At 47.2% G+C, this 144,179-nt stretch overlaps 1 protein-coding gene across 1 annotated transcript; it reads right to left on the bottom strand.

Moving 5' to 3' along the window:
* Positions 1–24,858: 24,858 nt before the first annotated feature.
* Positions 24,859–136,816, bottom strand: LOC141980414 (scavenger receptor cysteine-rich domain-containing protein DMBT1-like). The gene is given in 20 exon segments (XM_074941647.1): positions 24,859–25,473; positions 27,875–28,189; positions 30,602–30,916; positions 42,380–42,694; positions 46,107–46,421; positions 49,443–49,757; positions 49,917–50,231; positions 52,505–52,819; positions 57,263–57,577; positions 59,281–59,595; positions 62,352–62,663; positions 64,194–64,508; positions 70,018–70,332; positions 74,800–75,114; positions 78,965–79,288; positions 81,646–81,960; positions 82,406–82,723; positions 85,508–85,822; positions 86,274–86,332; positions 136,779–136,816. Coding segments are annotated over 20 exon segments (5,466 nt in total). The 3' UTR covers positions 24,859–25,468.
* Positions 136,817–144,179: the final 7,363 nt, after the last annotated feature.

Genomic DNA, 144,179 nt, shown 5'->3' with positions numbered 1-144,179 from the left:
CACTAGGAGGGTGGTGAAACACTGGAATGCGTTACCTAGGGAGGTGGTGGAATCTCCTTCCTTAGACGTTTTTAAGGTCAAGCTTGACAAAGCCCTGGCTGGGATGATTTAGTTGGGGATTGGTCCTGCTTTGAGCAGGGGGTTGGACTAGATGACCTCCTGAGGTCCCTTCCAACCCTGATATTCTATGATTCTACCCTGGTGTTAGAATTTCCCTCCTACGCTGCCCTGATGACCCTGCCAGGAAGGGGCATGGGGTGGAGGCACTGCCAAATAAATTCACATGGGAAGAAAATAAGGAAGTTGCACCCTGCTGAACTGGAGGCAGGATCCAGAAGAACCCAGGCCTGTCCATCAAGGCCTATACGGAGATTACCTCCTTTAGGGCTAACCTGGCGGAGGGGGGGGCACTGCGATGCTGTGGAATGTGGGAGGTACTTCATCATATTGTTGATACCAGTATTATAAAATTGCGATGAATTGTGCAAGATATGCCATGTGAGATATCTGTGACAATGTTATGATTAGCTGTGACAAAGTGGGACTGTTCTTAATGTTTCCTCTGAATCGTGTGGGGGTGCCTCAGTTTCCCCTATGCAGTTCTTAAGTCTCTAGGTGGGGGGCTAAGGGTGTATGATCATTGCAGAGCCCTAGAGAGCAGGTGTGTGCAGGGGTCTGGACACAGAGAATGGCCGACACCCTGTTTCCTGGCCACTGATGGCCTGGCCCTTCCCCCCTGCGAGGTGAGAGCTAAAGGGTTGGAGAACAAAGGAATCCGGTGCCCTCCTGGCCCGGGAAAGGGACAAAGCCCAGAGGAGGAGGGGCTGGAGGGAGTTTCAGTTGGCGGCTGGCTGGAGACCTGGAGTGAAATGCAGACGTGGTTGTCTGGTTCACTGTCCCCCCCAAAATGGACCCAGCTGAGGGGTCCTGTTCTCTGCACCTACAAGCTCTGTGTTAGACCATGTCCCTGTCGTCTAATAAACCTTCTGTTTTCCTGGCTGGCTGAGAGTCCCGTCTGACTGCGGAGTTGGGGGGCAGGACCCTCTGGCTTCCCCAGGAGCCTGCCTGGGCGGACTGGCTGTGGGAAGCGCACGGAGGGGCAGAGGATGCTGAATGCTCTGTGGTCAGACCCAGGAAGGTGGAGCCGGGGGAGCTTTGTGTCCTGAGGACAGGCTGCTCCCCGAGAGGAGACTTCCCCAGAGTCCTGCCTGGCTTCATGGGGAGCAGTTCCAGAGCATCGCCCGGGGACTCTGTGACATTAGCCAAGTATGATCATCTTGTTGATACGTTTGTATCACCTTTGTAGTGTGCATTATAGATATGTAGGGTATATCTGTGTTTCCAAACTTGTGCTGGGTTTCTGGGTGGCACCCCTACACAGACTGGCATCAGCAGTGTGCCTGGCCGGTTCAATGGCCCATCGAGGATCATCAGCTGTACAATGAACCCACTGAAAGGCCAGGGACTACACCTTATGACTCAGCAGGACTTGTAGGGCCATGTCTATGGACAGGGGACTCTAAGGCTTTGTCTACACTCCCCAGCTTTTAGCGACACGGCCCTGTCACTAAAACTTTGGCAGTGTGAACTTTTTCTGTTGGCAACAAAAAATTTCCACCCCCTATGAGCGGGTTTGCATTGTCGACAGGACTGGGCTCCTGCTGACAGGTGACATTCACACTGCTGCTTGCTGTGACAAAACTTTTGTCTTTCACAGGGGGGCTTTTTTAAGCACCAGTGAACAACAAAAGTTTTGTCGCTCACTTGGCAGCATAGACAAGCCCTAAGGCTTTTCCATGCCCGTGTGCTGTAAGTTTGTGTTTGAGACACAGGAAGCACAAGCCACCTGGAAAAGGAATAGAAAGGGTAGCTGCATCATCTCCATTTTGTCGTCATTCCTGCTCCTTATCTCTGGAGTGACTTTTCTACAAGCCGAAGCTCTGAACAAAGGACTGAATGACCCATCCAAGCTGAGGATCTGTTCCAGAGGGATTTTCAAGTCAGCGAACTCACCAATACTGCTAAGAGCTTGATATATAGACCTTGAAGTTTCTGTATGTATCGGAGTGCTTTATCGTTTAACAACGCTCTTCTTTTTTCCTTATAATAAACCCTTCGTTTTAGGCACTCAAGGATTGCCTGGCAGCGTGGCATTCTGGGTAAAATCGAACCTAATATTGAGCTGGCACAGGGCTGACCCTTTGGGGTCAGCAGAATATTCTGTATAGTGAGCAGAGTTTTTAAATAACTTTTCACTGTACTGGCCCTAGGTGCTGATTGGGAGCCAGACAACTGAAACAAAATGTGATTTCTTTTTTCAGCTTCTCGATAACCAGTATGGGGGATGAAAAGCACAGTTTATGACTGGTTAGTGAGTGTCATAAATATAAAGGGAAGGGTAAACCCCTTTAAAATCCCTCCTGGCCAGAGGAAAAATCCTCTTACATGTAAAGGGTTAAGAAGCTAAAGGTAACCTTGCTGGCACCTGACCAAAATGACCAATGAGGAGACAAGATACTTTCAAAAGCTGGGAGGAGGGAGAAAAACAAAGGGTCTGTGTGTGTCTGTATGCTGCTTTTGCCGGGGACAGAACAGGAATGGAGTCTTAGAACTTTTAGTAAGTAATCTAGCTAGGTATGTGTTAGATTATGATTTCTTTAAATGGCTGAGAAAAGAACTGTGCTGAATAGAATGACTATTCCTGTCTGTGTGTCTTTTTTGTAACTTAAGGTTTTGCCTAGAGGGATTCTCTATGTTTTGAATCTAATTACCCTATAAGGTATCTACCATCCTGATTTTACAGAGGTGATTCCTTTACTTCTATTAAAAGTCTTCTTGTAAGAAAACTGAATGCTTTTTCATTGTTCTAAGATCCAAGGGTTTGGGTCTGTGGTCACCTATGCAAATTGGTGAGGATTTTTACCAAACCTTCCCCAGGAAGTGGGGTGCAAGGGTTGGGAGGATTTTGGGGGGAAAGACGTGTCCAAACCACGTTTCCCAGTAAACCCAGATAAAGTTTGGTGGTGGCAGTGGAAATCCAAGGGCAAAGGGTAAAATTAATTTGTACCTTGGGGAAGTTTTAACCTAAGCTGGTAAAAGTAAGCTTTTACTTAGGAGGTTTTCATGCAGGTCCCCACATCTGTACCCTAGAGTTCAGAGTGGGGAAGGAACCTTGACAGTGAGTTTAACCTCCGTGTTAACCACCAGTTTTGTGCTCCCTTTTGCAGCCTGCCCTAACCTTGGCATTTTCAGTGAGGGCTGTCCCAGGCAATGACAATACAATAATCCCTAACACTTCTAGAGCATTGTTGTCTCCATTTTATTGATGGGGATAAAGGCGCAAAGAGAGGAAAACGACTGATTTTCTGTGGAAGCAGCAGAAATGGGAACAGAATCCAGGAGTCCTGGCTCCCGGCCCCCTGTTCTGATCACTAACAATTCTTTCCTAAAACTCTGTGTGGGTTATGCTGGCAAAACCCAGCAACCGACCCCACTGTGCTGGGTAAGGTCACTGAAGGAGTGGGGAGCATGTGGGGTAAAGGTGGGGTGAGGGGTGCAGTGTTTGTAGAACAGCCTCTAGTCCCAACCCGGCTTGGGGAGGACAGGCTTGTTTCTCTGCAGCTATAGCCATCAGGAGAGTGCCTAGCACTGTTTTTGTGCAGATCCTACACCAGCGCTGGCTCCACCTTGCACCTCCAAAGCACCAACTCCAGGACCACTCTCCTTTTCAGTTGGGGTAAATGGAACCGTATCTGTTCCACTGAGCGGGGTGAGGAAGGGGGATTGGGGCTGCCCCACAGGGACCACACCCACCCAGGGGATGCTACAGGAGGGAAGGGGTTATTCTGCTTAGCCAGAGTAAAGGTACAAACTCCCTTCCTCTATTGGATACCCGGGTCAGAGACAGCAGCAGAAGGAATGGGAGCCCACGGCTGCATCTGTATCTCACATAGGATGGTCTACACTGTTTATGGCTCAGGGCTAGATGAAATGACTGTAAAGACTCACAGTATTTATCAATGGTTCACTCTCACACTGGGAAAACATTGCTAGTGGGGTCCTACAAGGGTCGGTCCTGGCTCTGACAGATTTCACTGTTTTCATTAATGATTTAGATGCTGCAGTGGAGAGTATAACTTAGAAATGCTGCGGGCACCACCAAGCTGGGAAGGGGTGCTAGCAGTTTTGAGGACAGGATTAGAATTCAAAACAATCTTGACAAATTGGAGAATTGGGCTGAATTTATCTTGATTAGTGCAAATATTTCAGCTAGGAGGACAAAATGAAATGCAGTAAACAGCCTTGGGACCGATATTACAGAAAAGGAGCTGGGGTTCCAGCGGACCACAAACTGAATATGCGTCAACAGTGTGAGGCTATTGTGAAAAAGGCAAATATCATGTTGCAGTGTATTAACAAAGGTGTCATATGCAAGACAGGAGGTTAAAAAATGAACATATTTATTCTTGAGAAATGAATACTGAGGGGGGGACCTGATAACAGTCTTCATATAAATTAGGTTAAGGGCTGTTAGGGAGAGGATGGTGATCAACTGTTCTCCAGTTGCACTGAAGACAGGAGAATGGGGAATCAGCTTACTTTGCAGTGAGGGAGATTTAGGTTAGACATTAGGAAAAACTTTCTATAAGGATAGTTAATCTGTGCAACAGGTTGCCACAGACCCACAGGTGAATGCTCTCTCAGCTTCGACAGCCTGTGGGAGGAACCGCTCTTTAGTGTATTGTCTGTATTCTCTGCCTGGGGCTTAAGCGGGAGACTCCTCCACCTCCCAGTACCACACCTCTGAGCCTTCAGCATGCCTTCCTCTCTGTGACCTCGCCTCAGTGAGTCCACTTGGCCTGGACTCCTGGAGAAGGCTTCACACCCAGAGGAAGCAACGTAACCCCCATCTCTGGACTGCAGTGACTCCCCGCCCGTGCAAAACAGAAGGGTTTATTGTACTCAGAACCTGGCACAGGTAGTTCTCAGGGGCCTTGAGCAAGAAACTCTCAGCACCGTCCTGCTGGGCTTGTCCCCACCCAGGTGGCCTCAGGCCGCTCTTTGTTCCCAGCCCAGCAGTGACTCCTCCTTCCTGTGTCCTCCACCCTGTATCACCTCCCAGGCCCCTCCTCCATCTTCCCCGGGCAAACAGGTCTCCAGGGGACTCTCCTGCAGCTCTTTGTTCTCTCCGGCGACCATAACTGGCTGGCTCCAAGTTGGGATGGGCCTTCAGGTCATCAGTTACTAAGTTACAAAGTGTCCAGGCCATGGTCTGGGGTCCTGGCTGCTAGACTGAGGCCTGGAGCACCCACAGAAAAAAAAATAGGGGGTGCTGAGCACCCACCAGCAGACCCCCCCCAGCACTGGGCCCCACCGATCAGCTCGTCCCCGTCCCCCACAGTGCCTCCTGCCGGCCGCCATCAGCTGTCTGGTGGCAGGCTGGGGGAGGACAGGCCTGGCCGATGCATGGCCCAGATGCGGGGAGCGGAAGGGGCAGAACCAGCCCCTTCCAGCCACTGAGACGCTGCTCTGCAGCCCTGCACGGCTGCTGCCTGAGAGAGCAGGGCTGGGGAGGTGACTCCGGCTGCCTGCCCGGGCTCGGGTGCTGGGGTCCCTGGCACCTGAGCCTGGCGGGGAGCGGAAGCCACCTCCCCCCAGCCAGGCTCACTCAGCCAGCTGCTGGGCAGGGCTGCAGAGCAACGACCAGGAGGGGTTGGCGTAAAAAGGGGCTCCCGGGGAGCAGCAGAACGTGCCAGGAGGGCAGGCGCAGCGGGAGGACAAAGCATGTGTCCCCACCCCCGCAGGTAACATGGGGCAGGGAGAGTGTGGTGGCCCCAGGGCTGGGCGCAGGGAGACATACACGTGACCTGCCCTTTTGCTCGTATCCCCCCACTATGGGGAGGCACCAGCTGAATATGGAGCACTCTCATGGGAGGGAGCAGAGCAGGGGCGGGAAGAGGTGGGGTGGGGGTGGGGCACTGGGCAATGGGTGGAGTGGGGATGGGGCCTAGGACAGAGCAGGGGGTCAAGCACCCCCCGGGAAATCTGGAAATTGGTGCCTATAGTCACACCTGGTCCTCTGCAACAATAAACACCCCCCACACCTTGGTTAGAAATGCAGCACATAGGGGAAACTGAGGCACACAGTATACATACGCAACATTAGGAAAGGTTTCAGAGTAGCAGCCGTATTAGTCTGTATTCGCAAAAAGAAAAGGAGGACTTGTGGCACCTTAGAGACTAACCAATTTATTTGAGCATGAGCTTTCGTGAGCTACAGCTCACTTCATCGGATGCATAAAGTGGAAAGTACAGTGAGGAGATTTTATATATACACACAGACCATGAAAAAATATACATTGTAAGGAGAGTGATCACTGTACTTTCCACTTTATGCATCCGATGAAGTGAGCTGTAGCTCACGAAAGCTTATGCTCAAATAAATTGGTTAGTCTCTAAGGTGCCACAAGTCCTCCTTTTCTTTTAACATTATGAAAATACCCCACTTCGTCACACAGGTTGCCTAGAGAGGATGTGGAATCCCCGTTGTTGGAGGTTTTTAAGGACAGGTTGGACAAACACCTCTCAGGGATGGTCTAGGTTTACTTGGTGCTGCCTGAGATCAGGGCTGGACTTGATGATCTCTTGAGGGCCCTTCTAGCCCAGCATTTCTATGGCTCTATGAATGGTGAAAAGGACATTAGAGGCACTTACAAACTAAACGCAGACACTTATTCCTGTCCAACAGACGTCCTCAGCTGATGATGGCAACAGCGCGACCAGCTGCGAGTAGACCCGGCCATTTACCGTGTTATAATCGTGAAATTCGGCAGGAAAAAAAGCCATCCCCACCACAGACGCACAAGCAGTTACTGCTGACAGACCTAGCGCCCGTCCAGGGTGTGCAGACAGCACCGCCCAGCCAGAGCACGGCGCGCACACACTGAATGGAGCAAATACTGAACTCTGACTAACAGAGTTTTTAATCCATTAAAATGTTGGAAATTATTTTGTGCAAATAAAACATTATTACAGAAAACTATGACACCTGAAAAGCAAAACGTGGTTCAGTGAGCAGAGAGATGAGGCCGGAAATCCCACACGGGACGCTCCAAGTGCGAGAAAAGCTAGGGAGGGGCTGACCGGTTCTTGTAGGGAGACAGGGCAGAGCTCATCCGTCTTCCTTTCTGGGGTCCCCTCAGGCCGTGGCACGGACTCCACCAGGCTCTGTTCAGCTGCAGAAGTTAAACACAGGCAACGTCTGTCAAAGGGAACCTGCCATCATGTTTTGCAATGACAGTGCACGCTGCGGTCGGGGCGGTCGCCCTAGTGGCTGCAGGGTTCAGTGGACAAAATCTCTAACCCCGCTGACAAAGCTTGTAGCTCCAGTGTCAGAGACCCGGGTTCCTGGAGCCCCAAGTGCTGAGCTCTGTCCCTGCTGCTTCCTCCCTGCAGTTCACTGGAGACTGTTCTCTGAAGCAGCTGGAGTTATCCTTGCAAAAGCTGAGCTCAGCCCACGCTGTGTCAGCAGCCACAGAGAAATCCCTCTCACTAGAGTCTTTCACACCTAAAGTCATGGCAGAGAAAACAAGGGGGATTTGGCTGCAAACCTGTTCCTGCACTCCCAGTGTGAATAAAAGGGAAATAAGAAATCCAGAACTCCCCTGTTCTGCTCCTTGCGGTTGGTTTGCTCGAGGGGACGGGCCAGGGAGACTCAGGGTCCAATGCCTTGGACTAGGTCTCTCTTTCCAGAGGCCTCAGTGAGAGCAGTGAACCCCTAGGCTAGAGCCCCCCTCACTTAACCTTGGCAGATAGGTCAGAGCCACTAGATCCTTGGTCATCTGCTGTGCAGAGGAGGAGGAGAAGAGAGAGTATATTAGCATCTCTCACAGCGCATGAGGGAACAGTCATCACCTCACTCTTCCCGAGCAGTGAGCTGGTTGGTGCACAGACCAGTCTACAGGGCAGCTGCCCAGGATTTCCATTATTCACGTGCAAAAAACGTCACCATCGTAGGGGGTCAGCACTGCTCTGTGCTCTTCATGCCTCATCAGAACGGGAGCCCGGAATACACAACATTCAACATTCAAAGTAGGAAATGCTGGGCTAAGGATACATAAGAACGGCCAGACTGGGCCAGACCAAAGGTCCATCTAGCCCAGTATCCTGTCTTCTGATAGTGGCCAGTGCCAGGTGCCTCAGAGGGAATGAACAGAACAGGGAATCATCAAGTGATCCATCCCCTGTTGCTCATTCCCAGCTTCTGGCAAACAGAGGTTAGGGACACCATCCCTGCCCATCCTGGCTAATAGCCACTGATGGACCTATCCTCCATGAATTTATCAAGTTTTTTTTTCAACCCTGTTATAGTCTTGGCCTTCACAACATCCTCTGGCAAGGAGTTCCACAGATACCCCTGCCAAACAACCTGAACTCTGCCCTCTTCGGTCTATGCCCAGAGGGGTCCTTCAAGCACACCATAGACTTCACCCTCACCCTGTGTGCCCTCTGAGCTCCGTGGTTGTGCAGCCACATAGGAGCGAATCAAATGCCGCGCACTTAATTAGCAGAGCCGCGCATGGCGGCATGTGTTCAGGTGCCCCTCCACCCGCTGCTCTGCAGTAGCGTTGCTCCTGCCCTTTGCCTTGGAGCCCCTGGCCAGCTGCTCCCGGGACCCTCCTCCTGGCTGTGCAGAGCGGGGAGGAGGGGGGTGGCGCTGATGTCAGGGTTTCCCCCTCCCCCCACCCATGTGACCCATCTCTGCAGTGCAGGCCGGGGGAAGGGGGGACAGGGATCAGGAGCAGGAGAGCTCAGCTGCTGCAGTCTGAGCCTTCTGGTGTGAGTGCCTTAAAGAGACAGTCTGATATTCTCTCAGACTTCCCCAGCAGCCAGCACACATGCACATTGTCTCTCTCTCTCTCCCACACACACACACACACAGAGTCTGGTGTTTCATACACAAACTGTTTCTCTCTCTCTCTCTCTCTTTTCATACCAGGCATTAGATGGCCTCCGAGACGGTCCATCATTTATGTAAATATTTCCCATAGTTTTAGTCTTGGTCTGTTCCTAAAGCTAATGGCAGGGAAAGCAGGGATTTGAACTTGTGGTCATTGAGGCGACAGAGTGGTGATGATCTGAAGTCAGTGGAAAGACTCCCATTGGCTTCAACAGGCTTTGGATCAGACCCACATTTCACAAGCACCAAAACCAACTTTCAGGTAAGTCAAAAGAAGTGTAACATTAAAAGCAGGTCAGACACCTTCAGGGTCACACTCAGCCATACACAGCACAGCCCTAGGGGGATAATAATTCAGCCCCAAACCACCGTATACATTCCTATCGCCTTGTCTACACGAGCAAAATTGGGACCATACCTATCAAGCAATGCAATTCCACCAGTGATAGCAAAGGTGAGGAGATGAGGTTCTGGTGTTTTAACCACTGTATCATCTAGACTTTCTCTGAGCAAGGCTAGAGAACATGTGTCTACAGCCACTCTACACTACTGAAGAAGACCTCTGCTGGGAAAATAACAAAGACAACAGGGCACAGATTATCCAACAAGTTCTTGGAATGTGTTGGAGACAATTTTTCTTTCAGAATGTGGAGAAAGCTATTAGGGGAGAGACTGTTCTAGATTTGATTTTGACAAACAGGGAGGAACTGGTTGAGAAGTTAAAAGTGGAAGGCAGCTTGGATGAAAGTGATCATGAAATGGTAGAGTTCATGATTCTAAGGAATTGTAGGAGGAAAACAGCACTTTAAAGATAATGGATTTTGAGATGACAGACTTTAGCAAACTCAGGGAATTGGTAGATAAGATCCCATCATGGGAAGCAAGTCTAAGGAGAAAAACAGTTCGAGAGAGTTGGAAATTATTCAAGGAGACTTTATCAAGGACACAGGTGTAAACTATCCCAGTACATAGAAAAGAGATGGCAAGAGACCACCTTGGCTTAACCAGATCTTCAGTGATCTGAAACTCAGGATTCCTACAAAAGTGAAAACTAGGTCAAATTACAAAGGATAACTATAAACAAATAACACAAGCATGGAGGGACAAAATTAGAAAGGTCGAGGCACAAAATGAGATTAAATTAGCTAGAAATAAAAAGGGTAACAAAAATCCTTCTACAAATACATTAAAAGCAAGAACAGGGTAGGCCCATTACTCAGTGAGGATGGAAAGACAATAACAGAAAATGTAGAAAAGGCAGAAGTGCTAAATGACTTTTCTGTTTCAAGCTTCAGAGGGGTAGCCATGTTAGTCTGGATCTGTAAAAGCGGCAAAGAGTCCTGTGGCACCTTATAGACTAACAGACGTATTGGAGCATGAGCTTTCGTGGGTGAATACCCACTTCGTCGGATGCATCAGGCAGTGGGGTCGGAGTCCACTACCGATTGAAGCACCGCACGACTGAAGGCCGCATCATCTCTGGCCTGGTGGGTAATGGCGTAGTGTGGCGTGAACCTATGAATTGAGGACCATGTGGCTGCCCTGCAGATTTCCTGAGTGGGAACCTGAGCCAGGAACGCTGCTGAAGAAGCCTGGGCCCTGGTGGAGTGGGCTGTAATCAGAGGGGCAGGTACCTTTGCCCTATCGTAGCATTCACGGATGCAGGATGTGATCCACGAAGAGATACATTGCGACGAGACAGGGAGACCCATCATCCCGTCAGCCTGAGCCACAAAAAGTTGAACAGACTTTCTGAACGGTTTGGTTCTTTCGATATAGAAGGCCAGGGCCCTTCAAACATCCAGAGAGTGTAGCCGCTCCCTGCTGGAAGAGTGTGGCTTGGGATAAAACACAGGGAGAAAAATGTCCTGGCCCATGTGGAATTGGGAGACCACCTTAGGAAAGAAAGCCAGATGTGGTCTGAGTTGGACCTTGTCCTTGTGAAAAACAGTGTAGGGAGGCTCTGACATGAGGGCCCTGAGCTCCGAAACATTTCTGGCCGAGGTAATGGCCACGAGGAATGCAACCTTATATGACAGGTACAGCAAAGAGCACTTAGCCAAGGGCTCAAATGGGAGGACCCTGAAGGCAGAGAGGACCAAATTAAGATCCCAGGCAGAGACAGGCTGACGAGTCTATCCAGGCCCCTAAGGAAGCGACTGACCAGGGGGTTTGTGAAGACAGAGAAGCTGTCAGCTCCTGGGTGGAAGGCAGAGATGGCGTCCAGATGGGGCCGAACCGAGGAAAGTGAGAGGCCCTGCTGCTCCAGGTGAAGTAGGTAGTCCAATATAAATGGAACAGGGGTGAGCAATGGTGCCTGCCCTTGCTGCTCTGCCCAGGTGGAAAAACGTTTCCATTTGGCCATGTACGTGGCCCTGGTGGAAGGCTTCCTGCTACCGAGAAGGACTTGCCTAACTTGGTGGGAACAGGCCATTTCAGCGGGGTTTAGCCATGGAGCATCCAGGTTCTGAGGTGGAGCGACTCCAGGTTTGGGTGCCGGAGGCGTCCGTGATCCTGCGTGATCAAGTCCAGGAGCAGGGGAAACGCAAGGGGCGCCGCTACGGACACCTGCAGAAGCGACGTGAACTTGTGCTGGCGCGGCCACTCTGGCGCTATCAGGATGACCTGTGCACAGTCTCTGCGAATCTTGAGGAGCACCCTGTGGACCATTGGAGTTGCTGGGAAGGCGTAAAGCAGGCAGCCCCCCCAAGAGAGGAGGAAAGCATCCGCGATTGACCCGAGACTGTGCCCCAAGAGGGAGCAGAACCTTCGACACTTCTTGTTGTCCTGCATGGCGAACAGGTCTATCTGGGGAGAGCCCCAGAGATGGAAGATTGAGACCGCTACATCTCGCCGGAGAGACCACTCATGGCCATGGAATGACCGACTGAGACTGTCTGCCAGACCATTCTGCACTCCTGGGAGGTAAGACGCCATCAGGTGAATTGCGTGTTTCACACAGAAGTCCCACAGTGCGAGGGCTTCCCAGCACAGGGGAGAGGAGCATGCACCCTCCTGTTTGTTGATATAGAACATCGCCGAGGTATTGTCTGTGAGAACCGCGACACACCTGCCGCCAAGTGGGATTTGAAAGCCTGGCAGGTGTGAAAGTAGAATGAATTATATTGAAATTATAATTCATTAAAGCAATGCTACTTGAAGGGTTTGTTGAAATACAGTTGTCAGGAAGAGAAACATTAAGGAGTGTGAGACAACGGGTCCTCAAACTAATTAACTTAGAGCTCCTACTGAGCTAGGAGATTGGTAAACGTTAGTATGCAAATAAGATATGTATGTATATTTGTCAGTTTCTGCTTTCTTTTGTCTCTTATGTTAAATTGGCTTTGGCTTAGCTGTATAAATAAGTTATCTTGAGCCTCAGAGAGGGGCTCACATCTGGGTGCATTAGCAAAGCGCTTTGCTAATAAACAGAGTGGTCTGACAAATTTTGTGAGTCCTGAATCTGACTTTGACAATTTGGAGGTTCCACCAAGATGGCAACCATCTTCACTGGGGCTGTGTGACTCCTGACTGTTCTTAGGACGGCCGTGGCAAGCCGGCACCTGGGCATTTGGCCCGAGCGGTCCTCCGCCAGAATGGAAGGGTGCATGACCACAGTGAAGTCTACACCATCGAACCTGTTGGTTCCCACTCTGTTCTGGTAGGGATCCCGGGATCTGACATCAGGAATCTGGTCAGGTAATTATTTCTGTGTTTTATCCGGACTGAGGACTGTCTTGTCTCTGTGTCTATCCGTCCTCCCTGTGGTGTGTTTCAGTCTGGGCGCCGTCTCTGTCCAGGGATCGGCTGACCAAAGGGTTCCTGTCCCCATGGTTTGAGTGAGTGAAATCTGCACAATCGCAGCTGCACCACGCCTTGGGTAAAACCCTTGGTGTGAAAGCAAGGGCGATTGAGGCAGTAGCCTGTGGGCTCCTTTTGTGTGTTGCACCGGGCATCGCTCTGACGAACCCGACTTTCCTTCTTGTGTGATTGGTGTGTGAAGTCCTCCTGTATGGGTAACCAGACGTCTAAGTCGGTGCATCCGATGCATCCGATGAAGTGCATCCGATGAAGTGAGCTGTAGCTCACGAAAGCTCATGCTCAAATAAACTGGTTAGTCTCTAAGGTGCCACAAGTACTCCTTTTCTTTTTTCTTTTTACGAATACAGACTAACACGGCTGTTACTCTGAAATAAGTCGGGACAGTTCCCTAAAGGAACGCCGGCTCAGTTTATGTATTTTAGGAAGAGTCCGGACTCCTGTAAATTTCTGGAAAAATGGTCTAGGCTAAGGGGGTCAGGTCAAGTGGCTACTACCAGCACTGAGCTTCTGTCCCCAGAAGCCTTTACAGCTATTCTGAGGGAAAATGGGCCCTTTTCCCACAGAAATGGTCTATAAGGGACTGCTGCAGGCAGCAGGCAGAGAGAGAATCGGATCAAAATTGTTTGACTATTGGGTAATGTAATCAAAATCACTAAAGGATGGAAGGGGTTTCTATTGGAACTTAACTTGGCTGCTCCTGGTTGTGTCTAGTTGTACAAGATGGAAGTGTAATCGGGGTACAGTTGTGTAAAAGAGTATTCATAGCGCAAGGGATGTTAGGCAAAAGAGAATTTTGTGTGTGTGTATAGTGCTAAAATCTGAAGCTGTGTCTCCGCTATTACCTGAGAATAAACCTATAGCTTGGTACAGCAGAGAAACTATTGCAAACATGGTCTGTTGCACAAGAGGGGAAACTGAGGTACACCACCTCATGAATTTCATAAATGATCAGTGAGTGGGGTAATTCACTAGCCTGACTATAGAACAGCCTGACTATAGAACAAAATAAGTACAGCCTGGAGGTAATTCTTCTGTTTTTCCGGCAATTAGCAAGGAAATTTGTAAAAGAAAGTGGTATTATTATGAAGCAATAATCTGTCCCCACCAGGGGAGTAGAAATTGTTTCTTTTGTTTTTAGACTCTACAAGCAAGCTGGCACCAGCGGAAGAAAAACTCAGAATACCATGGATATGTGTTTTGTGGTTGTTTGTCTGTGGTGTTTGTCTTGTTGCTAGCATTGTTGTGTTTTAATGAACAGAAAACCTCATGACATGGGTGGGGGATGGCTTCAAAAGGCTGACCTTGGGGGGCGGGGGGGAGATGTGTATGGGAATGCAAAAGGCTAACTCAGGAGAATCCCAAAATTCAGTGGCCACTGTTAGGATCTTGGGACAAAGACCGAGTAGACGTCTTAAAAGACAAACTCGGCCAACCTAAAACTAAATTCGCAAAAGGAGAGGTTGATTGTTTTATTCAGTGGCAGGAAGAGGCAAATCATAGGTGGACAGAATCAAAACTTGCCTCTCTCAAAGATTCTGGCTTCTATCCCACCAGATGCAACTCATTTTACTGTTGTTGATTTGTGCTCTGCTTTCTTTTCTGTCCTGGTTCACCCTGACTCCCAGTTCCTGTTTGCCTTTTCTTACAAGGGGCAACAGTACACATGGACCACACTGCCCCAGGGGTATACTGAAAGCCCGTCATATTTTTCCCAGGCATTAGCCCGAGACCTTGCTGACCTTGTTTTCCCGTCCAGGTCCACACTAGTCCAATATGTAGATGATCTACTCCTCTGTTCCCCTTCATTGTCTGCCTCTGAAACTGACTCTTTAGTGCTCCTTACTGCCCTAGCAAATAAGGGTCACAAAGCTTCTCGCTCTAAAGTACAACTCTGTCAAGCTTCTGTCACATACCTTGGATTTCTCCTCTCCCAGGGTTCCCGTGCACTTTCTCGTCCAAGCTATCCTTAGCTTTCCCCGACCCCGCTCCCCACGCCAGGTCCGGAAGTTTTTAGGCATGGCTGGATTTTGCAGACAATGGATTCCCCAATATGCCTCCCTTGCAAAACCTCTCCAGGAACTCACTCGATTCTCTGTGCGTGACCCCATGCCGTGGCCCCCTGAGGCCAATTCTGCCTTTGTTTCCCTCAAACAGGGTTTGGCTTCTGCCCCTGCCTTAGGGCTGCCTGACTATTCTAAGCCTTTTACCCTTTTCTGCCACGAACCATCTGGGTGTGCACTTGGAGTTCTCACTCAGCTGCACGGAGAAAAGAACCGCCCAGTGGCTTATTTCTCTGCCACTTTAGACCCTGTTGCCCAAGGCTTACCCCCCTGCCTGCGTGCTGTGGCTGCTGCAGCGCGCCTCGTCGAAATGTCTGAGTCCCTTGTTCTCCGCTCTCCTCTTACCCTCCTGGTCCCTCACTGACCTCACCCTGCTCCAAGACTCTGCCCCAGAAACCGAGAAAGAATCCTGGGTTACCCAAGGTTGCTCTCTACATCCCGATTCTCTTTGGCGCTCGCCTACTGGCGCCTTTGTAGCCCCCTTTTCACTCTACCCGTCTCTGGCCGTCCTGCTACACGGGGTTTTGCATGTCGGAAAGGAGGGGATAGTCTCTGCTGTAACAAAGACAGGATGGTGGGCCCCCCCCATTTTAGCTCTTTTGCAGCCCACCACTGTGCAGCCTGTACCATTTGCCAAAGCCATAATATTGGTAAACCTGTAAAAGTGGCCCAGGGGTTCCGGGGCCTGCCTCAGGCACCGTTCTTGCACAAATGCCTAAGTATCAACAATATGAATTTATATTGGTTATGGTATGTTTATTCTCTGGTTGGATTGAAGCCTTTCCTTGTCGCAAGGCTGACTCACTGTTTGTTGCCAGATGTTTGTTAAATCATATTATGCCTGCCAAGGGAATTCCTGCTACTCTGTCCAGTGATCGGGGTAGACATTTTACTGGACAACTTGTTCAACACCTGGACCATATATTGCATATTAAACACCTGTTGCACTGTCCCTACCACCCACAAAGTGCAGGTGCAGTTGAAAGACGAAATGGTGTACTTAAGAATAAGCTTGCTAAAATTTGTGACTCTACAGGATTAAGCTGGCCAGTAGCCTTACCATTAGCCCCTATGGACATGAGATCCACTCCATCCCAAAGGCATAAATTAAGTCCCTTTGAAATTGTTATGGGACACCCTATGCGAGCTATGATGACCATTACTCCCGTTCCAGATTTGAACTTGACTCACAGTGCGCTCCTTCAGTATTGCAAGGGACTAATGCAAGCTGTAAGTCACTTCCATTCACAGGTTCGAGCCGCCTGGCCCACGGAACCCACCTCCGACGCTTGCCACAACCTCGAGCCAGGTGATTGGGTCTATGTACGGCGCCATCATCGAAAGCATGCCTTGGAGCCCTGGTGGAAGGGTCCTCATCAGGTACTGCTTACTACACAGACGGCTGCTAAAATATCTGGCATCGCAGCGTGGATACATGCTTCACAGTGTAAGAAGGAACCATCCCCAGAGAACCAATCATCACCTCAGGACGACGCAGAGTTAATTTTGACTCCAGAAGAAGACGTAGAGGAACAGTCTGCAATACCTTACAGAAACTGCTGAATTGGAATTCATTTGCAAATTGGATACTATTAATTTGGGATTGAATAGAGACTGGGAGTGGCTAAGTTATTATGCAAGGTAGCCTATCTCCCCTTGTTTTTTTCCTACAAACCCCCCCCAAGACGTTCTGGTTAAACTTGGATTATTGCTGTGCACATTGTAAGATGAGCTATTGCCAGCAGGAGAGTGAGTTTGTGTGTGTGGTTTTTGGAGGGGGGTGTGTGGGGGGGGTGAGAAAACCTGGATTAGTGCTGGAAATGACCCACCTTGATTATCATGCGCATTATAAAGAGAGGTTTCAAAGAGGGATGGGCTATTACCAGCAGGAGAGTGAGTTTGTATGTGTGTCTGTGGGGGGGGGGGGGGAAGGGGAAGGGTGAGAAAACCTGGATTTGTGCTGGAAATGGCCCTCCTTGATGATCACTTTAGATAAGCTGTTACCAGCAGGAGAGTGGGGTGGGAGGAAGTTTTGTTTCATGGTCTCTGTGTGTATATAATGTCTTCTGCAGTTTCCACGATATGTTATGCATCCGATGAAGTGAGCTGTAGCTCACGAAAGCTCATGCTCAAATAAACTGGTTAGTCTCTAAGGTGCCACAAGTACTCCTTTTCTAATTAACTTAGAGCTCCTACTGAGCTAGGAGATTGGTAAACATTAGTATGCAAACAAGATATGTATGTATATTTGTCAGTTTCTGCTTCCTTTTGTCTCTTATGTTAAATTGGCTTTGGCTTAATTGTATAAATAAGTTAGCATGAGCCTCAGAGAGGGGCTCACATATCTGGGTGCATTGGCAAAGCGCTTTGCTAATAAACAGAGTGGTCTGACAAATTATGTGAGTCCTGAATCTGACTTTGACACAGGCAAGGCGCACTGCCCTCAGCTCCCTGACATTGATATGTAAGGTGAGGTCCTCCAGTGACCAAAGGCCGTGGGTCCTGAGACCCCCCAGATGTGCCTCCCAACCCAGATCCAACTCATCTGTCGCCAGTGAAAAGGAGGGCTGGGGGCTGGTGAAGGGCACTCGCGCACAAACCTCTCTTGGGTCGAGCCACCACCTGAGGGAGTCCAGCACCGCATGGGGCAGCATCACCACAGAGTCCAGAGCGTCCCAGGATAGCCGGTACACTAACGCCAGCCAGGACTGGAGAGGGTGGAGCCTGAGTCTGGCATGACGCGCCACGTAGGTGCATGCGGCCATATGTCCCAGCAACCTCAGGCAGCTCCTCACTGTAGTGGTCGGAAAGCGCCTGAGACCTAGGATGATGTTGGACAATGACCGGAACCTGGACTCCGGGAGATACGCCCTGGCTTGAGTCGAGTCCCGGACTGCCCCTATGAATGCTATCCTCTGAATGGGCGATAGGGTAGACTTGGCCTCGTTCAGCAGGAGGCCAAGCTCTAGGAAGGTCTGCCTGATGAAGACCACCTGCACCTCTGCCTGAACTCTGGAGCAGCCCTTGATGAGCCAGTCGTCGAGGTAGGGAAACACCTGGATATGGTGTTTGCGCAGGAAGTCGGCCACGACTGCCATGCACTTCGTGAAGACCCTCAGGGCCATCGACAGCCCAAACAGCAGGACTGCAAACTGGAAATGGGTACTGCCCACCACAAAACGGAGGTAGAGTCTATGTTGAGGTATTATTGCAATATGGAAATATGCGTCCTTCAAGTCGAGGGCGGCGTACCAGTCTCCTGGATCCATGGAGGGAATAACAGAGAACAGAGAAACCATGCGGAACTTGAGTTTCTTTACAAACTTGTTCAGACGCCGGGTCCAGAATGGGTCTGAGGCCTCCTTTTGCCTTCGGTATTAGGAAATACCGAGAGTAGAACCCCTTGCCCCTGAGCTCCTGAGGAACTTCCTCCATTGCCCCAACCGAGAGGAGGGACTGCACTTCCTGAGTTAGAAGCTGCTCGTGAGAGGGGTCCCTGAAGAGGGACAGGGAGGGGGGCTGGTGGGGCGGAAGGGAATAGAATTGGATGGAATATCCCCATTCTACTGTGCGGAGCACCCAATGGTCTGAGGTAATTTGGGACCAGGCACGGTAGAAGGGGGATAGATGGGACAAGAAGGTAAGGCTGTGAGGATCCAGTGTCCTGATTGGTAGGTCGTCCTCGACTGCACCATCAAAACTGGGGTCTAGGCCCCGACGGAGGTTTCGGTTGGCCGGAGGACTGTGCAGCGGGCGGATGTTGTCTTCTCCTTCACTTCTACTCCGCCTGTGTGGAGCCTCGGGACGGTTTTGAGGCTGGTAAGGTCGTAGGGCAATTTGCGGCCTAAAGTGCCTGCACCGTGTGGCCGGCGTGTGCAGGCCCAGCGAGCACAGGGTAGCCCTGGAGTCCTTTAAACTATGGAGCCGTTTGTCCGTTTTCTCCGGGAACAGGGTGGGACCTTCAAAGGGGAGGTCCTGGATGGTTTGTTGGACCTCGTAGGGGAGGCTGGAAACCTGTAGCCAGGACCCTTTCCACATCACCACGCCAGTGGCCAGCGAGCAGGAGGCCGCATCAGCCGCGTCCAGAGCAGCCTGGAAAGAGGCTCGAGAGATCAACTTCCCTTCCTCCACTAGGGCAGAGAACTCCGTCCGCGAGTCCTGAGGAAGGAGTTCCGCAAACTTGGATAGGGCTGAGCATGCGTTGTGGCCACAGCAGCTTACAAAAGCCTGTTGGTTGGCTATTCGTAGTTGCAGGCCCACTTTTGAGTAGACCTTTCTGCTGAAGAGGTCCAGCTTCTTGGCCTCTCTGTTCTTTGGGGTAGAACCCTGGAACTCCTGCCTCTCCCTTTGGTTGACTGCATTAACAACCAGAGAGACCAGGGGAGGGTGGGCATACAGGTGCTCATGTCCCTTGGACAGTACAAAGTATCGCCTTTCTGTCCTCCTGGCCATAGGGGCCAGAGAGGCTGGGGTCTGCCAGAGAGTCCGGGAGGTGTCCACGACTGTTTTGATCAATGGCAGAGCGACCCTGGATGGGCCTGAGGGAGCTAAGATTTCCACTACTGGGTCCACATCTACCTCCACCTCCTCCGCCTGGATGGCCAGGCTCTGGGCAGCCCTTCTAAGCAGCTGCTGGAGTATCCAGTTGTCCTCCAGGGCCGGTCCCTGCAACCGCTTCATCTGGCGAGGAAGAGGAGGAAAGCACCGGTAGGCGACCTTCCTCGCTACCCTCCACCCTCACTGCCGGTGCAGAGAGGAGGACCTCCCCATTCCCAGGTCCCGCGGCACAAGGTACTCAGGTTGCGTGGCCGGTGCTGATGGAGGATTCGGCACCGCGACTGGTACCGGGGTTGACACGGATCGCCGAGGCGTGCTCGAGGGTGCCGGCGTCTGACGAAGCGATGCCAGATCTTGTTGAGCAGGTGGTACTCCCCTTTCAGCCGGCGCTACCGACATCGAGGAGACCGACGCGGACCTGGAACACGGGCCATGCACCTGTCCCTGGCTCTGGTGGTAAGCCCAGGGAGTCCAGAAAGGCCACCGGGAGGGCAGTTGCCACTGTGTCGGGTAAGGTTGGTGGCTTCGTTGGGATGTGGACCTCCTGCTCCTCGATCTATTGGATTGGTAGGATTCCACCTCCGACTCCGAGGTCTCCGAGGTGCCGCGAGGCCAGGGAATGGGGAGGTCCTCCTCTCTGCACCGGCAGTGCCGGGGTTTGCTGTGCCATCATGGCTGGTTTTCCCCTTGATGGAATCGGGGGTCGGGCAGTCACTGGCGGCTCGTCCTCCCTGCGTGGGGAGGCCGGTACCGGCAGATGCATGAGGTCCAAAGCCGCCTCAAACGCCTCTATGCCATGTTGGATAAATACCCACAGTGCATAGAATCATAGAATCACAGAATATCAGGGTTGGAAGGGACCTCAGGAGGTCATCTAGTCCAACCCCCTGCTCGAAGCAGGACCAATTCCCAATTAAATCATCCCAGCCAGGGCTTTGTCAAGCCTGACCTTAAAAATATCTAAGGAAGGAGATTCCACCACCTCCCTAGGTAATGCATTCCAGTGTTTCACCACCCTCCTAGTGAAAAAGTTTTTCCTAATATCCAACCTAAACCTCCCCCACTGCAACTTGAGACCATTACTCCTCGTTCTGTCATCAGGTACCACTGAGAACAGTCTAGATCCATCCTCTTTGGAACCCCCTTTCAAGTAGTTGAAAGCAGCTATCAAATCACCCCTCCTTCTTCTCTTCTGCAGACTAAACAATCCCAGTTCCCTCAGCCTCTCCTCGTAGGTCATGTGTTCCAGTCCCCTAATCATTTTTGTTGCCCTCCGCTGGATGTTTTCCAATTTTTCCACATCCTTCTTGTAGTGTGGGGTCCAAAACTGGACACAGTACTCCAGATGAGGCCTCACCAATGTCGAATAGAGGGGAACGATCACGTCCCTCAATCTGCTGGCAATGCCCCTACGTATACATCCCAAAATGCCATTGGCCTTCTTGGCAACAAGGGCACACTGTTGACTCATATCCAGCTTCTCATCCACTGTAACCCCTAGGTCCTTTTCTGCAGAACTGCTGCCTAGCCATTCAGTCCCTAGTTTGTAGCAGTACATGGGGTTCTTCCCTCCTAAGTGCAGGACTCTGCACTTGTCCTTGTTGAACCTCATCAGATTTCTTTTGGCCCAATCCTCCAATTTGTCTAGGTCCCTCTGTATCCTATCCCTACCCTCCAGCATATCTACCTCTCCTCCCAGTTTAGTGTCATCTGCAAACTTGCTGAGGGTGCAATCCACACCATCCTCCAGATCATTTATGAAGATATTGAACAAAAACCGGCCCCAGGACCGACCCTTGGGGCACTCCACTTGATACCGGCTGCCAACTAGAAATGGAGCCATTGATCACTACCTGTTGAGCCCGACAATCTAGCCAACTTTCTATCCACCGTATAGTCCATTCATCCAGCCCATACTTCTTTAACTTGCTGACAAGAATACTGTGGGATACAGTGTCAAAAGCTTTGCTAAAGTCAAGGAACAACATGTCCACCGCTTTCCCCTCATCCACAGAGCCAGTCATCTCGTCATAGAAGGCAATTAGATTAATCAGGCATGACTTGCCCTTGGTGAATCCATGCTGACTGTTCCTGATCACTTTCCTCTCCTCTAAGTGCTTCAGAATTGATTCCTTGAGGACCTGCTCCATGATTTTTCCAGGGACTGAGGTGAGGCTGACTGGCCTGTAGTTCCCAGGATCCTCCTTCTTCCCTTTTTTAAAGATGGGCACTACATTAGCCTTTTTCCAGTCGTCCGGGACTTCCCGGGTCGCCATGAGTTTTCAAAGATAATGGCCAATGGCTCTGCAATCACATCCGCCAACTCCTTTAGCACTCTCGGATGCAGCGCATCCGGCCCCATGGACTTGTGCTCATCCAGCTTTTCTAAATTGTCCCGAACCATTTCTTTCTCCACAGAGGGCTGGTCACCTCCTCCCCATGCTGTGCTGCCCAGTGCAGTAGTCTGGGAGCTGACCTTGTTCGTGAAGACAGAGGCAAAAAAAGCATTGAGTACATTAGCTTTTTCCACATCCTCAGTCATTGCCTCCCTCATTCAGTAAGGAGCCCACACTTTCCTTGACTTTCTTCTTGTTGCTAACATACCTGAAGAAACCCTTCTTGTTACTCTTAACATCTCTTGCTAGCTGCAACTCCAGGTGTGATTTGGCCTTCCTCATTTCACTCCTGCATGCCCAAGCAACATTTTTATACTCTTCTCTGGTCATTTGTCCAATCTTCCACTTCTTGTAAGCTTCTTTTTTGTGTTCAAGATCAGCAAGGATTTCACTGTGAAGCCAAGCTGGTCGCCTGCCATATTTACTCTTCTTTCTACACATCGGGATGGTTTGTCCCTGTAACCTCAATAAAGATTCTTTAAAATACAGCCAGCTCTCCTGGACACTTTTCCCCCTCATGTTATTCTCCCCGGGGATCCTGCCAATCAGTTCCCTGAGGGAGTCAAAGTCTGGTTTTCTGAAGTCCAGGGTCTGTATTCTGCTGCTCTCCTTTCTTCCCTGTGTCAGGATCCTGAACTCAACCATCTCATGGTCACTGTCTCCCAGGTTCCTTGTAAGTACCAGGGTATCTTTAATCATTCCAAATGGTTACAATTAGAGTCAGGTGAAATTTTTCAGCCAGAACATTTTTCACCAAAAAATACAAATTAGAGTTGAAAGAAACATTTTGTAAATTTGTGCTGAATTTGCTGAATTGTTTTGGTAAAAAATAAAAATTAAAAAAAATTTTTTTTCTATATTAAATGTTCTGATTTTTCCATTTGAAACTAACTTTTGTTTCAAATTTTACTCCATTTTCATAACTTTCAAAAATAGATTAATAAAAAAGCTCAGACATTTCGGGCCTACATGAAATGATTTCTTTTTCCAGAATGGCCAGGGCACTGAAAAATCAGTTATTCACCCAACTCTAGTCAGGACCTCTGTTTTGCATTTCCTCTGAAAGAGGGCATTGGGCTCAGTACTGACACAGCTATAAGAGCACCATGTGCTCTCACCCGCACCACTTCCTGTAGAAGCTGAAATAGTTTACCTTAGAAATAAAATGACATTAAAAAATCCCATGTTAAAAACATTGTTTATGTTGCAAAATCAATTCTATATTAGCGTTATCAGGTCACTCATTGACTGAGATACAGTATATCCCTCTACATCATCTTCGGAGCCAAGAAGTACTATTGTCAGTCACTCAAATGTCAATACTTCTAACAATCAAATCCCCCACCTCCACAGCCTGTCTTTGTCACCCATCTGTACCCCTCTCTTGCAGCAACCTCCTTGGTTCATAAGAAATTGTCAACCTCCACTCTCTCAGGCAGAAGTCAGGTCTCTTCTAAGGGGTTTGTGCAGCAGCAGGGATACTAGGAGGGGCAAGGGAGGTAGCTGCACCCCCAATGGACGTTATGGGTATGTGTGTGTGTTGGGGTGCCTTTTCATACACATTATGCAATTGAGAAAGGGAGGTGTACAACATGAATTTTCACATGGGGCTGGTAGCATGCCTGTCTCATACTCACTTAGAAGAGGTGGCTCCTGTCCTGTGGGACTGAGCCAGCTTCCTAGTCTGGGTGATGTAACATGGTGTGCAGGGTTATGTGGAACTGTGACCCTGTATGTTGGGTCGCAATGCCAAGAGCAGGAAGCTGGTCCAGCCCAGACAGAAGCCATTGCTTCCAAGTGAGCGGGGGGCTGGCGTGCTATCCAGTCTTAGGTTTCAGAGTAGCAGCCGTGTTAGTCTGTATTCGCAAAAAGAAAAGGAGGACTAGTGGCACCTTAGAGACTAACCAATTTATTTGAGCATAAGCTTTCGTGAGCTACAGCTCACTTCATCGGATGCATTCAGTGGAAAATACAGTGAGGAGATTTATATACACGCAGAACATGAAAAAATGGGTGTTATCATACACGCTGTAAGGAGAGTGATCACTTAAGATGAGCTATTTCCCCATGTTTATTTCCCCCACCCCCCACTGCTTCTCGGACGTTCCTGTTAACTGCTGGAAATGGCCCACCTTGATTATCACTACAAAAGGTTTTCTCCCCCCGCTCTCCTGCTGGTAATAGCTCATCTTAATTGATCACTCTCCCTACAGTGTGTATGATAACACCCATTTTTTCATGTTCTGTGTGTATATAAATCTCCCCACTGTATTTTCCACTGAATGCATCCGATGAAGTGAGCTGTAGCTCACGAAAGCTTATGCTCAAATAAATTGGTTAGTCTCTAAGGTGCCACAAGTCCTCCTTTTCTTTTTATCCAGTCTTAGAATCATAGAATATCAGGGTTGGAAGAGACTTCAGGAGTCATCTAGTCCAACCCCCTGCTCATGGCAGGACCAATCCCCAACTAAATCATCCCAGCCAGGGCTTTGTCAAGCTGGGCCTTAAAAACCTCAAAGGAAGGAGATTCCACCCCTCCCTAGATAACCCATTCCAGTGCTTCACCAGCCTCCTAGTGAAATAGTGTTTCCTAATATCCAACCCAGACCTCCCCCACTGCAACTGAGTGGACCATTGCTCCTCGTTCTGTCATCTGCCACCACTGAGAACAGCTTAACTCCATCCTCTTTGGACCCTGGGACTCCACCCTCCTTGCACCCTAGGACTTCCCCTCTGCACTAAGCTGTGATTAGGGTTGGGGTGCTGGGGTGGAGGGTGCTGCTGCAAGTGGTTGGTGCCCCCTCACCTCTCTTCACAGAGGTGACACTTGCTCTGTGATTTTGTTAAATCTCTTGTCCCTGGGAAGCTGCACAATTCATCTCAGGACAGAAGCATCACATTTTGGTAAGACTTTAAAAAAGATTTTAATAAGAAAAAAGCAGAAATTCAAGCTGAAAAAATTACATGAATAAAAAAAGCAGGAAAATTCTACACAGTTTGATCAATGGAAAATTATACAGAGGAAATTTGGCAACGTTTTCCTAGATGCTCTTATATTTCCTGCAACTTTAGAAGCCTCTCTGTGATGGTATGTTAGATGCGGTGGGATCTGAGTTACTACAGAAAATTCTTTCCTGGGTATCTGGCTGGTGAGTCTTGCCCACATGCTCAGGGTTCAGCTGATCGCCATATTTGGGGTCGGGAAGGAATTTTCATCCAGGGCAGATTGGAAGAGGCCCTGGAGGTTTTTCGCCTTCCTCTGTAGCATGGGGCACGGGTCACTTGCTGGAGGATTCTCTGCACCTTGAAGTCTTTAGACCACGAGTTGAGGACTTCAATAGCTCAGACATAGGTGAGAGGTTTATTGCAGGAGTGGGTGGGTGAGATTCTGTGGCCTGCGTTGTGCAGGAGGTCGGACTAGATGATCATAATGGTCCCTTCTGACCTTAGTATCTATGAACAGTATTATATCAGTGTGCCACAGCTGAGCTTTTCTCAGAGAAAGAAGCTGATTATAAAGAGTTTGCTGGCTAATGCTGTATTTTATCTAAACTCAGTATTCTTCTATTGATGATCCAAGGGTGCTACTATGTTCAGATTCTTCATAGTCTGGGTCATGAGAGGTTGTCTTTCACGAACCCAGAACCATTTTCACTTCTTAGTGAATGCAGACTCTAACCTGAAAATAGTATATTAAATATATATATTATATTACAAATATATATAAAATATTCTAATCAATTTACTCGTTCTATATTTAGATGCACTAGTATAGCAAGGCTGTGCACCCTACAGTATGGATAAGACGTTATCCCCTCTTTATTCGTCTAACTGGGCCCAGGACAAGTATTGGTCCATTAGGTTTATGTGCATCCCAATAAACACTAGCAAGATTTGCTGAGTGACAAAACTTACTGCACCACATCGCGTGTAAAACTCAAGCACTTAAAAGCAAAGAACTGAATATCATGCATTGACCAGTGGTTTAAGAGTAGAGAGGGAGGAGGTGGCTTCCTGGGTGGGGGCCACTGGCGGATTGTGCAATGGGAGGACAGCACCAAGGAGAACTGTGGTAAAGAACCTCACCATGCCTGGGTTGTACATTAAGAGACATTTCTGGGGAAAGAGCCAGAGGAAAGAGAGGCAGCACATTTATCCTTCTAACAAGATCCTGCCCAAGTTTTTGAAAACTTTGCAAAACAGATAAGGGCAGTTTGTACACAAACGGTGACCTTTAGAAAGAGGGAGAACATCAGAGCCAGGAGAATACAGCACCACTGAGTAGTGAGGTTTTGAAAATTCAGTGGTTGGGCAACTTGTCAAGTCTAGACAAACTGGATGCCAATGATAAGAGTAGGTTTGCAAAGACCAAACACCTCTCCCATTCTGCTGTGAAAACAACACTTCTTGTCTTAGGACTGGTCTACACTATGGATACTATAACTGTGCCATTGTAGCACCCTAATGTGTGTGTATGTGTAGATCAGGCCTGAGTTCCCACAAGTGGGTGCCTAAATCTTCAATAGAGTATCCAAAGGAGGGCCTGTGAAAATTCCCCTCTAAATTGCTGTAATGGGCCTGTCTAAAGAGGAAACCCACTCAGAAGAGTGTGCGTGGACAGGTTCAGGTAGGTACAGGAGCACAATGATGGCTGGGAACAATTTAAAAGGACTCTGTCCCCCAGATAGTTTTTGTAAAATTAAATACAGAGATAAATCTTTTAAAAAAATGTGTTCTCTGTTTATCACTTGCACCCTAAACCTGACATCATTTACAAAAGTTTTAATTTCAATACATTTCCCTGAAAAAGCATGGCCAATCAACTACCCTCAGTCTGCACCACACTGACATCAGTGGGAGATGAACCTAGTATTCAGGGAAGGATATGCTTGTTCCAGCGACGTCTGAAAGAGCAGCTAGAGGGAACTGAATCTGGCACACATTAAAGGCTCATAAGGGGCATTATGACAGAACAGAAGACTGTGCTTACCATTCTTATTGTTTCGTACATTTGCAAAATGTTAAATCAACACACTGGACCAGATTTTTCAACAGAGCTCATTTAGGCTCAGTAATAAGGGGCCAATTTTCAAAAGAACTCTGCCTGATACAACTCTCTGCTGCTCCAGCTATTCACCTTTCTTGAGCAGAGATTGCCATTTATGCAGAATTGTGTGTGAAATTTGTGGTATACTCAATGGAGACTAACGTGAAAAACACCGGACTACTCACTTTTGACCGAAAAATGGATTTGAACTCTGCCCTCAGGAGTTGAACGGTTAGTTATCATTCCAATGAAAAAATTCCAGAAGCCATCATGTGACAAGCAGAGTGTTTCTCTTGTGTCACATACAGCTATCTTCTCATTCTACCGCTTCTCTCTTAGTTTTGTAACCAACATTATATTAATTCCCTGTTCAGCACAGCTTTTGAAGGATCCAGAGGTGAGGGACAAAGATGATCAAAGGGATGGAATGCAAGCTGTATGAGCAAAGGCTGAAGGAACTCGATATGCTTAGTTTGGAAAAGAGGAGAGTAAGGGGGGACGTGACAGCGGACTTCAAATACTTGAAAGGCTGCCACAAAAAAGATGGAGAAAAATTGTTTTCTCTTGCCACAGAGGGCAGGACAAGAGGCAGAGCGTACAAACTATAGCATAGCACGTTTAGATTAAATCTCAGAAAAAAACTTCTTAACTGTAAAAACAGTAGGACAATGGAATATGATGGCTGTCTACGGAGGTTGTGGAAGCCCCTTTGCTGGACATTTTGAAAAGGAGGCTGGATTCCACTAGATGACCCTTGTGGTCCCTTCTAACCTTGTAATTCTCTGATTTTAAATCACATTATTTTTAGACATTTTCTGATTTTGGGGGCCTGATTCATGATTTTTGAACACGGGTTTGGCAGAGCTGGAAAGTCTGGTTACCATTTCACAGGAATATATAACAAAAGAATTGTGTGACCAGGAAGGAGACTCTTCACTGTCATACTCATTTTATGGATTTTCTGTTAGTTAACACCCCCCTTTTATATAATCTCCCTATTAATTAGATTCAGTAAAACTTTCAAAGAACAGACCTGAGCAGAGAACGCCAGCATCTTCATGGTGCCCACAGTTATGCTGACCCCATCCTCCGGAGGAACAGTCCCGAAGATAGGATTCACTTCCAGAGCAATTCACATCATCCAGCCAGATCTGCCCTGATCCTTTTCCATAATAAGATGAGCCAGTTGCATTGATGGCGTGTCCACATCCCAATTCTTTGCAAACGACATTGGCATCTGATGTGTCCCAGGAATCATCACAGACTGTCCCCCAGGTGCGATTGTAATGAATCTCCACTCTCCCAGAGCATTGATCTGTCCCATTCACCAGTCTGATCTGTTTGCTTCCTGTAGGGAATAAATCCAACTTTTAATATCATATTCCTGTGTTCTTCTGACTAATTTGAATGAATTCAAGTCAGCGAGGCCCAATGTTGTTCACCTCTGTCTGCTAAAGGAATTAGCTGAAGAAATCTCAGCCCACTGGTAATAATATTTACAAACGCAGAGATGACAGGAGAGGTCCCAGAAGACTGGAGAAGGGCTAACATAGTGCCCATCGTTTAAAAATGGGGGAAAAAGAAATATGGGGAACTATAGACCTGTCAGCCTGACCTCCGTACCTGGGTAGCCACTAAAGCAAAGTATAAAACATTCCATTTGTGAATACCTGCAGGATGAAGGGATAATCATTAGAGCCCAGTATGGATTTACTAAAAAACAAATCATGCCAAACCAGTTTGATTTCCTTCTTTGACAGGGTAACTTGTTTGGGCAAAGGGGGAATATGGTGCATACAATATACCTGGACTTTAGCAAGTTTTTGTCCCACATGACAATCTGATAAGTAAGCTGGACAAATGCCAGTTTGGTGGAACTACCAATAAGAGAATACATAATTGGTTAAACAATCATAAACAGAGAGTAACTTTTTAATGGAATGATGTCAGATTGGAGGGAGGTCTCAAGTAAGGTTTCACAGGGATCTGTTCTGGGCCCAGTGTTCCTTAACACATTAATTCTGTGACCTGGATGTAGGAATATAGAGCATACTGATCAAATTTGCAGATGACACAAAACTGCGGGGGTTGCCAACAATTTGGAGAATTGAGCTAAAATTCAAAAGGATCTAGATAAATTGGAGAACTGGGCTATAGATAACAAAATAAGATTCAGCAAAGACAAATGTAAGGTGCTACAGTTAGGAAAGAAAAACCAAAGGCATAACTACAGAATGGGGGATAACTGGATTGGCACCAGCACAGCTGTGAAGGATCTGGGAGTTTCTAACCATCAGAGGAGTGAAGTTCTGGAACAGCCTTCTAAGGGGAGCAGTGGGGGCAAAAGACATAACTGGCTTCAAGACTAAGCTCGATAAGTTTATGGAGGCGATGATATGATGGGATAGCCTAATTTTGGCAATTAGTTGATCTTTGACTATTCACGGCAGATATGCCCAATGGCCTGTGATGGAATGTTAGGTGGGGTGGGATCTGAGTTACTACAGAGAATTCTTTCCTGTATCTGGTATCTGGCTGGTGAGTCTTGCCCACATGCTCAGGGTTTAGCTGATCGCCATATTTGGGGTCGGGAAGGAATTTTCCCCCAGGGCAGATTGGCAGAGGCCCTGGGGGTTTTTCGCCTTCCTCTGTAGCATGGGGCACGGGTCACTAGCTGGAGGATTCTCTGCACCTTGAAATCTTTAAACCACGATTTGAGGACTTCAATAGCTCAGACATAGGTCAGGGGTGTGTTATAGGAGTGGGTGGGTGAGATTCTGTGGCCTGCGTTGTGCAGGAGATCAGACTAGACGATCATAATGGTCCCTTCTGACCTTAAAGTCTATGAGTCTATGAGTTGGGGTGGGTCACAACCTCAACATGAGTCAGCAATGCAATGCTATTGCAAAAACAAGCAAATGCAATTTCAGGTTGCATTAATAAAGGCGTAGTATGCGACTCATGGGAGATGATAGTAACGCTCTACTTGGTGCTGGCAGAACCTCAGCTGGAGTAGTATGTACAGTTTTGGTCACCAGCGTATAGAAAGGATGTAGAGAAACTGGAAAGGATCCAGAGGCGAGTGACAAAGATGATCAGAGGGATGGAACACAAGCCATATGAGCAAAGCCTGAGGGAACTGGGTATGTTTAGTTTGGAAAAGAGGAGATTTAGGGGGTACATGATAACGATCTTCAAATACTTGAAAGGCTGCCCAAAAAGAGATGGAGAAATATTGCTCTCTTGCAACAGAGGGCAGGACAAGAGTGGGACAGGACAGGACAGGACAACTACAGCATAGCAGAATTAGATTAAATCTCATGAAAAATTTCCTAACTGTAAAAACAGTAGGACAATTGAACAGACTGCCTGGGAGGTTGTGGAATCTTCTTCACCGGAGGTTTCTGAAAGGAGGCTGGATAGCCATCTGTCTTGGATGGTTAGACAAAACAAATCCTACATCTTGGTGGGGGGTTCAACTAGATGACACATGTAGTTCCTTTTAAGCCTATGTTCTGTGATTCCATGATTTTAAATCATATGATTTTCAGCCAATTTCCTGATTTGGGGGACCTGATTCATGGTTTTTGAACACTTGGTTTGGCAGAGCTGGAAAGTCTGGTTACTATTCTACAGGAATATATGTCAAAAGAATTGTGTGACCAGCAAGGAGACACTCCACTGCCATACTCAGGGTTCTTCTCATTTTATGGCTTCTCTGTTAGTCACCACCCACCTATAAAGCTTTCAAAGAACAGACCTGAGCAGAGAATTCCAGCGTCTTCATCATGCCCACAGTTATGCTGACCCCATCCTCTGGAGGAACAGTCCCGAAGATAGGATTCGCTTCCAGAGCAACCCACATCATCCAGCCAGATCTGCCCTGATCCTTGCCCATAATAAGCGGAGTCATGTGCTTTGATAGCACGTCCACATCCCAGTTCTTCACAAACAACATTGGAGTCTGATAGGTCCCAGTAATCATCACAGACTGTTCCCCAGGAGCCATTGTAACGAATCTCCACTCTCCCAGAGCATTGATCTATCCCATTCACCAGTCGGATCTGTTTGCTTCCTGCATGGAAAAAAAAATCCAACTTTTTATATCATATTGCTATGTTCTTCTGACTAATTTGAATGAATTCAAGTCAGCGGGGCCCAACGTTGCTCACCCCTGTCTGCTAAAGGAATCAGCTGAAGAAATCTCGGCCCACTGGCAATAATATTGGCCAATTCATGCATGACAGGAGAGGTCCCAGAAGACTGGGGAATGGTTAACATAGTGCCCATCTTTAAAAAGGGGGAAAAGAAGGAGCCAGGGAACTATAGACAGGTGAGCCTGAGCTCGATACCTTCAAAACTACTAGATTAATGTATAAAACATTAAATTTGTGAATAACTGGAGGATGAAGGGGTGATCACTAGCACCCAGCATCGATTTACTATGAACAAATCATGCCAAATCAGCTTGATTTCCTTCTTTGACAGGGTAACTCATTTGGGCGTAGGGGGAATGCGGTGGACATAATATATCTGGACTTCAGCAAGGTTTTTGACATAGTCCCACATGACATTCTGAGAAGTAAACTGGAGAAATGCCGGCTTGGCAGAACTACTATTAAGTTGATACATAACTTGTTAAACCACTGCAAACGAAGGGTAACTTTTAATGGAATGATGTCAGATTGGAGGGGGTCTCAAGTAATCCTCCACAGGGATCTGTTCTGAGTATGATGTCATTTAACACCTTTATGGATATAGGATGAGAGAGCATACTAATCAAATTTGCAGATCATACAAAGCTAGAGGGGTTTGCCAACATTTTGAGGTTTGAGCAATAATTCAAAAGGATCTTGGTAAATTGTAGAATTGAGCTAAAGACAACAACACAAAATTCAACAAATAGAAATGTAAGGTGCTAAAGTTAGGGAACAAAATTCAAAAGCATAAATACGGAATGGGGGGAAACCGGCTTGGCAGCAGCACTGCTGAGAAGGATCTGGGAGTTGTGATGGATTGCAGCCTCAACATAGTCAACAATGCAATGCTGTTGGGAAAAAAGGAAATGCAATTTTAGGTTGCTGTGATGAAGCAGAGAAACTGCCAAACTGCAGAGCAGGTGTTAGAGAGCCTTTGGGCCCAGCTAGCCCCACTGTGCTGTACCTGCAGTCAATGCAAGGCCTGGAGGCAGCATGGGGAGAAGAAAGCCTGGCTTAGTTTGGGCTAACTGGTGAAGAAGCAGGAGCTAGCTGTCTCCCCACCTGAAGGGAAAAAGCACTAGCTGGCCAGCCTGGGCAGCCATCTGGGAGTAAGTACGATCTCCCAAACAAAGGTAGACTGTGAAGGAGGTGAGCCTCCAGCACCTTGGGTAACTGAGTGAGCAGACCACAGAGACACTGTGTGGTTCACTTTTACCAAATTGCTTCTGTCTGGGACCACAGCTAGGCATCGCCAAAGACCCAAGAGGGAGTCCTACATAAAACAAGCCGCCCAGCAAAATGGACTACAGGGTCCATACTTCAAACTGAACGGAGTGGTAGAAAGTAGCCCAGGACAGTGGATTCTGACTCCCACCTGGGTTGGCCCCCCTCCATTCAGAGATTCAGCAGCAGTTGGTCCAGCAGATGGTCAGGGTACTATGGCCACACACTCCAGTGGAGCCCCCACTGTGACTGCTGCCCCTATCAGGCTTACCAAGATGGGGCCCAATGATGATCCCGAGGCCTTTCTTGAAACCTTTGAGCCGGTGATCACAGTAGCCCCCTGCCCTGAAACCAGTGGCATGTGGTGCATGGCCCATACTTAACAGGAGTAGCACAGATGGCGTATTGTGCCTTAGACCCTGGTGAGTCTAAAATTATATTTATGTCAAGGCAGCCATTTTCAATGCCCTGGACATTTCAGAAGAGACGTTCTGGCTACGCTTCCCTGGGGAGCAGTGCCCACCAGGAACAAGACCCTGCCAGGTCACCATGGCTGGGGCGGTGGGTGAAGCTTCCATTTAGGGAGCCAGTAGCTTCCCAGACCGCCTCTTCTGCCTGTGGCCCTGCCCATACTCCACCCCTGCTCTGCCCCAAGCCCCACCGCCTGCTCCCTCCCCAGTCTCCCTCCTCTCTTCCCTCCCCCTCCCCACTCCCCCCTCCCCCCCTTCCCCCGCTCACCACATGCACGTCCCCTTCCAGCCAAACCCCTGAACCCGGGCAAATGATATTTGAAAATAACCCTCCACTTTTCTGCAATTTCCTTCCAAAGAAAATGGAGCATGTTTTGCACTGTGTGCCAGAGGGTGTGTGTGAAGACTGGACATGCAGAAGGTATCTAATTAAAAGCACTACACTTGGGAATAAAAAAATGTCAGTCACAGGTTTTTTGATATACCCTGGCATGCAGGCAGCCTACAAAAAGGCCTTTTCAAGTGCCCCGACCCCTCTCCTTGATCCTGGGGAACGTATAACGGCAAGCCGCAGTTAGAGCTAATTGAGAAAGCTCTGCCCGTTCTTCACAAACAAACAAGGTGTCAGGCCTCATCCTCAGCTGGCATTTGCACCCTGACAAGAAGAAAATGGCTGGAATCAGACTGCAAAAGCTGCCACCTCATTTTCACTTCTTCACACAGCCAAGCTGGAGCCTGCCTGTGTCTATTGTTTTAACAGCAGTAAGCACCTCGGCGATGAATAAGAACTGCCCAGGGACATGGCTCCTGGCAGGAAAATAAAGGCTGGCTGCTGCTTTAACAAGGACACCCGTTCAGCTCACAGAACCAAGGAGGCAAAAAGTCCCACGGAGGCAGCATGGTGGTGCCGGCTCTATGCACCAGAGCGGCAGGCCCTACATCCCCGGGGAGAAGGAACCAAATCCCCAGCCCCATTCTCATGAGAAACTGGCCAACAGTCAAATCCCATCCACTGAAAAGAGTTGAGTTTTACCCTACCAATGCCTTCTCTCCTCTCCTCCCCACCACCACATCCCTCCTCCCTCGGCCTCCCTTTCTTCTCTCCATACCCCTCTCCCCCGAGCTGAGTGCTCCTCCACCCCACCCATTGTAGAATTTGAACAAGAAACTTAATTGCCCCTGGTCCACTGCTTACCCCTGGGCACGCTCTGAAGGGCTCTGGCCCAGGGGAGGGGGCTGGGGATCCATTCCTCCTGGCCATTTATTGCTCAGCCTCAGCTGTCCAGTCCAGCTTAGCTGGCCCTGAGGACAGGACAGCATAGGGTGCCTGGTGCCACAAGTGATCCAGCCCTCCCTGCAGCACACTGACTGACAGCACACAGAGCATAAGGCTGGCTGGCCTGCCTGCGTCTTTGCCTAGCCCTCCCTCCTCCAACTTGGAAAAGTGACAATGGGGGCAGGCCCGGTGGGGCCCTGCTTCTGCCCCTTTCTGTGGAGTTGTACGGGAGGAGTCATGGTCCCATACAGTCCCACACTGAAATTCTCCGGTGATCCAGGAGGAGGGCCTACTGCATGAATAAAGCATAAAGGTTTTGGAATTGTAAAAAGCACTTTGCAAAATTGTAGCACTTTTAAGCACTTTCCATCTGGTAACCTCAAAGCACCAAACCGAAACCAAATTCCTGTGAGGCAGGCAAGTATTATTATTATCCCTGGTTTTGAATGGAGAAACTGAGGCAGAGGCTAATTAAGTCCCCTATCCGCTGCCTTTTTACATCAGTGGAAAGACTCTCCTTGAGATCAAGCCTTAAATGATGGGTCCAGTGCCACACTGGAAGTCTGGGATGTGGGGGGAGGGCATAAATAAAATCCCAGATCTTCACACTTCTACCTCTGCTTTCAACACTAAGCCAAAGCTGATGCTGGAGCAACTCAGGTAGGGCAAGCGAGGGAGGAGGAAGGCCGGTGGAAATGGAGAGCAGTGAGGGCGGTTGCAGGGGGAGCACAGAGGCAGGGGTGAAAGTAACTTAAATTTCTTACAGGTACTGTCCTATCACAACCCCCCTGGTGGGGGCTCAGGGCAGGGGTGCGGGGAGCTGCCTGGCTGCCAGATCCCCCAGGCTGGCCGGGGCAGAGGGGACCATGCTGCCCGGCCGCCCCAGTACTGGGGCTGGAGCCTGGGGGCGCTGTGGCTGTGCTGTCCAGGGGCTGTGGGTGCTGGCTCAAGCCCACCTGGGGCTGGGGGCTCGAGCCCACCACCCCGGCGGCCATCCAGCGCTGGGGCTGGGGGCCAAAGGGGGGTGGTGATTTGGGCTCCTGTGGGGGATGGCAGAGGGGGAGAGGTGGGCCGGCTATGCCCAGCACCGGGACAGGAACTTTACTGGTCAGCTGGCAGCATCCAGAGCCCTGCCCCCAGCCAGCCACTCTCTTACTGGTGCACCGCACCGGGGCGCACGGGCCCACTTTCACCTTTGCATGGAGGAGAGGACGAGGAGAGCAGTGGATGGGGGAACAAGTTGGGGGCGGGAAGGAAATCCACCTAGCGAGTGGGAGGGAGCCGAGGGCTGGCTGAGTGAATGGGGAGAGGGGGACTGCAATGAGTGAGTGGCAGGGGGCCGAACACGAGCAGAAGAGGAGAGGCCTCATCTGGAGTACTGTGTCCAGTTTTGGGCCCCACACTATAAGAAGGATGTGGAAAAATTGGAAAACGTCCAGTGGAGGGCAACAAAAATGATTAGGGGACTGGAACACATGACTTATGAGGAGAGGCTGAGGGAACTGGGGATGTTTAGTCTGCGAAAGAGAAGAATGAGGGGGCATTTGATAGCTGCTTTCAACTCCCTGAAAGGGGGTTCCAAAGAGGATGGATCTAGACTGTTCTCAGTGGTAGCTGATGACAGAACAAGGAGTAATGGTCTCAAGTTGCAGTGGGGGAGGTTTAGGTTGGATACTAGGAAAAACTTTTTCACTAGGAGGGTGGTGAAACACTGGAATGCGTTACCTAGGGAGGTGGTGGAATTTCATTCCTTAGATATTTTTAAGGTCAGGCTTGACAAAGCCCTGGCTGGGATGATTTAGTTGGGGATTGGTCCTGCTTTGAGCAGGGGGTTGGACTAGATGACCTCCTGAGGTCCCTTCCAACCCTGATATTCTATGATTCTATGAGGAAGAAGAACCCGGGGAGCAGGTGGACAGGGAGGGGGGCAAGGAGGAAACCCATGCAGCAAGTGGCAGGGAGGAGAGGCTGGGCGGGGAGATGGGAGAAGAATTGTAGCAAGCGCTGCAGGACAAGGGGAGGACAGGAGGTGCAAGCAGCAGCTGGGTGCATGAGTGGGGGGGAACCCACCGACCAGGCACTCGCAAGGGGAGGGAGACAGACTAAGCAGGGAGGGGACTGTGGTGACCGTGCAGAGCGGCTGGATGGGGGAAACCGCCATCACCACTCCAGGCACTAGCAAGAGGGGGTGGGGGAGGGAGGCTGAGCAGGGAGAGCAGGACTAGGGTGGGGAAGAGGGCCTGGGAGGAGGACCCCAGTGAGCAGCAGCTGGGCTAGGGGAATGAGGCAGGAGAGGAGGAAACCCCACACAGAGCTATCAGGGGGGAAGCTGAGCAAAGACAGGGGGACTCCCTGGCTGTGGCTGGGGATGCCAGGAGGAAGCCCATTTAGCCGACCCAAGGAGCAGGACAGGGTCAGGGGCCAGCAGCTGGGAAAGCATACCTGACTTGAAATTTGAGCTTGCTTGCCCATTCAGGGGCAGCTGAGGAGACTATCTGCTACTCAGCCTTCCCAGCCACCCTGAGAACCTGCATGAACCACAAACAAACATCCAAAGTGTGGAAGGCAGGGAGGGGAAGAAGCGGGGCCACCAGGGTCTCAGCATTTGGCTGCACATCTGTGACACCTGTGTGGGAAGTCAATGCCTTTCCTTGCCTTTGATATGGGCCCCCCAGGCTGGTCACCCAGAAGTTACAGGATGCATGCTGGAGGTGGCTCAAACCCAAAACACGGATGGGGGCTCAGGTAGCCAAGCTGCTCCTACTTGAGCAGTTCACCCAGATACTGCCCACTTGGAGAAAGGAGAGGGTGTTATGGCATCTAGAGATCATAGCAGACATCATTTGGCTCACTGAAAATTACCTGGCTGCCAAGACCCCTATAAATGATCCTGCAACATTGGTCTGGGGGAACTTAAAGCCACACACAACCACAGGAGGGAGCAGCCCAGGGAAACCAGGATCTTGAGGCACTCAAATCTGGGGGTATTGCTGGAGCCTGAACTCAGGGGATTCCTAGGGGATGGGACCCCTCAAATACATGGGTGTGATGCCAGTCCCCACAGCCAAGGCCAAGACTGGTATTTCACTTGTGACCGTCCCAGGCACTGGTCCCAAGATTGCCCCTCCATGGAGTGCAGTTTTGGAAGATCTGGACACTAGGGGGACAAGCTCGACAAGGCAGACCTGCAAAGTTGGCCATCCCTGTACAAGTGAATGGATAGAAATTGTGGGGCTTGTTGACTAAGGGTGTGGCCAGATCCTTGTCCAGACCTTGGTGATTCCTAATCCTGGACCAACTTGTGGCTTCATCCTGCTACAATGTGTCGATGGGGATGTGAACCTTATCCCCACATTTAAGTGACTCCAACAGTAGGGGAACACAGAGTCCCTGTTGGCTGGCACTGTACCTGTGGCAAATGAGGAGGCACTTTTATGGACACCCAGCCAGTTAGCTATAAAAATCCTTCCTAGTATTTGTACTCTTCTTGCCTTATCTGTAAAGGGTGAAGAAGTCTCACTGAAATGCTTAGGTAAGAGGAAGTGAGTTGGCACCTGGCCAAAAGAGCCAACGGGAAGACTAGCAACTTTCAAATTGGAAAAAAATCTGCCCCTCTGTCGGCTGGTCTTTTGTCTTTTGTCTGAAAGAACCAAGCTAGCAGGTTTGCTGTAAGAAGCTCGGGACCAGGTATGGAAATTTCCCAGCATCCATACCTAGAATAATTTATGTGGAACTACATAGATGTAAGTAGGGCAGGAAACGTTTAGATAGACGCGAACAAGTTTATCTCTTTATTTTGGCTTGTGAATTCCTCTGTGCTGAACACAGGTACTTCTGTTCTTTTGTAATGGTTAAGCTGAACCCCAGGGAAGCAATTCCTGGTGTTTAATCCTTCCAGTTGCTTTTTAACATCAAGCAGCAGCCCTGATTTTCCAGATGTGTTTTCTTTCTTTCTTTCTTTCTTTCTTTCTTTCTTTCTTTTTTTTAAATACAAATCATCTTTTTAAGAACATGATTTCATTCCTGTGTCTTAGGAAGAAGAGGGGGTCTGTGCACAGGTTATTCTTTTAGCTACTAAGAAGAACAAAGGATTCCAGGGTCAGCTGGTGACAACAGCTGGTTTCTTTGCGCTTTTCTTTTCTCTGCTCTTCTCCGGACAGGGGGTGAAAGAGCTTGGGGGTACCCCACAGGAAGGAATTCCCAAGTGAGCCTTCCTGGGCTTTCAAAGGGGTTTTGCATTGGGTGGCGGCAGCGATACTCCAAGGCCAGGAATCTGTAAACTTGGGAGTTTAATATAAGCCTGGAGTGGCAAAGTATTTTTTAAGGACTTTGTGGGGCCCCCCCTTCTGTACTCAAAGTGCCAGAATGGGGAATCAGTCTTGACAGCACCAATAAGAAAAGGAGTACTTGTGGCACCTTAGAGACTAACCAATTTATCTGAGCATAAGCTTTCGTGAGCTAGAGCTCACTTCATCGGGTGCATCCGATGAAGTGAGCTGTAGCTCACGAAAGCTTATGCTCAGATAAATTGGTTAGTCTCTAAGGTGCCACAAGTCCTCCTTTTCTTTTTGTGAATACAGACTAACACGGCTGTTACTCTGAAACCTGACAGCACCAATGTTTGCCTACCCTGCTATTGTTGGCTGAGGCTGGAACTGTTTTGGGGAGTTGCTAAAGGAGCTTGTGAGACCCACTTCAGACTGCGGGATCTCCCTGCCTCCAACCACAGGTCCTGCTGAGACCCCAACCCTTGCAGTTGAGTGGGCATCCCATGTACCTGGGACAACCCAGCAAAACAGGGCCCTGTCACAGCATCAGGAGGAGGCCCCTCCATTACCTAAGTCTGATATTCTGACCCAGTTCTCCAACTTTGTAGAGGAACAATGGGCGGACAACATGCTGAGCTAAGCATACACTCAAGTGGCAGTAGTAAATGGGGAGACCATCAAGCCCCATGAAGCAGGACTGTATCCACACTTTGAAATTCAGGGCGAACACTCATACCACATTGAAAAGGACCAGCAGACTGGGGAAGTTTGGAATCAGCTTCTGGTACCCAACTCAACTGGAGGGAGGTGATGCAACTCACCCATGCCATACCCTTCGCAGGGCACCTAGGGAGGGAGAAGATGTTAGCCCAGATTCTAGCCTGGAGTCCACAAAGATGTTCCAGATTTCTGTGCCTCATGCCTGCAGTGCCAGCCTACAGCTCCTTAGCCCACAGAGAGCCTCTCCCTCCTGCTAGTAGGTATGCCATTTGGCTGGATTGGAATGGACATTTGGGGGGAGGGATAGCTCAGTGGTTTGAGCATTGGCCTGCTAAACCCAGGGTTGTGAGCTCAATCCTTGAGGGGGCCATTTAGGGATCTGGGGCAAAAAATTGGGGATTGGTCCTGCTTCGAGCAAGGGGTTGGACTAGATGACCTCCTGAGGTCCCTTTCAACCCTGATGGTCTATGATTCTGTGATAGTCAACTCCCTGGAGAACAGTGCCTCAGGCAACTAGTTCATTTTAGTTACAGTTGACTATGCAACTAGGTGCCCTGAAGCAGTACCATTCCATTCTGTGAATGCCAAAATGGAGGCCACTGCACTCATGAAAATCTTTGCTTGGGTTGGGATGCCATGGGAGATCGCAACAGATCAGGGAATGAACTTTATGCCCCAGATGATCAAGCAACTGTGCTGACTGCTGAAAATCAAGGTTCTCAGGACATCTGTTCACCATCCCCAAACAGATGGTGTGGTGGAAAGATTCAACAGAACACTAAAGAGGATGCCCTGGAAGTTCGTCCTTACAGACGGATATGTGACACTGAGACCAGTTACTCCCTTCTCCCCTGTTCTCCAGGCAAGAAGTCCCCCAGTCCTCCACTGGCTTCTCACCATTTGAGCTGTTATATGGGAGGCAACCCCACGGGATTGTAGAACTCATTCGAGAAATGTGGAAAGAACAGCTATCTCAGGCCAATAACGTAGTACAAAACATCCTGGACTTATGGGAGAAGCTCAATGCCCAGGGCTCATTTGCTAGGAAGAACCACTTACACACCCAGAGCACACAGGAAGCAGGGCTCACCTCTGCAAATTGCAACCCAGTAATTGGTTTCTTCTGTTATTACCCACTGCCATTACCCAAATTAAAACTCCTAGCCTGCTTGCAAGGGACCTATAAGAGTGTGAAGAGTAGGGCTAGTAAACTACAAAATCTGAGAACTGAAAAAAGTGAAAGGTACACCAAATCTATCATATAAATCTTTAAATACCTTGGAAAGCCCAATAGCTTACCAATATTAGAATCAGGCCCTCAGGTTGGCGAGACCTCAGAGCCAGCAATGGTCAAGACTGGAAACAATCTCACCCAGACCAGAGACCCCAGACTCAACAGGTGATCAATGTCTTCTCTTTTGTATTTTCTACTCAACCTAGACAGACCCATAACCCATAACATCCAGATGAAACTGGGGCTTAAAGTCAGAGAAAATCCTCAACCCCTTCCCCAGGAGTTGAGGGGAACCATGAAGCGAGAACCCCAATCAATGCTAGAACTAAGAGTAATCGGGGAATCATTCAGAGACTGGAAACGCCCTGTAGTATTGGTCCCCAAGCCTGATTGGATGACCTGGTTTAGTAATGACTTCCAAAAAGTCAACACAGTCTCAAAATTTATGTGTAATTCATGCCTTGCATTGACAAATTACTTGACAGGGTAGGGGAAACAGAGTACATCACCACCTGGATCTGAAGAAGAAATGTTGGCACACCCCCATCACTACAGAATCCAGGGGAAAGGCAGCTTTCTCCACTTCCTTTGATCCAGCCTTCCCCGCCCCGCCCCGCCCCGCCCCCAATCAGGGGTTGACATACACAGGGCCCTCAGCTGGGGGGAGTGGAGAGGGAGGACCTGGGTTCCCCTACCCTGCAAGCCTTAAAGACTTAGGTTGCTCAACCAATCAGGGGGAAGAGAGCCAGGCACTCCAACAATAGGCCAACTGGCCCTCCAAGCCACCTGTTACAATTCCATTAACAGAGGCACAGCATGCAGATCACAGGAGGTGACAGTAATGCTCTAGTTGCTGCTGGTAGGGCCTCAGTCAGAGCACTATGTACAGTTGTGGTCACCAGTGTATAGAAAGGATGTAGAGAAACTGGAAAGGATCCAGAGGTGAGTGACAAACATGGTCAAAGGGATGAAGCGCAAGACGTATGAGCAAAGGCTGAAGGAACTGGGTATGTTTAGTTTGGAAAAGAGGAGATTAAGGGGGCACATGACAATGATCTTCAAATACTTGAAAGGCTGCCATAAAAAAGATGAAGCAACATCATTCTCTCTTCCCACAGAGGCAGGACAAGAGGCAGTGGGTTCAAACTGCAGCACAGCAAATTTAGATTAAATCTCAAGAAAAACTTCCTAACCGTAAGAGCAGCAGGACAATGGAACAGAGGCCTCAGGAGGTTGTGGAAGCTCCTTCACGGGAGGTTTTCAGAAGAAGGCTGGATTGCATCTGTCTTGAATTGTTTAGAAACAAATCCTTCATCCTGGCACGGGTTAGACTAGATGACCATTTCAGTTCCTTCTTATCCTATTATTCTATGATTTTAAATCACATTGTTTTAAACCAATTTCCTGATATTTTTGGGCCTGTCTCCTGATCTTTGAAAACTTGGATACGGCAGTGCGGGAAAGTCTGTTTACCATTCCACAAGAATATATATGCATGTGAAAGGCTGTTTTCCCTACAAGCTGAGAGGGAGTTACCCCAGGTCAGCTAGGGGCACCTGATCCCAATTAAGGGCCTTTTAAAACCCCTCCTCTGAGTAGAGGAAAGGGGAAGAGAGAAACAAGTTGCTGCCAGGCTAGTGGCAGTAGGGAAATAAGCTTCTCCAGGATGAGGGGCTGTGTTCCTTCCCATAGGGGAAACAGCCAAACCTGAGTGCCTGCTAGGTAAGGATGGAGAGCCCAGGGAAAACCAACAGGGCAACACCCTGCCCCAGTGAGGAGGCAGCAAAAGGTACCTTACTGGGGTTTTAGTTTATGAGACTGTTCCTTTTTTGTTTGGTGAAGGATCACCCCTTAGGCCGACTGTCAGGGCTACCCTGAAAGTATGGCCAAGGGAACACAGAAGGGGAAAGGCAAACCCTGCACAGAGAGGAGCTGATTAACCCCAGGCTTACCATTACCAGAGGGGAAAGCACTAAGGTCTGGCGAGACAAAGGAGGTGACTTGCCACAATATGTCAAAAGAATTGTGTGACAGTAAGTAGATTTTCCACTGTTCTTTTCATTTTATGGCTTCTCTGTTAGTTAACATCAACCTTTTTACATTAACCCCCTATTAATTAGATTCAATAAAACTTTCAAAGAACAGACCTGAGCAGAGAACTCCAGCATCTTCATGGTGCCCACAGTTATGCGAACCCCATCCTCTGGAGGAACAGTCCCGAAGATAGGATTCGCTTCCAGAGCAACTCATATCATCCAGCCAGATCTGCCCTGATCCTTCCCCATAATGAGCTGAGCCAGTTGCATTAAGGGCGCGTCCACATCCCAACTCTTGGCAAACGACATTGGCATCTGATGTGTCCCAGGAATCATCACAGACTGTGCCCCAGGTGCCACTGTAATAAATCTCCACTCTCCCGGAGCAACGATCTATCCCATTCACCAGTTTGATCTGTTTGCTTCCTGTAGGGATAAATTGCACATACTAATATCACATTCCTTTGATCTTCTTACTAATTTGCATGATTTCATGTCCGGAGGGCCAGATTTTATTCACCCCAGTGTGCTAAAGGAATTAGCTGAAGAAATCTTGGTGCCACTGGCAATAATCCTTGCAAATGCATGGATGACAGTAGAGGTCTGGGAAGACTGGCTAGGAACTAACATATTATCTTTAAAAAGGGGGGAAAGGAGAACAGAGAACTATAGACCAGGCATCCTGACTACATACCTGGGAAACTACTAGAGTAATGTATAAAGCAAGCAATTTGTGATTACCTGGAGGATGAAGGTATGATCACTAGCATCCTGCATGGATTTATTAAGAACAAATCATGCCAAACCAGTTTGATATTATTCGAAGGGCTTGTCTGCATGTCACGCTGGATCAACGGGCAGCAATCAATCCAGCAGGGGTCAATTTATTGCATCTAGTCTAGACGCGATAAATCGACCACCAAGCGCTCTCCTGTCAACTCCGGTACTCCACCAGAACGGAGTTGACGGGGGAGCGTCGGCTGTCGACTTAACGCAGTGAAGACACCGGCACCGTGGTAAGTAGGTCAGCTTCAGCTATGCTATTCACGTAGCGGAAGTTGCGTAACTTAGATAGACCCCCTTTGGTAGCGTAGACAAGCCCTAAGACATGGTAATTGGGTTTGTGGAGGAGGGAATGCAATGGCCATAATATACCTGGACTTTAGCAAGGCTTTTGACACAGGTCTACATGGACATTCTGATAAGTAAGCTGGAGAAATGCCGGCTTGGCAGAACTACCACTCGGTGGATACGTAATTGGTTAAACAACCACAAACAAAGATTGACTATTAAAGGAATGATGCCAGATTGGAGGGAGGTGTCAAGTGAGGTTCCACAGGGATCTGCTCTGGGTCTGGTGTTGTTTAGCATCTTTATTAATGACCTGGATGGAGGAATACAGAGCATACTGATCACATTTGCAGATAGCACAAAGCTAGGGGGGTTGCCAACACTTTGGTGAATTGAGCTAAAATTCAAAGAGATCCTGATAAATTGGAGAACTGGGCTACAGATTAAAAAAAAGGAAGTCAACAAAGACAAATGTAATATTCTATATTTAGGGGGAAAAAACCAAAAGTACAAAGGTAGAATGGGAGGTAACTGGCTTTGCAGCAGCACTGCTGAGAAGGATCTGGGAGTTGTGGTGGATCACACCCTCAACATGAATCAACACTGTGATGCTGTTGGGAAAAAGGCAAATGCAATTGTAAGTTGCTTGATGAAAAAGAGAAACTGCCAGCCTGCACAGCAAGTGTTAAAGAGAGCCTTTGGGCCCAGCTAGCCCCACCATGCTATATCTGCAGTGTAAGCCAGGCATGGGGGCAGGGGTGAAGACAGCCTGGCTCAGTTTGGTGCTGACGGTGAGGAGTCAGGAGCTAGTTGTCTCCCTACTTGAAGGGAAGGAGCAGTAATCGGCCAGCCAGGGTAGCTGACTCAGAATAAGCACTGTCTCCACAACCAAGGGAGACTGTGAAGGAGCCTCCAGCATCTGAAGTAAATTACTGAGTGGAAACCAGAGGCGTTGTGGGGTTTGCCCTGCCTGAAGGAGCTGGAGATCGCAGCAAGGCGCTGCCCTAGTCCAAGAGGGAACCCTGCAGGAAACAAGCCATCCAGCAAACTGCACTAGAGGGGCCGTTCCTCAAGCTGAACAGACCAGTAGGAGGTAGCCCATGGAAGAGGATTTTGACTTCCTGCTGGGAGGGATCCCTCCCTGTTCAGGGGCTGACTTGCTGAGGGACCTGGGTTTGGACCCAATGGAGAGGAAGGGCCCAGATCTCAATACCCCTCTAGGCCATAAACACTGAGGCTGCTCAACCAATCAAAGGGCTGAGAGCCAGGCACCCTAACCACTAGGTGTTGGGCCCTCCAAGCTGCCTGCCACTGCTGCATTGACAGAGGCATGGCAGGCCAATCACAGGAGGTGACAGCATTGCTCCACTCGGCCCTGGTTGGGCCTAAGCTGGAGTACTGTGTCCAGTTATGGTCACCCGTGTACAGAAGGGCTGGAGAGAGTCTGTAAAGGATCCAGAGGAGAGCGACAAAGAGGAGCAAAGAAAGAGAATGTAACCCATATGAGAGAACCTGAAGGAACGGGGTATGTTTAGTTTGGAATAGAGGAGAGTCCGTGGGGAAGTGATAGCGGGTAAGGCTGCTCTTAGCACGTAGACCTGTTTGTTTGCCTGAGATAGAATTTTGAGTTTGATTTTTTATACTCTTATTTCCTTACTAATATGTGTGAACAAAGACCAAAGACGCTGTGTGTTATATTTCTCACAACCAAATGGGGCTTTTAGCACAATGAGAAAAGAAAAGAAATAGAGTTAAAGTGTTACTGGGTATGCTGGGAGTATGTATGAGCATACACTGGAAGGCCGCCTGGCTCCTCTCTCAAGCCAAGATCAAGCAACCAGTGAGGAGGAGCAAGAGGGGGTGGGGAGAGACATAAGAAACATTAAAAGCCAAAGAAAGGCCTGGCGTTGGCCAATACACAACCTCACTCCCTACCCCTCCAGTGGGATACAAAAGCGGTGGGACCAACTCAAGACCTTCCAAAATGGAACTCGACCATAAATTGTAAGGGGTGGGACCAACACTATGCATTACAGGTGTAATTATGCCTGCTAAGGAAGAGGGAACTGGAACACTGGGACAAAGGCTCTGCAGTGTCAGAGCTATGAATATGCTTGCTTGAAACTAACCCCAATAATATCGCATTGCCTGCACTGCGGACTTCCGGTCTTCTGCTTTCTGTCAGCATGACACGAATAGATGGAGAAAAATCGTTCTCTCTTGCCACAGAGGGTAGGGCAAGAGGCATGGGTTCAAACTATAGCAGAGCAGATTTAGATTAAATCTCAGGAAAAGCTTCCTAAGTTTAACAACAGTAGGACAATGGAACAGACTGCCTAGGGAAGTTATGGAAGCTCCTTCCCTGGATGTTTTCAGAAGGAGGCTACATAGCCATCTCTCTTGGATGGTTTAACCACAACACATCTTTCATCTTGGCAGGGGTCAGACTCAGTGACCCTACTCATCCCTTTTAACACTATGGCACTATGATTTGAGGACTGTATGATTTTAAATCTCTTTACTTTTAACCAATTTCCTGATATTTTAGTCGTAACTCATGATTTTTGAACACTTGGGTTAGGCAGAGCAGGAAAGTCTGGTTACCATTCCAAAGGAATATATCTCAAAAGAATTGTGTGACAGGCAAGGAGATTCTCCACTTTCATACTCAGTTTCTTCTCATTTTATGGCTTCTCTATTAGTTAACACTGACCTCTTATATTAATGTCCTATTAATTAGATTCAATAAAGCTTTCAAAGAACAGACCTGAGCAGAGAACTCCAGCATCTTCATTGTGCCCACAGTTATGCTGACCCCATCCTCTGGAGGAACAGTCCCGAAGATAGGATTCATTTCCAGAGCAACTCACATCATCCAGCCAGATCCGCCCTGACCCTTGCCCATAATAAGCTGAGGCAAGGACATCAATGGCAGATCCACATCCCAACTCTTGGCAAACGACATTGGCATCTGATGTGTCCCAGGAATCATCACAGACTGTGCCCCAGGCTCCACGGTAATGAATTTCCACTCTCCCGGAGCAACGATCTGCCCCATTCACCAGTCTGATCTGTTTGCTTCCTGCAGGAAAAAATCCCAGGTTTTAATATCATATTCCTGTGATCTTCTGACTAATCTGAATGAATTCAAGTCAGTGGTGCCTGATGCTGTTCAGCCGAGGGTACTGAAGGAATCAGCTGAAGAACTCTTGGCACCACTGGCAATAATATTTGCAACTCATGGATGAGGGGAGTGGTCCTGGAAGGCTGAAGAAGGGCTAACGTAGTGCCCGTCTTTGAAAAGGGAAAAAGGAGAAGCCAGGGAACTATCCACCAGTCAGACTGACCTCGATACCTGGGAGGTACTAGAACAATGTATAAAACATTCAGTTTGTGAATCCCTGGCGGATGGAGGGGTGATCACCCAGTACGGCTTTACTAAGAACAAACCAAGCCAAGCCAGCTTGCTTTTCTTCTTGGACAGGGTAAGTGCTTTGGTGGATGGGGGAATGCGGTGGACGTAATACACCTGGACTTCTGCACGGCTTTTGACACAGTCCCACATGACATTCTGATAAGTAAGCAGGAGAAATGCAGGCTCGGCCGAACTACCATTGCGTGGATGCAGAACTGGCTAAGCAACCGCAAATGAAGATTGATTATTAATGGAATAATGTCATATTGGACTGAGGTCTCACGTGAGGGTCCACAGGGATCTGTTCTGGGTGCAGTGTTATTTAACAACTTTATGAATGACCTGGATGTAGGAATAGAGAGCAGACTGATTAAATTGCAGATGACACAAAGCTAGGGGTGGTTGTGAACACTTTGGAGGATAGAGCTAACATTCAAAGGAATTTTGATAAATTAGAGAGCTGGGCTATAGACAACAAAAAGAAATGCAGCAAAGACAAATGTAAGGTACTCTACTTAGGAGAGAAAACTCAAATGCACAAGTACCGAATGGGGGATAACTGGCTCGGCAGCAGCACTGCTGAGAAGGATCTGGGAGTTGTGGTGGATCACATCCCCAACATGAATCAGCAATGTGATACTGTTGCAAAAAAACCAAACAAACCCACAAATGTAATTTTAGGTTGCATTAATAGAGGCACAGCACTCAAGTCACGGGAGGTGATAATACCACTCTACTCAGCACTGGTTAGGCCTCAGCTGGAGAACTGTGTCCAATTTTGGTCACCAACATATAGAAAGCATGTAGATTTCAGAGTAGCAGCTGTGTTGGTCTGTATTCGCAAAAAGAACAGGAGGACTTGTGACACCTTAGAGACTAACAAATTTATTTGCGCATAAGGTTTCGTGAGCTACAGCTCACTTCATCGATGCATCTGTTCTTAAAGGATGTAGAGAAACTGGAAAGGGTCCATAGGAGAGCAAAAAAAACGATCAAAGGGATGGAAGGCAAGCAGGGCCGTCCCTACCCACATGCAAAGTACGCACCTGCGTAGGGCACTAGGAAATTTGGGGCATCACATTTCCTGGTGCCCTGCACAGCTGCATTGCTGCTCTAGCCCCTGCCTTGCCTCTTCCCGCCCCTGCTCCGCCCCAGCCCTGGCCCACTCCAGCCCTTCCCCAAAGCCCCCACCCTGCTCTGCTCCTGCCCCGCCCCTTCCTGCCCCTGCTCCAGCCCCATGGCCCCCGCCCCTGCTCTTCCCCAGTCCCGCCCCCACTCCACCTCTTCCCCAAAGCCCCTGCCCTGCTCTGCCCCCCCCCGCCCCTTCCCGCCTCTGCTCCAGCGGTGGGAAGTGCAGCGACCCCGCCCCAGCCTGCTCTGCGCCACTGGTGAGTGCTGGGGGTGGTGGTTCCCCCTGCCCCCCAAGCCAGCCCTGCCCCCCCGTGGAGGCCTGCCCCCCACACACCCACGAGGGGGCTGCGTAGGGCCCCAGAATAGCTAGGGACGGCCCTGAAGGCAACTCATATGAGCCAAACCTGAAGGAACTGGGTATGTTTAGTTTGGAAAAGAGGAGATTAAGGGGGCACATGACAATGATCTTCAAATACTTGAAAGGCTGCCATAAAAAGGATGAAGAAACATCATTCTCTCTTCCCACAGAGGCAGGACAAGAGGCAGTGGGTTCAAACTGCAGCACAGCAAATTTAGATTATAATCTCAAGAAAAACTTCCTAACCGTAAGAGCAGCAGGACAATGGAACAGAGGCCTCAGGAGGTTGTGGAAGCTCCTTCACGGGAGGTTTTCAAAAGAAGGCTGGATTGCATCTGTCTTGAATTATTTAGAAACAAATCCTTCATCCTGGCACGGGTTAGACTAGATAACCATTTCAGTTCCTTCTTATGCTATTATTCTATGATTTTAAATCACATTGTTTTAAACCAATTTCCTGATATTTTTGGGCCTGTCTCCTGATTTTTGAAAACTTGGATACGGCAGTGCGGGAAAGTCTGTTTACCATTCCACAAGAATATATATGCATGTGAAAGGCTGTTTTCCCTACAAGCTGAGAGGGAGTTACCCCAGGTCAGCTAGGGGCACCTGATCCCAATTAAGGGCCTTTTAAACCCCCTCCTCTGAGTAGAGGAAAGGGGAAGAGAGAAACAAGTTGCTGCCAGGCTAGTGGCAGTAGGGAAATAAGCTTCTCCAGGATGAGGGGCTGTGTTCCTTCCCATAGGGGAAACAGCCAAACCTGAGTGCCTGCTAGGTAAGGACGGAGAGCCCAGGGAAAACCAACAGGGCAACACCCTGCCGCAGTGAGGAGGCAGCAAAAGGTACCTTACTGGGGTTTTAGTTTATGAGACTGTTCCTTTTTTGTTTGGTGAAGGATCATCCCTTAGGCCAACTGTCAGGGCTACCCTGAAAGTATGGCAAAGGGAACACAGAAGGGGAAAGACAAACCCTGCACAGAGAGGAGCTGATTTACCCCAGGCTCACCATTGCCAGAGGGGAAAGCACTAAGATCTGGCGAGACAAAGGAGGTGACTTGCCACAATATGTCAAAAGAATTGTGTGACGGTAAGTAGATTTTCCACTGTTCTTTTCATTTTATGGCTTCTCTGTTAGTTAACATCAACCTTTTACATTAACCCCCTATTAATTAGATTCAATAAAACTTTCAAAGAACAGACCTGAGCAGAGAACTCCAGCATCTTCACCGTGCCCACAGTTATGCTGACCCCATCCTCTGGAGGAACAGTCCCGAAGATAGGATTCGCCTCCAGAGCAACTCACATCATCCAGCCAGATCTGCCCTGATCCTTCCCCATAATGAGCTGAGCCAGGAGCATTAAGGGCGTGTCCACATCCCAACTCTTGGCAAACGACATTGGCATCTGATGTGTCCCAGGAATCATCACAGACTGTGCCCCAGGCTCCACGGTAATGAATCTCCACTCTCCCGGAGCAACGATCTGCCCCATTCACCAATCTGATCTGTTTGCTTCCTGTAGGAAAATATTCCAGCTTTCAATATCATATTCCTATGTAGAAGTTGAATACCTGTTTTAAGTGAGAATCTCAAGACAGCTATAACCATTTAGTCCTGAATGGTACCTTCACAGTTCCACTTTAATAAGATTCAATAGAGTATTCATAGAACATACCTGAGCAGAGAATTCCTGCATCGTCGCTGTGTCCACAGTTATTCTTACCCCATCCACTAGAAGAACATTCCCAGATATAGGATTCAGTTCCAGAGCACTTCACTTTGTCCAGCCAGATCTGCCCTGATCCTTCCCCATAATAAGCAGAGACAGTTACATTGATGATGTGTCCACACCCCAGTTGTTTGCAAACAACATTCGAAGCCAGTAGATCCCAGTAATGATCACAGACTGTGCCCCAGGTGCCATCATTATAAACCTCCACTCTCCCAGCACAATGATCTGCTCCATTCACCAGTCTGATCTGTTTGCTTCCTATATGGAAAAATCCCAGCTGTTAGTATAGCGTATCGCGAGTGAAGATTTCAGAATGAAAATATCTGAACAAATGACACCAATATTCTCAAGCAAAACTAATGCTATATAAAGACCAGGAAAAAAATATAATGATGAAAAATCCCTTTTTATTTTAGTCAAGAAAATATTAAGTGGAATCTAAGGTAATAATAATAATTCTGACATTGGATCTTATGACCTTTACAACCCGAAGTGGGTTTGAGGCCTTTTATTCTTCATCAGAACATTCATACGTATATTGTTCTTTTGTTGCCTTTGTTTTTTTATTGTGGGTTTTGGTATTTAATACATATGAATTTAAAACAACAGCACATCAAATGAATAAATACAATGGGAGGAAATGGAGAACAGGGAGATTCCACTGATGCTAGACCAGTGGTCTTATCTCTCATCTCTCGACAGAGCAAATACTTGGAGACAGAGCAGAGTAACGGTTACATCTGGATATGGTCAAACAAGCAAGTTTTTTTAAATTGAAAAATCAGGATTCTCTGACGAATTTTTCTGAAAAGTTCTGTCAGAAAGATAACTGAAGAAAGTAAATAAACATGGTGTAAGGGGAAATAGCCCTTCACCATGCTTCTTTGTTTCCAACCCTATGACCATTTTTTGATCTGTTACAAAGCTGTGTCTCAGCATGGTAAGAAAGTCCATTGGTAGAGAACTGAGTTGGGAGACCTGGACTTAATTCCCTTTTCTGTTATAAACTTTGTGTGACCTTGGACACAGTCCCTTATATTCTTTTGCCTCAGTTTCTTGCCTCACAGGAGTGTTGCAATGATAAATTCTTTAAAAATTTGGAGGGATGGGGATTATATGGGGATGGGGGCCGTAAAAGTACCTTAGTTAATTTGTAAAAAGTGCACACCTTACAAATCTACAAGTTTTCCTCATAGACCATGAGTTTTCAGATCTTTCTGTGGATGTACAGAGAAAATACTGGCACCCAAGGATGTTTACTGGGAGGGATGAGACTTCCACTGAAAACAGAGAAAACATCCTTCCCCTGGGTTTTACCTATCAATGCTAGGGCCTGTGTCTGAGTGTTCCCTTTTCTCACGTACCTTAGACTGTTTGGAACTGATTAAATTTGTGTGTGGAATGAGTGGGGAGATGTATTCAAAATGAAATGTGTGGAGTGGAGATGGGTGGATGTAGAATGGGTAGGTATAGAGTGCGGAGACGGCGTGTGTGTGGAATGAATAGGGTTAGGAAGTGGAATAAGTTTTGTCTGGGGAATATGCGCATTGCCAGCATGTGGGGGAAAGATGGGTTGCAGTGAAAGTTGGTGCAGGATGAATGCCGATCAAGTTGCATGGAATACATGTATGGAGAAAGTGTAAATAGGACAAATGGGCAGTGTGTTTGTAAACTAATATATGTTTATGGAAGTTAATGAATATTTATACAAATACATGCACATTAGCACATGGTGGGTTTTGTCTGTACATGTGGGCAGGTATGGAAGTGTTTAATAGTGAGATGCTTGAGAAGTCTATGCTGGAGCCAAGGTTACTTAAGATATTTAAAACAACACATTCAGATATCATAGAATCATAGCATCATAGAATATCAGGGTTGGAAGGGACCTCAGGGGGTCATCTAGTCCCACCCCCTGCTCAAAGCAGGACCAATCCCCAACTAAATCGTATGGTCAGATATTAACAAGTTGGAGGTGCAGAGGGTAGCAAGCTGATGAGGTTTGCTGTTAACATTAAGGACAAAATTCTGCCAGTGCTGCATGGTATTGTATAAGGTAGAGAAGAAGTACTTGTTGAGTGGAGGGTGCCAAGTATGATATATCTGTGATTGATGCCCTTGCTGCACTGCTCTAAGTAAGGCAGGTAATGGGAGGCAATATTTGCAGCTCATACAGTTTGTTCAAAAACTAGGTTTTCCTAGTGCTAGGCAGTACCCTGAGGCACTCATTGGACCCTCTGATTAACTCTGGAGATCTGTAGTGGACAGCTATAGCATGAATATAATATGGGCAGGAACTGTGCAGGTTTCTACACAGTACACCACCCAGTACACCATCACTGCCAATACACCTAATTTGAGATTTGGAAATGTGCTCAGAAATGCCAGACAGTAATATGTGCGTGTGATGAGCAGGAAGATTTTCCTCTACTGTGCACAGCTCTCTTCTTATTGTATTGCTTCTCTGTCACTTAATACACAATTCTTAAATTAATCCCCAGCTAATCAGCTTCAATAGAGAATGAACAGACCTGAGCAGAGAACTCCAGCATCTTCACCGTGCCCACAGTTATGCTGACCCCATCCTCTGGAGGAACAGTCCCGAAGATAGGATTCGCTTCCAGAGCAACCCACATCATCCAGCCAGATCTTCCCTGATCCTGCCCCATAATAAGCTGAGCCAGGTGCACTGATGGCGTGTCCACATCTCAGTTCTTTGCAAACGACATTGGCATCTGATGTGTTCCAGGAATCATCACAGACTGTGCCCCAGGTGTCATTGTAATAAATTTCCACTCTCCCAGAGCATGTATCTATTCCATTCACCAGTCTGATCTGTTTGCTTCCTACAGAGAGGAATTGCGGATGTTAATGTCATTCCTATTGAAGAAGAAGATGTTTGTAAGATTTCAGGAAACACCTGGGCAAATGAACATGACATTCTCAGCAATTTACAAAAGTGAATATCTTCTATGGAGCTATTGCAGTGGCTGGTGGGTTTCGTCTCCTACATTCCTTGCATTTCAGAACTGCATAGGCCCATTCCACATTCAATCTTAGGAATGATTAGAAGCAGGGTTGTATATTTTTTTCAGAATTCATGACATTTAGGTTTTTTTCACTCTCACCAGCTGGCTATTGAGCAAAAGTCCTCTACATATGTTACACTTTTGTCCTTTTATTGACCTAAAATGGGGTCAAAGCCCATTGAACTCGATGGAAGGAATCACACTGATTTCAACAGGTCCCACATAATTAATATGTTTGAGTATGTTTTTAAAACTGTGTTTAGCTGCTAGTCAAAGATTATTAAATGGTTCAAATCAATTTTGCATGAAAACAGATTATTTCACTTTTCATGATTCCTAATTTTTAAAAAACAATTAATTCTATTGAGTTCTGATTCTATTTTTTAACTAAAATTATGACAAGAAATTTTGTCATAACAAAGTCAGTTCTAAGCTTTCTCTCTAGCTCTACACTACAGATACCGGCCCACTGTACTGGCATCCCTAGTGTCATGCAGATCATTATCCAAAATTGTACTTCACACCATGCAAGAAAATCTCCATGCTCCGAGAACACTAATTTTCTACATTCAGCACTCTGTGCAAATCAGAATGATCTTTGCTCTGTAGGCATGGGAAATTCGATGAATAACATTAATGGCTATATGCATTACCTACAAGCGCTTGTTAAACAAACAAACATTGGTAGGTTACAGGGTCGAACACCTGAAAGTTGGGAAATGCCTGGTTTATGGTTGCCTGTTCCACCGTATTTTTCTCCCTTATGCATCCAGTGTGTGCACTGAATGAGGCAGGGGTCTTGTGGAAATTAAAGACTGTTCTATAATGCGTACATCCAAGTGGATTGCACAAGGCAGGGTCAACTTTCTCTCACCAATACTGGTAGCTGGGGGAGCTCCCCTCCTGCCTATGTGTTGCCCCAGAGTGGGGAAGGATGGCATGTTGGGAACCATGTGCTGGGCTGAAAGGAACAGGAAAAAGGGCTGGATGGGGCTGGGGGGAGTGAGCTGAGCTCTTTCCAACCTCTCCTGCTACAGCTGCTGCTGCTTTGGCAGTGGCCTGAGCCCAACCTGGGAATCTCCAAGGCTGACATTTTTCTGAAGAACCCAGGGGAAAGAAGGGAAATGGTGACTTGCAACACTCGCCAGCTCAGCTAAATCGGAACAAAATTTCACAGGACAAAGACAAGACACTTTGCTACACTGAGAGAGTTTCCCCTAGTAAATATCCAAGCCTGCTGCAAACAATGAAGATGTCAGAGCTTCTAAAAAAATTTTAAAAAAAGATTGCAAGAGTGCATTATATTGGGAAACATGAGGCCGCCTACATCTAAGGGTTGCTACAGTTTTACTTTTTTGTTAGAAACTCCCGTTGCATCCAGGGTATTAATGATTCTGATAAGGATGAGAATCATTATACTTTAGTTCCCGTAGAGATCCCCCCTCGCTCTCATGCCACTGCAGGGACTTGAAATGAATATTTAACAGGTGAAGTCCTGGCCCTATTCCATTTGTTGGCAAACCTCCCATTGATTTCAGTGGGGTGAGGATTTCACTCTAAATCTCAGGAAGTACAGAATCATGCCTAAAGCTTCATTAGAAATGAGATTTTTATCAGTCTAACACCTTGAAGCTAAATTTGAGTATTCTGAGTCTGTTACATGCAGCTACAGTGCCAAGAAGATAACCCGGCTGAAGAGTAGGACAGACAGGATTTAAAAGCTTTTGAGAAATGGAATGGAGAAAAATGTCAGCCAGCCCGTGAAATAAAAGAACAGAACAATAAAATATTGATCGGAGTCCTGTAAAAGGATAATTTGTTAATATGTAAAAAGAAAGAGATCTTAGAAAACTTCAGTAAAATATTGACTGTTGGGTAATGAGCATTCCTTCTAAATCTGCAGGGGAGGAATTAGAATAATTCACTGGTGAGTGTGTTACACTATCTGCCTGATCCACAGAGGACATGAGTCTGTTACAGCCTAAGCTCGAGAGCTTTAGGTCAAGCTGTAGCAACTTCTGTGTTTAGTTCTGGAGGTCTGTAATTCAATTTCCAGTGTGCTGGCCAAGAGGGAAGTTGTCATAGGTTATATTACCTAATAGTATTACTTTATTAAGGCATTCTTTAGAAGATTTCAGTTCTTCCCTCCAGATATTGAGCATTTTTACAGTACTAGAAGTGGTTCATACCTAACGTCTCTGTCCAACTTACTTCTTTCCCCGATACTGCTGTTGCAATTTATATCTGTATTTCATCAGGAACATGTGATACTTGTTAGTCTAATTAAATATAGGCTGGTGTGACAATATGGCTAAATATAAGGGTACATAGGGTTGAAAAGGCATTTTTGTATGGAAAAACATGCTGCTCTGACATACGAGTTTTTAAAATATCACTAAAAGAGCAGCTAAAAGTGGAGAGATGTAATTTACTTGTATTTTTCAAAATCTTTGAATAAAATCTCAGAAAAATTATTAAGGAAAATAACCACAAAGTCAGAGAAAAAGTTTTGTAATGGTACACAGTCAAGGGCTAAAAAGCAAAGAATCATAGTAAGGGCTGCACCTCAAAAAACGTGAATACTATGATGCCTCATAGGTTAGTACCACGCCTGATATACTCATTATATTTTAAATTATTAATTCATAACCTCAGACTACAAATGATTTGGAGCAGAAAGAGGCCGTGAGTTGGGGAAATCTGGTGATAACACTAAGGACAAAATTCTATCCCAACTTCATTGTGCTGTTTAGCGCAGAAAAAGGAATTTTAGTAGAAACAAATGTGAGAAAGAATTCTGGGCCCAATTGGGAGATTCTTCTCCATCATACTCAGCTACCTTCTCCTTTTATTGCATCTTGTTTAGTTAATATTCATCTCTTATATTAATTCTGTTAATCAAATTCAATAGAGCATTCACAGAACAGACCTGAGCAGAGAACTCCAGCATCTTCACCGTGCCCACAGTTATGCTGACCCCATCCTCTGGAGGAACAGTCCCGAAGATAGGATTCGCTTCCAGAGCAACCCACATCATCCAGCCAGATCTTCCCTGATCCTGCCCCATAATAAGCTGAGCCAGGTGCATTAAGGGCGCGTCCACATCCCAATTCTTTGCAAACGACATTGGCATCTGATGTGTGTCATCACAGAATCATCACAGACTGTGCCCCAGGCGTCATTGTAATAAACCTCCACTCTCCCAGCACATCGATCTGCCCCATTCACCAGTCTGATCTGTTCGCTTTCTATAGGGAGAAATTCCAGATGCTATCGAAGAACAGGACTTTTGTAGGATTTCAGAAAACACCTGAGCTACGAAGACAACCTCAGCAATTCATGACAGTGAATATCTGATCTGGAGGTATTGCAGCATCTGGTGGGTATCATCTCCGATTTACAATGTATTTTGCAACTGCATAGGGGAGTGAAATGCACATTCAGACTTGAGGGGATTATGAGTGAAATTTTATGTTTGTCATGGTCATGACAGAAGTCAATGGTGTTTGATTCCCCTCTCCCCACAAATTCATATTCCTTGTCATTCTGGTCTATCTGCTTGTAAACAAGTCTCCTTTGTGAATTTTTACAAATTTGGGTCTCTGTGTGTTCAGTATAGTAGATTGTGAGTTTTTAAGTGGTTTAAATTATTAGATAAATATTATTAGTTGGTTTCAAATTACGTTTCTTGTAAAATAAAGAATATTAAATTTCTCATAATATTTCTTATAGCAAATAACTTAATGTGTCCTGGGACTTTTCTTTTTTCAATTTAAAATGATGACTTTTCTGTTTTTTGCCTTTAGAGGCAATGAGGCTTAGTTGCAGGTTTTCTCTGCATTTCCATACTGTAGCTGACAGCTCTATTTCCAGTTTTAATTTCCCAGTTCAACAGTCTGAGTTTAAAACATTAGTTAGGTTGCAACATACAGCGTGGCCAACTCTGGCATGTAATATGATTTTGCCCCCTGCTATAAGTAACATGATGACATGAAAAATTCTGGGGTTCACACAATTTGGGGGAAGGTGTGTCCCCATCCCACAAAGCCCTACAGTCAAGGGGATGGATCTGAACTCTGCTCTTAAGAGGAGACTATTTATAAGTTTGCCGGAATAAATGCCAGAAAGAATCATGACCAGCAGAGAGATTTTTCTCCATCACACTCAACTGCCTTCTGATTTTCCATCTCCATTTTCTAACATTCATCTCTCATATTAATTCCTTGTTTATCAGTTAAACAGAGTGTTCGCAGAACAGACCTGAGCAGAGCACGCCTGCATCTTCATGATGCCCGCAGTTATGCTGCCCCCAACCCTGGGAAGGACATTCTGAGAGAGTGGATTCGGTTCCAGAGCACTTCAACTTGTCCAGCCAGATCTGCCCTGATCCTTGCCCATAATGAGCAGAGACAGTTGCACTGATGGCGTGTCCACATCCCAGTTGTTTGCAAATGATACTGGCATCTGATAGGTCCCAGGAATCATCACAGACTGTCCCCCAGGTGCCATTGTAAGAAATCTCCACTCTCCCAGCACAGTGATCGGTCCCATTCACCAGTCTGACCTGTTGGCTTCCTGTAAGGAAAAGTCTTTCTATGTAAGCCATTCAGCATTTTTTAAAACGAAGCTACTTTTTAGTTATTATTATTATTATTATTATTATTTTTATTATTTTCTTTTCTTTATTTATTTGCATTACAGTACTGCTTTGGGGCCCCAATCAAGACTGAGACTCCATAGTGCTAGATATTTGCTAAACACACAGTCCCTGTCCTGAACATCTTACAAGCTAGATAGACAAGACCGACAAAGGGTAAGGGAAAGTGTTAATATCCCCATTTTACAGATGGGGAACTGAGACAAAGACAGATTAAGATCCAGATTTGTAAAGGTATTTAGGCGTTGTTCCATTTTGCATTGCAACAACTCAGTGATTTAGGAGTCTAAGTTACATTATCAAAAGTGACAGACATTTAGGAGTCAAATGGCACTTGAGCTCCTAAGAGCCAGATCCTCAGAGGTATTTAGGTGCTTAACTCCTACTGATTTCACTGTGAGTTAGGTGTCTAAATTGCTTTAAAGATCTAAGTGCCCAAGTCACTTTTGAAAATGAGTCTTAGGCTCCCTACTCAGTTAAGCATTGCAACACGGAGCAAAGCAACACCTAAATATATTTTAAAAACTTGGACCTAAGTTACTTGTCCAAGGTGAATAGAAAACCTATAGCAAAGCTGGAAATGGAAACTAGATCTTGGGAACCTCAAGGCAGTCCTTTAACAACAGCCACCATCCTGCTCCCATGGTGAAAGTGATAGATGGAAAGATGTCAGTGGCTAGTAAAAGCCTAAACATGGACCTTAATTTTAGGCATCCATTTTTGACCATAGTATCTAAACTCCTTGATAAGTCAGCTTTGGTCTTGGTGCTATTCTTGTCATTAATACCCCCCTTTTCACGGAAAATGAATAATGAGAAATGAATGGGAGATTTAAAAAAATTAATCACACTTAATTTTTTTGAGTTAATCACGTGCATTAACTGGATTAATTGACAGACCTAGTAATCATGAATGGGAAATCCTCATCGAGTGGGTGTAGTTTTAGTGGTGTCCCGCAGAGATCAGTTTTTGGTACTACGATATTTAAACATTTTTATCAATTGCATGGAAGAAAATATAAAGTTTGCAGATGATGCAAAGATTGTGGGAGCGGTTAATAATGAAGAAGACAGGTCACTGATACAGACCAATCTGGATCTCATGGTAAGCTGGGTGCAAGCAAGCAATATGTGTTTTAATAAGGTTAAATGTAAACGTATATATCTAGGAACAAATAATATAGGCCTTATTTATAGGATGGGTGACTCTATCCTGGGAAGCAGTGACTCTGAAAAAGATTTGGAGGTAGTAATGGATAAACAGCTGAACATGAGCTCCCAGTGCAACACTGGGGCCAAAAGGGCAATGCCATCCTTGGATAAACAGAGGAATCTCAAGTAGGAGTAGAGAGATTATTTTACCACTATATTTGGCACTGGAGTAACAGCAGCTGGAATACTATGTCCAGCTCTGGTGTCTACAATTAAAGAAGGATGTTGATAAAATGAATAGTTCAAAGAAGAGCCACAAGAATGATTAAAGGACTGGAAAATGTGCCTCTAGTGATAAACTAAAAGTCCTATGTTGTTTTTTTTTATAAGTGGTAAGGTCCTTTCTGGCCTTGGAATCGATGATTTATTTTCCAGTTAATCAGGTTCAATAGAGAATTCATTGTCCACACCTGAGCAGAGAATTCCTACGTCTTCATAGTGATGACAGTTATGTTGATCCCATCCTCTGGAAGGACATTCCCAGAGCTTGGATTCATTCCCAGAGCAGTTCAAATCATCTAGCCAGATCTTCCCTGATCCTTCTCCATAATGTCCAGAGAGATTTGAAAGAAGAGTGTGTCCACATCCAAGCTGTTTGCAAACAACATTGGAATCTGATATGTCCCAGAAATCATCACAGACTGTTCCCCACATGCCATCATTATAGATTTCCAGTCTCCCAGAGCAGCGATCTGCCCCATTCGCGAGTCTGAGCTGCTTGCTTCCTGTAGGGATAAATCTCTGCTGTTAATATGTCTTATTCCTATTGAACAAGAAGTCAGTATTTGCAAGTTATCAGAAATAAAACAATTAATCATGCTGACATCCTTGGTAATTCTTGATGGTGCTCTCTCAGGAATGGAGATTTTGAAGTGCATCAAAGGAGCTATGTCCTAAACACACTATATATTTCCAAATGTCAAAAGCCTTGTTGTTCCTCATTTAGATTTTAGGGTTTCTAAGTAAGGTGTACTTTATGCCGATGGGTTCTGTGCCAGAAATTTATGACATTTAAATATTTTCCCCCTTCTATACTGTCATGACGAGGTTCAACAAGGACAAGTGCAGAGTCCTGCACTTAGGAGGAAAGAATCCCATGCACCGCTACAGACTAGGGACCGAATGGGTGACAGTGGACGAGAAGCTGGATATGAGTCAGCAGTGTGCCCTTGTTGCCAAGAAGGCCAATGGCATTTTGGGATGAATAGGTAGGGGCATTGCCAGCAGATTGAGGGACGTGATCGTTCCCCTCTATTCGACATTGGTGAGGCCTCATCTGGAGTACTGTGTCCAGTTTTGGGTCCCACACTACAAGAAGGATGTGAAAAAATTGGAAAATGTCCAGCGGAGGGCAACAAAAATGATTAGGGGACTGGAACATATGACTTATGAGGAGAGGCTGAGGGAACTGGGATTGTTTAGTCTGCAGAAGAGAAGAATGAGGGGGGATTTGATAGCTGCTTTTAACTACCTGAAAGGGGGTTCCAAAGATGATGGATCTAGACTACTCTCAGTGGCAGCAGATGACAGAACGAGGAGTAATGGTCTCAAGTTGCAGCGGGGGAGGTTTAGGTTGGATATTAGGAAAAACCTTTTCACTAGGAGGGTGGTGAAACACTGGAATGCGTTACCTAGGGAGGTGGTGGAATCTCCTTCCTTAGAAGTTTTTAAGGTCAGGCTTGACAAAGCCCTGGCTGGGATGATTTAGTTGGGGATTGGTCCTGCTTTGAGCAGGGGGTTGGACTAGATGACCTCCTGAGGTCCCTTCCAACCCTGATATTCTATAATTCTATGATTCTATGCTCTTTGTGATTCTGGGAATCTGCCATTGAGCAAGAGTCCTCCATGAATTTTTACAAAATTGTTTCTTGATATGTCCAGAACAGTAGAATAGGTGTTTCCAAGTGGTATTAAGCTATTTAAGTATCATAAAACAGTTTCATATTTTTTTCTTGTAAAATAATAAAAAAAAACCTTAATTTTGGAATTTCCTAACAGGCAGCTAGATTTTCCAAATTTAATTTAATGTAATGGTCATATTCTTGAAACATGCAGATTTGCATGTTTCAGGAATATGACCATTACATTAAATTTAAGCCTAACGTCTTCTACCACTCCTAGAGCTATTATTGGTTGCTCATGCAGCTTTTTCAAATAGATCATGATCTTCACAAGGTAGAAGTGCTGGGGTATTTATTTTATCAATCTGATAAATTCTACCTCTATAATATGGAGGATTAAAGCAGGAAAAAAAAACATGCAAAGGCATCAAGGGCCAGATTTTAAGAAGGCAAGTAGGCACCTAAAAATGCAGACAGGTACCTAGTGGGATTTTCAAAAGCATCTCTAGATGTCTGTCTCCCTCCTTAGGCTCCTAAATACCTTTGGAAATCTGGCCCTAATTAATTTCTCATAGATTCATAGATATTTAGGTCGGAAGGGACCATTATGATCATCTAGTCTGACCTCCTGCACAACGCAGGCCGCAGAATTTCACCCACCACTCCTGCGAAAAATCTCTCACCTATGTCTGAGCTATTGAAGTCCTCAATCGTGGTTTAAAGACTTCAAGGAGCAGAGAATCCTCCAGCAAGTGACCCACGCCCCATGCTACAGAGGAAGGCGAAAACCCTCCAGGGCCTCTTCCAATCTGCCCTGGAGGAAAATTCCTTCCCAACCCCAAATATGGCGATCAGCTAAACCCTGAGCATATGGGCAAGATTCACCAGCCAGATACTACAGAAAATTCTTTCCTGGGTAACTCAGATCCCACCCCATCTAATATCCCACCACAGGCCATTGGGCCTATTTACCATGAATATTTATTTACTAAAATCATGTTATCCCATCATACCATCTCCTCCATAAACTTATCGAGTTTAATCTTAATGCCAGATAGATCTTTTGCCTCCACTGCTTCCCTTGGAAGACTATTCCAAAACTTCACTCCTCTGATGGTTAGAAACCTTCGTCTAATTTCAAGTCTAAACTTCCTGGTGGCCAGTTTATATCCATTTGTTCTTGTGTCCACATTGGTACTGAGCTTAAATAATCTCCTCTCTACATCCTAGGTCTGCTAGCATTCCTCATTCCAAACCTGGACCACACCACACTATTCCAGTCCGAGGTTTCCATACATTTCTATCAGTGCACTTCAATCCCGATCTATAGCACCCATTGCTGTTCGAGCCCTTTGCCTCTCCTGGGCAGAAATGACCAGTCATGCAGAATTAAGTGATGAAATGTGTGGTTTCGATCAATGGGGATTCTGGTGAAAGACTCACCAGACTCTTGATTTCTGAGTCAAACCTGGATTTGAACACTACTCTCAGGATCTGAAAGACAAGTTATCAAGAATTGTGACCAGTAGGGAGATTCTCCTTTATCATTACCAGCAGCCTTATCATATTGTGTGTTTGTTAACATTAATGTATATTAATTCCCTATTCATCAGGTTAAACAGGGCATTTGCAGAACAGACCTGAACAGAGAACTCCTGCATCTTCTTTGTGTCCACAGTTGTGCTGGCCCCATCCTTTGGAAGGACATTCCCAGAGATAGGATTCATTTCCAGAGCAGTTCAATTCATCCAGCCAGATCTGTCCTGATCCTTCCCCATAATAAGCAGCAGTTATATTGATGGAATGTCCACATCCCAGTTGTTTGCAAACAACATTGGCATCTGATAGGTCCCAGGAATCATCACAGACTGTGCCCCAGGTGCCTCTGTAATTTACCTCCACTCTCCCTTCACAATGGTCTGCTCCATTTATGAGTCTGACTTGCTTGCTCCCTGTAAAAATAAATTTCAGCTATTAATAGATTCTGTTACTGTTGAAAAATGAGGATGTTCCGGAAATTCAACAACTAAGAAAATAATGCTGACATCCTTAGCAATTCTTGACTGTGTTTTCTCAGACTTGGACATAACACAGAATGTTACACAGGATCTCACCTCCAACATACTTCATAGTTTTCAATCCTCTCAGGGCCTGTTCTTTATTTAGACTTACAAGGATGGTTATTTGTCATGGCTATGGTTTCTTTGACAACACCTGTGACTTTTATATTCCCACCTTGACTCTCATAAATAGTCAAGCGCTGTGTCATTGTTGCTAATGCTCAGCATGTGCAAAGGATAAATATAGTGCAGTGGTTCCCAAACGTGAACAGCCCGCGAACCCCTTTCACTAAATCGTGAAATCTCGTGAACCCCCTCCTAAAAATGAATATTTCCAGGGATTTAAGTTTAAATTTCCTCAGTGTGATGGATGCACTTGCTTTGCTCTGCACAGCTCTTGGAAGTCCGGAACTACTGGAGAAGATAAAGTCTCAGGTCTGGTTTGGCATCAAGTCTGTTTCTGTGTTTGGTTTTCAGATGTGCACACGAGGAAAACACTTTCTCGCATAAGTATGTTGTTGAAATTGGTAACAAAACTGCAGCAGCTTTTTCTGCCAGAAGGGGGTACTCGTTTCTTAAACTCAGCCAAAAGTTGATCAATGACAGATTTCTGAAACTCCTTTTCAGTTCGTAATCACAGGAGATCTCAATTAATTTCTCTTTTTCCTCAGTGTTCAATATCTGTGGTTCGGGCTGCCAGCTCCCCCACTGATGGGGGCAGGGCTTGGGCTGCCAGCCCCAGCTGCTCGGCCCCGCTCTCCCTGGGGCTCGGGCGGTCTGCCCTGCAACAGGTGCCTCCAATGCCCGGGGTCCTCTGGCCACCATGAGTGAAATTTTTCTGGCGAACCCCCTGTAATGTTCTGCGAACCCCCAGGGGTTCGCGAACCCCAGTTTGGGAACCACTGATATAGGGCAACTAGGATGTGAGTAGATACTGATTAACTTGTTGCTCTCTATGTCCTTGCTTCTACTAACACATATCTGTCTAGACCCACAGGACTCCTGCTATTTAACATCTCAGCCATCGTAAAGCTTTAGTCCGGTGTCTGTCTTGTTGCCGTTGGTGGTAAAATCTGTGGCATGAACAGTGGGGGATTAAAGAAAGAGTCACTTCTGAGCCAAACATCGATTTGAACTCCACCCTCAGGAGTTGCAAGATTACTTATCGTTCCACAGGATTGAATGCCAGAAAAAATCATGCAGCCCACATGGAAATGATCCTTTATCATACTCAGCTACCTTTCCATTTTATTGCTGCACTGCATTTTATTTTATTTATTTAAATATTTACAATACAATTTATTTTTTTTTATTTTATGTTATGCTTTATATTTTATTTATTTAAATATAATTCTATTAGTTAAATTCACCTCTATCAATACTCTATTGTTTGGGTTAAAATAGAGCACTTGCACAACCTACCTGAACAGAGAACTCCTGCATCGTTGGTGTGTCCACAGTTATGCTGACCCCATCCCCTGGAAGGACAGGCCCAGAGACTGGATTCAGTTCCAGAGCAGTTCACATTGTCCAGCCAGATCTGCCCAGCTCCTTCCCCATAATGAGCAGAGACAGTTGCATTGATGGCGTGTCCACATCCCAGTTGTTTGCAAATGACATTGGAGTCCAACAGATCCCAGGAATCATCACAGACTGTTCCCCAGATGCCATTGTAATAAATTTCCACTCTCCCAGAGCAATGATCTGCACCATTTACCAGTCTGATCTGCTTGTGTTCTGTAAAGATAACTGCCTGCTATTAATGTGTCATTATTATAGAACTGGAGGATGTCTGTAAGATTTCAAAAATAAAATGGCAGAGTAAGAGACACTGACCTTGTCAGCAATTCCTTACTGTGCTATCTCAGATGTGGAGATTGTTATTCAGGGACTCATCTCCATCAGAAGTTGTATTTCTTTACCCTTTTAGGGCCTGTTCATCTTTCAGACTTTGACAGGGGTTAAAAGTGAGGCTATATGTTTGTTATGGTCATGACTTCTGGGACAAAATCTATGATATTTTTCCCCCATAAATAATGCTCTGTCATTCTGGGCATCCTGATACTGAGCAAGACTTAGTCATGAATTTTTGAATTTTGGCGCTCCACCTGTTCAGTGCAGTGTGGTAAGTGATTTTTAAAACTTTTAGACTGTTAGTTAATATGTTGCTTTAAACCATTTTTCTAGTCAAAATAAAAAAGTTACCATCTCATAATTCACCAAAACAATTTAATACAATATTATGTGTCATGACTTTTCCTTTTCCTTTGTTTTTTTGACAAAAATTATTCCTTTTGTATATTTCTGATTCCAAACATGTAGCCTTAGTTACAAGTTTTCTTCACATCTCCACACGGCAGCTGCTTGCATACCAAATTGGTGGTATTGGTATCCCACCAGTTATCTGGGACATTGCCTACATGTCACGAACGGAAATCTCGACTCTCTCAGCACATGGATTATGTTAGTTAAACTCTCTCTGCAGTTCAGAATCACTTATGCTCTGGAATGATGTTATCCACTGAATAAAACCCACTACCATATTTTAGAAATTAGGAGTTCTATACACAAGTATGAAATTATAAATGGTTAAACAAGAGCTTGCAGTACTCTATGCACTGCATTACTAAAAGGAACAGCCTGTGTTCAAGGTATAAATTTGTCTGTTGAATGGAGCGTTAAGGGGTTCAAGTACAGTACATTCAAAGGGCTAGATGACTGTTATCCAAGGATTCCCAAGGAAATAAAGAATGAAATAGGGAAATTACTGACAAATTGATGCCCTATTCTTAAACAACTGTTACTAGAACATCACCATCATGGTGTCTATTTAAAAAAATAAGAACAAAAAGGGAGACACTCTTGGTGCGGAAGTTAATAGGGGAACTTAAGCTTCCAGTTTCCCCCAAGGCATTCTGCAGCTGTCACGTATTTTTTGTTGCTACAGAGTAGGAGGACTGACATATCTTTGGCAGGGAGTAGACCTAATCTTACATGTTTTGTTATGTACTATTTTTGGTCTTGCTTAAGAGGAGTCTAGATTTACATGGGTGGTTTAAGATCTATGTACCAGTGTATGCATAGTTATTCTTGGGGGGGTGCATGCCTTTTCATGTTTTTAAATCTAGAATTACTTTTTAATTATTATTTGCATTCTGTTGGCTCAGTAATAGGTGTGGGCAGGAAATCATTTTCCACAATATATTTCAAGATTTTGAAAATTTTCGTATTCTGTGTTGGGATGAAACTGAAACCTTTTGAAGTTTTTCATGAAAAATCAGAGCAAGAGTGAGCGCGCGAGAGAAAATAGCCCCAGAACAGCCAATAGCCTGATGGTTTGGGTGCCCACTGGGCATGTTGGTGGTCCAGATTCAAGTCCCTTGTCCAATAAATATTTCATTATTTAATAGAAAGTGGGAAAGCTCCAACAGGAGAGATGAAAAAAGCCAGTAACAAGGTGATTAGGGCATGTACCTGGGATATGGGTGACTGTGGTTCAGGTCCTTTGTCTGAATCAGGCTATTGGAAATTCTGGGGCAAGTGCACTCTCTCTGCACAGAAATCCATTATGGACTGGAGAAATCATTTAGTTGAAAGTGCTGTTTTCCCACAACCAGTTTCAGTTTCAACAAATTGTTATTTTCTGGAGAGAGGTTGGGTTTTTTTTTGAAAAATTTACAACCAGCAGCCTATCTTGGAGTTTATATTCAATTTTTGAGTCTGTATTTACACTGTTTTGGACATGTGTAAGCAGGTACATTCTCCATTTGTATAATCTTTTTAATACTTTTACAATAGAGACAGAAACACAAAAATGAGAAGTCTAAGAATGCACTTTTGTTAGAAACCCACACAGCTAATGGTATACAGAAATGATGGCTGGTTGGGTGTTTTAACTCTGCATTACTGCACCTTATCAAATTTGGATTCCTTATGTAACCTTAATTCTGAATTTCCTGGGTTTGAAATGTTTAAGTTTGTGATAATTACAGATTTTTATGTTTAATTTACTGATATGTACTCTCAACCTGAACTCTGCTTCAACACTGAAAATGAGGCAGTTTCAGAAGCTAAAATAGGGAAAGAACAAGTTAAAAGTTGCTTAGACAACTTAGATGTCTTCAAGTCACCAGGGCCTGATGGAAATGCATCCTAGAATACTCAAGGACCTGACTGAGGCAATATCGGAGCCATTAGCTATTATCTTTGAAAAGTCATGAAAGACAGGTGAGATTCCAGAATACTGGAAAAGAGCACATATAGTGCCTATCTATAAAAAGGGAAATAAGGGCAACCCAGTGAATTACAGACCAGTCAGCTTAACTTCTGTTCCAGGTAAGATAATGGATCAAATTATTAAGGAATCAATTTGCAAACAGCTAGAAGATAATAAGGTGATAAGTGGTAGTCAGCATGGATTTGTCAAGAACAAATCATGTCAAACCAACCTGATAGCTTTTTTTGACAGGGTAACAAGCCTTGTGGATAGGGAGGAAGTGGTAGATGTGGTATATCTAGATTTTAGTAAGACTTTTGATACAGTCTCGTGTGACCTTCTCATTAAGAAACTAGGGAAGTACAGCCTAGATGGAGCTACTATAAGGTGGTTGCAGAACTGGTTGGAAAACCGCTCCGAGCGAGTAGTTATCAGTGGTTCACAGTCATGCTGGAAGGGCATAATGAGTGGGGTCCTGCAGGGATCAATTCTGGGTCCGGTTCTTTTCAATGTCTTCATCAATGATTTAGATCATGGCATAGAGAGTACCCTTATAAAGTTTGCAGATGATACCAAGCTGGAAGGGGTTGCAAGTGCTTTGGAGGATAGGATGAAAATTAAAAATGATCTGGACAAACTGGAGAAATGGTCTGAAGTAAATAGGACAAAACTCAGTAAGGACAAATGCAAAGTGCTCCACTTAAAAGGAACAATCAGTTGCACACCATACAAAAAGGGAAATGACTGCCTAGGAAGGAGCCCTGCAGAAAGGGATCTAGGGTTCATAGTGGATCACAAGCTAAATGTGAGTCAACAGTGTAATACTGTTGCAAAAAAAAGCAAACATCATTCTGGGATGTATTAGTAGGAGTGTTGTAAGGAAGACATAAGAAGTAATTCTTCCACTCTACTCCATGCTGATTAGGCCTCCACTGGAGTATTGTGTCCAGGTCTGGGCACCACATTTCAGTAAAGATGTGGACAAATTGAAGAAAGTCCAGAGAAGAGCAGCAAAAATGATTAAAGGTCTGGAAAACATGTCCTATGAGGGAAGATTGAAGTAACTGGGTTTGTTTAGTCTGGAAAAGAGAAGATTGAGAGGGGACATGATAACAGTTTTCAAGTACCTAAAAGGTTGTTACTAGGAGGAGGCAGAAAAATTATTCTCCTTAAGCTCTGAGGATAGGACAAGAAGCAAGGGGCTTACATTGCAGCAAGGGAGGCTTAGGTTGGACATTAGGAAAAACTTCCTCACTGTCAGGGTGGTAAAGCACTGGAATAAATTGCCCAGGGAGGTTGTGGAAGCTCCCTTATTGGAGATTTTTAAGAGCAGGTTAGACAAACACCTGTCAGGGATGGTCTAGATCGGGGTGGCCAACCTGAGCCTGAGAAGGAGCCAGAATTTACTGATGTACATTGCCAAAGAGCCATGGTAATATGTCAGCAGCCTCCCATCAGCTCCCCCACCCCCACCGCTCCCAGCGCCTCCTACCCACTGGCAGCCCAGCCGATCAGCACCTCCCCCTCCCTCCCCGCACCTCCTGATCAGCTGTTTCATGGCATGCAGGAGGCTCTGGGGGGGAGGGGGAAGGAGCGAGGGCACTGCAGGCTCAGGGGAGCGGGCAGGAAGGGGCAGAGGGGATCAGAGCCAGGGGTTGAGCAGTGAGCACCCCCCGGCACATTGGAAAGTTGGCGCCTGTAGCTCCAGCCCCGGAGTCGGTGCCTAGACAAGGAGCCGCATATTAACCTCTGAAGAGCCACATGTGGCTCCGGAGCCATGGGTTGGCCACCCCTGGTCTAGATGGTGCTGGTCCTGCCATGAGTGCAGGGGACTGGACTTGATGGCCCCTCGAGGTCCTTTCCAGTGCTATGATTCTATGATTTTCTTTTTTCTTGGAACTTCCTTTGAAAAATACTATATTAAACATTTCATACCGAATATGAAACAAGAGAATGCTACCATTCAGTATATGTAATGATTTGAAGATTTATTATATCAACTTTAATAATTGTTTATTTCAACTTTTAAAGGCAGATTCACTGGTACACCAGACTAGTAAAAGCAGTCAGGGCAGGAAAGCTAGATTTATAGCTGCTTTGTACCTCAAGAGCAGGACAAAGCAGCCAAAGTGTATTAGTGAATCTGGACTCTAATTTTCAACTGACTTATTAGTCCAAAGGACTATGTTTTGGAGTCTGGTTCTACATGAAGGGAGTCTATGGGCCCCAGTATCACTGCACTTTAAGGAATCTATGCTCCTGCCTCATTTCTCTTGGCAGTGTTGATAATAGTGTGCAGTGGGTCCAAGGTAGCAATGCCATGGGAAGCCTTTCAAGCATAGATCAGAGCATGTGGAACCAACTCTTTAAAGAGCACTGGCAGTTGTAGTCAAGTAACGTACCACTGAGAACTCTTGAAACATGTGCCCATTTTACCTTATATCAATGACTCATCTACAACCAACAGAATTGTTGCATGCAGTTTAGGTGTATAAGCAGAGCGGTGACTGATTGAGTCACCTCTGATGCTGCCATGATTCCAATAAAGAATAAATTACATGAGCTGTTGATCTGAGCCTATCTGTAGCATATACATTCATAACGATTAGATAAAAGAAGCATTAATAACTTAGCTTAATTATAACCTAATTTCTTGAAATACAGTGTATGCACAAAATTTTAATAAATTTTAACAGTATGGAGAGTTTGAAGAATCTGTTTTATTCCATTATTAAAATCATTTGGGACAAAAGAAAGACAGACACATTTTTAAAAATTAGTACTTTAACGCAAAATGGATATTTTAACTCAAAAACTGGAATTACTTGTGATTTCTCCGAAAATTAAGTTTATACTCATAGAATAAATGTAGTAACTCTGGGGAGGGTGTGATGTAGGTTTTTTACAAAACAAAGAGGTTGAATGCCTGCTTTAAGTGCAAAACAGAATTCAACCTTAACTATGAAACTGTGATTGGTGCATTCATAATTCTTTGTTACCCCGGTTAAATAGAGCAGAAACAGAGCTAACCTGAGCAGAGCACTCCTGCATCTTCATGATGCCCGCAGCTGTGCTGACCCCATCCCCTGGAAGGACATGCCCAAAGGTTGGTTTCTGTTCCAGAGCAGTTCACACCATCCAGCCAGATCTCCCCTGATCCTTGCCCATAATGAGCAGACACAGGTGCGTTGATGGCGCGTCCACATCCCAACTCTCTGCAAACGACATTGGCATCCGACAGGTCCCAGGAATCACCACAGACTGTCCCCCAGGTGTCTTGGTAATAGATTTCCACCCTGCCGGCACAGTGATCTGACCCATTCACCAATCTGATCTGTTTGCTTCCTGTAGGGTTAAATCTCAGCTGTTAATTTTTCAGAGGAACAAGTTGATGATTATGAGATTTCAGAAGTAAAATAGCTGAGCACACTATACCAACATCCTCAGCAGTTTCCTACTGTGCTGTGACAGAGACTGGTTCTCATCTCCCACGTGGCTCATTCCTCATTCACACTTCGGAGGAATGTAAGTGAGGCAGTATGTTGATAATGCCCATAACCCCTCGGCCAAAATTCAAGACATTTAAAGTTGCTTCCCTGCTCAAATGGCTTCTCTTTGTCATAACAGGCAGCCAGCTACTGAGCTAGACTCTTCCATGAATTTAGAAATGTGGCTATCCCTAAGCCTGCTTTCAATTGGGCCCATATGCGGTCAATGTGACTCTTTCCATTTACTTCACAAGGCTTTTGGATCAAAACTGACAGGTCCAGTGCAGTGCAGAATAGGTTAATACATTGTTTTAATCTATTATGTAAGAATTATAACATAGATTCAAAAAATGGTTGTGCCATGACTTATTGTTCACATATTGAAAGGATGACTTTTGCATTTTTGCTATGACAAACGTGCAGGATTTGTTGTATGCGTTCTCTGAATCTCCTCATTGTAGCTGCGTGCACACCACCTTGGCATTATTAGTGTTCCACAGGTCACCCAGGATATAGCATTGAACACCATGGAGATAAACCTTGACTCTCCCATCACTCCAACTTTCACCACTCTGAGCAAACCAGACCTGAGTTCTGGAGTGATGTGAATATGTTGAATAGCACTTACTACAGTATACTTCAAATTATACATGCTATGTGTATGAAATTATAATTATTAAACAGATGTCTACAGTAGTGAATTTGCTACACTGATAAAAGAAGCAGCCTCTGTCACCAGGTCACATTTGTATCCAGAATTGGAGAACTGAAAGAGTTAATGAAGTGTGAACCTAATTCTGCAAAGCAATTAAACGTGTGCTTACTTTGCAGAATCGAGGCCCAAGACAGGAAATTATACTCTTGAATTGAAGTCTCATTTTATTATTTACTTAATTACATTCTTAAAGCTGGTTGAAATTTTTTAACAGAAAAATTTCCCCAATAAAATATGTGATTTTGTCAACATTGATTCCCCGCCCCAGCAGGAAAATGTCAATTTCAATGAAATTTCCCAATTTTTCAATGGGAAAGTTAGACAAGAAACATTTAGCTTCAAATCACCATTCCGAAAAGTCAAAAATTTTAACACATTCAAACAAAATGTTTAATTTCAATCAAAAATGTCAAAAAAAAAATCATCCCAACATTTCTGAATAGAACCTTTTTGGAACTTTTGCTGACATGAAAATTATTGATATTTAAACTTTTTGTCCTGTTTCTGAATGAAAAGAAATATAGAAATATCTGAATTTCCCAAGGGATGGAAATTCCATTTTCTGGACAGCTCTACTGGAAATTCACTATTATGAAGTCTATTTTCACAAAAGAAACAGACAAAGAAAACCAAAAAAACCCGAAGAGCAGTCCTTGTTGAGATGGTTCCTTGTTGAGATGGTAGTGGGGAAAATGAGTTATACCCTTGAACTGAAGTGACATTTCATTATTTATAGGGCTGTCAAATGATTAAAAATTAATCGGAATTAATTGCACTGTTAAACAATAATAGAATACCATTTATTTAAATATTTTTGGATGTTTTCTACATTTTCAAATATATTGATTTCAATTACAACACAGAATACAAAGTGTACACTACTCACTTTATATTTATTTTTGATTTCAAGTATTTTCCCTGTAAAAAAAGCAAAAGAAATAGTATTTTTCAATGCACCTAATACAAGTACTGTAGTGCAATCTCTTTATCATGAAGGCTGAATTTACAAATGTAGAATTATGTACAAAAAAACTTGTATTAAAAAATAAAACAAATGTAAAATTTTAGAGCCTGCAAGTCCACTCAGTCCTACTTCTTGTTCAGCCCATCGCTCAGACAAACAAGTTTGTTTACATTTGCAGGAGATAATGCTGCCAACTTCTTGTTTACAATGTCACCTGAAAGTGACAATAGGTGTCGCAAGATATTTAGATGCCAGATGCGCTAAAGATTCATATGTCTCTTCATGCTTCAACCACTATTCCAGGGGACATGTGTCCATGCTGATGATGGGTTCTGCTCGATAACAATCCAAAGCAGTACAGACTGACGCATGTTCATTTTCATGATCTGAGTCAGATGCCACCAGCAGAAGGTTGATTTTCTTTTTGGTGGTTCGGGTTCTGTAGTTTCTGCATCAGAGCATTGCTCTTTTAGGACTTCTGAAAGCATGCTCCACACCCTGTCCCTCTCAGATTTTGGAAGGCACTTCAGATTCTTAAACCTTGGGTCAAGTGCCATACTTATCTTTAGAAATCTCACTCTGGTACCTTCTTTGTGTTTTGTCAAATCTGCAGTGAAAGTGTTCTTAAAATGAGCAACATGTGCTGGGTCATCATCCGAGACTGCTATAACATGAAATATATGGCAGAATGCAGGTAAAACAGAGCAGAAGACATACAATTCTCCCCCAAGGAGTTCAGTCACAAATTTAACTAACACATTGTTTTTAATGAGCGTGATCAGCATGGAAGCATGTCCTCTGGAATGGTGGCTGAAGCATGAGGAAGGTTACGAATGTTTAGCATATCTGGCATGTAAATATCTTGCAATGCAGCTACATCAGTGCCACATTCTCACTTTCTGGTGACATTGTCAATAAGAAGAGGACAGCATTATCTCCTGTAAATGTAAACAAATTTGTTTGTCTTAGTGATCGACTGAACAAGAAGTAGAACTGAGTGGCCTTATAGGCTTTAAAGTTTTACATTGTTTTGTTTTGAGTAACCAAAAAAATCTACATTTGTACATTGCACTTTCATGATAAAGAGATTGCACAACAGTACTTGTATGTGATGAATTGAAAAATACTATTTCTTTACTATTTCTTACAGTACAAATATTTGTAATAAAAATAATATACACTGATTTCATTTACAACACAGAATACAATATATAGGTCAGGCTTGACAAAGCCCTGGCTGGGATGATTTAGTTGGGGATTGGTCCTGCTTTGAGCAGGGGGTTGGACTAGATGACCTCCTGAGGTCCCTTCCAACCCTGATATTCTATGATTCTATGATATATGAAAATGTAGAAAACCATCCAAAATATTTAATAAATTTCAATTGGTATTCTATTATTTAACAGTGCTATTAAAACTGTGATTAATCGCGATGAACTTTTTTGAGTTGCGATTAATTGACAGCTTTAATTATTTACTTACTTAAATTCTTAAATTTCCAGATTTGAATGTACTTTTGGTTGAACAGTTCCATAAAGCTTAATTGACATCCATAGACAGAGGGCCTATAATTATACTCTAAACATTTTTAAACATTTAAACATATAATTATACTCTAAACATGAATAAGTAGTGTAAGTGAAACTGACATATAATAGCCTAACTGGCAAATAGAGAAGATTCTGAACTGGAGATATATAGCTCAGTACTGATACCAAAATTGCCTACCCAGAACATTATAGAATTAAAGTGAGCACCTCTTTATAATAAGACTGATTTGATATAATACTTTGAATTATTATTTCTTGATAATTTCAATACCCAATGTTAAATTCAATATTCTGTGTCAACTCTTATATGTCCATCTTTATTTTTCTGTCTGTAATTTGTTGAATCAATATTATAGCAAAGCAACCTTAACTTCCATAAAGTCATACTGTACAAGGAGAAGGTAATGGTTTAATTAAACTCACTTAACCATCTTATGTCCTTATATTATATACTGTAGATGCTAAATTTTGCAGTTGAGAACTCCAGAGATATAGCTTTCCCTCTACAATTTCCAATCTACACTGGCAACATATATGAATTTCTGAATGGATCATGGTCTTCCTGGGGAGTAGGAAAAAGTAGGGACACCCATTGAACTAGTTTGATTAACTCTAGCTCTGTGCAGTGAACAGGCAGCACGAGTACAAATGTGGCAAGATACTGATTAACCTGTGATTAACCTTTGTACCTCAATAAGTTCAGTGCTGAGAGTTCACATTAATCAAGACACTGGGACTCACATGCTATTTCTGTTCTGGGCCCCCAGGCAGCTCTGCCAGTGCATTTCTAAGCTGAAGCAATCATTCAAGTTAACTACTCAAGTCTTTTGCCTCTCTTGATGAGTGTTTTGTCTTTTTTTAATATTAGATGATGAAATATGTGAGTAAGTGAATAAGCAAAGAGACACAGTAGACTCCTTCTCACTTCTGACTCATATATGGCTTTGAACTCAGCTCTCAGGATCTGAAAGGCAACAAATACCAAAACATTGGGTGACCAGCAAGGAGATGCTCCTTTATCTTTATCTGCTGCCTTCTTATTTTATTGCTTTAAATTTAATTAATCAAGTTAAAGAAAGCATTCATAAAACTGACCTGAGCAGATAACTCCAGCATCTTCATGATCTCCACAGTTGTGCTGACCCCATTCCCTGAAAGGACACACCCAGAGGTAGGATTCATTCCCAGAGCAATTCACATCATCCAGCCAGATCTTCCCAGATCCTGGCCCGTATCGAGCAGAGACAGTTGCACTGATGGCGTGTCCACATCTCAGTTGTTTGCAGGCAACGTTGGCATCTGATAGATCCCATGAATTATCACAGACTGTTCCCCAGGTGCCATTGTAATAAATCTCCACTCTCCCAGAGCAGTGATCTGTCCCATTCACCAGTCTAATCTGTTTGTTTTCTGTAGGTATAAATCCCATTTGTTAATATGTCATTTTCTTATCCTACAACAAGAAACTTTTTGTAAGAATTTAGAAATAAAACATCTGAGCAAATGATAGACATCTTTCTAACTGCTATTCCAGATCTGAAGATGTTTCAGGTTGCCAGATGGTTTCTCATCTGCTATACGCTCTGTAATTCTCAGTCCCTACAGGACCTATCCCTCAGTCAAATTTGAGGGGGGTGAGGGTTATATTTTGTCATGGCCATGACCTCTGTGACAAAATCCATGATGCTTAAGGGTTTAAATTTGCTCCCACAAAATGTCATCCTTTTTACCATTCTCAGTAGCCTGCAAGATTCCTCCATGATGTTTTGCAAATTTTTCTCGCTATATGCACTGTGTAGTGAAGTAATGGCTTTAAAGCCTAGCTGGAAATATTCATCTGTACACTGTTTTACTGGTCAAAGAGCAAGAGACTCTTTTGTACTTTTATTTCCATTTATCCAAGTGACCATTTTGTAATTCTACATTACATTCTCAGAAAGCAAATATTTGAGATAAGAAGCCTGTAAATGACTGAAATGCATAACACCTTTTACTAACAAGTTTTACCCTAAGCTTACAAATAATTTTAGTCTCCAAGTGGCTAACAACTTCCTGGTGCAAGTGCTGGAGGAACCAACAAGGGGCCGTGCTTCTCTTGACCTGCTGCTCACAAACAGGGAACAATTGGTAGGGGAAGTAGAAGTGGGTGGCAATCTGAGCAGCAGTGACCATGAGATGGTCAAGTTCAGGATCCTGACAAAAGGAAGAAAGGAGAGCAGCAGAATACAGACCCTGGACTTCAGAAAAGCAAACTTTGACTGCCTCAGGGAACTGATGGGCAGGATCCCCTGGGAGGCTAATATGAGGAGGAAAGCAATCCAGGAGAGCTGGCTGTATTTTAAAGAAGCCTTATTGAGGGCACAGGAACAAACCATCCCGATGTGCAGAAAGAATAGCAAATATAGCAGGTGACCAGCTTGGCTTAACACAGAATATTCAGTGAGCTTAAACAGAAAAAGGAAGCTTACAAGAAGTGGAAACTTGGACAGATGACTAGGGAGGAGTACAAAAACATAGCTAGAGCATGCAGGGGTGTAATCAGAAAGGCCAAAGCACAGTTGGAGTTGCAGCTAGCAGGGGATGTGAAGGGTAACATGAAGGGTTTCTACAGGTATGTTAGCAATAAGAAAAAGGTCAGGAAAAGTGTGGGCCCCTTACTGAATGGGGGAGGCAACCTACTGACAGATGATGACGAAAAAGCTGAAGTACTCAAATGCTTTTTTTGCCTCGGTCTTCACAGACAAGGTCAGCTCCCAGACTGTTGCACTGGGCAGCACAGTATGGGGAGGAGGTGAGTAGCCCTCAGTGGTGAAATAATAGGTTAAGAGCTATTTAGAAAAGCTGGACACACACAAGTCCATGGGGCTGGATTTAATGCATCCAAGGGCACTGAGGGAGTTGGCTGATGTGATTGCAGAGCCATTGGCCATTATCTTTGAAAACACATGGAGATCTGGGGGAGGTCCTGGATGACTGGAAAAAGGCATATATGGTGCCCATCTTTAAAAAAAGGGAAGAAGGAGAATCCAGTGAACTACAGACCAGTCAGCCACACTTCAGTCCCCTGAAAAATCATAGAGCAGATCCTCAAGGAATCCATTCTGAAGCACTTGGAGGAGAGGAAGGTGATCAGGAACAGTCAGCATGGAGTCACCAAGGGCAAGTCATGCCTGACCAGTCTGATTGCCTTCTATGAGGAGATAACCGGCTCTGTGAATATGGGGAAAGCGGTGCACGTGATGTATCTTGACTTTCTCAAAGCTTTTGACACTGTCTCCCACAGTATTCTTGCCAGCAAGTTAACAAAGTATGGATTGGATGAATGGACTATAAGGTGGATAGAAAGCTGGCTAGATCATCGGGCTCAATGGATAGTGATCAATGGCTCCATGTCTACTTGGCAGCCAGTATCAAGTGGAGTGCCCCAAGGGTTGGTCCTTGGGCCAGTTTTGTTCAACATTTTCATTAATGATCTGGATGATGGGATGGATTGCACCCTCAGCAAGTTTGCGGATGACACTAAGCTCGGGGGAGAGGTAGGTATGCTGGAAGATAGGGATAGGGTCCAGAGTGACCTAGACACATTGGAGGATCGGGCCAAAAGAAATCTGATGAGGTTCAACAAGGTCAAGTGCAGAGTCCTTCACTTAGTACAGAAGAATCCCATGCACCGCTACAGGCTGAGGACCGACTGGCTAAGCAGCAGTTCTGCAAAAGAAGACCTGGGGATTATGCTGGATATAAGAAGCTGGATATGAGTCAATGTGTCCTTGTTGCCAAGAAGGCTAATGGCATATTGGGCTGTATTAGTAGGAGCATTGCCAGCTGATCGAGTGAAGTGATTATTCACCTGTATTCGGCACTGATGAGGTCACATCTGGAGTATTGCTTCCAGTTTTGGGCCCTCCCACTACAGAAAGGACGTGGACAGATTGGAGAGAGTCCAGCAGAGGGTAATGAAAATGATTAGGGGGCTGGAGCACATAACTTATGAGGAGAGGCTGAGGGAACTGGGCTTATTTAGTCTGCAGAAGAGAAGAGTGAGGGGGGATTTGATAGCAGCCTTCAGCTACTTGAAGGGGGGTTTCAAAGAGGATGGAGCTAGGTTGTTCTCAGTGGTGGCAGATGACAGAACAAGGAGCAATGGTCTCAAGTTGCGGGGGGGGGGAGGTCTAGGTTGGATATTAGGAAACACTATTTCACTAGGAGGGGGGTGAAGCACTGGAATGGGTTACCTAGGGAGGTGGTGGAATCTCCATCTTTAGAGATTTTTAAGGCTCAACTTGACAAAACCCTGGCTGGGATGATTTAGTTGGTCTTGGTCCTGCTTTGATGACCTCCTCAGGTCTCTTCTAACCCTAAACTTCTATGATTTTATGAGCTCTGAGACTGGTCATTTTATTTCACTGGTGCTGAAAATGATAAATTCATTGCAGCCACATCTTATAATTTCTGCTAAACAGGTTAATCTGATTAGGGTCTTAATTCAGGAAAAATTTTAAGCGCATATTATTCCTATTCAGCAAGGCTTGTAAGCATTTCTCACTTTAAGCACAAGCTTAAATCGTATTGATGTAAATGAGATTCAAACACAGAGTTACAGTTAAGCAAATGCTTAGGTGCTTTTCTGAATACGGATGGATCACTGACTCATGGGCTAGATGCAATGAAGAGCAATTGTGTAGTGATGGCATGCTAAAGAAATTAAACACTGAGATGTGGAGATGATCATCTGTAGTGGTCTCCCATGACTCTGAAAACTTTTGGTGTTTACAACTGTTTTGACACTGGATAAATTAATGCTCCCTGTATTATTTATTGATTGAATTCAAAAGAATCAGGGTTCACTTTTGATTTAAATGGAACCTAAGCATCTACTTCAGTGCTTAGCTAAGTAGGGATAATTTGCTGACCTGGAGTCTTAGGTATGTCTACGCTGCAGTCCAAGTTGTGACTGCACCAGACTAGTTTTACCCACAGTAGCACAGCTAAAAATAGCATTGTAGACATGGCAGCAGGAGTCAGCGCAGGCTGGCAATGCAAGTACCTATCCAGTGTCTCTGGAGTCTTTGTACAAACCAAGCTGAAGCCCATAGTACCACTTTTACAATGCTATTTTTAGCTCTGCTTATGTAGGTAAAGCTAACATACGTATTACCTGTGATGCACTTATAGGGCAGGTTGCAGTATAGATGCATCCTTAGTTAACATTCACCTCACATATTATTTCCCAATTAAATGGGCTTAGTAGAGCATTCACAGAACAGACCTGAACAGACAACACCTGCATCTTCATTGTGCCTGCAGTTATGCAAACCCCATCCACCAAATGGACATTCCCAAAGACTGGATTCATTCCCAGAGCAGTTCACATCATCCATCCAGATCTGCTCAGATCCTTCCCCATAATGTGCAGAGATAGTTGCAGTGATGGCGTGTCCACATCCCAGTTCTTTGCAAATAACATTGGAGTCTGACAGGTCCCAGGAATCATCACAGACTGTTCCCCAGATGCCATTGTAATAAATCTCCACTCTCCCGGCACAATGATCTGACCCATTCACCAGTCTGATCTGTCTGTTTCCTGTAGGGATAAATCCCAGTTGTTAAAAGGTCATATTCCTATTGAACAAAAGCAGGTTTGTGAGATTCCAGAAATAAAAACACATAAACAAATGATACTGTCATACTCAGCAATTCCGGACTGTGCTGTTTCAGATGTGGAGATGTTGAAAGTTGTCAGATGGTCTTATCTCCTATGAACTTTATACTCAACCTGAACAGAGCTCATTCCTTACTCATACTTAAGAGTTAAGTGTTAAAGTGAGTCTGAATGTTTGCCATGGTATGAGTTCTGTGACAAGGTTTTAGGTTTTTTGCACAACAAAAAAGTTATGCTCTTTGTCATTCTTAGCAGCCTGCTTTTTACCTTCTATGGGCTTTGTCAAGGTTCCTTCCCCACTCTGGACTCTATGGTACAGATGTGGGGACCTGCATGAAAGACCCCCAAGCTTATTCTTACCAGCTTAGGTTAAAAACTTCCCCAAGGTTCAAACTTTGCCTTGTCCTTGAACCGTATGCTGCCACCCCCAAGCGTGTTAAACAAAGAACAGAGAAAGAGCCCACTTGGAGACGTCTTCCCCCAAAATATCCTCCCAAGCCCTACACCCCCTTTCCTGGGGAAGGCTTGATAAAAATCCTCACCAATTTGTACAGGTGAACACAGACCCAAACCCTTGGATCTTAAGAACAAAGAAAAATCAATTAGGTTCTTAAAAGAAGAATTTTAATTCAAGAAAAGGTAAAAGAATCACCTCTGTAAAATCAGAATGGTAAATACCTTACAGGGTAATCAGATTCCAAACATAGAGAATCCCTCTAGGCAAAACCTTAAGTGACAAACAGACACAAAAACAGGAATATACATTCCACCCAGCACAGCTTATTTTACCAGCCATTAAACAAAAGGAAATCTAACGCATTTCTAGCTAGATTACTTACTAACTAACAGAAGTTCTGAGACTGCATTCCTGATCTGTTCCCAGCAACAGCATCACACAGACAGACGAACCCTTTGTTTCCCTCCCCCATCCCGATTTGAAAATTTCATGTCTCCTCATTGGTCATTTTGGTCAGGTGCCAGCGAGGTTACCTTAGCTTCTTAACCCTTTACAGGTGAAAGTGTTTTGCCTCTGGCCAGGAGGGATTTTATAGCCCTGTATACAGAAAGGTGGTTACCCTTCCCTTTATTTTTATGACAGGCTTTTTCATATTTTCTCTGGGAGCCCAATGCAAATTCTATTGAAGTCAACGGGAGTGTTTCCATTGAGTTCACTGCGCTTTGGATCAGTGTAGTGCACTAAGGGCTTACCAATAGTCAACTCATAGTTTAAAACTATTATTTCTTGACGTCAAACAATGTTTCATGTAAAACAAAGACTAGCTGATTTTTTTTAGAGTTTTGCATCACAAATGATGTCAGAGTATGTCATGACTCCTTATGTTTTTAAACTAAAATTAAGACTTTTGAATTTTTGTCTTGACAAAAATCTAGCTTTGGTTGTAAACTTTCTGCATCTTGACACTTAATGTTCCACAGACCATCCAGGACTCTGACCAACATACCATAAAAGGGGACTCTCATCTTACTCCACACACCAATTATGTTCATTAAAAGTTTCAGCTATTCAGAGAGAGTGTCCTATGCTTAGAGCCCTGCACAGATACAAAATTTGGATCTACATCGATCTGTGATCCATGTGGATATAAAGCGTGTATCTGGATTTGCAGGGCTCTACCTATGCTCTGGAGTGGAAACAGTATAGGTCTGATTCATGTAAGCCCTTTAAAATATGTTCAAGTCTCAATGACTTCAATGGGATTGAAGTGCTTTTCTGAATAGGGGTCTAGAACTAACTACTGTATATTAGATTTGATATAGTCTGTACATATGAATTACCAATATAAGCTACTAAATCAGAAGGTTTAGTACCCAATTTACTGTCATAAGAAAAGGACCTGCTTGTGTCTCAAGGCTTCCATTTATATCCACATGTGGACAAATAAGACTCAAATCCAGATGAATGGCACTCATGGATTCTGGAGGAAGTGAAGTGTGAAATAGTGGAATTAATGACAACTTTATGCCCTATCCTTGAACAGCAACTGTTCTCAAGGCCTTGAAAGTGGCTATTGTGGTGCCTATTTTTTAAAAGGAAGAGAAAAATAAAAATAAAAAGGCAACAAGGATGCTGTGCGAAATTTGAAGATAAAGCCTCATTTGCGCCCCCAATGTGCCTGCTGTGTTTGCTCCTTTTACAGCTTGATTTAGAATCTAGACTACTATTCCTCTCTCTGTGCTCAGAGGTCCTCCTGTGCTAGAAGGCAGTGTCACGCACTGAGGGGCAGGTGTCATTAATCCTGCATTTCTCCTACACCTACCTGAACAAATCACACTGGCATCATTATCATGTGGGCACTGAGACGCCTCCAATGTGGTAACAGGGCCGTGACCGAAATGGGGTTCAAAACTGTTATAGTGAAGTGAGTCTGTCCAGCCAGAGCCATTTTCTTCCCCAAAATATCCTTCAGCCGGAGCCAATATGGCGAATCCACAGTCAAGCTGATTGCAAAGGGCGTTGGCAATGGCTAAGTCCCAATGTGAGTCACACAGGGCTCCCCAGGCACCATGCACCTGGATCTCCACTCTCCCTGAGCACTCTGTGCTGCCGTTCACCAGCCGGAAACCTGTGTGCCCTGGGAAGAAGGGAGAAGGGTTTAGAGTGGGACCCTTTGAGCTATTTATTATCAAGTATTATGAAGAAATTCCTTTATACCATCAAAATGTTTGTGTTTGTGTTTTAGAACAAATTTATACTAGCCCAGTGATCCAAGTTCCATTCAGAATAAGGACATTTTATGAGTATATTTATTAATGTAGTCCACAATACTTTCCATAATTGTTTAATCTGACCTAGGATTTAGGGAGTTTCTTTGTAACATCACTGTGCAGCACAGTTTGTGTTCCAAGTTTGCAGTTTATACAGCCGGGCAACCATAAGGCCTGTTTCCAGTGTCCTAAACAAACAAACACCTTTGCATTCACTGTAGCTGAGCCCTGTCTTTTTTTCTACTTCAAGGGATACAGCACACAGTAGCCTAGAATATATCACGGGTATTTTATATCCTTTTGAAGTCTTACGTGAGCATATGATGTTGACAGTATTAGCAGGACTGCATGTCTGATTCACATATGATGTTCTGGGACAGTACACAAGGTGGGATTCATTCCCTACACACTGGAATGTTTCTTTCCAGACTGTCCCATTTCCTTCTCCAAACTGAGCTCCTCCCAGGATAGATAGGGCTGTTCCACAGTTTAGTTGGTTGCAGATAACACTGGCAGTATTGAGACTGAAGTTGGAATCACAGACTGTAGACCATGTTTCTTCTCCATGTCTTACTTCAACACGTCCTGAACAGACACCGTCCCCTCCAGCAAGTCGGGGTGTAATATGACCTGGAAATATTCAGTGAGAATATTATAACAATGTTAATTTCAATACAACTAGTTGTATGCAATTCAGCATGAACAAAGGACTAAAATTGGTAAGGAATAGCTATATCATTAAAACATATGCATTGGATCTATTATCATAATTAACATTACATTAAATCACAATCTGCTGCTGCCATTTAGAAAAGGGTGTTAGCAATATTTTAAAAATTTTGTGTAATTATTACTTATTCACTGAGTGCTCCAAAGCATGCTAGACATCATTCTCTCACATAAAAATTCCAGTTTCTAGCCAGCATTGCTTCCAATTTAAAATATAGACAAAGACGCAATGAATGGTACTGAAAAGCATGAGGAGGAGAATAGGCAGAGAGAAGAACAAAGATTATTGATAGATGATCATAAGGATTTTTAAAAGTTGTTACATTCTGCTAAGTCTTGCATACGCATTCACACACACATACTCTGTATGTAAACAAAGGTAGAAATGGGCACATAAATTATGCAGCGTTTACACATACATTGCAAGCGTATGCAAGCGTATAGTTAAGATTTCCTGCCACTTCCCATTTTAAAATCCTGCTTTACATTGTTTGGCAATGGTGCCAAACTTTAACAATTTGCGCTGAAATTGTCCATGTCAAGCATATGCCTTATTTTGGTTTGTTTTTAAAGACAGTTGAGCTGTTTACAAGAATGAGATTAGACAAAACTATGTTGTTTTCCCCAAGTGGTGAATTGCTTATAACATTTTATTGAGAAGCTCTGGTCCTTCCTTACACTGGAGCAGGGCCTTGCAATTTGGAAGGGAGGTCACTCTGGTGTCAGGGATATGACTTTTGATTTTTTTCATTAAAACCTGCACAAATCTGGCCAAGTTAGGTGCCTTTGAATAACGGCAATTCTGCGGAGACCTGTTAGAGTTCAGTTGCTAAATTCTCTGAAGATTCCATACTGAGTACTGAACATATTCCAGCCCCTCACAGCTCCTATATGTGACTGGACTGAGCATGCACCATCCCAGGGCTGCAGGGGCGTAGTAGGATTTTCCCTTCAATTGCTGTTCCAGGTTGAGGTGGTCTAAGCACCAGAACTGGGAGGGAGATGTCTCAATTCTTGCCCCCTGCTTACCCCCAGGCAGCAAGAAGGGGAAAGCAGCTTAACTTAGAATGCAGAGGGTGAGTAATGTGGAGGTAGACATGAGGAGAGCGTGAGGAGGAGCAAAGGAAGGAGAGAGTAGCCAAAAATGGGAGGGGGAAAGAAATTGGAGACAGGAACCAGTGGTAGTGGTGGGAAGTGATTTCAATGGAAGTTTGGTCCCTAGGCACTTCTGAAAATTCCAATAGGTGCCTGTCTTCTTCTTTAGTCACCCCAATGCCTTTAAAATCTAGCCCTGTGTCTAGTAGTTATAACTCCCTGCTTATGCATAGCCACCCTCCTCCCCATGTCTGTCCCTGCCCCCTCACCACTGCGCATTCCAGTCGGGACTCGGGACCTTGCGGGAAGGGGCAAATAGGAGAAGAAACGTGTGAAAGGAAGAGAGAGTCAGGGTAACTTAGGAGACCAAGAGAAGTGGAGAGGGACAAGGGAACATTGGGGTTAGCAGAGTGAGGGGTGATGTTGCAGAGGTGGAAGCAGAGGGAACCTTAAAAGGTAAAGGGAATGTAAGCAGGGGGAGATGGGGATCCCAGAAGTAGGAAGCCCATTGAAGGAATGATGTGATACAGGTGCCCAGAAGAGGGAGAGCAGCCAGCTCTTGTATTCTGCTTTTTTATCTCCACCACTATCCTATTACGAGGAAGGAATGTGATTATTGCTCTAGAGAGTGGGAAGTGGAGGAGTGAGAGTGACCAACCAGGGCATCCCCAGAAATTTCCCACGGCATGCACTGTCACTCCCTGTGGAGCCATGCCCACTGCAGTTGCTAGCCCCATCACTTCGCCCATTGAACGCTCAGCCCCCACTTTCTAACCTGGCCCATCCAAGTGCAGTGTCACTCCCTATCCCTGAGAAGGGACATAGGCAGTTGGATGCTGGTCAAGGCTTGGCAGGCCCCAGGGAGGCAGTTCGAGTGCAGGAACTGCCCAATAGCAATGGTGAGGAGGAGCAGTGCTGGCCAGCCTACTGCCCAGTGTGCCCACTCAGGTTTGGCCCTGCTGCCCCCACTAGGATAGAAGGCCAAAGGGGCCAAACCTGAGTGGGCAGTGGGGCAGCCTGACTGCTTTTCCTGACTGCTGCCAATGTTACACACTGACCATAACGTGCATACAGCTGTGGGCGCCTCTTCCGCCAGCCGCCTCCTCCCTCCCTGTAACTCTTCTAAGTGCCTGCATCCCTCCTCCTGCCCCTGCCCCTGCCCCAGATCTGCAAGGGACAGAGATCAGTGACAGGCGGCATGTCTCCTGGGCAGAGAGAGGAGAACCAGTGACATGCAATGCTCAGGACAGCAAACTGTCCAACAAAGAGGCCTCAAGCACCTGCACCATGGCCTTGGAACTCCTGGTGGGCTATGATTCCCCTCTGCCACTGACTGGAATTAAGAAAATGAACTGTAAAATTGCTGTAAAATGGGAGGTGTATAACAATTGAAGCACGGCTGGAATAGTGGAAATCATTTACAAGTGACTGAGGATGTGAATTACACAAATGTTTCCCCAGTGTCCAGTGAGGTTAATAAGAATTACAGGTTTCTATTTTTATTTCTCATTAGGGTCAGAGGAATGTGACACTGTAGATTAATTCCCTTTTCTCTCCGGAGGATTTTACCTTTAAGGCTGGATTTCTTACCTGAACAGGTGACTCCAGCAGGTGTATGAGGATCACAGCTATGCACACCCCATCTGTGTTCGCATTCCAAGAGAGATGACTCAGCACCACCACAGGCAACTTCATCCAGCCAAAGTGGCCCAGAATTGGACCCAAAATGAGCTTGATTATGGACACTAACAGCAGATCCACATCCCAACTGCCTACAAACAACTTCAGCATCTTCCATTTCCCAGACACCATCACACACCGTCCCCCACTGATCCTGGTGTTTAACCTCTACTTTCCCGGCACAGGGGCTGCCTCCATCCACCAGCCTCAGCTTATCAGTAGCTCCTTCAAAAAGAGACACATTGTGGGGTTACTGGAGAGAGCATTGAGCCACATATCCATCATTATATTAATTTCAGAGAGAGAGATGCAAAGAAATTCCAGAATCAAAGTTTCCCATGTATCCTTCATTTGTTTCCCTTGGGCAAATGCATTATGACACACTCTTTAAATTACATGACTATTATTTACACAGGACCACTGCTCCTTACTTAATCCTTGCATGATCTTGGAGATAGGATCTCTTTGAATAACAAATATTTGAAGAAAATGAAACTGGGTCAAGAAGGGGGCTGATTCTTTTATTGTCATGACAAATGTTTTGGTATTTTTTGTTTGAAACAATTGAATACCAACCCAGTGATCTGAGCTCCCTGCAGTAAAGACATTTTATTGTTATACCATGAGTCTAGATCAACCATCTCTGGTATTTTAGAGTCATCACTTTAATTCTTACCTGAGCACACAATGCTGACATCATTTGCATGTGAGCATGTCTCATTCAAATACGATACCCTGGGACAATAGAAGAGTTATGACTCATTCCCTGCACACTGAAGTGTTTCATTCCAGATTGGCCCATCTCCTTCTTTAAAGTGAGCTCCTCCCAGGATAGATACCACTGCTCCACAGTTTAATTCACTACAGATAACACTGGCAGCTTTGAGATCGAAGTCAGCATCACAGACTGTAACCCATGTTTCTCCATGTTCTATCTCAACACGTCCTGAGCAGATACTGTCCCCTCCAACCAGCCGGGATTTAATATGGCCTAGAGAATCAATAAAGCCAGCAAGTGAGACACTGACATTCTGCAGCATCTTATACACCTTGATCTGGAGAAATATTACTTTCAAATATTTTCACTGGAAACCATAAGACAACACAGTGAGTATGTTTCAATGATACAGTGTCTTATATGCTTAAAATGCAGAGTTAGACAACATCATTTAAAAAACACAGTTGTTACCAGTGTCTTTAAACTAATCCATTATTTTTGTTAATTACTGTTTTATTACCGTGCATTCTTCACTTTGAATTCACACACAGACACTATGCACAAACATTTTTAAAGTCAGGTTATGCTTGAAAGACACAGGTCAGGATTTTCAGATATAAGTACCTAAATTTTGACTTATAAATTTATATTTAGGTACCCAAATAAATGCTCTTACTTAGATGTGTTAATATGGATTTAGGAGACTAACGTTAGGCACCTATGGGCATGTCTACACTATGAAATTAGGTCGATTTTATAGAAGATGATCTTTAGCAACCGATTTTTATAAAATCGATGGTGCATGTCCCCACTAAGTGCATTAGGTCAGTGAAGTGCATCCTCAATACCATGGCTAGCATCAACTCACGGAGCGATGCACTGTGGGTAGCTATGCACAGTCCCCGCTGCCCATTGGAATTCTGGGTTAAGCTCCCAATGCCTGATGGGGCAAAAACATTGTTGCGGATGGTTTTGGATACATGTTGTCTGTCTCGCATCCCTCCTTCCCCCCTTGAAAACAACAGCAAACAATCAATTCATGCCTTTTTCCTTGGGTTATCCATGCAGATGCCAGAGCTTGGCAAGCATGGATCCCGCTCCGCTGTACACTGCGTTGCGAGCATTGCAAACACCTCATGCATTATCCTGCACTACGTGCAAAGTCTAGCAAGAAGCCGCCAGAGTGAGGAAGACTGTGAGGAGAACATGCAGACAGATGTGCCTGAAGGCATGGGATGTGGCAACTGGCATATCATGGCGGCAATGGGGCTGGTTGATACAGTGGAACACAAATTCTGGGCCCGGGAAACAAGCACAGACTGGTGGGACCGCATAGTATTGCAGGTCTGGGACAATGACCTGTGGCTGCAAAACTTTCGCATGCGTAACGCCACTTTCATGGAACTTTGTGAGTTGCTTGCCCCCACCTGGAAGTGCAGGAATACCATGATGAGACCAGCCCTGACAGTTGAAAAGCGTGTGGCGATAGCCATGTGGAACTTGCAACGCCTGACAGCTACCGGTCAGTCAGGAATCAATTCGGAGTGGGCAAATCTACTGTGGGGGCTGCTGTGATCCAAGTAGCCAGTGCAATCACTGACCTTCTGCTAACAAGGGTAGTGACTCTGAGAAATGTGCAGGGCATAGCGGATGGCTTTGCTGCAATGGGGTTCCCTAACTGTGGTGGGACGACAGACGGAACCCATATCCCTATCTTGGCACCGGAGCACCTTGCCAAACAGTACATAAACCACAAGGGGTACTTCTCAATGGTGCTGCAAGCACTGGTGGATCACAAGGGCCATTTCACCGACATCAATGTGGGATGGTCAGGAAAGGTGCATGATGCACGTATCTTTAGGCACTCCGGTCTCTTCGGAAAGCTGCAAGAAAGTATTTTCTTCCCAAACTGGAAAATAACCATTGGTGACATTGAAATGCCAATAGTTATCCTTGGGGACCCAGCCTACCCCTTGCTCCCATGGCTCATGAAGCTGTACACAGGCAGCCTGGACAGTAGTAAGGAGCAGTTCAAGTATAGGCTGAGAAAGTGCAGAATGGTGGTAGAATGTGCCTTTGGCCTTCTAAAGGGGCGCTGGCGCAGTTTACTGAGTAGGTTAGACCTCAGCGAAAGCAATATTCCCATTGTTATGGCTGCTTGCTGTGTGCTCCACAATATCTGTGAGAGTAAGGGGGAGACGTTTCTGGCAGAATGGGGGGCCGAGACAGATCACCTGGTGGCCAATTTTGAGCAGCCAGATACCAAGGCAATTAGAAGAGCACATCGAGGCATGCTGCGCATCAGAGGGGCTTTGAAAACCAGGGTTTTTTCAGGCAATTGTGTGATATGTGTGTTTGCCATTGATGCAAAGCCACCTCCTTCACTGAATGTACTTCCCTGTAAACCAGACCCTGCTCTGACCACAGCTCATAATAAAGTTCATAAAAAAACCTGCTATCACAGGCACCGCTGAATAGTAAAGGAAGCCCGGGTGTACAAAGGGTCTGATAACATGGCGGGGAAAGAGGCAAAGATAAGGTCACACAGCTTATTGTAGCCACATAGATAAATCAAAGCTGTTTGAATGACAGCCTTCTGCTGCTCGAATCATCCCCTGGAGTTGAGTGACAGGGTGCCTGGAGCCTCCCCCACGTTCTTGGACATCTGGGTGAGGAGGATACTGAACTTGGTGAGGAGGTTAGGTAGTTCAACAATGGCTGCAGCGGGGCTCTGTAGTTTAGCTGCCTTTCCTGCAGCTCCACCAGACACCTCATCATGTCCGTTTGCTCCCCCATTAGCCTCAGCATCTCCTCCCGCGTGTTCCAATCACGCTCACTGTTTGCTTTCCTGGCCTCTGCCACCGAATGACTCCATGCAGTCAGCTGTGCCCTATCGGTGTGGGAGGACTGCATGAGCTCTGCAAACATGTCATCATGAGTGCGTTTTTTTTCGCCTTCTAATCTGCGATAACCTCAGGGACGGAGTTGATGCGGGGAGTATAGACACATTTTCAGCTGCAGGGGGGAAAGAGCAAGGGTAGACTTTACAGAAGATACATTGTGAAGATACATTGTTGAGAACAAAAGGGAATCTCTTTTACAGAGAATGAAGCACTTCACAGCAGACAGCACATCTGTTTTAGGTACCAGGTCACATTTTGCCTTTTAAATTGAGCGCCTACCAGTATGGTGACACAACACACATGGCTGAGCAACAGAATTTGATTTGCAGGCAGCCATGGTAAGCAAAAGGGTAGGTGAGGTTTTTTGCTTCAGCATTGATAACATGTGGGAATGGTTGCAAACTGCAGAGCCCTCCTTCCCCATAGCAACCAATGCTTCTTGTGTTTGCAGTTGAAAAGGAGGGGCTGCGGTTTTGGGGTGGATGTTCACAACATGCACTGTCGGCATGTCCCCCCGCCCCCCCCCACACACACAGAGCTTGGCTGTTCTCCGGGGCAATCCCTTTTAGCCAAGTGCAAACAGCCCAGCATACCTGGGGTCATAATGTATCGGGGATCAGCACACAGAGGGAATTACTCTTCCCTTATTAAACTTCCCCTATGTCAACCAGGTGACCATGAGCAATATCAGTCTCCTGAGGTTAAGACAGCAAGATAAGGAGTGCATGCTGCAGGAATGCGGCCAAAAGCCAGGACCCTTTGCTACTATGCTTTGTGCTGCAATGATTCCAGACTACTGGCTTGGCGTGGTAAAGTGTCCTACCATGGAGGACGGAATAAGGCAGCCTTCCCCAGAAACCTTCTGCAAACGCTTTCAGAGTACCTCGAGGAGAGCTTCATGGAGATCATAGAATCATAGAATATCAGGGTTGGAAGGGACCCCAGGAGGTCATCTAGTCCAGCCCCCTGCTCAAAGCAGGACCAATCCCCAACTAAATCATCCCAGCCAGGGCTTTGTCAAGCCTGACCTTAAAAATATCTAAGGAAGGAGATTCCACCATCTCCCTAGGGAACGCATTCCAGTGCTTCACCACCCTCCTAGTGAAAAAGTTTTTCCTAATATCCAACCTAAACCTCCCCCACTGCAACTTGAGACCATTACTCCTTGTAATGTCATCAGCTACCACTGAGAACAGTCTAGATCCATCCTCTTTGGAACCCCCTTTCAGGTAGTTGAAAGCAGCTATCAAATCCCACCTCATTCTCCTCTTCCGCAGACTAAACAATTCCAGTTCCCTCAGCCTCTTCTCATAAGTCATGTGTTTCTGCCCCCTAATCATTTTTGTTGCCCTCCGCTGGACTCTTTCCAGTTTTTCCACATCCTTCTTGTAGTGTGGGACCCAAAACTGGACACAGTACTCCAGATGAGGCCTCACCAATGTTGAATAGAGGGGAACGATCACGTCCCTCGATCTGCTGGCAATGCCCCTACGTATACATCCCAAAATGCCATTGGCCTTCTTGGCAACAAGGGCACACCGTTGACTCATATCCAGCTTCTCGTCCACTATAACTCCTAGGTCCTTTTCTGCAGAACTGCTGCCTAGCCATTCGGTCCCTAGTCTGTAGTGGTGCATTGGATTCTTCCGTCCTAAGTGCACTTGACCTTGTTGAACCTCATCAGATTTCTTTTGGCCCAATCCTCCAATTTGTCTAGGTCCCTCTGTATCCTATCCCTACCCTCCGGCGGATCTACCTCTCCTCCCAGTTTAGTGTCATCTGCAAACTTGCTGAGGGTGCAATCCACACCATCCTCCAGATCATTAATGGAGATATTGAACAAAACCGGCACGAGGACCGACCCTTGGGGCACTCCACTTGATCCCGGCTGCCAACTAGACATGGAGCCATTGATCACTACCCGTTGAGCCTGATAATCTAGCCAACTTTCTATCCACCTTACAGTCCTTTCATCCAGCCCATACTTCTTTAACTTGCTGGCAAGAATACTGTGGGAGACAGTGTCAAAAGCTTTGCTAAAGTCAAAGAACAACACGTCCACCGCTTTCCCCTCATCCACAGAGCCAGTTATCTCGTCATAGAAGGCAATTAGATTAGTCAGGCATGATTTGCCCTTGGTGAATCCATGCTGACTCTTCCTGATCACTTTCCTCTCCTCTAAGTGCTTCAGAATTGATTCCTTGAGGACCTGCTCCATGATTTTTCCAGGGACTGAGGTGAGGCTGACTGGCCTGTAGTTCCCAGGATCCTCCTCCTTCCCTTTTTTAAAGATGGGCACTACATTAGCCTTTTTCCAGTCGTCTGGGACTTCCCCCGATCGCCATGAGTTTTCAAAGATAATGGCCAATGGCTCTGCAATCACATCCGCCAACTCCTTTAGCACTCTCGGATGCAGTGCATCCGGCCCCATGGACTTGTGCTCGTCCAGCTTTTCTAAATTGTCCCGAACCACTTCTTTCTCCACAGAGGGCTGGTCACCTCCTCCCCACGCTGTGCTGCCCAGTGCAATAGTCTGGGAGCTGACCTTGTTCGTGAAGACAGAGGCAAAAAAAGCATTGAGTACATTAGCTTTTTCCATATCCTCTGTCACTAGGTTGCCTCCCTCATTCAGTAAGGGGCCCACACTTTCCTTGACTTTCTTCTTGTTGCTAACATACCTGAAGAAACCCTTCTTGTTACTCTTAACATCTCTTGCTAGCTGCAACTCCAGGTGTGATTTGGCCTTCCTGATTTCACTCCTGCATGCCCAAGCAATATTTTTATACTCTTCCCTGGTCATTTGTCCAATCTTCCACTTCTTGTAAGCTTCTTTTTTGTGTTCAAGATCAGCAAGGATTTCACTGTGAAGCCAAGCTGGTCGCCTGCCATATTTACTATTCTTTCTACACAACGGGATGGTTTGTCCCTGTAACCTCAATAAGGATTCTTTAAAATACAGCCAGCTCTCCTGGACTCCTTTCCCCCTCATGTTATTCTCCCAGGGGATCCTGCCCATCAGTTCCCTGAGGGAGTCAAAGTCTGCTTTTCTGTAGTCCAGGGTCCGTATTCTGCTGCTCTCCTTTCTTCCCTGTGTCAGGAGCCTGAACTCGACCATCTCATGGTCACTGCCTCCCAGGTTCCCATCCACTTTTGCTTCCCCTACTAATTCTTCCCGGTTTGTGAGCAGCAGGTCAAGAAGAGCTCTGCCCCTAGTTGGTTCCTCCAGCACTTGCACCAGGAAATTGTCCCCTACACTTTCCAAAAACTTCCTGGATTGTCTGTGCACCGCTGTATTGCTCTCCCAGCAGATATCAGGGTGACTGAAGTCTCCTATGAGAACCAGGGCCTGCGATCTAGTAACTTCCATGAGTTGCTGGAAGAAAGCCTCATACACCTCATCCCCCTGGTCTGGTGGTCTATAGCAGACTCTTACCACGACATCACCCTTGTTGCTCACACTTCTAAACTTAATCCAGAGACACTCAGGTTTTTCTGCAGTTTCATACTTGAGCTCTGAGCTGTCATACTGCTCCCTTACATACAGTGCAACTCCCCCACCTTTTCTGCCCTGCCTGTCCTTCCTGAACAGTTTATATCCATCCATGACAGTACTCCAGTCATGTGAGTTATCCCACCAAGTCTCTGTTATTCCAATCATATCATAATTCCTTGACTGTGCCAGGACTTCCAGTTTATAGAATCATAGACTATCAGGGTTGGAAGGGACCTCAGGAGGTCATCTAGTCCAACCCCCTGCTCAAAGCAGGACCAGCCCCCAATTAGATCCCTAAATGGCCCTCTCAATGATTGAACTCACAACGCTGGGTTTAGCAGGCCAATGCTCAAACCACTGAGCTATCCCTCCCCCCAAGTTCTCCCTGCTTGTTTCCCAGGCTTCTTGCATTTGTGTATAGGCACTTGAGATAACTCGCTGATCGTCCCTCTTTCTCAGTATGAGGCAGGAGCCCTGCCCTCTCGAGCGCTCCTGCTCGTGCTTCCTCCTGGTATCCCACTTCCCCACTTACCTCAGGGCTTTGGTCTCCTTCTCCTGGTGAACCTAGTTTAAAGCCCTCCTCACTAGGTTAGCCAGCCTGCTTGCGAAGATGCTCTTCCCTCTCTTCGTTAGGTGGAGCCCGTCTCTACCTAGCACTCCTCCTTCTTGGAACACCATCCCATGGTCAAAGAATCCAAAGCCTTCTCTCCGACACCACCTGCGTAGCCATTCGTTGACTTCCACGATTTGACGGTCTCTACCCAGGCCTTTTTGCTTCCACGGGGAGAATGGACAAGAAGACCACTTGCACCTCAAACTCCTTTTATCCTTCTCCCCAGAGCCACGTACTCTGCAGTGATCCGCTCAAGGTCATTCTTGGCAGTATCATTGGAGCCCACGTGGAGAAGCAGGAAGGGGTAGTGATCTGAGGGCTTGATGAGTCTCTGCAGTCTCTCCGTCACATCGTGAATCCTAGCTCCTGGCAAGCAGCAGACTTCTCGGTTTTCCCTGGTCGGGGCGGCGGATAGATGACTCAGTCCCCCTGAGGAGAGAGTCCCCGACCACCACCACCCACCTCCTCCTCTTGGGAGCGGTGGTCGTGGAACCCCCAACCCTAGGACAGTGCATCTCATGCCTTCCAATCAGAGGAGTCTCCTTCTGTTCCCTTCCCTCAGATGTATCCTCTAGTCCACTCTCCGCATTAGTGCCTGTGGAGAGAAATGAAAACGGTTACTTACCTGTATCTGCGTTGCTGGTACATGGACGCTCCCCTTTCTTCTTCTGGAGGTCACATGCTGCCAAATTTCTTCACCATCCTCCTGTCCCCGCTGCACAGCTTGCTCTGAATCTTCAGAACGTTGTGCCCGTAGAAGCATATCCTGACGTCTGTCCAGGAAATCTTCAGTTTCTCTTTTGCAACACAGGGTCGACACCTGTTGCTCCAGACCTTGAACCTTCTCTTCCAATATGGAGACCAGCTTGCGTTTGAACTGAGAGAGGTGACTGAGAAGGGGAGAGGGAACTGAGGGACTGGCAAAGGAGGAGGCAGAGAGGAGTGGTGGAAGGCAAGAGATGTTAAGAGTAACAAGAAGGGTTTCTTCAGGTATGTTGGCAACAAGAAGAATGTCAAGGAAAGTGTGGACCCCTTACTGAATGAGGGAGGCAACCTCGTGACAGAGGATGTGGAAAAAGCTAATGTACTCAATGCTTATTTTGCCTCTGTCTTCATGAACAAGGTCAGCTCCCAGACTACTGCACTGGGCAGCACAGCATGGGGAGGAGGTGACCAGCCCTCTGTGGAGAAAGAAGTGGTTCGGGACTATTTAGAAAAGCTGAACGAGCACAAGTCCATGGGGCCGGATGCGTTGCATCCGAGAGTGCTAAAGGAGTTGGCGGATGTGATTGCAGAGCCATTGGCCATTATCTTTGAAAACTCATGGCGATCGGGGGAGGTCCCAGATGACTGGAAAAAGGCTAATGTAGTGCCCATCTTTAAAAAAGGGAAGAAGGAGGATCCTGGGAACTACAGGTCAGTCAGCCTCACCTCAGTCCCTGGAAAAATCATGGAGCAGGTCCTCAAGGAATCAATTCTGAAGCACTTAGAGGAGAGGAAAGTGATCAGAAAGAGTCAGCATGGATTCACCAAGGGCAAGTCATGCCTGACTAATCTAATTGCCTTCTATGACGAGATAACTGGCTCTGTGGATGAAGGGAAAGCAGTGGATGTGTTGTTCCTTGACTTTAGCAAAGCTTTTGACACGGTCTCCCACAGTATTCTTGCCAGCAAGTTAAAGAAGTATGGGCTGGATGAATGGACTATAAGTTGGATAGAAAGCTGGCTAGATTGTCGGGCTCAACAGGTAGTGATCAATGGCTCCATGTCCAGTTGACAGCCAGTATCAAGTGGAATGCCCCAGGGGTCGGTCCTGGGGCCAGTTTTGTTCAATATCTTCATAAATGATCTGGAGGATGGTGTGGATTGCACCCTCAGCAAGTTTGCAGATGACACTAAACTGGGAGGAGTGGTAGATATGCTGGAGGTAGGGATAGGATACACAGGGACCTAGACAAATTGGAGGATTGGGCCAAAAGAAATCTGATGAGGTTCAACAAGGACAAGTGCAGAGTCCTGCACTTAGGACGGAAGAATCCAATGCACCGCTACAGACTAGGGACCGAATGGCTAGGCAGCAGTTCTGCAGAAAAGGACCTAGGGGTTACAGTGGATGAGAAGCTGGATATGAGTCAACAGTGTGCCCTTGTTGCCAAAAAGGCCAATGGCATTTTGGGATGTACAGGTAGGGGCATTGCCAGCAGATCGGGAGACATGATCGCTCCCCTCTATTCGACATTGGTGAGGCCTCATCTGGAGTACTGTGTCCAGTTTTGGGCCCCACACTACAAGAAGGATGTGGAAAGATTGGAAAGAGTCCAGCGGAGGGCAACAAAAATGATTAGGGGACTGGAACACATGACTTATGAGGAGAGGCTGAGGGAACTGGGGATGTTTAGTCTTCAGAAGAGAAGAATGAGGGGGGATTTGATCGCTGCTTTCAACTACCTGAAAGGGGGTTCCAAAGAGGATGGCTCTAGACTGTTCTCAGTGGTAGCTGATGACAGAACAAGGAGTAATGGTCTCAAGTTGCAGTGGGGGAGATTTAGGTTGGATATTAGGAAAAACTTTTTCACTAGGAGGGTGGTGAAACACTGGAATGCGTTACCTAGGGAGGTGGTGGAATCTCCTTCCCTAGAAGTTTTTAAGGTCAGGCTTGACAAAGCCCTGGCTGGGATGATTTAGTCGGGGATCGGTCCTGCTTTGAGCAGGGGGTTGGACTAGATGACCTCCTGAGATCCCTTCCAACCTTGATATTCTATGATTCTATAAGGCAGAGAGTTGTGGAATTAGTGGTGAGACACTAATGGATTTGGGTGTGATGGAAATGTGAGGGACTGGAAGGGTAAGAACTGAGGGGCTTGGTGGGAGGGTAACTACAGTATTTAGAAAGAAGGCCTGGGGGGCAAGAGAGACTAGTATTAGGGTTGAGGGAACTGAAGGACTGGTAAGGGAGGAGGTAGGGATGAGAGGAGGAGAACTGGGAGAATGGACTGAAGAGAATGGGAAGATAAATGGACCAACTGAAGAAGGGAGACCCGAAGCACAGTGAGTCCCTCAGTTCCTTCCAATTAAAAACAGATTTATAAAACACTTAGGTGGTCATATGACATGGCAATGACTACCCAACATGGCTTTGGCAAATTAAAATCATGTCTCATTTATCTATTCAAATTCTTTAAATGTCTACTGTATAGTAGATAAGGGAAAACTAGTTGACAATTTCTTTGGAGTTTCAAAAACCTTTGCCAAAATCATTCTCAAGAGGCTATCAAGAAAACAAAGACGTCAGGGGGTGAAAGGTAAAGTTCTGCCATGAATCAGACGTTGTCTGAGGCAGAAAGCAAAGAGCAGGAAAAAACTGTCAGTTTTCATTGTGGGGAAAGTTTAAGGGTGGGGTGTCATTATGCCTGGCATTATTTAAAATATTTATTGCGTCCTTCAATTTTAGGTGGGGATTCACTTCTCCTGTTGGGATAGTGTAACTGTTTGGATGGAACCACAACAGTTCCATAAGGCTCTGAGGGCCAGGATTGTTCTTCAGCAGCCCACTGTGTCAGCAGATTGATGGAATTTTACACTCATTTGTCCTCAGGTGTTGATAGAGTGGGCACTAGGAACTCTCTTCTACTTTTGGCCTCACAGGTCACCTTGGCTCCAATTTGATTCCTCATGACAGATTTTTTTGAAATCTTTTATGCCATATATGTGAAAGTAGCAGAGAAATTGCTTTTTGCCTCCCTAGAGCATCCATAAAATCTCAGGCTTTAGATTTACTTTGAGAGATGGGTATCTTGGTTATTCCAAGCTACCTCCTTTTTGCTGTTCATTTGAGTACCTCTTACTATGAGGAATTGTGGGTATGTGTAAAATTTCTTGGATGTGATCAGTCATCTGCCCCTGTATGAGGAGAGTATGTGCTTGAGGGGACAAACTACTTATTTTCTTGTGTTTTAGCTGGTATCATTCTTGAGAAACTGGAAGCCCTTCAGATATCAACTTGTGCTTGAGAACAATGTCCTTCTTGCCAGGGGAAGATGTGTGGGGGAACATTAGGTCTTTTTTGGTGTGGACTTTGTCAACACTTCCTTACAGGAGGCCAGGTAGCCTGTTTCTCTTAAAGAAGCATATGGTCAACCTTCTTCAAAAAGTAAGTATACTTCATATTGACAATCTTAACAACTCTGGTCACGTATCAAATTTTGCACTTCGAGTCAAAATTTCTGAAAAGGTAGTGACAAGCTCCCTCAGATCCTTTACCTTTGTCCATCTAGTTATTGACTCGGTATGACACAAACAGTTCTGTTGGCACTGGTGGATGACCTCTCCCTGACAGGTTTCAGAGTGGTAACCGCGTTAGTCTGTATCAGCAAAAAGAACGAGGAGTAGTTGTGGCACCTTAGAGACTAACAAATTTATTTGAGCATAAGCTTTCATGGGCTAAAACCCATTTCATTGGATGCATGCAGTGGAAAATACAGTAGGAAGATATAGATATACACAGAGAACATGAAAAAATGGGTGTTACCCAACGCCATACCCACTATGACGAGAGAGATCAGTTAAGCTGAGCTGTTATCAGCAGGAGAAAAAAAACACCTTTTGTAGTGATAATCAGGATGGCCCATTTCCAACAGTTGACAAGAAGGTGTGAGTAACAGTGGTGGGGGGGGAAATAGTGGCTGAAGACCAGGTATTCATAATGGTATTACATGTCTGTCATCTGCCTTTGATACTACTGACCATGATAAATGGACTCACGTACACATCATAGTAGGGGTGGATGGGACTGCTCTCAGGTCATTCTGTTCCTACCTTGCTGAGGGATCCTAGAGGGTGATGTGGGTCAATTGCTACTCTGCCCTCTGGGCCCCATCATGCCACCTCTGTTCAATGCATGCCTGAAGCTGTTGAGCAGATTAGTGAGGAGATCTGAGCTTTGTCTCCATTTTACCTGACCCCGGCAGAAGGGGTGATTGTGCTGGGGCATGGATGCGGGAAAACTGGCTAAGACTCAGTTCAGATACTATTGAGGTGATACTGGTTGGTTATGGAAAAGCAACAGGAATATTGCCCTTCTTGATCAGGGACGGTGCTGACCATTCGTTGACTGGTTTTCCAAGCTGGGGATTTGGTTAAACTCTTAACTACTGCTACTAATGAATCAGGGAGCCGCACCTGCAGGTTAGGTTTCTGTTTGTAAATTAAAACAAACAGTTAGGAGGCTGAGACAATTTAATTCTGATGTGGACCTTACAATAGTCACCTGTGTCTTTGTCACTGTATGTACTCTACCTGGGGCTATATCCTAAATATCCTAAATATGTCAGGAACCTGTTAGCAGCATTTCTTTTCATGACTCCATTTATCCTGTGGTCTGTGATCTGCACTAGGCTTCCAGGTTAACATCCAAGATGTTGGTTTTGACCTACAATTAGTATGCACATTTCATGTACCATTATACATATTCACATGTAGTTTAGACAATTTTCATGCATTAATTATGTAACTCACCGCTATGCCTCGGGCCCAGGCTCACAAAAGGTACCTTATGCACCGAAGTCCCATTGAAGTCAATGGGCTTTAACCTTTTTCACAATTGTGGTTTTGCACAAATGGTGTCCTGCCCATTCTTTTTTCTGGCAGTGTGAACATGTTCAGATAAGCCCAGTTTACCAAGCAACCCAGATTGCTCTGCATCCCTGTGGAGACTGATCTGTCCCTACTGTTATGTACTGTGCTACCAATTACTGTGTCATTTAAAAATGCTGGAAGAGTGGCTATGCCCCTCCTCTCATCCCTAGCCTGTTCTCAGCTGGGCACTCAGCAGCAGAGTCACAGAGCTTAGGTGCTTAAATCCCACTTTAGATGTCTAAATCCAGCATTTAGGTGCCACTGGCAGTGACAGAATCCCTGCTCAGCAGCCATCTACCCCTGAGGCACCTAACTTCCCAGCTAAGCCCCTGCATTTTCACTGTAAAAGGCCCCTGGGCACCTAAGTTGCTGCTTCAGCGCATGTGTACTGTTGCCTCAGGCAGAAGCCTGGATACCTATCTCATGCCTAACACCCAGTGGGATTCTCCAACTAGACCTGGCCCTGCCTATCTTATCTGGGAGGCCTGGCCTGGAAGGTGTGCTCAGAACATGCTTAACTCCACATACTTTGCCCCTCTGCCATGTACATTGGCCAAACTGGACTGTCTCTACTCAAAAGGATAAATGGACACAAATCAGACATCAAGACTAGAAACATTCAAAAACCAGTAGGAGAGCACTTCAGTCCCCCTGGACACTCAGTAACAGACTAAAAAGTGGCCATTCTTCAACAAAAAAAACTTCAAAAACAGACTCCAATGAGAAACTGCAGAGCTGGAATTCATTTTCAAACTGGACACTATCAAGCTGGGTCTGAATAGAGACTGGGAGTGGCTGGCTCACTACAAAAAGTAAGTTCCCCCCTTTTTGGTATTCATGCTTTCTTGTCAACTGTTGGGAGTAGGCCACATCCACCCTGATTGAATTGGCCTCGTTAGCACTGGTCTTCCACTTGGTCAGGTAACTCCCATCTTTTCATGTGTTAGTATATTTACACCTGCCTACTGTAATTTCCACTCCATGCAACTGAAGAAGTGGGTTGTAGCCCATGAAAGTTTATGCCCAAATAAATTTGTTAGTCTCTAATGTGCCACAAGTCCTCCTCGTTGTTCTCGCTGATACAGACTAACACGGCTACCCCTCTGAAACCTGACCATTTGGGTATCATGTCAGGGCTCTCAGGCTATCCTGTTGAAGCTCTCACTGTATGTTAAATAATTAAATATGCCTGGGGCCAAAGAGGGAGTGAAAATGACTTTGTACTTCAGGCACTCAAGTAATGGAATTGAACCAGGCCTCTCCTACTTCCATAGGTAAGTGCCCTAACCATTGGGCCAGAGGTTACATGTAAGGCCCCAGTCTTGTTGTGTGTGTGGAGCTACTCACGCACTACTGACTCCAGAAGAGGGTTCACAGCTGTGAATCCCAAACAGAGATTGCCACCTTTCTCCAGCCCAGACTTAGGCACCTAACTCCCTTTGAGGGACAGGGTTTAGGACATACCTCTCTCCTTAGCGTCTTCGCTAGCTTAGGCAGCTTCTCACTCAACTTGCTGGCTGTTGTGAATCCCATTCTGGGGCATCTGACTTTTCCGATGAATTGTACAGGGAGCCTGGGTGCCTAAAAATCAGTCTTTGTGAATTCTGCTGGGTGATGAGGCACCTAAAAGTTAGGCGTAACACCTAAATCCCCTCAGGAAACTAACCCACAGGCTCCTTTAGGGCCATTTACACCCTATTTTTGAAAATGCAAAGCATATCCAAAAGCGGGCTGATCTCTAGCTGCCGAAGCTTCTAATTTCGACTGTACAAACTACTGAAAATTCTTACTATGTTGCATTAAAACAAAACAAAATGAGAAGTGGAGATGAGAGATTTAAAAACAAATGTACAGCTTGGAGAGGGTGAAGAGGCAGAGAAAGAAACCAATCTCCTGGTTAAAGAGAAGGGGAAGGGACAGAAATATGGAAATTTTCCAAGCACTATTTTCACATAAATGCTAGTTAAGACAGTGGAGAGAAAGAACAGTTTTTGTAACACTGATGGAAAAGGTAATATCTACAATGCTTAAAAAAACCCACTTGTTTCCCACAGGAATCAGGTGAGATGCAATAGAAGGACTTAATAGAGGTGATTAGAAAAGAATAATAAATTTCACTCTTTATACAAAAGGCTTCATTGTGGAAGTAGCGGAGGATACAGCTTTAGGGCTGGATTCTTCTCCAATTGAAGGCTGAGGGAATTTTGCTATTGACTTTAATGGGACAAGGATCGAGCTCTTGAGTGTTTAAGTTCAAAGAAAAATGCTCTACCATTTCTGAAACACCTCTGCCCACTTGTCACGGGAAGGAAGGAAAACCTAATCCACTGGCCAAGAAGACTCAAGAAGACATAAGCGAATGAAATAGCTGTGTATGCCATTGCTTTGGAAACAATGCATGGAGTGAAGCTGTTTCTCCAGCATGTGGTGGTAAGAGGAGCTGTGCTGTCCATCCCTGAAACACCCACATAACAGTTCAGAGAAGAATGCACTAACAATCAGATCACCAATATTGAAAGGAATTAACCACCATTTGGCTAGGGAGGAGTCTACCTCGGAATCTCTGCCTTCTTATGATGGGCTCCTTCATGCCAAGACTGGAATTTGCATAATTCAGAACCTTTACAAATCACAGCAGTTACACCAGGATTTCCTCATTAGCCAGTGATATAAATGGCAACAGATACAGAAGTTAATCCAGATTGTATTCATTTCTTCCTCAGGTCATAGAAATGTGATACACACATGGGCGGTGGGTGAATGGCTGGCTTGGGGAGGCAAGCCACAGCCCCGCCCTTTCTGCCCAAGGCCATGCCCCTTCTTCACCCACCAGAACCCAGCCCCCGTTGTGGCCACTGGCCCCTGTCCTGCACCCCCAGCCCCCCACCCCAACCCCCATCCTATTATGGCCGCTAGCCCCTGTCCAAGGCTAGCGCCTCCCGCTCCCCCAGCAGCACCAGACAGCCGTGTGGTCCCAGCTCCCCCTCCATCGGCCCCCAGAGTGCCAGGCAGCCCCAGAGTGCCAGGCAGCCCCGGCAGCTGCGCAGCCCCAGATCCACTGCAGCCCCCAGAGCAGCCGGGCAGCTATGCCGCGGCTCCAGCGGTCAATGGCTCCAGCCCCTGGAGCAACCTGGCATCCGCGCCATGGCCCCAGCCTTCCTGGCCTGCTGGGCATGGGCAGGGCCACCCCTGGTTTTTTGGAAAGGCAATGCCTTCCCTTGCCTATGTTACCCGTTGCCCATGGATACACATCATTTTGCTCTGAGGGAGTTGGATGGCTGATTTCTTACCGGAACAGAGCACTCCAGCAGCATAAGGGCAAGATTTCAATTCCCATCCTCCATGTTTGCAGTCCCAGAGAGCTGACTCGTTACCATGACAAATAACTTCTGTCAGCCAAGTCAGTCCAGAATGTTCTCCAAAAATTAAAGCTTCAGATGTGGCAACAGGAGATCCACATACCAGCTGTTTACAAATGACTGAATGATACTGTCGCTCTGTTTCATCATCATCACACACCATACCCCACTGATCCTGGTGTTTAACCTCCACTCTCCCAGCACAGGGGCTGCCTCCATCCACCAGCCTCAGAATATCAGCACCTTCAGACAGATACAGAACAGGGTTACAAGAGAGAGCATCCTTATTGTTGTCAGTTATCCCATCTGGCTCTGTCAATATCATGAATCAAATCCCAGAGTGGGCTTCATCTCCCCTCTCCCAGTCATGTCCCTCACTATAATCAGACGATGGAAGGCAGGGGTCAGCAGTGTGTCTGTACACAGACACAAGTGTCCATGGTAAAAATTGAGGTCCGTGGTAATTTTAAAAAAATTTGAAAGACTGAATGACAACCTCCCCCACAATCAGACATCAAGAATTATAACATTCAAAAACCAGTTGGAGAACACCTCAATCTCTCGATTACAGACCTAAAAGTGGCAATTCTTCAACAAAAAAACTTCAAAAACAGACTCCAATGAGAGATTGCTGAATTGGAATTAATTTGCAGACTGGATACAATTAACTTAGGCTTGAATAGAGACTGGGAGTGGATGGGTCATTACACAAAGTAAAACTGTTTCCCCATGTTTATTTCCCCTCCTACTGTTCTTGTAAAGTGCTGGAAATGGCCCACCTTGATTATCGCTACAAAAGGTTCCCCCCCCCCTCCACTCTCCTGCTGGTAATAGCTCACCTTTCCTGATCACTCTGGTTACAGTGTGTACGGTAACACCCATTGTTTCATGTTCTCTGTGTATATAAAATCTCCCCACTATATTTTCCACTGTATGCATCCGATGAAGTGAGCTGTAGCTCACGGAAGCTCATGCTCAAATAAATGTGTTAGTCTCTAAGGTGCCACAAGTACTCTTTTCTTTTTACAGATACAGACTAAGACGGCTGCTACTCTGAAACCTCCCCCACAATGTCTGTCACTAAGTATGGTAATTTTGTCAAGTGTCTATCACACAACATAGTGGTGCCAGCCCCTGGTGGAAGCTGTTGCCTTCTGAATCCCACTCATCTTCTCCTGTACCATCCAGCTGGGCTGTTGCATATTGAGCATAGTCACAGCCGAAAGATACACAGCAATTTTTCTGGCAGCCCGCAAGAGACCTTTCACTAGATCCAATTCCTCCAGACACCAAGTACCTTCCTTTCCCTCCAAATCACTGTAAAACATTCTCATTGGGAACCAGCAAACCTCCCCTTTACCTGAGCACCTGCAGTTACCCACTGCATCAGCCACCCCCACCAGCTGTTGAATCGCTTGCTTCTCACAGAACTCCCCAGCAAGGGGGCATTTCAGAAAAAAGTAAGGGGTGTGGGAATTATGTCAGCTTATAGACCTTTATATAGGATAGTCTGTCCTGCAAAGGCTTGGTGGCGCTGGAAGACGTTATGGGACATATATGAAAAGTTGGGGGTGGGGGCAACTGCTCCACTTGCAAATGGTTCCCCTATTCCCCAGCCTGCCCGTTTCCCTCATCACCCTCCCCTAATCAGTGCCGTGCATGACCTCTCTTCCCTGCTCACCCATCCTTCCTGTACGCAGTCAGTGGATCTCCCTCACGCCCACTGCTGCCCCTTTCCCTCCCCAGTCATTGCCCAGAGAGTAGGGTAACTAGATTTTCAAAGTGAAAAGACAGACATTTGACTCAGGCTAGGAGGTTGGGAAGTTTCCTACAGGATGGTTTAGTGTGGGTCAGAGAGGGGCATACAGGAAGAATTTGGCAGTTGGGGGAGAGGGTTGGAGTGAGAAAAACCAGCCAAAGGACTCCCTCCTTTAAGGCCAGACTCTCTTCCCCCAGGCTGCTCCTTTTCAGTCACTCGGGGAGTGCAGAGTGGCCAGAGTCTGGTGCTAACTGCCCTGCACAGAATTCTCCCAGAGAAGAAGAGCTCTCAGCTGGTGTAAAGCCAGTGTACCTGGTTCCTATACCAACTCTGGGTGTGGGGAGCATTTAGGGGATGGAAGGAGACCTGCTGGAGTACAGCTACGCACTGCCATTTCCCAGGTGCTCTAAGTCAGAGTGCCATTTCCCAGGTGCTCTAAGTCAGAGTGCCATTTCCCAGGTGGTCTAAGTCAGAGCAGTCCCTAGGCCTGCCTCATTCTTCTGTCTTGTACAGAGGAGAGAATCTGGCCCTAATGCTTTTACTTGAGTGGTAATTAGTTCTGGAGTCATTGGGTCTGCTAATAAACAGCTCCGGGCTCACAGTGCTCCAGGAGCAAGATATTTTGTACAATATGCAGATTATTGAGTGAGAACAGTCCCTAATTATTGAAGTACCGGTATATAAACTTTCTCTCTGGTACTTATCTACAGGAGACAGACACAACTTTAGTTTAATTTTCTTTCTATGAGATGACAGTTCTTACTTTTTACATCACTGGTGACTGAAAGCAAAAAAAAATCACTAAAACCTATTGGACCCCCTATTACAACAACCCTTTAGGGTCAGTTTGTCTAAGTTCTATGTAAAAAGAAAAGGAGTACTTGTGGCACCTTAGAGACTAACCAATTTATTTGAGCATAAGCTTTCGTGAGCTACAGCTCACTTCATTCTATGTGTGAACGAAAGCAGGTACTTACCTGCGGTGGAGTGAAAAGAAAGGAGAAGCCAAAGCAACTGAAGAGGGAGAAGTCCCTTCATCATCACCATGACCCGTCTCCCTCCGACACTGCACAGGTCGCACCTAAACTCCCGGCCAGGGCTTCTCTCCATCTGAGACCACAAAGAAGTGGAAGGGAACTTTATAGATTCAGCTGCTGGCGTCAGTAACAGGAAAAAACAAAGAACTCCTGAAACCTCTGACCCACAGAGCAGTGTGGGGGCCACCCGCAGGCGCGCACACATCAGCTACATCAGAAAAGAGGAATTTCTTCGGCTCCTCCTATGGTGGCGTGAGAGCGTCATGCATGGACCACGAAGACCAGTCGTGGAAACACAGGTTCTTAAGATTTCCTGTATGGCCCATGTCTATCAATTATAGCAGGTAGTAGAAGTTTTTCAGTTACCCTTTTCTGAGCTGTGAACATCGCTGATGGTGGGGACTCTGCTTTGGCTGTTATAATCAAAGATGATACCATTGATTTGTCTCGGTGCAAATTTTCCGTTCTTTTTACACGATTAAAAAACACTGTAGACAAATGCTAGCCATGCATAACCGATATTGTAGCAACGGTCCCATTTGACGTTTTTGGACTAGAACATTTCAATTTTTCATTTACCAATTAATTGTATTTCATACTGTTTTTTTAAAGTCTAAATTGGAGCAAAATGTTTTGATTTTAGCAAAATGAAACATTTTGCTTGACCCAAAATGATTTTCCCCCCAGAATTTTGTTTTGTGAGAAATGTTGAATTCTTTGTGTTTTGGTCCATTTTGTTCAAAATTGCAGGATGTCCTGCAAAATGGAACAATCTAACTTTCATTCCTAAGTCATTTGCTGTCGATACTGTTTAACATTGTATCCAATGTTTCTGTCCTCCCAGCCATTATCTTCAAAACATGCCATCTTGCAGGATGTCAGTTGGCAAGTGCTGAAACCTAATCTGGCTGCTCATGGAGTTCTGCAGCTGCCCTGCATTAATTAGTATTTATTTATTTATTTATTTCCTAGAGACTTCCTTTAGTGTTAGCAGCAGGAGCCCAGTGTCCATCTGATTTTTATAGCTAAAAGGCAAAAGTGAATATATTAGAACTACCAACTTAAATTCATTCACCTCAATACCATCGAAATCACAATACAAAACTTCTAAAAATTGATTGCTTTAAGGGTGCAATTATCTGTCTCTGTCTTTAACACCCATTAGCATAACTATAGGTATGGTGGGTTTGCGCATCTGTTTCATTGCAACTGAGCCTTGGAAAAAGACCAGGTTTATGTCCTCAAGTGACAAATGTGGAGAGAAATGGGAGAGTGAGCTCCTGAGACCAGCAGGCTTCTCTTTTAGCCTTCTAGTTCCCTCCCTGCATGACTGAAAGTGCTGCATTTTTTGCAGAAAGCTACCTGCCTGGCAGCTGGCAGTTGCTGGGAAAGAAAGATTTATTCAAGTGCACAAAATGAGGAAAAAAGAAAAGGAAGCCCAGGAAATCCTGGTATGAGTCACTGTCCCTAAAAGGCAAAGGGAACTTGATCAAAAATCAAACTAAAAATGGGAAGTGAATGTGCACTAGTCATGGACATTCTCTTCATTAAAATGCTTCCTCTCCAAAAGCAGTAAAGAATGCAAAGTTTGCTAACTGCTTTGTGCTGACATTACCAACACCAACTACAATGCTCTGGGAAATGCCTGAAACTTCGCTCAACTAGGTTCCGCAAGATTTTAGAGAAAGGAAGATGTTAGAATTCTTCTTATTTATGCAGGGTATTACTATAACACTAATTTCACCATAACTCCTTTATTAAATCAAAAGGCTGAACTGTATTTATACAATTGCTCTAAACATGCCTAAAAAGCCTCAATAATAAGCAATTTACTACACACACAGGAACAAAACATTGATAAGCATTTGATCAAGATAATTACAAAGAGGATAAACCCAGGAGTGCTTTGACCAATATGGGTCAGCTCCAGCTTGGTCAGGTAGCTATTAACAACGAACCTGTTAAGAGATTATTTTTTTATACTCTTGAGCAAATAAGTGGTGTCATTACCAATTATTTAGCTGGGAACAGTGAAAGCAGTTTCTTAGATAGCCAGTTATTTCCTGCACCTGGTACCCAAGGAACCATGTTTTATTTCTATTACTTCAGCCCAAACCTTAAATAAGGTAACACTAGTATTTTGAAGGGTCCCTACTTTGAAGTTTATCGCAATAACTTCTTTCTCATGATATCATTCTTTTTTATTACATGCTTTGGGCCTGTGGCTCATGCTAATATCCCAACTCAATTAAAAACTATAGCTCACCTAACTCTAATGTGGGCCTGTATTCCTACAGAAGGGGATCACTCTTAACATCTCATTTTGTGCCCCAAATGGAAAAAGATCTATAACTTGATAGGTCAATATGCTCTGAACGTTTCCACAGTCTAATATATCTTTTTGGAGATGGGGTGACGAGAATGGCATGCAGTATTCAAGGTGTGGGCATACCATGGATTTACATAGTGGGATTTGTGATGTTGCACTCCATATGCTTTATGAAAATACGCTTATGAATATGAATATGACATAACTGGAATATGCTTTATGCAAAATACCTCTCGTAACGTATCATTGAAAAAGTTATAATCTACTGAATGTGTTCATCCTATCTGTATGCATGTATCATTCTTATATGTGAAGTTAGAAATATGAAGTATGAACTTGTGTTACTGATGTAGTCACACCAGGTGAGGGCCGTTAATGGGCCATTAGGAACTTGATCACTCCCATTTACCAGGACAATTGGCAGCAAATGGCCTTGTTTACCTGAAAGCCTTCCTGTGTATGTGTGGGCCAGCCCATGGGTAATGGAGACTGGGGTCTCACAGAGACATGTGACCATGTCACCTGATGCTGGAATCAATCTTAAACCTTGTACCTTTCCATTCAGAAGTTGGGGAGGGGGTCAAATGGGGACACAAAACTTCTGCCAAATATATAAAAGGGGGTGGAGCAGGACAAAGGGGCCTGCCAGTCATGAAAAAGCCCCTGTTTACCAACTAAGATGTCTGCTGGAACTAACAAAGATTGAACCAGGGGAAAGGCTTGGGCCCAGACTAGGAAGGAGTCTAGCCTGTGAAAGAAGCTTATTGGAACATCTTTGAGGATGAGTTTCTTAGTGTATTAGGATACATGTAATCAGTTTCTTAGTGTATTAGGCTTACACTTGTGTGTTTTGTTTTATTTTGCTTTGTGACTTACTTTGTTCTGTCTATTACTTAAAACCACTTAAATCCTACTTTTTATACTTAATAAAATCACTTTTGTTTATTAATAAACCCAGTGTAAGTGATTGTTACTAGGGAGGGGGGCAAATTGCTGTGCAATCTCTCTTTCAGTGATAAAGAGGGCAAATATTTATGAGTTTACCCTGTATAAGCTTTCTACAGAGTAAAATGAATTTATCTGGGGTTCAGGCTCCCAAAAAGGTGGTACACTGGGCGCTGGACAAGTCCCTGTTAACTGAAAGAAAAGGAGTACTTGTGGCACCTTAGAGACTAACCAATTTATTTGAGTATGAGCTTTCGTGAGCTACAGCTCACTTCATCGGATGCATACTGTGGAAATTGCAGAAGACATTATATACACAGAGACCATGAAGCAATACCTCCTCCCACCCCACTCTCCTGCTGGTAATAGTTTATCTAAAGTGATCATCAAGTTGGGCCATTTCCAGCACAAATCCAGGTTTTCTCACCCTCCGCCCCCCCCCCACACAAACTCACTCTCCTGCTGGTAATAGCCCATCCAAAGTGACCACTCTCTTCACAATGTGTATGATAATCAAGGTAGGCCATTTCCTGCACAAATCCAGGTTCTCTCACCCCCTCACCCGCCTCCAAAAACCACACACACAAACTCACTCTCCTGCTGGTAATAGCTTATCCAAAGTGACCACTCTCCCCACTGCCCTGCCTCCCTCCTGGAGCCCAGTGCCCCTTCCCTTGGGGTGCTGCCCCACAGCAGTGTCCCCACACCCTGGGTGTCCCCTCCTAGGGGAACCCCCAACCCTCTATCCCCACCTTGCCTCAGTGGCTACTGCCAGTCATCATCTCAGGGGCAAACTGCAGTCTGTAATGGCCACTCATCACTGGCAATGGGTTAGGACCGGCTGCTTTTTCCTGCCCTGGCTGCATCCTTGGTACCTCCTCAGGCCTTTGCTGCAAGGCCTCACCCTGGGAGGTCACCAGGCCAGAGCTCCCCAGCTCAGCCTGCTCTTTCCCAGCACTGCTCTGTCCAAGGTACCCCTGTCTCTAAGAGGTAGCTAGGTCCTTCTTGCTCCACTGCTGGAGCAAGACTGACTTCCTTCTCCACAGAAGCCCTTAGAATCATAGAAGATTAGGGTTGGAAGAGACCTCAGGAGGTCATCTAGTCCAATCCCCTGCTCAAAGCAGGACCAACCCCAACTAAATCATCCCAGCCAGGGCTTTGTCAAGATGGGCCTTAAAAACCTCTAAGGATGGAGATTCCACCACTTCCCTAGGTAACCCATTCCAGTGCTTCACCACCTGCTAATGAAATAGTGTTTCCTAATATCCAACCTAGACCTTCCCCACTGCAACCTGAGACCATTGCTTCTTGTTCTGTCATCTGCCACCACTGAGAACAGCCAAACTCCGTTCTCTTTGAAACCCCCCTTCAGATAGTTGAAGGCTGCTATCAAATCCCCCCTCACTCTTCTCTTCTGCAAACTAAATAAGCCCAGTTCCCTCAGCCTCTCCTCATACGTCATGTGCCCCAGCCCCCTAATCATTTTTGTTGCCCTCCGCTGGACTCTTTCCAATCTTTCCACATCCCTTCTGTAGTGGGGGGACCAAAACTGGACACAATACTCCAGGTGTGGCCTCACCACATAAAGGGGAATAATCATTTCCCTTGATCGGCTGGCAATGCGCCTACTAATACAGCCCAATACCCCAGCCGTTGGCCTTCTTGGCAACAAGGGCACACTGCTAACTCATATCCAGCTTCTCATTCACTGTAATCCCCAGGTCTTTTTCTGCAGAACTCCTGCTTAGCCAGTCGGTCCCCAGCTTGTAGCGATGCATGGGATTCTTCTTTCCTAAGTGCAGGACTCTGCACTTGTCCTTGTTGAAACTCATCAGATTTCTTTTGGCCCAATCCTCCAATTTGTCTAGTTTACTCTGGACTCTATCCCTACCCTCCAGCCTGTCTACCTCTCCCCCCAGCTTAGTGTCATCTGTGAACTTGCTGAGGGTGCAATTCATCCCATTATCAAGATCATTAATAAAGATGTTGAACAAAACCTTCCCCAGGACCGACCCCTGGGGCACTCTGCTTGATACCGTCTGCCAACTAGACATGGAGCCATTGTTCACTACCCGTTGAGCCTGACAAACTAGCCAGCTTTCTATCCACCTTATAGTCCATTCATCCAATCCATACTTCTTTAACTTGCTGGCAAGAATGTTGTGGGAGACTGTGTCAAAAGCTTTGCTAAAGTCAAGATATGTCACATGCACCAATTTCCCCATATCCACAGAGCCAGTTCTCTCATCACTGGCCTGGCCAGGTCCTGATTGGCTACCTCAAGCCCGTTCGTGATTGGCTTCCTGGGGCAGCCCTTTTCCACGGCTGTTTTTAACCTCTTCCAAACCAGAGCGGGGTGACCGCCTGTCAAGGTTCCTTCCCCACTCTGAATGCTAGGGTACAGATGTGGGGACCTGCATGAAAACCTCCTAAGCTTACTTTTACCAGCTTAGGTTAAAACTTCCTCAAGGTACAAACTATTTTACCCTTTGCCCTTGGACTTTCGCTGCCACCACCAAATGTCTAACACCGGTTACTGGGAAAGAGTTCGTTTGGAAACGTCTTTCCCCCCAAAATCCTCCCAAATCTTACCCCCCCCTTTTCTCGGGAATGTTTGAAAAATATCCTCACCAATTTGCATAGGTGACCACAGACCCAAACCCTTGGATCTTAAGAACAATGAAAAAAAATTCAGTTTCTTAAAAGAAGAATTTTAATAGAAGAAAAAGTAAAAAGAATCACCTCTGTAAAATCAGGATGGTAAATACCTTACAGGGTAACTAGATTCAAAACATAGAGAATCCCTGTAGGCAAAACCTTAAGTTACAAAAAGACACAAAGACAGGAATATCCATTCCATTCAGCACAGCTTATTTTCTCAGCCATTTAAAGAAATCATAATCTAACGCATATCTAGCTAGATTACTCACTAAGGTCTAAGACTCCATTCCTGTTCTGTCCCCGGCAAAAGCATCACCCAGACAGACCCAGACCCTTTGTTTCTTCCCCCCTCCAACTTTGAAAGTATCTTGTCTCCTCATTGGTCATTGTGGTCAGGTGCCAGCGGGATATCCTAGCTTCTTAACCCTTTACAGGTGAAAGGGTTTTTCCTCTGGCCAGGAGGGATTTTAAAGGTGTTTACCCTTCCCTTTATATTTATGACACTGCCCCACTACACTGCCATTTTGTTGTGCAGTCAGCTAGTTTTGAGAGATCCTTTTGTAGTTCTTCGCAGTCTGCCTGGGTTTTAACTATCTTTAGTAATTTTGTATCATCTGCAAATATTGCCACCTCACTGATTACCCCTTTTTCCAGATCATTTAGGAATATGTTGAATAGGACTGGTCCCAGGACAGACCCCTGGGGGACACAACTATTTACCTCTCTCCATTCTGAAAACTGACCATTTTATTCCTACCCTTTGTTTCCTAACTTTTAACCAGTTACCAATCCATGAGAGCACCTTCCCTCTTATCCCATGACAGCTTATTTTGCTTAAGAGCCTTTGGTGAGGGATCTTGTCAAAGGCTTTCTGAAAATCTAAGTACACTATATCCACTAAAAGAAAAGGAGTATTTGTGGCACCTTAGAGACTAACAAATTTATTTGAGCATAAGCTTTTGTGAGCTACAGCTTACTTCATCGGATGCATGTAGCTCACAAAAGCTTATGCTCAAATAAATTTGTTCGTCTCTAAGGTGCCACAAGTACTCCTTTTCTTTTTGTGAATACAGACTAACACGGCTGCTACTCTGAAAACTATATCCACTGGATCCCCACTGTCCACATGCTTGTTGACCCCCTCAAAGAATTCTAGTAGATTGGTTTGGCATGAGTTCCCTTTACTAAAACCATGTTGACTCTTCCCCAACAAATTATGTTCATTTATATGTCTGACAATATTGTTCTTTATTATAGTTTCAACCAGTTTGCCCAGTACTGAAGTCAGACTTACAGGCCTGTAATTGGTGGGAACACCTCTGGAGCCCTTTTTAAAAATTGGCATTAAATTAGTTATCCTCCAGTCATCTGGTAGAGAAGCTGACTTAAATGATAGGTTACAGACTAGTTAGTAGTCCTGCAATATTTGGATTGGGCCAAAAGAAATCTGATGAGGTTCAACAAGGACAAGTGCAGAGTCCTGCAGTTAGGACGGAAGAATCCCATGCACCGCTACAGACTAGGGACCAGACGGCTCGGCAGCAGTTCTGCAGAAAAGGACCTAGGGGTTACAGTGGACGAGAAGCTGGATATGGGTCAACAGTGTGCCCTTGTTGCCAAAAAGGCCAATGGCATTTTGGGATGTATAAGTAGGGGCATTGCCAGCAGATCGAAGGACGTGATCGTTCCCCTCTATTCGACACTGGTGAGGCCTCATCTGGAGTATTGTGTCCAGTTTTGGGCCCCACACTACAAGAAGGATGTGTAAAAATTGGAAAGAGTCCAGCGGAGGGCAACAAAAATGATTAGGGGACTGGAACACATGACTTATGAGGAGAGGCTGAGGGAACTGGGGATGTTTAGTCTTTGGAAGAGAAGAATGAGGGAGGATTTGATAGCTGCTTTCAACTACCTGAAAGGAGGTTCCAAAGAGGATGGCTCTAGACTGTTCTCAGTGGTAGCAGATGACAGAACAAGAAGTAATGGTCTCAAGTTGCAGTGGGGGAGATTTAGGTTGGATATTAGGAAAAACTTTTTCACTAGGAGGGTGGTGAAACACTGGAATGCGTTACCTAGGGAGGTGGTGGAATCTCCTTCCTTAGAAGTTTTTAAGGTCAGGCTTGACAAAGCCCTGGCTGGGATGATTTAATCGGGGATTGGTCCTGCTTTGAGCAGGGGGTTGGACTAGATGACCTCCTGAGGTCCCTTCCAACTCTGATATTCTATGATTCTATGAATTTCACATTTGAGTTCCTTTAGAACTTTTGGTAAATACCATCAAGCCCTGGTGATTTATTGCTGTTTAATTTATCTATTTGTTCTAAAACCTCCTCTAATAATACCTCAATCTGGGACAGTTCCTCAGATCTGTCACCTAAAAAGAATGGCTCAGGTTTGAGAATCTCCAACACATCCTCAGCTGTGAAGACCGATGCAAAGAATTCATTTAGTTTCTCTGCAATGGCCTTATCATCCTTGAATGCTCCTTTAGCACCTTGATCGTCCAGTGGTCCCACTGATTGTTTAGCAGGCTTACTGCTTCTGATGTACTTAAATTTTTTTTGCTATTGCTTTTTGAGTCTTTTGCTAACTGTTCCTCAAATTCTTTTTTGGCCTTCCTAATTGTATTTTTACACTTCATTTGCCAGTGTTTATGCTCCTTTCTATTTTCCTCACTAGCATTTAACTTCCACTTTTTAAAGTATGCATTTTTGCCTCTCACTGCTTCTTTTACCTTGTTGTTTATCCATGGTGGCTCTTTTTTGGTTCTCTTACTGTGTTTTTTAATTTGGGGTATACATTCAAGTTGAGCCTCTATTATGGTGTCTTTAAATGTTTCCATGCAGCTTGCAGAGATTTCACTTTTGACACTGTACTCTTTAAATTCTGGTTAACTAATCTCCTCATTTTTGTGTAGTTCCCCTTTCTGAAATTAAATGCTACAGTGTTGGGCTGCTGTGGTGTTTTTCCTGCCATAGGGATATTAAATGTAATTATATTATGGTCACTATTACCAAGCGGTCCAGCTATATTCATCGCTTGGACCAGATCTTGTTCTCCACTTAGGACTAAATCAGGAATTTCCTTTCCTCTGGTGGGTTCCAGGACCAGCTCCTCCAAGAAGCAGTCATTTAAGGTGTCAAGAAACTTTATCTCTGCATCCCGTCCTGAGGTGACATGCACCCAGTTAATATGGGGATAGTTGAAATCCCCCATTATTATTGATTTTTTTCTTTTAATAGCCTCTCTAATCTCCCTGAGCAATTCGCAGTCACTATCAACATCCTGGTCAGGGGGTCGGTAATATCTCCCTATCGATATTTTCTTACTGTCAGAGCATGGAATTTCCATCCATAGAGATTCTCTGGTAAAGTTCGATTCATTTACGATTTTTACTTCATTTGATTCTACGCTTTCTTTCACATATAATGCCACTCCCCGGCCAGCACGACCTGTTCTGTCCTTCCAATATATTTTGTACCCTGGTATTACTATGTTCCATTGATTATCCTCATTCCACCAAGTTTCTGTGATGCCCATTATATCAATATCGTCATTTAATATAAGGCCCTCGAGTTCACCCACTTTATTTAGACTTCTAGCATTGGTATATAAGCACTTTAAAAACTTGTCTCCTTTTAGCTGTCTGCCATTACATGATGTAACTGAATGGGACTCTTTTTATTTTACTGTTTCTGATCAGACCCTGCCTGTATTTTATCATTTTTCATCCTTTCGTCCTTACTAGGACATAGAGATTCTCTATTAATAGATCCTCCCCTAAGGGACGTCTCTGTCCGAACCACGTGCTCCTCCGCACCTGTCAGCTTTCCCCCAGCCCTTAGTTTAAAAACAGCTCTACGACCTTTTTAATGTTAAGTGCCAGCAGCAGTCTGGTTCCATTTTGATTTAGGTGGAGCCCATCCTTCCTTGTAGGAGGGGTGCGTGTCTCTCCCCTTCTGGCAGGGCGGGAGACCACACATCCTTGCTCCAGACAAGCCCAAGAAAGAAACCAACAGAACTCCACTGGCCATCACAGTAACTCAAACAGGGAAAATTGGGTGGACGCTTGTGGTACCTCTCGAATAGCCTGTAGCAACGGTGGGAGGAGTTGGTCCATCGGCGCACCTCTTCTGGGGGAAATTTTCACATCATCCCCTTTAGTGTCTGATGGAATCATTCCACGAGGCCATTGGTTTGAGGATGATAAATTGAGGTTTGCAACTTCTGGATCCCTGACAGGCGACAAACTTCATGGAGCAGCCGGGAGGTGAAATTTGTTCCCTGGTAGGTTAGTATCTCCCTCAGTAAGCCCACCCAAGCAAAGATCTTCAAAAGTTCCACCGCAATGCTCCGGGTGGTGATGGACCTCATGGGGATGGCCTCAGGGAAGCGGGTAGCATAGTCCATGACGACTAGGATGTAACGAAAGCCTGCTGTGTGCCTCACGAGGGGTCCGATTAGGTCCATAGCGACCCTTTCAAAAGGGGCCCCCACCACTGACACAGGCACCAGGGGCACTTTCGGGACTCTGGCCAGTGTGGCCCACTGGCGTTTGGGACAGGAAGCACAGAAGTTCTTGCTGTCCTGGTGTACTCCTGGCCAGTAGAACCTGGCTAGTATTCAAGCCAGGGTTTTGTCTTGGCCCAGATGGCCCACAGTGGGGATATCATGGGCCATCCTCAGCACAGTCTGCTGGTGACAGCGTGGTACCACCAGGTGCAAGCGGGGTTCATGGGCATGAGGGTCATGGTAAACCCGGTAGAGGCAATCACCCTTGAGTAGCGATGCTGTCGACATATACCACCTGGTCATAGGCCCGGCTTAAGGTGAGGTCCTCTCTCTGATCTCAACAGAAGTCCCCCTCTATGCCCCAGAGGGGTCCCTGGTCTTCAGACACCACCCGGGGTTCATCTGGAGGGTTGGTCAGACCTCCCTCGGGGAGTCTAGGGGTTCTCCGGGGTTTTGTCCTTCCTCGTCATCCTCAAGGGAGTCTCCTTTCAACCCCAGCCTCTCCGGTCCAGTCTGGAGGGTTGCTGCACACAGGACATGGCTGAACTCCGGCCAGTCTCTTCCAAGGATGACAGGATAGGGGAGGTTCGGGGCGATTTCCACCGTCATTCACCAGGTCACTCTCTCAATTGTGAGGGACAGCAGAGCACTGGGGTACACATTCACATCTCCATGTACACAGCGGAGTCGGATGGGCCTGAGGGTCAAGTGGTCAGCTGGGACAAGTCTTCCCTGCACCATCGTTAGGCTGCACCCCGAATCCACAAGGGCCTCCACCAGCTTCCCCCCCGAGACCGGCCAGGACGGTCACTTTGGGACTGGAATATTGGCAGGCATGGGTGTCTCCGGCACAGACCTCGCCGAAGGAACAATCCATGGCAGGGCACTGCCTCTGGAGGTGCCCTAACTGGCCACACCTGAAGCAGGGGCCGATCACGGTGGGATCCAGTCGAGCCTCCATCCGGGATCTCTCTCGGAGGAGTCCTTCGTCCGCTGTCACGGCTCATAGAGAGCCGGGGGACTTCAGGGTTGAACTAGAGGGGCCCACATCGTGTCGCCTGTTTTTGTGGCCTGAGGGTGGGCGGGGTGTTGCCAGAAGTACGGAGTGCTTCCCCCAATTTGGCAGGGGCATCAGCGCCGGGCCTGGAGGTCTGGGCTTCACCGGGGTCTCAGCTGCTAAGAAGTCTTCTATGAGTCCAACTGCCACCTTCAGGGTTGTAGGCCAGTGCCGCAGAACCCACGTCCTCCCTCGGGGGGGGGGGGGAGGATGTGGATAAATTGTTCCAATACCACCTGCCAGTTCTGTAGCCGTGTGTCGCTCCGATTGGAGCCAGTTCCAGCAGGCATCCTTAAGCTCCTGGGCCATGACACAGGGTCATGCCCCCAGCAGATAAGTCTTCCCACAAAACCTATGCCAGAAGGTTTCAGGTGTTATGTCCAGAGCATCCAAAATAGCAGCCTTAATGGCCCTGTAGTGTCGGGCCTCATCGTTAGGGAGGCCCCGGTAGGCGGCCTGGGCGGCCCCCATCAAATATGGGGCTCGGAGTGTGGCCCATTGTTCTGGGGCCCAAATGGCAGCTGAGGCAACCCTCTCAAAAGTGATCAAAAATGCCCCTGGGTCATCTTCAGGAGCCATCTTTGTGAGCCAGATGGGTAGGGTGGGGATCACCGGGGCTCCTGCCCCTCCGGGACTGGGGTTCTGGGGAGCAGGGCGGAGAGTTGTTGGAATCATTGCCTCTGTTGGTCTTGCTGCTGGGCCCCCAACTCCCGGCGTAGCTGCTGCTGCTGCTGGGTTTCAGCCCACCGTTTCATCAGTTGCTGGAGCTTCATCCTGCCGTTCCGGTCTCTCCTGGGTTAGACACACTCACAGTCCCCCCTCTGTCTCAGGGCGTGGCTGCTGCCTGCATTCTCCGCCACGTGTAGGAGAAGTGCGGGTCTCTTCCCCTTCCGGCAGGACGGGAGACCATGCCTCCTTGCTGTTTCTCAAGCAGGGCCAGCAGCCCCCGGGTAGTGCCCTGCTGGTGATCAGTCCAAGTACTAGTTAGTCCCTCCGCCCAATCCCTCCATCAGGACAGGGCAATTAGCAGGTCTGGCCCGCAATCAGCCCAGGCCTTAATTAGTCTTTTGGCCCCAGTCCCTCAGTCAGTGCAATTAGCAATTAGTGGGTCTGGCTGGCAATCAGCAAAGGATGTGAGAAGTCTTTCTGCCCCCGTCCTTCCCTCAGGGTGGGGCAGCTAACAGTCTATAGCTGGGGCTTGGTCCATACCACGCAGCCCAGTAGTTCAGGGTAGGGGAATTAGCTCCCAGGCGGGAGCAACAGCAACAGCGCCTGGCACCCTAGCTCCGGCGGGCGCCAGACCAATCCAGGCTTCCTGGCCTATCAGTGGGGAGGTGGCCACCCTTCACGAATGGGGTGGCCAGGGTAGGAGGACGCAAGCCTTCCCACTCCACTGCATCCCAGCCCAGGGCCTAATTAGTGGCAGGGTAGCATGCCACTAGGTTAGCGGGGATCCTCCTGCAACACACTGGCCAGTTACATATAGTCCACAGCCGAACCCTATTCGGCTTCCCTGGGCTCCTTTCTACCCTTCCCAGCTTGGGGTACCTGGGTTCCGGGGTCATCCTCGGCCTTCCCTGGGTAGACGGGCAATGGAAGCCCTGGCAGCTCATCAGTGTTGCTGGTCTCCAGCAATTCAGGTAGCTCCTCTGGTCCCCCAGTCAGGCAGTCATCTCCTTCCTTTCCTGACTCCGGCAGCGGGGAAGAGACGTTCTGCTCCTCCGGCAACTCTCCCCATACTGAGCTAGGGGGCTGGCCTTTTATAGTCCAGCTTCCTGTCCCGCCCCTCTGCTTCTGGCAGTGTGGCTGCAGATGTCCCAGCTCTGCCCACCAGGGGGTGATTGCGGGTCTCTCCCCTTCTGGCAGGGCGGGAGACCATTCCTGTATAGGCTCCCCCTTTCCCAAAAGTTTCCCCAGTTCCTAATAAAGCTAAACCCCTCTTCCCTACACCATCGTGTCATCCACACCTTGAGACCCTGCAGCTCGCCTATCGTTCTGTATGTCATTGGTACCTACATGTACCACAAAACTGGCTCCTCCCCAGCACAACACATAAGTCTATCTAGATGTCTCGAGAGAGCCGCAACCTTTGCACCAGGCAGGCAAGTCACCATGCGGTTCTCCCGGTCATCGCAAACCCAGCTATCTAGGTTTCTAATGATCGATCGCCCATAACTGTCACCTGTCACTTCCTAATAGCTGGAGTTCCCTCCTCCGGAGAGGTATCCTCAGTGCGAGAGGGTACTGCAACATCATCTGGAAGGAGGGTCCCAACTATGGGATCGTTTCCCTCTGCTCCAGTTGGATGTTCTCCTTCCCTGGGACTGTCACCCTCCTCAACAGCACAAAGGCTGTCAGACTGGGCATGGGACCGTTCTACTGTGGCCCAGAAAGTCTCATCTATGTACCTCTCTGACTCCCCCAGCTTCTCCAGCTCAGCCACTCTGGTCTCCAGTGCCCGTACACGGTCTCTGAGGGCCAGGAGCTCTAACATTAGCAGGTTCCTAACATTTTGTTTGTTTTGTTGCCTGCTGCTGCACTTTGAACATATGTTTTCAGAGAACTATGCACAATGACCCAAAGCTCTCTTTCTTGAGTGGTAATGGCTAATATTGACTCCATCATTTTGTATGTATAGTTGGGATTATGTTTTCAAATGTGTATTACTTGCATTTTTCAACATTGAATTTCATCTGCTGTTGTGTTGCCCAGTCACCCAGCTTTGTGAGATCCCTTTGTAACTTTTCACTTAAGTATCTTGAGTAATTTTGTATCATCTGCAAACTTTGTCACCTCACTTTTTACCTCATCTTCTACGTCATTTAAGGATATGTTGAACTGCACTGGCCTAATATGGCCTAGTCCTTGGGGGGCCCCACTATTTATCTCCCTCCATTGTGAAAACTGACCATTTATCCCAAAACAGCTTAGTTTGCTTAAGAGCCTTTGGTGACAGACCTTAAGAGCTTTCTAAAAGGCAAAAGGAACTGGATCAAAAATAAAACTAAAATGGGAAGTGAATGTGCACTAGTAATGGATATTCCCCTCACCAAGATGCCTCCTCTCAGTTAGAAAATGCAATACAGGACGCAAAGTTTGCTGACTGCTTTGTGCTGACATTACCAACTTGCTCTGGCCCAGGACCCCAGGAAACTTTAATCCACCTCTGTTCATTATGTGCTTCTGCATGGAGCCAGGGAATGTGCATGTTAGACAGGAAGGTTTATGCTGCAGTTAATGGCTGTGTAACTGAAATATTTACTTCCAAAACCATTGAAAATTAACTCAATAACTTCTTTGTTCTCATGATCTCATTTCTTTTTGATCACATGCTTTGGACTCCTGGCTCATGTTAATATCCCAACTCAGTTAAAAACCATGGCTCACCTAAATCTATGTGGGCCTGTATTCCTACAGAAGGGGATCACCCTTAACATCTCATTTTGTACCCCAAATGGAAAAAGATCTATAACTTGATAGGTCAATATGCATGTGGTCCTTCCACTCTTAGCTCTTAATATAATGTACCTGGAAACAAAAGCTAGGAAAACAGGCCCACATAGATTTAGGTGAGCTATGTTTTTCTTGCTTGCTCTGTCACCCCACAGCTTCTGCCAGGAATGGGTTGGGGGCGCTGGTGGGGGCTTCCCCCATCCCGCAGCTGCTGCTGGGGAAAGAGATACTGTGGGGAGCTTCCCTTATCCTTCAGCTTCTGCCGGGGATGGGGTCAGAGGCTGCTGGGGATGGACTTTCCCCATCCTGCGGCTTCTGCCGGGTATGGAGTCGGGGGCCGCTGGGGAGGGGGGCTTCCCCTGCCAGCACCGCTGCTGCAGAGTGGGGTCAGAGGGCAGGGACGTCCCCTGTCTTATCCACCCGGCAGCCGGGGCTTCAGGTTTATGCCGGTGGTGGCAGATTTTTCTGGCACGTCACCAGTTGTCCAGGACCTCTGGGCACGGGCCCAGTCAGCCACTAATAGTGAATGTTCTAAGCAAACTGACGCTAATAGAGAATATTCTAAGCAAACTGTTTTACAACAGATAGCCTTAGAGGAAAACAGCCAGATTTCAAAGTGGAAGCCGGCTAGAACAGGGCCATGCAAATGCCTGTTCTCACTTTCAGGGACATTGTCAATAAGAAGCAGGCAGCAGTATCTGCCATAAATATAAACAAACTTGTTTGTCTTAGCAATTGGATGAACAAGAAATAGGACTGAGTGGACTTGCAGGATCTAAAGTTTTACATTGTTTTATTTTTGCATGAAGTTATCTTAAAAAATCTACATTTCATAGAATCATAGGACTGGAAGGAACCTCAAGAGGCCATCAAGTCCAGCCCTCTGCACTCATGGCAGGACCAAGCACCATCTAGACCATCCCTGACAGGTGTTTGTCTAACCTGCTCTTAAAAATCTCCAATAAGGGAGCTTCCACAACACCCTAAGCAATTTATTCCAGTGCTTTACCACCCTGACAGTTAGGAAGTTTCTCCTAATGTCCAACCTAAACCTCTCTTGCTGCAATTTAAGCCCATTGCTTCTTGTCCTAGCCTCAGAGGTTAAGGAGAATTATTTTTCTCCCTTCTCCTTGTAACAACCTTTTAGGTACTTGAAAACTGTTATCATGTCCCCTCTCAATCTTCTCTTTTTCAGACTAAACAAACCCAGTTACTTCAATCTTCCCTCATAGGACATGTTTTCCAGACCGTTAATCATTTTTGTTGCTCTTCTCTGGACTTCCTCCAATTTGTCTACATCTTTCCTGAAATGTGGGGCCCAGAACTGGACCCAATACTCCAGTTGGGGCCTAATCAGTGCAGACTAGAGCAGAAGAATTACTTATTGTGTCTTGTTTTCACCACTTCTGCTAATACATCCCAGAATGATGTTTGCTTTTTTGGCAACAACGTTACACTGTTGACTCATGTTTAGCTTGTAGTCCACTATGACCCCTAGATCCCTTTCTGCAGTACTCCTTCCTAGGCAGTCATTTCCCATTTTGTATGGTGTGCAACTGAATGTTCCTTCCTAGGAGGAGTACTTTGCATTTGTCCTTACTGAATTTCATCCTATTTACTTCAGACCGTTTCTCCAGTTTGTCCAGATCATTTTGAATTTTCATCCTATCCTCCAAAGCACTTGCAACCCCTCCCATCTTGGTATCACCCACAAACTTAATAAGTGAACTCTCTCTATGCCATGATCTAAATCATTGATGAAGACATTGAAAAGAAACAGTCCCAGAACTGATCCCTGTGGAACCCCACTCGTTATGCCCTTCCAGCCTGACTGTGAACCATTGATAACTACTCTCTGGGAATGGTTATCCAACCAGTTATGCACCCACCTTATAGTAGCTCCATCTAGGTTGTATTTCCCTAGTTTGTTTGTGAGAAGGTCATTTGAGACTGTATCAAAAGGCTTACTAAAGTCTAGATATACCACATCTACCACTTCCCCCCCATCCATAAGTCTTGTTACCCTGTCAAAGAAAGCTATCAGGTTGGTTTTACATGGTTTGTTCTTGACAAATCCATGTTGACTTTTACTTATCACCTTATTATCTTCTAGATGTTTGCAAATTGATTCCTTAATTATTTGCTCCATTATTTTTCCTGGTATAGAAGTTAAGCTGACTAGTCTGTAATTCCCTGGGTTTTATTTCCCTTTGTATAAATGGGTACTATATTTGCCCCTTTCCAGTCTTCTGGAATCTCTCCTGTATTCCATGATTTTTCAAAGATAATTGCTAATGGGTCAGATATTTCCTCAGTCAGCTTCTTGAGTATTCTAGGATGCATTTCATCAGGCCCTGGCAACTTGAAGACATCTAACTTTTTTTAACTTGTTTTTTCCCTATTTTAGCCTCTGATCCTACCTCATTTTCACCAGCATTCACTATGTTAGGCATCCAATTGCCACCAAACTACTTGGTGAGAACCGAAACAAATAAGTCATTAAGCACTTCTGCTATTTCCACATTTTCTGTTATTGTTTTTCCCTCTTCATTGAGTAATGGGCCTAGCTGTCCTTTCTCTTCCTCTTGTTTCTAATGTATTTGTAGAATGTTTTCTTGTTACCCTTTATGTCTCTAGCTAGTTTGATCTCGTTTTGTGACTTTGCCTTTCTAATTTTGCCCCTACATACGTGTGTTATTTGTTTATATTCATCCTTTGTAATTTAACCTAGTTTCCATTTTTTGTAGAACTCTTTTTTGATTTGTAGATCATTGAAGATCTCCAGGTGGTCTTTTGCCATATCTCCTACCTTTCCAATGCAGTGGAATAGCTTGCTCTTGTGCCCTTAATAATGTCTCTTTGAAAAACTGACATCTATCTTCAATTCTTTTTCCTCTCAGACGTGCTTTCCATGAGATCTCACCTACCAACTCCCTGAGTTTGCTAACGACTGCCTTCTTGAAATCCATTGTCTTTATTTTGTTAAATAATCCTACCATTCCTTAGAATCATGAACTCTACTATTTCATGACCACTTTCACCCAACCTGCCTTCCACTCTCAAATTCTCAACCAGTTCCTTCCTATTTGTCAAAATCAAGTCCAGAACAGCCTCTCTCCTAGTAGCTTTCTCCACCTTCTGGAATAAAAAATTGTCTCCAATGCATTCCCAGAACTTGTTGGATGATCTGTGCCCTGCTGTGTTATTTTCCCAGCAGGTGTCTGGGTGGTTGAAGTCCCCCCGCACCACCAAGTCCTGTGCTTTGGATCATTTTGTTAGTTGTTTTAAAAAAAGCCTCATCCACCTCTTCTTCCTGGTCTGGTGGTCTGTAGTGGACCCCAACCATGACATCACCCTTGTTTTTTACCCCTTTTAACCTTATCCAGAGACTTTCAACGAGTCTGTCTCCTATTTCCATCTCAACCTCAGTCCGAGAGTATAAATTTTTAATATAAAAGGCAACACCTCCTCCTCTTTTTCCTGCCTGTCCTTCCTGAGCAATCTGTAGCTTTCTATACCAATGTTCCAGTCATGTGTATTATCCCATCAAGCCTCCATGATGCCAACTATGTCACAGTTGTGTTTATTTACTAGCACTATGAGTTCTTCCTACTTATTCCCCATACTTCTTGCATTAGTATACAGACATCTAAGATACTGATTTGATCCCCCCCCCACAAACACAGTTTTCACTTGTCTCTCCTTTATCCCTGCTATTACAGCCCATGCTCCCCGCGCCTCCCCCACACACACACACACACAATTTCTGACTTTTCTCCCAGGTCTCCATGTTCTTGACTTACCTGTGGGCTTTGGTCGCCTGCCCCGGCCGAACCTGGTTTAAAGCCCTTCTCACTAGGTTAGCCAGTCTGGATCAAATATTTGTAAGTTGCACTTTCACAGTAAAGAGATTGTACTTCAGTACATGTATGAGGTGAATGGAAAAATGCTATTTCTTTCATTTATTAAAATGCCACTGTAAAAAAAAGATGAAAAAATAATGTAAAGTGAGCACTGTACACTTTGTATTCTGTGTTGTAATTAAAATCAATATATTTGAAAATTTAGAAAACATCCAAAATATTTAATTAAACAAATGGTATTATATTATTGTGTGATTAAAACTGCGATTAGTCACAATTTTTTAAAATCTTATGATTAATCACAATTTTGTAATCACTTGACAGCCCTACTTTTTCTTTGATAATTTGGGAATATCCAGGTGAGTTAATTTTTATTTTCAGGAACATTTATGGAAAGCAAAATGGTGTTGGAGGTAATACTCTCACAGATATCTAATTCTCACAAGTATTCACATGGCAATTATTTGCACAGTCATCTGGAAAAGATTTTGATTTACTTAACATAGGAACATAAGAATGGCCATCCTGGGTCATACTAGTGCTCCATCTAGCCCAGTATCCTGTCTTCTGACAGTTGGCTGGAGCCAGATGCTTTAGAGGCAATAAATAGCACAGGGAAAGGATCATGTGATCCATCCCCTGTTGTCCAGTCCGAGCGTCTAGAAGTCAGAGTTTTAGGGACACCCAGAGCATGGGGCTGCATCCCTGACAATCTTAGCTAATAGCCACTGATGCACTTATCCTCCTTATCTAATTATTTTTTGAAGCCAGCTATACTTTTGGCTTTCACAACATCCCCTGGCAATGAGTTCTACATGTCAACTATATGTTTGTGTGAAGAAGCACTTCCTTATGTTTGTTTTAAACCTGCTGCCTATTAATTTCATTGGGTGATCTCCAGTTCTTGTGTTATGTGAAGGGATAAATAAAACTTCCTTATTCACTTTCTACACACCATTAATGATTATGTAGACCTCTATCATATCCCCCCCTTAGTCGTCTCTTTTTCCTAAACTGAACAATCCCAGTCTTTTGATTCTCTGTTCATATGGAAGCTGTTTCATATGCCTAATCATACTTTGCTTAAGAGCCTTTGGTGACAGACCTTAAGAATTTTCTAAGTCCAAATACACTATTTCTACCAGATTGCCCTTTTTGACATGTTTTGTTAACCCCCTCAAAGAATTCCCATAGATTGGTGAGGCATGATTTCCCTTTACAAAAGCTGTGTTCACTCTTCCACAACATAATGTGTCCATATTTGTGTCTGATAATTCTATGCTTTACTATAATCAGTTTGTTTGGTCTGAAGTTAGGCTTACTGGACTGTGATTGCCTCTGGAACCTTTTTTAAAGTTGGCATTGCTTCCTGTGGTTTAGAAATATTCAGCCATCCACTCAGTGAGCAGAAGCAATACTCTAATGACTTAGGGCAGAGGTTATGCAATGAGAATAGCAAGTCACTTATAGGGGACACTTGCATGAACATTCACAGCAAATGAACAATCCATTAATTAAAGCTTTTACAAAATATTGAACATGTTAACAATTAGTTCATAAAATCTGTTGCTAATAATACAAGGGGGGCATTACTGTGCTGAAGCCAGCACACTTTTTGTGTAGTGAAGTGATGAGGGAAATGCCTACAGCCAGCTGGTCTGAATGGAAGACGAAGCTCAACCAATGTTATCTAGCTCATTAAAAATTAAGTTTTGCAGGTAAGAAATGAGTGGAGGGAGTACAGCCCATATTCTTCATAGTGGCGTCATTATGATATGATTTAGACATAGTTGTAATGCATTTTGTACAAGATGGGGCATGTAAGGTGTGTGGCAAATTGCCGGCACTACTATGATGGGTCTCGCGCTTTCTCTTCTTGGGGGGGGGGTTCAGGGCACCATTTCTCGCCCCTGAACTGGGGTATTAACTGCCCAACTAGTGTCCTAAGGAGGGGAGTGGAGAGGGAGGGACCCTGGCCCGCCCTCTACTCCGGGTCCCAGCCCAGGGGCCCTAGGGATAGCGGTAAACCACTTGAACTAGTGGTTCCTTCCCCTGGGCTACTTCCCTCTCCTGCTCTTCAGCTTGTGGGGCTTCCTGCCCTCCCTCTGCACAGACCAGGTGTCCCTTTACCTAGGGTCTTGGTCTTAGCCCACCACAGCACTTCTCCAAACTCTCCTCTGCTTCCCTCCAAACTGCTCTCTGCTCCAACACCAAGCCACTCTGCTTCAACTCCTCCTCTTGTCTGATTGAAGAGGGTTTTTTTTATCAGGTGACTGGCTTCAGGTGCTCTAACTGGCTTCAGGTGCTTTAATTAATCTATAGCAAACTTTCTTCCCTCTATAGGGAAGAAGGCTCCCTTCTTACAGTCTCCTGCTGCCCTCTGGCCTGGGCTTTCCTTCCTTTTTGCCCCTGCTTTAGTTCCCGCCCCCCCCCCCCCCCCCGCGACCGGGCCAGACGCTTTTTCTTCGGTTTTTTGGGGGGGTTTTTTGCTGCCGTTCGAGTGCTGGTCGGCTGCCAGCTTGCCTGCCAGCCCCCCCCACGCCTGCCCTCGGACGCTGCTATTGCTTCAGCTGCAACCCCCGGAGAAGGGGGGGAGGACTGCCGACCCGCTCCCCGGAGGAGGGGAGTGGACGCCCCCAGACCCAACCGTTTTGCTGTTTGTTTGTGGACCCGCAATTAATCGTCTTCTTATCTTTGCTTGGCATTTTTGGAATGCTCCACAAAGACCGGGAGAGAAGACAGCTGACAGAGACATCGCCCAGGGAAGCTACAAATCATCGTGGAGGGGGCCGTAAGGCTGAGTAACTTTTGAACTGTACCCTCGTGTGGGGGGAGTTTGGCTGTGTCTTAACTGCGTTCGTAGGGGCACAGGGGGTGTGGCACGGAGCTGCCCCCCGATCCATTGGTGGCCCCCCCACACTACTACAACCATCACAGCCCGCCCCCCCCGCCGTCCGTCCCTGCTGGCAACCTGCCGTCTGCCTCTGGCCTCAACCGCTTGCTTTGAATTCCATCATCCGGACCAGACACAACAGCCGACCAAACGAGACTCTTTGGACAAACGCGCGTGGGTCCGCGTTCCCCCCCCAACCCCGGACTGCCCACCCCACAGTTTGCCCCTATTACCTGGCCCCAACTCCTGTTTCCTTCCCTGTCCAGTCCGACCCATTTGGCCACCCCCTGCCTGCAGCCCAGCAGGAGAAGTGGTTAATCTGCTTCCCCCTCCCCCCTCCTCCTTCTGGTGTCTCCCCGTCTCTCCCTGCTCACGATGGCGGGGAATGAGAGGGGTGAGGCCCCTCTAACAACCTCAGTTGCCCCTCTCCCACCTACCCCCCTGCCCAACCCCCAAGCCTCCCTCCCCACCACTGCTGCCAAAACACCTGCCACCGACCCTGCTGGGGCATCGGCAGCCGGAGGCACCGGGACGACTATTGCCGCTGCTACGCCCACCGCCCCCCCAGATTCTAGGAGAGCCCCCCCGGTTAGCCGGAAAGGCCAGGGTGCGAAGAAGGGGAAGGGCCCCGCCACAACCACCAAGCCCTCCATGGCAGAGGCTGCCCCCACCGCTGTGGCCTCGTCATCGACCATGACGTCCCTCCCCGCTGTTCCCTCCACCAGCTCTGCGAGCGTCCCTCCCCCGGCCCCCAGGGCATATGCCCGGGCGGTTGCAGCTCCCCCCCAGCCTGCCGCCTCGTCATCTCGCCCACCCACCGCCTCCACTACCATCAATAGCGGCCGGGGCCCCTTTCCCACCATGACCAGGAAGCACGGCGTCCGTTGCCTCCTGGTCCCCACCTCGCCCCACATGGAGACATACGTGCAGGCGTTGGCGAGGGTGGTAGGACCCACGGCCATTGTGGCAGGACCCACGGCCATTGTGGCAGCCTCCAAAATGTACGGGAAGGTCGTCTTCTTCTTAGCATCGGAGGCTGCCGCCCAGGAGGCGGTGGAGAAGGGCCTGGCGGCGGGGGGGGGTGTTTGTCCCCCTGGAGCCACTAGAGGACCTGGGCGTCCGCCTAGTCCTGACCTCCGTCCCTCCTTTTCTACCCAGTGCCGCCCTGTTACCCGCTCTCTCCACCCTGGGGAAACCCGTTTCCGTCATCAGCCCTCTCCCGTTGGGCTGCAAGGACCCTACCCTCAATCACGTCCTTTCGTTCCACCAGCAAGTGCAGCTTCTACCGCCGCTGCCGGCGTGTGACGGAGAGGCGCTCGAGGGTTCCTTCCTAGTCCCCTACCAGGGAGCCCACTATCGGTCTACTATTCCACAGGAGAGGCCCGGTGCTACCTCTGCCGATCAGCGGGGCATGTCCGAAGAGACTGCCCCTTGGCCCAGTGGGGAGGGGCACCCGAGACCCCCGAGACCCGGCAGGACATCGGCTCTGTCGTTGCCGGCGCCCCTGGCCGCCCGACATGTGAAACCACCTCTCCTCCTGCTCGATCCACCTCTGCTCCTGCCCGGGCCCAAGAGACACCTCCCCTACAACACCCAGACGAGCGAGGGAGCCCCGCCCTTGCTGTTAACAATCCAGCAGAGCCTATGGAGGAGGGTGCAGCAAAGATATTACAGGTCATAGGAGAGGGCTCGCCCCAAGGAGAACCGCCCCCCCATGTTGCCTCACCATTACCCCCCCGAGTCCCTGAACCATCGCCTCTGCCCCCCAACACGACCCCTGCTAACCAGCCCCCAGACGATGCTATGGAGGGCTGGACCCTAGTCCAGGGAAAGCGAGGCAAGCGGAAGGCTTGAGCTCTGCTGCACCCATCCGATGCGGAGGCCCCCCGGAAGACCAGGAAGGGAGGCACTGATACTGAGCCTTCCACTATGCCCACGAGAGAGATCCATCCCCCAGTGTCAGGAGGGGAAGACAAAATAGCACTGGAAGGTAGAATCTCCCCTCCACCGGAGACCCTCCCCTCCGAGACCCCTGATGAAGCCCCTTCTGCCCGAATATCACCCGAACCCCTCGTGAACCCCGAAGCGACCGCTGTAGCGGGCGCCAGAGGGGAGTCCCCTGGGGTGGCAGAAGACGACCTTTCCTCCATGTATGAGGAGATCGAGGCCCTAGGTTTGACCCCGGTCACCCAGGGAGAGAATGACCTACTGCCGGCTGGCCTTGATCTGGGCAACCTTACCCCAGTCCCCCTTTCCTCATGCTCCCTCCTCCTAACCGCCTTCCCAGGCAAGCACCCTGCAGAAGGTGGTCCACCACCTGAGGCCATGGCCGCCAAATCCACCACAGAGCCTGCGCCTAGCATCACTGGGAGCCCCCTCCCCCCACCCTTAACCCTCGAATCTGTTCGGGAGGCACCACCTCTCAGCTGCTTGCCTCCCGAAGCCCAGAGCCTCGCCTCTGCCCCCGCCCCCACCCCTGTCCCTGCCCAATCCACCTCCTCCTGCAATGCTATTGCCGCCCCTGGGGTTATTTCCTTCCCTTCTTTTGTGGATCCCCCCCAAGGAGCAGCCTTTGCATTTTCCTGCTACGTCCCATTAGGAGCGGCAATTTTCCCTCCGCCATCCTCTTCTTCCCCAAGGTTTGAGACGGACCTAATAACTTTAGCCTGTCAGACGCCCCGTCGGTGGTCTGCACCCTGCCTGCCCCCCTCAGCGGACCACGAGGCTGCACCAAGAGCCCCACCAGGGAATAACCCGGAAATCGCAACCCCACCCCCCCATGAGCTGCGAAAAGCGTTGCGACAGTTTTTAGAAGACATCCGCGGCTCCCGCAACAGGGTACAGCTAGCTCTCCAGCTATGGGGGGACTTTGATCAAATCCTCCAGGCCACAGGGGCCCTTATAAAGGAGGGTAAAGGGAAAGGAAGGCATGGCACCGAGGCCTACGGGCGGGCCCGCAGCTTCCGTGATGATTTACTCACTTACGGGATGGGTCACGGATTGTTGCGTGACCCGCCGGGGGCTGCGAACATCCCCGCCAACAAGGAACCCCCACCCCCCCAGCCCTCCGCATGACGCCCCTCATTATTGCAACTTTGAACACCAGGGGCTGTAGGATGGCTCTCCGCAGGTCCCAGGTGCTCTCTTACCTTCGGGAGGGGGGGTACTCTGTGGTTTTCCTGCAGGAGACCCATACGGATCCGACCGCCGAGGACGGCTGGCAGCTGGAGTGGGGGGACGGGGTCTACTTCAGCCACTTCACGATCCGACAAGCTGGAGTGGTGACCCTGTTCTCCCCCAATCTATGGCCCGAGGTGCTAGGGGTCATTGAGGCCATGCCGGGCCACCTGCTGCATCTTCGAGTCTGTATGGAGGGGCTCGTGGTCAACCTCGTCAACATCTATGCCCCGACAACGAGCCCGAAGCAGCCGCAATTCTATCAGCGGGTGTCCGACTTCCTCAGCACCCTAGATTCTCACGAGCGCTTAGTCCTGGGAGGGGACTTTAACACCACCCTTGAGGAACAGGACCGCTCAGGGGCCGAGCTGAGCCCGGCCACTGCGAACATTCTCCGAGAAATAGTTGAACATCACTCCCTAGTAGACGTCTGGCGTGACCACCACCCAGATGACACTTCCACGTTCACCTTTGTCCGGGTGGAGGCCCATCGGTCACACCACTCTCGGTTGGACCGTATTTATTTATCCCGTTTCCATCTTTCACAGGTCCACTCCTCCAACATTCGGCCGGCCCCATTCTCCGACCATCATCTAGCCACCATAACAGCCTCCCTCCGTGCAGAGAGGCCAGGGCCGGCCTATTGGCACTTTAACAACAGCCTGTTGGAGGATGAGGGCTTCGTGACGTCCTTCCGGGAGTTTTGGCTGGCCTGGTGAGAGCAGCGGCGTGCCTTTCCCTCGGCGCGGCGATGGTGGGATCTAGGGAAGGTGAGTGACAAGCTCTTCTGCCGTGACTACACCTGGGGCGCCAGCATACGGAGAAATGCAGCGATAGAGCAGTTGGAACGGGAGGTCTTAGAGATGGAGAGGCGTCTGGCCACCAGCCCCGAGGACCCGTTCCTCTGCGGAGCGTGCCGGGAGAAGCGGAAGGAGCTCCGGGCCCTCGAGGACCATGGGGCCCGAGGTGCCTTTGTTCGATCCTGCATCCGCCTCCTTCGGGAGATGGATCGCGGCTCCCGTTTCTTCTACGCCCTGGAGAAAATGAGGGGGGCCAAGAAACACGTCACCTGCCTTCTAGCAGAAGACGGCGCCCCCCTCACGGATCCGGTGGAGATGTGTGGCAGGGCCCGTGACTTCTACACAAGCCTTTTCTCCCCAGATCCAACCGATCCTGGCGCTTGCAGGGTGCTCTGGGAGGAACTTCCCCACGGTCAGCATGGGTGACCGAGACCGGATAGAGCTGCCTCTCACCCTGGCCGAGTTCTCGGAAGCCCTCCGTCGCATGCCCACCAATAAATCTCCGGGCATGGACGGGCTGACCATGGAGTTCTACCGTGCATTCTGGGACATCCTTGGCCCAGACCTAGCCACTCTCTGGGCTGAGTCTTTGCAGGGCGGGGTCCTCCCTCTTTCGTGCAGGCGAGTGGTGCTCGCCTTGTTGCCAAAGAAGGGGGACCTCCGCGATTTATGAAATTGGCGTCCCGTCTCGCTCCTTAGCACGGATTACAAAATCGTAGCGAAAGCAATCTTGCTGTGGCTAGGGTCTGTGATGGCGGACGTGATCCACCCAGACCAGACCTATACTGTCCCGGGTCGCAGCATTTTTAACAACCTATTTCTAGTCCGAGATCTTTTGGAACTCGGGCGTAGAGATGGTCTGTCGTTCGCCCTCCTGTCTCTTGATCAGGAGAAGGCGTTCGATAGAGTGGACGATGGGTACCTCCTGGGCACTCTGCAGGCGTTTGGATTCGGACCTCAGTTTGTGAGTTTTCTCCAGGTGCTGTATGCTTCCGTGGAGTGTCTGGTTTGGCTCAACTGGACCCTGACCGAACCGGTCAGCTTCAGGCGAGGAGTACGGCGGGGTGCCCCCTCTCGGGCCAGCTGTACGCTCTGGCGATTGAGCCCTTCCTCTGTCTCTTCCGCAGGAGGTTGACAGGGTTGGTGCTGCGGGAGCCGGAGCTGCGGCTGGTCCTGTCGGCGTACGCCGATGACATGCTCCTCGTGGTCCAGGACCGGGGGGACTTGGCGCGGGTGGAGGCTTGCCAGGCCATCTATTCGGCAGCCTCCTCCGCCCGAGTCAACTGGGTCAAGAGCTCTGGCTTGGTGGTGGGGGACTGGCGGCGGGTGAGCTCCCTCCCACCCGCGCTTCAGACCATCCAGTGGAGCGCGGGTCCACTGCTCTACATAGGCGTTTACCTTTCTGCCACGCACCCTTCTCCGCCGGAGAACTGGCAAAATTTAGAAGGCGGGGTGATAGAGCGGCTCCGGAAATGGACGGGACTACTCCGATGTCTCTCCCTCCAAGGGAGAGCACTGGTGCTTAACCAACTAGTCCTGTCCACGCTCTGGTACCGGCTCAACACCCTGGTCCCAGCCCCGGGTTTCCTGACAGACCTCCGGACATCGATTCTACAGTTCTTTTGGTCAGGAATGCACTGGGCCCCTGTTGGGGTTCTTCATCTACCCCTAAAGGAAGGAGGGCAGGGCCTGAAGTGTCTGCACACTCAGGTACGTGTCTTCCGCCTCCAGGCCCTTTAGAGGCTCCTTTATAGTGCAGGTAGTTCGACGTGGAGCATATTGGCGCACGCCTTCCTGCGCCGCTTCCAAGGGCTCCAATACGACCGCCAGCTCTTTTATCTTTGTCCGAGAGGTTTTCCGCGAGACCTCTCTGGGCTGCCGGTCTTCTACCAGGACCTCCTCCGGACCTGGAAACTGTTTTCAACGACCAGGTCCGTGGCGGCCACCGTGGGAGCAGATCTCCTCACGGAGCCCCTGCTACATAACCCCCAGCTCCGTGTGCAGGTGGCGGAGTCCCACTCGGTGCGCCAGAGTTTGGTCCTGGCGGAAGTCACGAGAGTCAGAGACCTCCTGGACTACGACCGGGGAGACTGGCTGGATTCCCTGACGCTCGCTCGGTGCATGGGGCTCTCCAGACCTCGTACCCCCTGGCGCGTACTTCAGGAGGTGAAGGCCGCTTTGATGCCCGCTGCTCGGACTTATCTCAACCGAGCCCTGCGCGAGGGCACACCCCGCCCACCCTCTACCCCAGGCCCGTCGGACCTTTCAATTGGGCCCTTACCCCGTAGATCCCAACAAACCCCTCACCCTTTCACTGCAAGCCAGCTGCATGAACTGCAGCCGGTCAGCTTCCAAATCACGCCACGGAAATATCTACACACACTCACGCTTCACATCCTTCATGCCCACACCCTGGTGTCCCGCCCCGATACAAAGTGGCGGGACCTCCTGCCACCTTTAGAGGGTGAGCAACCCCGGTGGGCCAGCCTGTATTCCACCTTGGTCCCGAGGCCCGTCGGGGACATTAGTTGGCAGCTTCTTCACAGAGCTGTGAGCGCGGGCATGTTTTTGACACGGTTCATCCCCATCCCGGATACTTGTCCTTTTTGCAATGTGAGGGAAACCCTGGCGCACGTATATTTAGAGTGTGCCAGGCTGCAGCCCCTTTTCCGGCTCTTCACAAATATTTTATTACACTTTTGGCTACACTTTTCCCCTCACCTTTTTATCTACACGCTCCCCATCCATGGCCCCACAAAATCGTGAGATCTCCTGGTTAACCTCCTCCTAGCCCTAGCTAAAACAGCCATTTATAAAACCAGAGAGGGGCAGTTGGCTAATGAAGCATCCTGCGATTGTAGGGCCATTTTCCGATCCTCAGTACATTCACGTATCCGGGCGGAGTTCCTCTGGGCGGCGTCCACCGACTCCCTTGACGCCTTCGAGGAGCGGTGGGCACTGTCCGAGGTTCTCTGCTTGGTGACCCCATCCGGTTCGCTCCATCTGACCCTTTGATTGAGGGGAAGAGCGAGAGACCCCAGCCCCAGCCTTTGCCGCTGTGGATACCCATCATCACTGTCACCTAGGAGGGGTCCTATCACACGTGGTGTACGTCCCTCCCACCCCCAAACCGCCCACCCCGCAGCCGTGCCCGTCTTGTTGGGCACTCTCAGGAGAGGGATAATCGGTGACACTGGGCGTGGCACTAGGTAACTCGAGGGGGGTGGAAGACCACGAGTGTCGGGGAAGCCCCCCCCGCTCTAGGCCACCAGGTAACTCAGGAGGGTGGAAGACCACGAGTGTCAAGGAAGCCCCCCGTCTGGGCCCAGGCTAGCCTGAACACTTCTCCCTCCTGAAGCCTGCTGTGTTATACCTTGTGTTTGCTTTTGTTTTGTTGCATAGTTTTGCTTTATTCTTTTTGGTGATTCCTTGTAAGTGTTACACAAATAAAATTTTTTTTCTGCTTCAAAAAAAAAAAAAAAAAACCAGTCTCCTGCTGCCCTCTGGCCATGCTGTATCACAGGTGTCATTGGAAAAGTTATGATTTGATTAATATGATTATCCTATATGCATGCATGTATTATTTTTGTACATGAAGTTATGAATACTGACTATGTACCTGTATTTCAAATGTGCTCACTCTGGAAAATACCCACAGCTAGCATTTCAGGTACAACATAAAGAAGCTAAATAGTGCTGATGGCCCATCAGCAAAGACAATGGACTGTGGCAGAACAAGGTGCGAGTACGAACTTTGGGGTGAGTGAGTTTGAGTATTGAATTTGCTTGACTGTTTGTTTGAGTCTTTCTTTCCCTTTCAGGTTTATTTCAGTTATTGGGTCAGTTGGGATTGTGTGTCTGGGGACTGTTTGAGCCTTTATTCCCTTGATCACCCTTGATGAGCCTCAATCACCCTCCCCCTGTGTGATTAACGAGGGGGTAGGACTGACCAGCAGAGGAGGCCTTAAAAGCCAGAGGCTAAGCGACCCGGGGACCACAAACAGGGCAGTTTGTGAGGGAGTCTGTAGAAGGGAGTCTTGAGATAGTGACTAGGCTTAGGAAGGGCCTTCTTGCCTGTGCCAACACCGATCCTGTCTCCCCCACTTGTGCCTGTAGCGAGACAGTGAGCCTGACCATGGATGCCTCTACTCCCATCCTGATGTGGGTTTGCAGAGATTGTGGCCTGCATTTCCCACTCACAGAAAACTAGGCTGGGGAGACCATCCAGTGCGAAAGGTGCCTGCTGGTGGAATCTCTCAGGAAGCAGGTGGGAGAGTTACAGGAGGAAGTGGCTAGGCTGAGGAGCATCCATGCCCATTAGGAATTCCTCAAGAGTATAGATGTGGAGACATCCAAGGCAGGGGAAGCTATCCAGGTACAGAGGACTGCTGTCACACCACTGGGGGAGGAGGCTATGGCTCTCTCAGAGGGAGGACCCTGGCAGCTGGTTACTTCTGGCAGCAGGCCATGCTCCACCCCTACTCCCAACCCACTCACCATGGTGATGGAAAACCAATATGCTGCCCTGGCAACAAGCCATGCAGAATCACCCCCTAAGGTGGAGGAGGAGAAGCCTTGTACCCCCAAGGCTGGGAGGTCTTCAGCCACCACTCCTGAGGAGGAAAAGTAGGGTAGTGGTGGTTGGAGACTCTCTTCTAAGGGGGACGGAGGCACCCATCTGTTGGCCTGACATGGCATCCCGGGAGGTATGCTGCCTGCCAGGGACCCACATCCGAGATGTTACGGAGGGATTGTTGAGGATTATTCGGCTCTCTGACTACTACCCCTGCTACTCATCCATGTGGGCACTAATGATACTGCGAGGTATGACCCTCAGCAGATCAAAAGTGACTACAGGGGTCTGGGAGTACAGGTGAAGGAGTTGGGAGCGCAGGTGGTGTTCTCTTTGATCCTTCCAGTCAAGGGTAGGGGCCTGGGCAGAGACAGAGGCATCCTGGAGGTGAATGCATGGCTGCGAAGACTATGTCACCAGGAGGGCCTCAGCTTCCTTGACCATGGGATGCTGTTCTAGGAAGAAGGGTGCTAAGCAGAGATGGGGTCCACCTATCAAGGAAGGGGAAGAACATATTTGGAAACAGACTGGCTAACCAACTGAGGAGGGCTTTAAACTAGGTTCGAAGGGGGCAGAAGACCAAAGCCCACAGGTAAGTCAAACACATGGAGATCTGGGAGAAGGGTCAGAAATGGGGGGAGCATGGGCTGTAATAGCAGGGACCCTCCCGCTCCTGTCTGCATCTCACATCTCTGTAGGGATCTGGCAGTAACTCTAGGCCCCATTCGGTCTTGGACCCATGTCGGTGACTGACCCCTAACCCCTGTTTTGTCCCCCCGTCCAGCCCACCCCTTTTAGCGCCCTCCTTCCCTGCCTGCAGCCTAGCGGGGAGGAGTGGTTGACCTGCTTCCCCTTTCCCCTCCTCCTTCTAGTGTCTCCCCTTCCCTCCCTGCTCACGATGGCGGGGGACGAGACGGGTGGGGCCCTTCCAGCAGCCCCAGTTACCCCTCCCCCGCCGGCCCCTCTGTCACCCCCCCAAGCCTCTACCTCAACTGCCGCAGCCGAACCACCTGCCACCGCCCCCGCGGTGACCTCCGCTGCTGCCGCGTCCCTCCCCCCCTCAGATTCTGGACGAGCCCCCCAGCCGGCGGGAAAGGCCAGGGGAAGAAGAAGGGGAAGGGCCCCGCTAAAAAGACCAGTCCCTCCATGGCAGGGGCTGCCCCAACCACCGGCCGTGGCATCCCTCCCCGCTGTTCCCTCCACCAGGTCTGCGGGTGCCTCTCCCCCAGCCCCCAGGGCGTATGCCCAGGTGGCGGCAGCTCCCCCGCCTGCCACTACGTCATTTCTCCCGCCCACCACCTCCGCTACCATCTATAGTGGCTGGGGCCCCTTTCCCACCATGACCAGGAAGCACGGCATCCGTTGCCTCTTGGTGCCCGCCTCGCCCCACATGGAGACCTACGTGCGGGTGTTGGCGAGGGCGGTGGAGCCCACGGCCATTGTGGTGGCCTCCAAAATGTATGGCAAGTACGTCTTCTTCTTAGCATCGGAGGCCACCACCCAGGAGGCGGTGGAGAGGGGCCTGGCAGTGTGGGGGGGTGTTCGTCCCCCTGGAGCCACTAGAGGACCTGGGCGTCCGCCTGGTCCTGACCTCCGTCCCTCCCTTCCTTCCCAATGCCGCCCTGTTACCCGCCCTCTCCATCCTGGGGAAACCCATCTCGGTCATCAGCCCTCTCCCGTTGGGCTGCAAAGACCCCGCTCTCCGTCACGTCCTCTCGTTCCACCGGCAGGTGCAGCTTCAACTGCCGCCAGCGGCGCGTGGCGGAGAGGCGCTCAAGGGGTCCTTCCTGGTCCCCTACCAGGGGGCCCATTACCGGGTGCATTATTCCACGGGGGGGGACCTGGTGCTACCTCTGCCGGGCGATGGGGCCCGTCCAGAGGGACTGCCCCTTGGCCCGGCAAGGAGGGGCATCCAGGACCCCCTAGGGAGGCACTGATGCTGAGCCTTCCGCTTTGCCCACAGGTGTATTCCATCCACCGGTGCCAGCTGGGGAAGACGTGGCAGCACTGGAAGGCAGTATTTCCCCTCCACGGAAGTCCCTCCCCTCCGAGGCCCCCGAGGGAGCCCCTGTTGCCCTGGTACTGTCTGAAACCTCTATGAGCCCCGAGGCAACCGTCGCATCGGGTGCCAGCGGGGAGAACCCCGGGGTGGCGGAAAGCGATCTCCCCTCCATATACGAGGAGATCGAGGCCCTAGGTCTGACCCCGGTCACCCAGGGGGAGGACGACCCTATGCCAGCGGGCCTCGATCTGGGCAACCTCACTCCAGCCCCCTTTTTCCCATGCTTCCTTCCCCTAACCGTTGCTTCCGCTCCCACGTCCGAGGAGCCCCTGGACTCCTCCATCAACCCGGCCCCAGAAGGCACCCCGCTGATGGCCACCGAGCCTGTTCAGGCAACAGCCAGTGCCACACGGCCGGGACCTGAGCCACCAGGGGCATCCCACGTTGGTGTGGAGCAATTGACCTCCTTCCCGGGCGGGAGCCCTACAGAAGATAGTCCACCTCCTGATGCCATGGCTGCCAAACCCACCATGGAGCCTGCGCCCGGCATCGCTGAGAGCCCCCTCTCCACCCCCCAACCCTTGAGCCTCATCGGGAAGCGCCACCATCCAGCTGCTTGCCTCCCGAAGCCCAGAATCTCACCTCTGCCCCGACCCTGACTCTGTCCCTGTCCTGTCCACCTCCCGTGATGTTATTGCCGCCCCTGGGGCTGTCTCCTTCCCTTTTCCAGCAGATGACCCCCAGGGAGCGGCCTTTGTGTTTCCCTGTCCCGACCCACTAGGGGCTGCTATCCTCCCTCCGCCACCCCCTATTGCCCCAGGATTCGAGGCGGGCCTAGTGGCGCCAGCCCATCAGGCGCCCCGTCGGGGGTCTGCACCCTGTCTGCCCTTCTCGGTGGGCCACGGGGCTGTACCAAGGGCCCTGTCAGGGAATAATCAGGAGACTGTAACCCAACCCCCCCATGCGCTGCGAGAGGAGTTGCTGGAGTTTTTAGAAGATGTCCTTGGCTCCTGCAACAAGGTCCAGCTTGCTCTCCAGCGATGGGACGACTTTCATCAAATCCTCCGAGCCGCGAGGGAGGGTAAAAGGACCGGGAAGCAGGCCGCCGCGGCCTACCAGCGGGTCCGCCTCGTCCGTGACTCCTTACTCATCTACGGGGTAGGTCACGGACTGTTGTGCAGCCCGTTGGGAGCCACGAGCATCCCTGCCGGCGAGGATCCCCCCCAGCTCTCCTCATGGCACCTCTCACCATCGCAACATTGAACACCCGGGGCTGTAGGATGGGTCTCCGCAGGACCCAGGTTCTCTCCTTCCTTCGGGAGTGGGGGTACTCTGTGGTTTTCCTGCAGGAGACCCATACGGATCCGACCGCCGAAGACAGCTGACGGCTGGATTGCGGGGACAGGGTCTATTGTAGCCATCTCACAGTTCGTACGGCTGGAGTGGCGACCCTGTTCTCCCCCGACCTACGGCCCGAGGTGCTGGGGGTCGCCGAGGCTGTGCCGGGCCGCCTGCTGCACTTCCGGGTCCGTATGGAGGGGCTCGTGGTCAACCTCGTTAACATCTATGCCCTGACATCAGGCCCGGAGTGGCTGCAATTCTATCAGCGGGCGTCTGCCTTCCTCGGCACCTTGGATCCTCATGAGTGCCTGGTCCTGGGCGGGGACTTCAACACCACCCTCGAGGAGCGAGACAGCTCGGGGACCGAGCAGTGCCCGGCCACCGCGGACGTCCTCTGGGAGATAGTTGAACACCACTCCCTGGTGGACGTCTGGCACGACCACCGCCCGGATGCCATTTCCACCTTTGAACGTCTGGGGTGGGATAGAGGGCAGGGGAGTTGGGGGGGTGGTCAAGGGCTGGGGGGTGGATAGGTGTCGGGGCGGTCTGCCATGTACATTGGCCAAACCGAACAATCTCTACACAAAGAATAAATGGACACACATCAGACATCAAGAATTATAACATTCAAAATCCAGTCGGAGAACACTTCAGCCTCCCTGGTCACTCAATTTCAGACCTAAAAGTCGCAATCCTCCAACAAAAAACTTCAAAAACAGACTCCAACAAGAAACTGCAGAATTGGAATTAATTTGCAAACTGGACACTATTAAATGAGGCTTCAATAAAGACTGGGAGTGGATGGGTTATTACACAAAGTAAAAACTATTTCCCCATGCTAATTTCCCCCCTACTGTTGCTCACACCTTCAGGTCAACTGTTTGAAATGGGCCCTCCTGATTATCACTACAAAAGGTTTTTTTCCTCCTGCTGAGACTAGCCCACCTTAATTGATTAGTCTGTTAGAGTTGGTATGGCAACCCCCATTTGTTCATGTTCTCTGTGTGTATATATATCTTCCAACTGTATTTTCCAGTGGATGCATCCGATGAAGTGGGTTTTAGCCCACGAAAGCTTATGCCCAAATACATTTGTTAGTCTCTAAGGTCCAAAAAGTACTCCTGGTTTTTTGGGTTTTTTTTTTGCTGATTCAGACTAACACGGCTACCACTCTGAAATAAATTAGTGCATCTCTCCCCAAAATAGATCTAGAAGCACAAAGAACACCCTAGAGACCAGGCCTTTAAACGTTAGGAAACATCAGAGTTAAGGTGATGTGTACATACTTCGCGCAGTGCTGTTGTGTATGTGTGTTATGGTACTGTTGCCGGCACTCAGTGCCAGAGGCAAGCAACAGCAGGGGTTCGTTGCCCGGTGTGCGTCACCCAATAATCACAACGGGGCGGAGAAGCAGAAAAGTTTATTTGAAGCTTCAAAGAAGGTCCAGGGAGAATAGAATCTCCAATCCTGCACCCAGAGCAGGAAGTTATACAGGCTTTTATACATCCTTTCTTCAGCATACTTATCCAATAGCAAGCTGCCCTAAGTATCCATCTAGCCAGCCAATCCAGTTTCCAGCTAGTTCCCTTGTTCTCTGTACCATCTATTAAACTATAGATATAAAGCTGCTTTGTTTAGCATTGTTCTGCCATATCTGCCCTGTTTGGCCTTGTTTAGTTTCAGGCAGTCTGACTTTGCAACATATTGTTGTGAAATCCCCATCATGACTGTTGCGAGTGCCTCCGGGCAGGGGGGCCAAGGACACTTGGGTCTAGTGCGAGGGAGCTTCATCGACACTCGTGGTCTTCCATCCCCTCGAGTTACCTAGTGGCCATGCCCAGTGTCCCCAACAGTACAGACTCAGAAGTATGGCCTTGGGGTCAATTCCCTGCCCCCCACAGCATCAATTTCCTCCAGACTACCAAGGGAAGTGGTGCTTCCTCCATCCCTTGATGAGATGCCTTTCTAGAATCTGCTTTGGTCCAAAACTCACTACTGCGCCATACAGGAGGCCTGTGATGTGTAGGGGAGCCAGATGAGATGATCTAACAGCCTCTTCTGGCCTTCAAGTCTCCAAATCTCTGCAAAACCGAGTGCGGCACATTGAGCTTCCTGTGATGGTTCCACGTGTCGCCTGCTTGAACCCTTGCCCGACCACTGAGTGTGTGGGGGTGACCCAGGGGGAGGAGCTCAAACATGCAGAGGAGCCGGCTCGGGGCAGGACATGAGCCCTGCAGGGCAGGGGTGGGTGTGGCAGTGACATCACAAAGGGCCTTTTGCAGCACTCAGCTGATTGGTCAAAGGAGGTTGGGAGGCGGTGACCTCACAGAGAGTCCATGACAACAGCCAGGGAGGACAGGCTGCAGGGCAGGGGGACCTCAGAGACCCCCGGGGCTTTGCTGCAGGGAGTCTCCTTCTTGAGGTGTCTCCTTGAGGACTGAGAGAGAATTCAGGGTCTCGTATGTGAGCGCGAGGTGGAGCCTCTCTGGAGTTTTCTCCTTTCCCACTGCTAATTGAGCGAGAAGACAGACATCCCCGTGGAGAAGGTAAGAGCCCCAGAGAGGTTTGGTACCTAGGCAGCCTGATCCACCCGGTGCTGGCCAAATTCTAGGCACAGAAAACACGAGGTTAAGGTGGAACAATTTTCCCCCAGCTAGGCCTTTGTCCCTTCGAGTCCTTGGGGTTTGTCTTTTTTGGTTTCCCTTTTCCTGCTTCCCTCCCTCCACTGGCGAAGAGGGGGCTGCTCTGTCGCCCTCATGGTGGGAGGCCTCCCAAAGAGATGGGGCAGGAAGCGTGCTCTGAGAGTGATCCTGACCGGTGACCTGAGCCATCCCTGGGCCATCCGGGGAACCCTCAGCCCACTGCCAGAGTCTCCACGCTGATTGGCTGAGCAGGGGGTCTCGTGGCAGGGAGGAGATTCAGGACTTTGTTGTTCTCTTTTAAGGCCCAGCAAATAAGCCAGAACCAAGCATCTGCTTGGTGAATTGTTCTCCTTCTCGCTGCTGATTGTCTCTGAGCCGTCCCTGGTTCTCGCTGGTGTTCTCGTGCTTCTAAAACACTTGCTGAAGAATCACTGTGAATAGTTGTTGGTCTGTAGCTCATTGCAGGTCCCTTTATTCTGATCATTCAGTGTGTGAAACTCCAGACTGATGGTTAGTTTGAAAGTCAGGACACCCGGATCCTGTTCCCAACTCTATCCCGACAGGTTGTGTGATGTAAGACAAGGCCCTTTGCCTTTCTCAGCCTTCGTTTCTCCCTCTGTCAGTTGGGGAGAACAATCCCTCCTGGTGGGGGGCGGCTGGGGATCTGTGGAGACCTGTTTGAGAGTGTCACTCGTAGCAGTGTATCGTAGGAGGTGTCCTATCGGGTTGAGTCATTCCAGAGGATGATGTCGTGCAGCAGAACCCCGTTTTCCCAACCTGGCGTGACACAGCTTTGCACGTGAACCGAACCGAGGGCGCACACAGGTCCTGAAGCCAGCGATTTCTCCTTTGACCGCTAGATGGCGCTGCAGGTTCCCACTTCCCCCTTCTCCTGGTCAGCGCAATGGGGGTTAGTCTCCCCAAAGAGAACGCCGTTCTCGTTTTGAATGTTCCTTGACGTGCACCCTGTGGACTGTCGGGATACGTGTCAAAAAGTTGCAGGGCTTGTTTCATGGTCTACACAACGATAATCTTTCTTCCTTTTTAGATGTGGCTACATTTTTGGTAAAGATCCTTGATTATTCAGGGACTTATCCCGGAAGACCCAAAGTATTTGGGACATAAGACTTGTCTGGAAGGGCGCACAGGGCTAAAGTGTTTTTGGCCATAGCAGGTTCCTTGTTGCAAGAATGACGTCAATCCCCCTTCCAAACAAGCCCCAAATGAGCTGTTACCAGAATTGCCCTTTACCTTGGGGTACGCCCATTTATTAGGAAAAAGAAAAGGAGTACTTGTGGCACCTTAGAGACTAACCAATTTATTTGAGCATAAGCTTTCATGAGCTACAGCTCACTTCATCGGATGCATACTGTGGAAAATACACAAGATGTTTTTATATACACAAACCATGAAAAAAAATGGTGTTTATCACTACAAAAGGTTTTCTCTCCCCCCACCCCACTCTCCTGCTGGTAATAGCTTATCTAAAGTGATCACTCTCCTTACAATGTGTATGATAGTCAAGGTGGGCCATTTCTAGCACAAATCCAGGTTCCCCCCCCCCCACTCTCCTGTTGGTAATAGCTTATCTAAAGTGATCACTCTCCTTACAATGTGTATGATAATCAAGGTAGGCCATTTCCAGCACAAATCCAGGTTTTCTCCCCCCCGACCCCCCCACAAACCCACTATCCTGTTGGTAATAGCTTATCCAAAGTGATCACTCTCCTTACAATGTGTATGATAATCAAGGTGGGCCATTTGCAGCACAAATCCAGGGTTTAACAAGAATGTCTGAGGAAGGGGGGGTTTATTAGGGTTACTCTTCTGGGTGTGGGGGAGATTCTGCAATTCTGTCAATGTACTGCTTTTGTAACTTGTGTTTTCCTATGGAGCGCTACTCCTTCCTTCTGCAAGTTCCCTCCCAATGGAGCTATCCTGCAGGACCTAGGTTCCCCAGGGCTGGGGTCTTCCAGCCCCCAAATCTGATGAACACACACACACACACACACACATACATTAACATAGCATGTCAGAGAGGACTGGGGAATCAGCACTCGCAAGCTGACCCCTTATGTGTCCCGGGACTCGGTCGGCTGGATTGAACAGCAATTTAAAGCTGGTCCCCTAATATGTCCTTGGCCTCTGCGGGCTGGGCTGAGCAACACCTTAATCTGCCACCCTCCTCTGCCCCAGGTTCAGCACATCCCTGTCCCCACCTTCACCCCACAAACAGTCTGCTCGTAACCCACTTGATGAGCAAACCCCACAGGATTTTTGGGGCTGCAGGGATCTTTCGCTTCGGTACAAGGAGCATTGCTGCAGAGCGAATGGAGAAGCCAAAAACACCCATGGGGGTGAGGGGGGGAGGGAGAGCAATCAGCTGAACCATGAAAGTTATTTATTTCCAGGTAGTAACCTTACAAGGGGAGCCAAACAAACAAAACCGTTCCAAGATTAAATCTAACTTCAATTTGATTTCTAAAGTTAGGGCTAGCAAACTATAACTGATCACATAAGGCAGGGTCTCAGGAGGCTATACCTAGAGAGAGACAGAGACACAGAAAGAGACAGATGGATCTCAGCACTCCTTGAAGCTGGAATCGATCAAGGTTCCCAGGTGGCCTTGGTAGCTGAGGGACCGGAGTGCTGGAGCCAGGCAGAGCCCCCAGCACAATCAGTCAGGAAAAGATAATGAGGAGGACTTGTGGCACCTTAAAGACTAACCAATCATTATCCATACTCGCCTGGCTTGACCTTCTCTGCCAGAAGAGAGGCAGACAGACTAGGATGAGGACCACCAGCTGTGCCCCCAAAA

Source organism: Natator depressus, unplaced genomic scaffold (genome assembly GCF_965152275.1).
Source record: "Natator depressus isolate rNatDep1 unplaced genomic scaffold, rNatDep2.hap1 scaffold_35, whole genome shotgun sequence".
Classification (NCBI taxonomy): Eukaryota; Metazoa; Chordata; order Testudines; family Cheloniidae; genus Natator; species Natator depressus.
The sequence above is the reverse complement of the archived record's forward strand: the minus strand, read 5'-3'. Positions and strand labels throughout refer to the sequence as shown.